General features: G+C 34.7%; 2 protein-coding genes across 2 annotated transcripts; one reads left to right on the top strand and one right to left on the bottom strand.

Moving 5' to 3' along the window:
* The first annotated feature begins 50,866 nt into the window (after nt 1-50,866).
* On the top strand, nt 50,867-79,832 carry LOC150093079 (very long chain fatty acid elongase 1-like). Its single transcript, XM_090414151.1, has 7 exons — nt 50,867-50,927; nt 58,030-58,220; nt 59,052-59,132; nt 67,431-67,487; nt 78,014-78,119; nt 78,977-79,113; nt 79,524-79,832. The coding sequence occupies exons 1-7, from the start codon at nt 50,867-50,869 to the stop codon at nt 79,830-79,832; spliced, it is 942 nt and encodes a 313-aa protein (XP_090270277.1).
* Nucleotides 79,833-85,937: 6,105 nt separating this feature from the next.
* Nucleotides 85,938-114,739, bottom strand: LOC150093078 (very long chain fatty acid elongase 1-like). The gene is made up of 8 exons (XM_090413988.1): nt 114,668-114,739; nt 113,514-113,585; nt 110,811-111,001; nt 108,657-108,722; nt 94,985-95,041; nt 92,478-92,583; nt 91,070-91,206; nt 85,938-86,355 (listed from the first exon to the last, which is right to left on the bottom strand). The coding sequence occupies exons 2-8, from the start codon at nt 113,572-113,574 to the stop codon at nt 86,059-86,061; spliced, it is 915 nt and encodes a 304-aa protein (XP_090270114.1). The 5' UTR covers nt 113,575-113,585; nt 114,668-114,739; the 3' UTR covers nt 85,938-86,058.
* Between the last annotated feature and the right edge of the window lie 29,440 nt (nt 114,740-144,179).

The raw sequence follows: 144,179 nt of genomic DNA, 5'->3' as shown, positions 1-144,179 counted from the left end.
ACGCCGCCCATTGTTGTAATCGGCTTGCAGGCAATTTTTATGATCGGTCATAAACGGCGGTATTCTCGTTCCCGATTGTTGAAAGATTTCAATGTGTGAAAAATAACGATAATTCATTAATATTTCCATGTTTAAAAATATGCTGCTTGGTCACTGACATTTGCTACACAGATGCCATTTCCTTCAGTTTTGAAAACAGAGGATATGCCACCCATTGTTATAATCCGCTTGCAGGCAATTTTTATGACCCGTCATAAACAGCGGCATTCCCTTTCCCAAATGTTGAAAGGTTTCGATGTGTGAAAATTAACGATACACAGAGGTTATTAGGTGTTCTGGGTCTGAGCTTTTCGGCATATTCACGAATATTATTCTCCTCAGAATATTTTTACTATAAAATATTTATTCATGAAAAATGCTTAGAAAACTAAACTGACAAATATTCCAGAACTTCTCGCGGAACACCTAATTCACCTTCCGCCGAACACAGTTTGAGAAATCCTTGTCTAGATACAATGCACAACGCGAGAAGTAAAGTTCAGAAAACACTTCACATAATTTTCAGTACACTACAATTTATTTACAGGGTCTTCCTGATAACTAGTCATGGAAGACAAGTAAAAATAAAGGGATGTTTTTTTTTTTTTTTTCGTTAGACATAGAATATGCAAACCTTTAATAATTCTCAAATCATAAGTTTATAAATGTCATAACTGCAAGCTATAAACATATTAACTTCGGGAAAAATATGCAAAAAAATCAATTCAAGTGTCACATTTTTAATAATTTTAACGAAGTACACCTGCCGATCGATCATACGAATATTTAGTTTAAATAATAATAAAAATAATAAATATTGTATTTGATATTTCAAACGTAATTTTCTTAATAGTTACCCTTCTAATCATGCATAGTAACTTAGCACTTCATGTAAATCGGCAACACTCAATTAGAAAAACAAGGGATTTGAAAAACGTAATACTGTAAAACAAGTCCAGACGTGATAACTTTTGATTCATCAAATACAAATGATTCATCATTTGTATTCGATAGAAGTTATGCATTTTTAAAAAATATTCTTTGCATATTTGATAATATTTATATATAATAGCTAGTTTACAAATCCCGATTTAAATAGGAGAGTGTTCCACAAGTTGTACAGAATTTGATTATCTGTAACAGAACGGACAGTATGATTATAAATAGATTTTGGCGCACTGCCCTGTCTACCCATCAGCATTAATTACAGTAATCACCACAAAGAGCGCTACTGTCGCATCACATACACGTGATTTCCCTTGTTATTCAGGTCATTTTAATTCGTGTCTTCACTGATGATGTATTGTTAACTTGCCTCTGATAATGCTACTTTAAGGTAGGCGAAACGTCGGCTGTAAATAATTAATTTTATTTAGTAAATTATTTATTTGCATTCTTAATTGTTTTCTATTCCAGAAACTTCGGCATGAATATTAGCAACAGCTACGGAAATTTAAACACGAAGATTTTGATAAGAATATAGAAAACAAATATCAAGAATGGGGGAAATTATTCCGTAGGCTATTGGAAAAGCTTAGAAATTGAGGGAAGTGTATCATAAAAGGAATTAGTAGAAATAGGAGATGATAGACATTAAAAACAGATAAAGATATTCTAGATGTCCGAAGTGATAGGTGAATGAGGTGAGTAATGAGAGATCAATGATAGAAAATATTTAAGCTAAACGCAATTAGACGAATATGTATATCAAAATCTGAGGTAGGAAAAGCCATAAAAATTCTGAAATAAGGAAACACGGACGGAGAAGATGATATTCGACAACATTGATTGGAGTAGAGCTCTCATCTATAAAAAAGAGGATTAAAGCTGAACGAGTAAATTATAGGAAAATTTCTCTGTAAAATTTAGGCAAACATACTCGAGAAGAGGCTGAGGAAAAATGCGGAATAAGAAACTTGGAGAAACTGAGTTCAGGGGACCTATAGTGAATAAAAAAGAAGAAAAAATGTAAGAGTGTTGATATGGAAACAAGAGAAATTAGCTGCATACAAGACAGTGTTCAACTCTTTTTTAACTTATGGATCTGAGAGTTGGGTTAGAAATAAAACATTTGATTAAAGACTGGAAACCACAGATATGAGAGGCCAGAGAAAGAGTATTAGGAAGGAATTTGGCATTGTTAGCAATCAGGAATGTCTAAGCATAGTTCATCTCAGGTGGTATGCTCGCAAACAGAATGGGAGAGGAAAAATTAGGTAAAAAAACTCAGAGGAAGACAGGATGTTTTTCGATTAATTCATCAAAAAGTGTTGTAGATTTATCGAAATATATTGTATGACAATATTGGAGTCCTGGAAAACAGACTAATTTGGAGGAAAATTGCCGATAGGAAGTTAGTATTGATGTAACTTTTCATGTAGTATAATAATATTCTGAACATCCCTGATGGTACATTTGGAATTTGCTGGTAATGAAGATAAAAATACTTAATGAATAGAAAGGAAAGTCAGTGATATCAAAGAAGAGAAGACTGTCTATCAAGTCTCGAAACAGAGGATGTTCAAGGTGCGTTCTGAATTGCCAAAATAAATATAAAATTTACCGAGAAGAGTAAAATCAGAGAATATCAATTTTTTCCTGTTTTATTTTTGTGACTTCCTGTTATCAGTAAAATTATTTCCTTTGTAATACAACAACAATAACTGAAATTCATTTTTGTAAACTTATTTTATTATGTTTCCCTAGTTTCGCTTATTATATTCCTAAAACATTCTTGTAATTTTCTATTATTTGAAAAGAATATTATATTATCTTCAAATAGTTTAACCTTAGTTATTTCTTGTCCTTTGGAATAATTTGGCCCTGCATCTGAAATTTGAGTTCCAAGTTTCTTGCTGCATGTGTTCGTTCCACTTTACTATTTGCCCCTTTTTCATTCATATATAGTAAGGAAAATGAGACGAAGTGAATCGATCTTAAGAATTTTTTTTTTTTTGGCTAGATGGGTGAAGAAAGAATGCTTTTCATATTCCCCGTTATCTGTAGAAGAACATGGTTGGATGGGGTAATATAGTGCTATAAGCTCTGATCATGGCAGGAGGGTAACTGCAATAGCCAAGCCTCAGTTAAAACTTCATTGATTACAGCATTACCCTCCCTGGGTAATGCTGTAACCATTTAGCCAGGGAGGGTAATGCAAATATACCCATTTTAGTCGCCTCGTACGACATGGGACTATTCTTATCCCGGCCACCATTTCTAAAACATTAGAAATCTCACGGTCGATTTTCCACACACGAAATATCATATTCTGTTATTATAAGATTATATTTATAAAATTTAAAATGGTGTTTCAATATTAAATATTTAAAAAACATTTAAAAAATTTTTTTTTCACTGTATTATTAACATTTTTAGAAAACAATTTTTTTTCTCAATTATATTATATAAATCAATCTAAATAAGATAGAAATAAATCTAGGTGATAACTTTCTGTAAATAGGAAGGAAGATATAAACAATATCACTCGATTGAGTTCATTGGACGGTAGTATGAATTCATTGCCCGTATGTCATTGCAATGCTTTAAGTTAATTATAAAGGAAAAAAAAAAGAAAAAAGTAAGTGTTGAAGGATCTCTAAAACTAATTTTGAAATCCTCCACTACTTTTTTTTTTTTTCGAGCTGTCGCTGTGACAGCTCGACATTTTAAAATGAAAAGCATTTTTAGTGTTTCCTTTGTCCTAGCAAGGCAACGCAGAAAATGAGTTACCCGGACAAGCTCAGACCGACTCCTATTTAGGATGCTGAGTCGTTTTTCATTCCGCAGGCAAGTTTCACGGAAACTACGAGGTTATGTGGTCTGAAGGTCAAAGTGCGATGAACTGGATTTCGCGGAGCAATACACTTTGCGAAAAATAAACGTCAATATTTATTCAAGAATAGAGCACTGGAGTTGTGTATTTACAAGCGCGTGTTATGGGCTATGATGTTTAAAATTTATTGAAACTAAGAAAATAAACGACCTAGAAATTGCACCGCACTGCACAATATATTTAAATTTCATGCTAATGAAAACTCAGAATGGCATCTTTTTAAAAATAGTTTTCTATTTTTGTTTTATGATAATCCCAACCATAAAACGTTGAAAATCTAAAGCACGTTTTTATGCTTTTTCGGTGAGTGGAAGGTTATAATTCTCATCCATCGCAACGTCACAAGAATCCCATAAAAGTAGATTAGTTACTTATTCGTTGATATAAGAACTACATAGTTTTAATCGCCTATTTTAATGCGTAATTAATCCTTTCATTTTCGACATTATTTACTGCTTATCATTTTCAGGTAAACACAACAACTACAAAAATAAATACAAAGTCGCTGACATTGAACAGCATCAAAGTCCATGAGTTGTAACTGATAGGCTATGAGTGAAAATACTGACGCTGATTTTAAATCATATCCTCGACTCCAGTAGCTGGATCTTAAGGTTCGGTGACTAGTAACGATGCTTCTAAGCCGATCGAACTTAGCTTTTCCTGCTAGAATTGATTGATGAAAGGTTGCATACACTGTCTTTCTTGTCTCCCATTCGTTCTATGAAGCACAGAAGTGGAAGCTATAAACAACTTCAACCAAGAAGTTTGGATTATGATCGATCATACTATACAGTCTAGACGGTGACATCCAGAGATGGCTTCAATGAAAAAAAAAAAAAAAACAGAAGCACTGAATATTAAAATTTTAATAATGGATATATTTCAGAGTCACTCGATGGTATCCAAAGAGTTTTTCGTATGAAAAACTCATTGGATACCATTAAATGTTAAATTTCGATATTTAACATTTACGCCTGGTGATGCTAAATGCAACAACCGTTTCTTCTAGTAGGGAGGAAGGTGAACTGTAGACTAAATAAAAGAGAGAGAGAGAGAGACGAATAGTTTTCTTGTTGGTAGACGTCATCTCTATTGGGATACATGATGGACATAAATGGATGTAAATGGTCGGCCATGAGTTCCAGGTATCGGGATGCATTGAGCGTCGTCGGTACATGTACCAAAGTTCCCAATGGCATTCAACTTAAGACACTCAAGCTCATTACTGAGCAACAAGTATCTTGTACAGTTAAGAGCGACATGCAGGACCCATGGCTTTATAGGGCTGGCGCCATATCCTCAGACTCCCATTGGCGCTATGAAGTTTAAATCGCGATTCAACAGCTACACGTCGACAATTTTCAATCGTTCAATTTCGATGTTCTTTAGCCTAGGCAAGGCGATTAGCCTGGTGTCGGCGTCAGAAGTGGGACTTTCTTAGGTTGATGGTTCCTAAAGCCAAGATAGCGAAGTGAACGTTGCATGGTCCTTGCACTGACTTTCTTGCTGGAACCTTCGTTCAGATGAGAGGTGATTTGAGATAATATCTGACCACTTATCGGTTCGTACGATGTGAGTCAGACGGCGAAGTCAACAATCATTCAAGGCTGGTTATCCTTTGAAATTTGTCTAGGTGATTTTTTGTCGGAATTTTCATATTCCCGGAACACTCTTTCGGAATTCTTGTGAGTTTCCTCAAAAAACAACACTTCTCACGACGAACGCTTGGGGAAGCCAATGCTGACAGCTAAGTATAACCACAGTTTCGGCCACGCATGCACGCAAATGCAGGCTTTGTGGTACAGAATTTGCATATCGTCTTCTATCCCTAATTCAATGGCTCAATGTATATACAGAGCAACGACATCTTTCACATGTTCAAGATTTACAAGCTCTTCCATAACTGACATATCTCAACTGGGAGGAGTCAATCTCTTCAACTCCACTGAAATACGATCCAACCTTATTTATGTAAAAAAGACCGCATACTATCTCATCACACCATGGATAATGTTGAGAACTCTACACGATATTTCTTGGACTGTCTTGTTTCCCCTGCATAAGCACATCACATCCATGTCATACAACACTAGGAGTTGTAGGACATGGTAAAAAACTAGGTGTCTGTTTTTCTCTCATAATATTACTTCTCACACTGTATAACATCTAACTGTACGAATTCCAAATCACTCTAGCCTAGAATACTGCTCTTACATACGAAACTGGAGTACCAAACCTGTCTGAAAATGCTGTGTCTACCTCTCACATTTTATTTACACTCCAGACAGTACTGGAGTGTAAATAAAACTCACCGAAATATGAAAAAAAGAAAAGGTGCTGGAGTTGATGATATTCGACCTGAAATGCTGAAATGTATAAAGGTTGAATACTCGCCATACTGTGGAAGATTGGGTCAGAAAGTTGAATGGAATATAGAACTCTTAGCATCAATTAAAATGGGAAATAAAACTGTATGAGAATTATAGAGGTATTATACGGATTGAGTTTCCGGAAAGATTTATACAAACACTTGAGAAAAGTTAAAGAAAAAAGTGTTGAAGTTAAGACAGCAATAAGACGGGTTTAGACTAAATACGAATGCAAAGGACCACATTTTTATCTTCCGATAGTAGTCAAGAAACCAAGAGAATATAAATAAGCATCTGTTTAAAGTTTCTTAATTTAGAAACGGATATCAAAACTTATTGCAAATCTGTAATTAAAACTGAAAAATGTACAGGAAAATTGTTCGAATTAAATCAGGTTTAAGACAGGGTTTTTACACTATTTGCTCTCATTTATAAACTGTATGGTCCACAAACCTTAATCTATATGGTCCACATTATTAAGGAAAAGGATATTGCATTTGCATTCACAGATGTTAACTTTGTTTATTATTAAAGGAAAGATCCCCAAAATCCATCTATAGCCTCACGAATTTCTTCACCACTCCCATATTAATTTAGAAACTTTTTCCTTTACATCGTTCTATCCTTTATATGTGATATTCTCTCTTTGGCTCTCTCCGAGTAGGCTTAGCCGTCAGTGTCAACAACCGGGTCAGTTGTTTGCCGTTAAGAAAGTTTTGTGTGGAGATTTTCTGAAAGTAATATTCCCACATACCTGTCTAGAAGCGGAGGGAACAGAGGAGGGGAGGAATCAGATGGAGAAACTGGACGTTGATAATCTAGAAAGTTGTGCAGACCGGTAACATAAAGATAACTCAGAACTATTATTAGTGACCAAGATATTCAGGAAGTGGTTAACGGCTACAAAGGATTTTTTACGAAAACGGATAGACGAACACGGAAGGGTATGAACAGACGGGGAACAGAAGTAGACATTAAAGAAAGGTGATTGCCTACGGATGCGATAAGACAGCTTAGACTGCAACTCCTTAATTACTTTGTTTAAAACGGGTTATTATTATTATAGCTGCCTGGAAAGTTGAGGTTGTCGATTTCTAAATCATTGGCATTCAGCCCGTAGTCTACGGCCTTCGGCATATTTCTCGCTAATCATATTAAGCAGTAGTTTAATACAAATGCTCATTGGATATCTTACTTCGCAATGTCAGTAACACGAATGAACAAATATTACGAAAATTTGCTAATTATTAGACTTCACAAAACGTATTGATGTATATCGTAAGCTATTTACGCTTTTCTTTCCCCATTTGCCAGATAAATAATAACAAAATACTTTTGATCTAATAATTAGTCACTTTTAGTTCGTATTTACATACAATCTGGTCTTCTGCTATAATATTAGTAGAATTGTATGATGGGCTTCGATTTTATGCTAAATTGCTACTAGAGGCCGTTACTGTCATAATAGCAAGGGCAGCATTTTCCCAATAATATTCCAGCATTTATTAATATGCGCATATTTATGCGCATATTAATAAATATTTACGTATTTATTTAAAATGCATGAGTGCATTTATTTAAAATGCATGAGTGCATTTTGGACTAAGGTAGCAAAGCTTCTTGTTACTAAACCTATTTGTTATTTGAATAAAGGAAAAATTATTAATATTTGGAATATTTTTAGGGAAACGTTTCTGAAGAAACAACTGTGTTCGTAACGTAATTCACACAAGTAATGTTGGATTTTGATGTTCATAACTAAAATGGTGATGTTAGAAAAAATTAAATAAAAAAATCTAACACTCTTACTTTTTTATCAAAGAAAAATTTAACCATTTCTATGAAATATGTAGTAATTTAATTCGCTATAATTTCATAAAATAAAAAAGATCTATTTATATCTTCTTAGTCACATTTATTATTTATAAAATTCATACACCATCTAATTTTTATTATAAATGTAAATTTTAAAAAAATATGATTATTGTATATGTAGTCATTATTTTAGAAATTAGAATCCTGTTCCTTTTGGGTTATGGAAGAAAAATTGCAAGTGAAGGAAAAAAACCGGAAAATGTAACATATCAAAGAAAATATGTATATTATGAATACTGAGCATTTTGAGAGGAATAAGTGTACACAATACTACACATGACTAAAAGTATACAGTACTACTTATAGTTATATTAAAAGTGAATCAAGCTACTTCCTTTTTTCTTAAAAGAAAAATTTAATTTAAATAACATATCAGAAATATATATCACACACAAACTAATAAAAGTACATTTTGCAGCGAACAAAAATGTACCCAATACGACATTACAAATTCCGAATGAAAGTTATTTGGATATTTTTTCTTAAATCCTTAATCTAGATGCATTATCTCAAAGAAAGTGCCTCGTAGTTTGAAAACACTGCTTTAGCATACGAAAAAAAAAATGCAATTATAAATATGTAGACAATTTTTTTAAAATCCTTTGTAAAATTCCTCGTGTTCTGGATGAATTCGATCGCAATTTTTCAAACCGGAGCACAAATGTGCCACGGCCTTCTATGGAGGCGCTCTAGCTTAGAAGAAAAAAAAAAACTTCAACAAATAACAAGGAATCAATATTCAGTATTTTGGTCATAATTATCATGTGTTTGCCGCTCAATATTATTTACATAATTGGAACGACCCATTCGACCATAAGAAGTTTCTTCTGTTTTTTAATTTCGTTGAAATTACAAAAAAAAAAACAAAAAAAAAACAAGCCCTTCAAAATATAAATAAACTTAAAGCGTTACTAAAAATAAAATCAGATTTCCTTACCTAATGAAGGAGATTTTTTTTTTTTTTTTTTTTTTTGGCTAGATGGGTGAAGCAAGAATTCTTTTCATATTCCTCGTTATCTGTAGAAGAAAATGTATGGATGGGGTAATACAGGGCTATAAGCTCTGATCATGACAGGAGGATAACAGCAATAGTTGAGCCTCAGATAAAACTTCATTCGCTACAGCACTGCCACCCATTACCCTCCCTGGGTACTCATTTTAGTCGCCTCGTACGACATGCATGGGCTACAGTGGGGCTGGTATGTAAGTAAAGCCTTTTCTAAAAAATTAAGACGATCCTCCGGACCACTACCTACGAGTTGCCGAAAGACCGTCCAACTCAGCGTTGGTTCCACTCAGTGACGTCCCCCCCCACCGAGCAAAATCGCTCATATTCCAGGGAGAAGCATTCACCGACAAGGCCCCTCACGGGCCATGCCAGAGAACGCCCTCCCCAGAGACTCAAAATGATCTCCCAGGGCAAACCCCCCGAAATCAAGCCCACCCTTATCGGGAGCAAAATTCCAGAAGAAACCTGAGAAGGCAAAACTCGTCACTTCTGAATATGTCTCTCATTTTCCCATAAGCCATCCATCCAAGGTGAATTCTTCGTTCAATCTCTTTTCTTTGGCATTCCTCAAAGGATAACAATTGGCCCAAATATACATATGAAGTAACTTGTTCTATTTCGTGGTTTTCAACTTTGACAGTTCTTTGGTTTATGTATTTATTCATCATAATTTTTGTTTTTTATTTATTTATTTTTAATCCAATTACCCCCCGAAATCAAGCCGCCCTCACCGGGAGCAAAATTCCGGAAGAAACCTGAGAGAGCAAAACTCAGCGTCCAGTGGCGATAATTAAGTAAAGCCAACTAAACAACTTAGTTAGGACGATCCCTAGACTACTGCATAGTGGCCGAAAGACCGTCTAACTCAGCTCTACTCAGTGATGGGCTTCCCCACCACCTATCAGAGCCGTTCATATTCCAGGGAAAGACTTCCACCGACAAAGTCCCTCACCGGGTCGTGCCAGAGAACACCCTTCCCGAAGACTCATATTGCTCCCTCAAGGCAAAAACCTTAAGAGAGCGAAACTCAAACTCTCGAAACTCATCGTCCATTTAGTCGCCTCTTACGACATAGCTTGGATTTGCAATGGGGCTATTCTTGGCCTGGCCACCACAATGAATTGAAACAGATCCTTATAGTCCTTATAAGGACTGGCTTAAAGGGGCGAAGCAAGAATGCTTTTCATCTTCCCCGTTATCTGTAGATGACAGTGTAGGAATAAAGTGTTATTGAGCAATTAAAGCTCTGATCATGGCAGGAGGATAACAGCAATAGTCGAGCCTCAGTTAGGACTTCATTGGCTACAGCATTGCCATCCATTACCCTCCAAGGGTATTGGATTGAATGAATCAATTCAGTTGAAACAGATTTTTACTTTTTAGCCTTACTATAAAGAGAGCATTTGAATATAATATGGGTGTTGGAAGATTTCTTATTCTTATTTTGCATTAACAAATACTAAAAAAAAATTATACTATATTGATTTATAAAGTTCAGTATAAAATATATTTAAATATTTTAATTTACAAAAGTTTAATATTTAATAGTTTTATAACATAGCTTTATATAGTATTAATTTTATTAACTTAGCGTAATGTTCTGTACTACATTTTTTATATTTAAAATAACATGTAAAACCAGTTCTATTATTTGTCCTCCGATTCGTCCTATTATATTTGATTTATTTAATACATGCGTATGTACGAGGTCTGCTCTGTCTAATATTTTCTTTTAGTAATACATTCTTCTTCTTGTCGTTCTGGTAGGGCCATAAAATCTTCCAGGTGCTTAATTACACCTATTGCTTAATTACACCAGGATAGGATGATTAACCCTATGCTTAGAAGGATATTTTGTATGTAAATTGCTTCTGTTTTCGTGGTCGACTTTTCTGAATCCAAAATTCGAGTTTCAGGAAGAAACTAACTTTTTGTACGAAATTCGGTTTGAACCCTATCTAAGACAGGGATTCAAACCGAGGTTTTTGCCAACCAAAGTCCATCATCGAAACGACTGAGTACGGAGGCTCTACTAGTGATATTATTGCTGACGTAAAAATTAAACTGTAAATAGAATTAATTACCACGTATCGCTTGCGGGTATAACGTTATTTATATAGAGCTCGACTTGGCAATGCGGATGTTCGTATGTTAGCTTACACTAAAGCTGTAATTGTACAGATCGCATCTAAAAAAGGTTGCAACCCTCTCTCTCTCTCCAATGTGCCAGTATCTGAGTCGTGTAGTTCAGTTTACTGTGCCACAAAATAATCCAGAATGATTAATGTGACCGACCATAGCTATACATCGTCTATAAAATCCAAAGGGATTTGGATTGATTGACCTAAAAATTTAATTTCTTTGTGTTACCGAATTTAAATGTCACGACTTATGAATACAAATGAGATAAAAGTACACTTCAAGAACACCTTGTTTTTTTTTTTACAAGTAATAATAATAAAAACAAGCTTTTTCCTCTGTGTTATTAATCCTCAAGAGCAATTATAATTTTTTTAAAGTGCTGTGTGGACCACCCGTATAAAAGGTAATGTGATCTAACTTTAGAATGAAGCTATCCAGCCCCCCTTTTTCTGATTGCTAACTTGGAAATGAAAGAAAAAAAAATGTTAAAAATTTACACCAAAGGTTTGTAGCTGAAAAACACAATTATATATATATATATATATATATATATATATATATATGAAATGATAAGCCTTTTTATGTCACGTTTTTTGAAACGTTTTGAAACTCAGGGGCTGCTCTGAGTGTCGAGTCTTCAAAATTCAAGTCATCAGAATTCAAGGAGAACCAGCCTACCAGTCCGGAACGGAACTCGGGGGGTTGAGAGCCGTAGGCGCCAGGGGGGGGGACATAGCTCCCCCCTAGTAAATATATATACCGTTTGTGAAAGACGTTTATTTATTTAAGAATATATAAAAACAAAAGCTAAATGTTTTTAAAATAAAATAGCATTCCAAAATATGTTTTTTTTTTCCAGTTTTATTTCGCATTTGTTTTCTTAAAATATTTTATTATTTTACATATTTTAGCTAACCCGGTCTGGAAGTTTTTGTCTTTATATGTTTGCATTCATACTAGCCTTGTTGAACACTTGGCCTACAAGATTTGTTCGCAAGAATTTTTTTTTTTTTTTTGTCTTTCTATCATCGACTTTGTCACAATCTCGCTTTACACATATTCATCTTGTCACTGAATTGTTATTTTTCATTTTTAAGTTTCTATTTATAGTTCCGAACCAAAAGCTACAGGCTTCAGTTTTTAACTCCACCGACGATATTACAGGAAATCGTATAAGCCAGAATGCTTCACTGTGACAGATGACAAATGAGTCAACAAAACAATAAACAGCTTCAAACTCAATGCCTAAAGAGGGATGGATGATGGAAGAGCATACATTTAAACAAACCAAATGAGAAAAGATGTCGATTTTTGTCAACAGATGACAGTTCAGAAGAATAATGAATGAACGAATAAATAAAAATTGTATTTCCTTTTATCTTTCTGAGAAATACTTCATCAAATATCCCACGTGCAGCTACAGAATACTTCAATAGAAACTGTGAAAAGACATTCCAGCTTGTGTTTATTTTATATGTTAAACTTCAGATATTTTTTTCTATGTGAAAAAAAAAAGCGTTTATCTTCAATTCGATGGGGAGAAGACGTCATTAGGGCATTTCAAAATTCTGCACGAATCAATTACTGGTTTTATTAAGCAAATTAGGAAAATTAAAATTATAAGTACTTTGAAATACAAATAATGACCGAAAAGAAAATTTTTTCAATCTTAACAGGGATAAAAACAGGTTAAAGGAAAAATAAAACGAGAATCAAGAGAGAGAGAGAGAGAGAGAGAGAAGAGGAAATAAATGCATTAAGATTTCTACGTTGAACTCATCTGGTGATGTCTGAGTGCGGCCCTCTTGCAAGTGAATTGATAGATAGTGATTTAACGTTACTATCTACACCATGTAATTATCTACACCATGTAGATTATTACAGTTTTTTTTTAACTGTAATGACATATTTTGCAGGATGTATAATGATACGATAGCAACAGACCTCTAGAGGTCGTTTAGTTCTTGCAGAAACACTTCATCTTTCTTACTTCCTTGTAAGTTCATTGAATTACAAAAATGCTTGTAATGTTTTTTTTTTATTTTAAAGGGAATAAAATTAATAAATGATACGATAATAGTGTTTCAGATGATGGAACCTACTAAAATCAGGAGAGTTGGGAAAAGTCATTGAACGTGCAGAAACCAAAATTCCATAAAAATGATGATTAAATTCAATGAAATACCGAAAGGCGGAAGAATTTACACAATACTAAATATGAAATGAAAAATAAAATACTGACAACTGCGTTATCAACTGTGCTACTGTGCTGAGACAGTTCGCTATTTTGATGCAAGGTCCACTGTAGTCATTCCATTATTGTTGGTACCAATCTGAATCCGTGTTTGATTGCAGTCTTCTAGTCTGTTCCAGAAAGTTATTTCAACCACAATAGGACTTCTGTTCCTAGGGCACTGCATACTGAATAATGTCGATGCAACTTTACCTTGTTCTATGTATTTCTTAAATTTGGACAGACTTAGTCGTACCATAGACTCCATCAGGCCTAGCGCCATGCCAATATTTGTCTTGCTTTGAGCATTATTTTTGACCATTATTATGAAGGAATCTATGGTAATTACATTGCACAAGGGTCGTACAGAGACCGACATATCCAACTATCGACCAATTAGTATCTCAGGAGTGGTGGTAAAGATTTTGGAAAAATTGGTCAGGGCCCGCATTCAGAAATGGGTTGACAGTGAATCTCTACTTTTCAATGAACAGCATGGGGTTTATTAAGGGAAGGTCATTTTTAGCAACTTCTCTTCTTCTATAACAATATTACCATTGAACTAGACAAGGGGAATGAATACACCACGATACGCTTGGATTTTGCTAAGTCTTTTAACAGAATACAGCATGGTAGACTGCTGCACAAATTGGAGAAAATGGGTTTGGGTTATACAATATTAGCATGGATAAGAGGATGGCTGACTGAGATATCAAAAAGTGGTATACGAAGGATCTGAGTCTGCAAGGTTTAAGGTAACAAGTGGTGTACCACAAGTATCGGTCCGTGGTCCACTATTGTTCAATCTGTGCATTAATGATATTGGGAAGGATTTGACAAACGACATAAAACTATTTGCTGATGATGCAAAGATAGGTAGGGTAATCAGGAATGCTGCTGATATGCAGTCTTTGCAGAATGATTTGAATAGGCTGGAATTGTGGGCATGGGAAAATGGGTGTCAGTTCAATGTCAGTAAATGGAAAGTCATTCACTTCGGCATGATTAGATATCCAATGTCATATTGTATTGATGGGATTAGGCTATAAGAAACTGATGAGACTAAGGATCTTGGAGTGGTAATAGATAAGAAGTTGAAGTTTAGTGGCCATGTGGCAAAGAGTGCAAATACAACTCTAAAGATAATTGCAATGCTGAAACGAACGTTCACGTGTAAATATAAGGATGTCATTTTGCCTCTTTACAAGGTTTTGATAAGACCACACTTGGACGATTGTGCACAGGCCTGGTTTCCTGGTTTCCGTTGTGATTCTGATATATTGGAGAGAGTACAAAGGAGAGTGTTAAAACTGATATGAGGATTGTGGAATAAAGATTATGAAGACAGATTCAGGATTCGTAGACTGCAGACACTAGGAAGCAGGAGAAAAGGGGTGATATGACTGAGATTAGAAACTTCTGTAAGGGTCACACAGGATTTCAGTTGATGGAATTTTTCAATTTATGGAGGGTGGGGAAAGAATAAGAAGGCAACCTTGGAAGCTGAGAATGAAGGCCACCAAGAAGGGAGTGAGGGCTAGATTTTTCTCTCAGAGGGTGGTGTGTGTTTGGAATGGATTACCTTTGGATGTTGTGAGTGCAAGTAGTGTGAATGAATTCAAGAATAAGTATAATAGCTGGTGTGTGCAGTATGTGGCCTCCCTCGATGAGTCTCTGACTCCCTGGAGGTCTTAATAATAATAATAATAATAATAATAATAATAATAATAATAATAATAATAATAATAATAATAATAATAATTATTATTATTAACCAGAAAAAACGAGGTTTCAGAAAGCATATGCATTTATTTTGGAAACAAAAATTCGCAGAATCTGCAATAACAGAACAGAGACTTATGGACCAAACGAATTGCATTTTCCGTAACAAAATATTTACTGAACTTGAGCTGCAAGAATTACGTAATAAACCAACAACTCCAGTAACAGCAAATCATCAGGAGGTAGCGCTATCAAACTTTGGAATTCAACTGAGTAAACATCAAGCTGACGACATACATCAAAATGTTTTTACAGAAGTGCAGTGTAAAATGAAGTCAGGGATATTGGAACATATGAACTCCATAAATGACTGTATAGGACTACCGCCATTAAAAGCTTTACAACAATCTAAGCTAAAACAGCTCGCTCCTCTTAGAGGCAAATGCTGTAATTGAAACCATCACAACCAACAGTATAAAAGAAACAAATCAGATCCTATACAGCACAGCCTATATCATTTCAGCGAAGCTTGGTTGCAAACCGAAAGAACAAAAGCCGAGGATGAAACAATCTGCACCATGGAAATTCCGCTTAGAACGAAAGGTCAACAGGCTTCGAGCTTATCTAAGCAACTTAAAGAGTTTTAAAGAAGGATGGCTGAAAAATAATAACATCAAAAAAAACCGATTAACACATATAATTTGGCCAACAAAACGATTGCCGAAGTTATCGAAGAGCTAAAACAAAACATTACAGCGACTGCCCAGAAAATTAAAAGATATGAAGAAAAATAAACCAATCTGTACAAAATATGCAATTTGGAACATAACCAACGTCAGTTCTTCCAGTCTCTTCAGAGAAATACAAATGCAAACCATCATTAACCGGTAAAGAAGAAACACTCAAATTTTGGAAGACAATCTGGGATAATCCTATTGAACGCAATAAAGATGCTTCGTGGATTATTGAAATAGAATCAGGAATGAAACAAAAACAAATGTAAATTGTCATTATCATAAAGAAATGGTCAGTTCTCAAGCTAGAAAATTAAAAAACTGGAGTGCACCTAGCAAAGACGAACTACATGGATTTTGGTTAAAACATCTAACCAGTCTACATGATCGAATAGCAGAATAATTTAATTATTTGTTGCAGTCAGGCTCAGTGGAAGACTGGATGATATTTGGGCGCACTTTTCTCTTCATGAAAGATAAGGATAAGGATGCAGACCCAAGTAACTATCGCCCAATAACATGCCTACCAACTATGCTTAAGCTGTTCACTACAATCCCAGCAAACTCCATATACCACTACTTATCAGATTTATCCTATTGAACAAAAAGGCAATTTTAAAAAATCTAGAGGAACAAAAGACCAGATCCTTATTAATAAAATGATTCTCAGAAACTCAAAAAGACGAAAAACTAATTTAAACATGGCAAGGATAGATTACAAGAAAGCATTCGATTCCCTCCCACACTCCTGGATCCTAAAATCACAAAAAATACTTGGAATTAGCAAAAACATTTGTTCGTTTCTGGCTACAGCTATGAAATCATGGAAAACAACTTTAATAGTGAATAATGACGGATTTGGAGATATCAGCATTAAACGTGGAATTTTCGAAGGTGATTCCTTGTCACCATTTCTCTTCAACATTTCTTTAATACCTTTGTCTATGATTCTGAAGAAAACAAAACTTGGATATGAAATTCCTAAATGTAATATTAAAATTTCCCATCTGTTGTATATGGATGACTTGAAGCTATATGGAAAATCGGCCCAGCAGATAGACTGTTTGCTGAACACAGTTCGTATTTTCAGTCAGGACATCAAAATGGAATTTGGTTTAGATAAATGCGCAATTTTATCTATTAAACGACGAAAAATTAATGACACTAGCAATTTTAATTTTGATCAAGAGAAATATATAAAAGCATGACGAACTGACGAACACTATAAATACCTAGGAATATTAGAAGCCAATGATATTCTCCACTCGAACATAAACAACAGGTAGCATCAGAATACATCAAAAGAGTTCGAAATATTCTGAAAATAAAACTAAATGGATTAACCAGAATTATAGGAATGAATTCTTGGGCTACACCAGTGATCCGATACGCAGCTGGGATAATAGATTGGACAAAAGAAGATCTGGACAAACTAGACCGCAAAACTAGAAAACTAATGACTATGCATCATGCATTACATCCACGAAGTGATGTTGACCAGTTGTGGACAGGGTCTGCTGCAAGTGAGACAGACTGTGGAAGAAGAAGAAATTGGTTTAAGAAATTACATCAACAATAGCGCTGAGCCAATACTTCAAGCAATTACGCAAGAGGGCCTTCTAAACAGGAAACAAATCCGATTATAAAACGAATCAACAAAATATCCGATATGTGCGCTAGAAAAATTAACCCTTGCATGGCCAATTTCTTCGATATACTGAGGTCAAAATTGACGTGAACAAGACGTGGCAATGGCTACAACATGAATACATTAAAAAAGAAACAGAAGGATTTATTCTAGCAGCTCAAGAACAGGATTACAAACTAATGCGATGAAAGCGAAGATTTTGAACATCAATAATAACAGCAAATGAAGATTATGCGATCAGAAAGATGAGACTGTAGAACGTCTAATCAGTGCCTGCAACAAAATAGCTCAAACTGACTATAAATACCGCCATGATCAAGTGTCCAAAATAGTTCATTGGCATGTATGCAAAAAATATGGCTTCCCTACTTCTGATAAATGGTGGCAGCATAAAATAGAGACAGCACTGGAAAACGAAACAGCAAACATTCCCTGGGACTTTCGAATACAAACTGATCGGCATTTGGAACACAATAGACCTGATATCAGAACTATCGAACATCGACAGGTTTGGATTATCGATATCGCAGTACCTAGTGATAACAACATTAACAACAAAGAACTGGAAAAAATTACTAAATATCGAGATCTGGCAATCGACTTTGCCGACTGTGGCTTAAACACACCAAAGTCATCCCAATAGTTATCGGATCGGTGCACTTGGTGCAACTTCAAAGAAGCTGCACAATTAATAATAATAATAATAATAATAATAATAATAATAATAATAATAATAATAATAATAATAATCACCCGTTTAACCATGTTAAGTTTCGTATCCAAACTAATCAGTTTACGTTTCCTTTTATCGATTTCACTGGTATATCACTTTCCGTTTTGGGCATGTTGAACTTTTACAGAATATTAAATACAGTACTACTTAGCGTAATCCAGTAACGTGAGGCTACAGCTTTGACGCGTCTACCATGGATGGTCGCCTAAGCGAAACTGAGCTTATGGCAGCATAGTATAGTGTAGAAGCACAATGAAGCAACGATGTTTAATATTATTAACTGACTTAAGCACCGAGAAAAATACAAGAGATTTAATAAGGTTTCACTACTAGTTTCATCGGAAATGCCGACTTCGTCAGGTTAATAGAGTACCATGGAGAAAACAACATCTTAAGAATATATTATACTTTACAACAAACACAGAGCAAGTAGTAGTTGTGTTTGAAATGGAGTTGAAGCGTATTAGTTCTGGCGTGAAGCACACTATAATTGTGAATGATATCATGAGTGTGCCAAAGCTGGATTACAGCGCTATGGGAATAGTGCAGGCTGTAACTGAGATTGCTGTTTAGATGGGAAGAGTTGAAAGCTATTTCCTTGGATTCCAAGATACGTCTCTCTCTTCATCGCGGCATTTATGGATGTTTGAAGTTGAGTTCCAGCCTATTTGATGTTGTCGTCCTTCAACATTGGTATGGGCCGAGAATACAATGTGGCTGGATAAGGCACTAGCACGGGTTCTGTAGTAAGAAATGTCACGTTGGTGTTCTAGGGGCGGCGAGAGATGGAGTTTTCTGTCTGACCATAATATGGTTTCCCGCAACTGCAAATGATTTTGTATACTCCTGGGAAGTGAAGAAGGTTGTGTTTTACTTTAGGTTGAATGAGGCGAGATCGGAGTTTTAGAAAGATGGAGAAAGAGGTTTCTTTCTCCTTGTTTAGGAGAAAGAGAACTAATATAGGGTAAGGAGATGTAGGCAGTTGGGTTTCAGTTATCTTCATTACTCTGTTGATTACGCACACTAAGACGATTATAGATATTTTTATGAGAGGAACCGTTATTTAAGAAAGTCCTTTTGAGGTAACTAAGTTCGTATTGAAGTTCATCTTCTTCTGACAACAAGGATCTCGCCTGATGAGGCTAGTGTGGAAATAATTCCTAATTTCTAATGAGGGTAGTGGTGAAACGATGCATTTAGGTATCTATCGGAGTGTGTTGGCTTTCTAATGATAGAAATCTTGAGACCATCCGTTGTTCTAGTAAATTTTATATCTAGAAAAGCTAAAACACCATTAACATCTGGTTCGGATGTGAAGTTTATATTTTGATGAAAATTGTTTAAATGATCCAGAAAGGTTTTCTGGGCCGTGATCCCAAATGAAGAAAATGTCGTAGTGCCATGTAACGTAGCCAGATTTTGGGTTTCAGTGTCGCTGAGGAAATGGCCTTTTCCTCAAAATCTTCCAGAAAAACGTTGGCTAGCACCGGAGACAAGGGGCTACCCATTGCCAAACCACTGTTCTGTTTGTAGATCTTGTCTTCAAATAAGAAGTATTCTGAATCCACACAATGCACAAGTAAGGCGAAAATATTTTTAGATAACTTGTTTTTTAAAAGACTAAGGACTTTCTTCCAGAAAGTCCTTAGTTTCTCTATTTAGCCAAAGTATGGTATATCACAGTTGCACCAAATCTGGTAAACACCGGGATATTTAAGGTTGTGATGTCTAGGACGGCTCACCAAGGAGCGGATTTTCGGAACAGGAGTAAATAAAGTTCGTTCTTATGCTATATTTCCTAAGAACCTTGGCCAATTTAGGTGAGACAGAGCTTATGTATCGTATAGAAATATTACCTTTCACCCTACTGGTCTCTTCATTATTCCGAGCGGGTGGATTTAATAGGAATTTGTCTCAATTTTTCTTTGTGAATAACCATTTAGTTGAAAAGTAGACCTGAGGAAATGAGTTCTTTATTAAGTTCTATCTCATCATCAAGAAGAGAGCGAGCACGATGTTCTAGTGTAGAAATGATTCTAAACGTTTGAGGAGGATAATGATGGGATTGACCGTGCAGATATCTGTTGGTGTGGGTAGCTTCTCTGTAAATTGAGATTTTTAATTTCACCGAGGAACGGATCAGGCTGATGTCCAAAAAAGGAAGAGAACCATCAGCTTCAAACTCAGCCGTAAATTTTATGTTCGGATGTTGATTATATATAGATGATCTAGGAAGTTCAGGAGAGATTCACGGTCATGGCTTCAAATCAGGAAAATCAACATATCTTCCATCAACCATCAATATAGTGGTATCTCGCTATTTCGAACCTCTTTAGTCCGAACCCCCCAGTAATCCGAACTGCGGTTTGAAAGAAAAAAAAAGTTTTATTTATTACGTATTATTTTGTGTGCTATTATTTTTATATAATAATTATTATTTTAACTATTATTATTTATTTTATTATTATTACAGTACAATATTTTTTTTTTTCATACTGTCGATTGTACAGTTATAGTGTAGGCCTATTTTGATTTATTGTGTGTTCAAGTTTGCTTGGGAAGTCGTCGAACCTGAAGCAATTCGAGTATCATGGAGAAAACTGTGGCCTTCTAGAATGATACGCCATTCCACAACATTTTATTGCTAATGCAGCTCCGAGAAGAAGCATTCCAAAAACGTTTAGTTCCCAAGAGCAAAAGAAAATCAGTGACTTGTTTACAAAGAAATTTTTTAAAAAAACGTTTTTTGTGTGTTATTTTGCGAAACTTTTTTTGTGTTGTGTACAAGAAAGTGATATTTTTTTTTATTAAGTTATGTTATGTACTGATGTATGCAATTTTATTAAATCAGAATCCTCAACAATAACAGTACATATAAACTAAATTTTTTACTAAAATAAACTTCTATTATTTTTTAAGTTTTACATTACAGTAAAGTAGCTTTCGTTTCTATCAGATACTTCATTTATTTACAGAATTAAATTGATGGACCATTAGAATCTGATTATTTTTGTCTTAAACATTAGTTATTGTTGCCCCTTGGGGGGAAATTTACTAATCCGAACTTTTCGCTAATCTGAACGAGCACGGTTTTTATTATTTCGGATTAGCGAGATACCACTGTATATCTTTTCCAAATTCTTGGTTTTAAAGGATAAGAAGAGGAGATAGCTTTAACTTCCTGATCTTCTAAATAGATGTTCGCAAGTACAGGTGACAACGGATTAGCCATTGCAAGATCATGATTCTGTTTATAGATGGTATCCTGAAACTTGGAGTATTCTGAGTGGATGCAATAAGTAAGTGAGGCCATGATCTTTTTAGATAATTTTTCTTTGAGTAGTACAAGAACTTCGTCCGTAGGAACCTTGGTAAATAAGGAGATTATATCAAAACTAGCCATGATTTCATCTTCCTTAATAATAATATATTTCATACATGAAACAAATTCTGGAGTTTTTAATGAAAGACGATGATTTTCCGGAAAAACATTTGAGAGATTTAGTCAGATACTTGGAAAGGTTATATGTTGGAGAATTAATTCCTTCTGCGATGAGTCCAAGTGGGGTATTTTCCTTATGAATTTTAGGAAATCCATATAATCGTGGAATAAGCGGATGGAGAGAACCAAGAGAAAGGCGTAGATTTTTAGGTAGTTTAGAGGTTGTTCTCAGTAGATTGTTGGTGCGGTTTTGGAGTTCATGGGTGGGATCTCTCTCGAGGATCGAGTAAGTGTCACTCCGTAACAATTCCATCATCTTGTTGTGATACTCATCAATGTTAAGAACAACTGTGGTGTTGCCTTCATCAGCGGGAAGAATAATTATAGTTTTGTTGTTTTGTAACTTCTTAATAGCCTGCCGTTCCAATGAAGAGATGTTGTCTGTAGGAGGTTTGGTGTTATTGATGATGGATATTATTATTAAGGAATTATACTTACTCATTGCATCACAGGATACTTCAAGTTTCACAATGCCTCTATAAAAATTATGGTCTTGCATTTGGTAATCCGTTGTCCCCTGTACTTGCGAACATCTATTTAGAAGATCTGGAAGTTAAAGCAATCTCCTCTTATCCTTTAAAACCAAGAAGTTGGAAAAGACACATTGATGACATTTTCCTGATTTGAAGCCATGGCCGCGAGTTTCTCTTGAATTTCCTAGAACATCTAAATAACCAACATCCGAACATAAAATTTACGGCTGAGTTTGAAGCTAATAATAATAATAAAAGCAATGAAAGCAAAATTTTGAAAATCAATAATAACAGCTAATATGCGATCAGAAAAATGAGACTTTAGAACATGTAATCAGTGCCTGCAGCAAAATAGCTCAAAGAGATTATTAAAACCGCCATGATCAAGTGGCCAAAATAGTTCATTGGCATGCATTCAAAAAATATAACTTCCCTACTTCTGATAACTGGTGGCACCATAAAATAAAGACAGTATTGGAAAACGAAACAGCAGAAATTATCTGGGACTTTAGAATATAAACTGATCGGCATTTGGAACACAATCAACCTGACATCACAATTATCGAACATCAACGGGTTTAGATTATCGATATCGCAGTATCCAGTGATAACAACATTAATAACAAAAAAATACTAAATATCGAGATCTGGCAATCGAAGTTGGCCGACTGTGGCTTAAGCATACCAAAGTCATTGCAATAGTTATCGGTGCACTTGGTGCAACTTCAAAGAATCTTCCAACTATTTACAGCAATTAAAAATCAATGAAGTGACCCCATATGACCTACAAAAACCAGCATTACTTGGAACAGTCCATATTTTACCACACCACGCCTACCTGACGGACTATTCTTAGATTTGTGGTTCCGAATCACCAGTCAAATTATTGTTTAAATGAGATCTTGTTTTGACTGTGTATATTCTATAACACCCATTCAAAAGTTTATTGACCTCTATCATATCACCCCTCTTTCTCGTGTTAACCAGAGTCTGCAGTCACACTAAGATCGTCCTTAGAGTGAGTTTCCTATATTACAACTACATCTATTTGATAGTAATTCAGGATCTTAGTAAGAACTTCGCCTTTAGCCCTACTTATGCCTTCTATGTTTAATTGGTGTATTTCTAATAGTGAGCCCATATTATTGATTCTCAGGTCCTCGCTAACAAACAGCTATCTTTGGGGAGGGAGTGTAGTGTTTTCACTTGGCCTCAACTGAAAATACCTCCCTCCCTAGAAACCAAATATCCAACACTGGTCCTCTTTTCGCGTGAGGCCTACACAGCCATTGACCTCATACACTTTTCGTGCAGAAGGGGAGATAGTAGGATTCGAGTTGGGACGGAGCCAGTGCAATGTGAGAAACATGAAGCGCCTCTGAAAATAAAATAAAGACCTAATGGAACGCAGTTATATGAGCCACACAAACTCTTTTTTGCCTTAATAATAATAATAATAATAATAATTTTTTAGGGGAGGGGGAGGGACTGAAATCGGCTATTGCCGTTACTCATGGCTGGGTAACGGCAATAGCCGATCCTCAGTTAAAACTTCATTGGCTACAGCATTACCCTCCCTGGGTACCCATTTTAGTCGCCTCGTACGACATGCATGGGCTTACATTGGGTCTATTCTTATCCCTGCCACCGCAGGGGGTATATTATATTATATATTATATTATTGACAATTGATAGTTGACATTAATACTTTAGGGGTGAAGCAAGATGCTTTTCATATTCCCCGCTATCTATTACGGCTAGAATGAGGGTAAAATTTTATGAGCAGTTTGCTCGCCCTGAATGGGCATGGAGATTATGCGTCGCTACAGGAAGTTAAAATGGCTTTTGGCCTTTTGTGTTTGAATATACTCGTTGCCTCGTAGGCTACAGCTTCCTGAACTAGATCATTGGGGTGTAGGGATGTTTTTAGGAAAAACTTTGTTGCTAAAGATTGTAGGAAAGAGAAGAGATAAGGAATATCTGTATCTCGATGAAGTTGATTGTTTCTGATGAACCATAGGACGCTTAGAATCATTCGCAGGCACTTCTTTTGTACACGTTGCAGGTTGAGAATGTTAGTAAGGTAGGTATGGTCCAGGCTGGAGAAGCATAAGTGACTATGAGACGAATTGTTAGCTGGTATAAAAGCAATTTGATTCTGATGTTTAGATTGCAGTTCCTGTTAATTAGGGGGGAAGATCTGGCCGATGACTTTACACACGTAGTCTTGATGTGTTCGTTAGAAGTTAATTTTTTGTCGAGCACGACACCAAGGTATTTTGTTTCTGTCTGCCAGGGATTTTAGTATTGAATAGTAAGACGTCTCTTGCAGGAGATATCGATCTTTTCGTGAAGAGAATGGCTGAGATTTTTGGGGGATTTACTTGCAGTCTCCATTTGGAGAAGATTCCTCTAATTTCAGAAGGTTTTCTTGGAGCTTTCTAGTAATGCGGTGTGGCCGGATAGATCTGGCTAATAATGCTGTATCATCTGCATATGGGGCCATGATGGATGACCTTGGGTTGCGCGGAATGTCGGACATGTATATAGAGAACAGCAATGGAGCCAGTAGGGATCTCTGCGGTACTCCGGCCAAGATTTGCCACTGGGATGAGGTAGTATGATCTTGACTTGTATGCTTCTATTTTGTAGATAAGATCTAATTATATGTACCATTTTCAGTGAGATCCCGGCTGAGTTACCGGAAAATTAATTTTTCTTCAATTTTGTTTAATAGCAAATCTCTACATAAATAATAAAATTGCATAAATGATAATGTATTCAATTTAATTAATTATTTATTATTATTATTATTATTATTTTTTGTTACAATGGCAGCTTACAGTATGGTTTCTTCTTTGAGCTTTTAGGATTTATCTGAAACCCAAGTCTAATATTATTCATTATTATTGTTCTTTCCGAAAACAAGCTACCTTCACGTTGAGATCAGATATTCAAGACTGCAGACTATTACTTACTCGTGAACTGGTCAATTTGTAGTAAACAAATCTTGTGAATCTTGATCTACCGTTCAGAAAACTCATCCAATGATTGATTCTAATTCCCATCAAATGAAATTTGAGTATTAATATCACGTGAATTGTTAACATCGAGAGTAGCGTTGCCATGGTATCCATAACAATGAACGATATCAGCCATGTATCGTATGCTGTGGTTTCGCGTGTTTCTTGACTTTTATTCTCTTGTTATTAAGTTAAATATTTTCCGATATGTAATTCTAGAGATTTTTTGCCTAATATCCGAATGATAGTATTTCTCTCGAAATAACAATTTTGTTATGAGAAGAAAAAATAAATAGCCATGTCAGAGGTACTATTTTTAGAGAGCGTTACAGGAAATAGTACGCTAGAAGATAAAAAAAGGAGGAAATATTATTTTACTTATGATGTATATCCCCTAATAACAGTTGGCTTGCAAGTTAGACTGGAAAGTTGTTTACGGCAGTCGCTTTTTGTTAACGAAAAGAAAATTGTTTCCTCCTGAAGGAAGCATATTCATTTCTTGTTTAACTAACCATGAGGCGAAATATCACGTGCGTGACGAAAGCATCTGGTATTGCCAAACAGCGGTTTGAAGAATGTTTTTTTTTTTTTTAAATTACTTTAATTTTACGTAAAATGATGTGAAACAAATAATAATTATTTGTTTCAGATTTTTTCTCACGGATATTTGTGTGAAAATAAAATCAAATGACAAAATGACAAGTAAATAGTATCATTAACGATATTTAAACACAATGCAAAATAGAATTTCGTTAAATTTGTTATTCCAGGCTGACATTAATTGGCTTTCATAATAACCTGTTTAGATCGTTAACTGTTATTCATATTGCGAAGTTTCCCATCTTCGTCGATTTTATCATGTTTTTAGACCTTGTTATTATTTACTAAACAATTAAAAAACAAGGAAAAAGGAAACAGTGGCTATATGAGATTGACTTAAAACAAAATAAACATTTTTTTTAATGAGAAGATAACTGTTTTTATCCATAGTGATAAGGAATATGACAACATACTTAAATCTTATATTTGGGGTATATTTATGTAATACTCACCACATGGTGTATTTTTATGTGAATGCCAGTTTACAACGTATATCACATTATAGAAGTAATGTACCCTATGACAGACTTAATGTGCGTTGCCTTATGTCAAGTCAAAAGGCTTTAATACGATTATACTAGTTGTATGCTTCATTTGTTCTATTTAGCTATATATAAATCTTCAAGAATAGATGAACACTTTCATTTAAATCACCAAGAAGTCTTTGGGAGAATATAGTGATTGAAGCATCCAAGTTTCAGTCGTTTTAGGGTTCGTTCGAGCATCTCGGAATTCTAACCTAACTTTGTAATCCTGTGTTGGATGCTATGAATATTTATAAATACATTTCTTCTAAACATGAGAGTGCTTGTCTCATAGGAGCAGATATTTCCCCCCCCCCAAGAAACGGAGGTTTTTATCGAGGCAAAATAGATGAATCTGTTTGAGAACACACAATTAGCAGATGCGAATTAGTTACCTGTAATTCTAGCTAATTGTAATCCTATTGTTATCTGAATTACTAAAAATGTTTATCGATCTGTTTATTGGATGACTGAATAAAATAAACGGTTCGATCAGTTTAGTCGAGTTTTACAAATAATCCTTTAAAAAAAGGTGTGATTTTCATTGTTTATTTCTAAGAAATTTTATAAAAGAAATAAATGATAAAGTGATGAAATATTCTTAAAATCTGTAGAAAAACAGTTCGAATTGTGAAAGTTTTTTTTTTTTTTTTTGTGTGTATGTGTGTGTGAACTGATTATCTCAGGTAGAACATGTGGTAATATAATTAGGCCTAATCATAGTTTACTAGGCCATTATTCAGAAACTGTTCTCTTAGTGCAATACCGACCCATGAAGATTTTCAGCAGTACTGAGCTTCTAGTAAATTGCAATCACACAGCATTGTCCATGCGATCGCTTATTGTGTCATTTTTATTTTTGCAATCATTTGTTGCTTAATATTCCACAAAACCCAAAGAATTTTTTCCGAGGATTTTTTTGACCGCTCTGCAGCCTGTTAAAAAAATAGGCCATCTATCGTTAAAGCGGAAATAAGGTCGTTAGACTGGACGAAATTTGTACAGAAAGACCTTAGTCACTTCCTTTTCCGAGTTAAGAAAAAAGGGAGATTGTCTCATTTGCCCTATTCTTTCGAGACGAACATCTTAATATAGTCTCAATTGCTTTAAATATTTGTCCCCAAAACAGTTAATAAATAATATTTTTTATTAATAAATAAATAAATAATAATAAATAAATAAAAATTAAAACCATTGTTATTTTGCAAACTACCAAAATGGCTAGGTAGGTATTCTATTGTTCCAAACTCACTTTACAAAATGAAACAACAAATATTAGAGGTTTTCTTTCTTTGTTTATACATAATATATTGTATACGAATATTAAAAAGAATTAAAAAAAATTAATGTAAAATATAAGTATGTTATGAACTCAAGGAGCAATATAAGCTCGTCTAAAGCAGGCTTTTACAAACATTATGCTATACCCGGAATTCAGTACCCTTTGCAATGAACAAACAGACTTTTAATAATTTGCGCTACCAACGTTAGCATGTTTATAAATTTGTAATTAGTTTCAATTTCTAAAAATATAATATTATTTAAACTTTTTAATTTTGAATCTAGTAAATATTCTAAAATTTAAAATTACTAAAATTATAATTTAATAGACTTATTTGAAATTTTATATTAAATATTAAAACTTATTTCTCTATACACCTAATATATTTACACTTTATAAATATTTATACATGTTATGGTAGATATTTACTAATCGCGGTGCCAATCTTCCAGATATCAAGACCTACATGAGATAGGCATTGTAGAGAAATTCTTCACAATCACTGATAATCACTCAAATCAGCTAATTCGACAGGCAGTGGACTATAAACCCTCAGATCGTTTCAAACATAAAAAATCGAAATCCTCCATCGCAAGAGAAAGCTGATACAGCCTACAATGCTTACAATGAGCGGGTAAATTACCCACAATAATCCCATCACCCATAAACTAAAATACAGATGAAGAGTCAAGGACTGAATCCATCAAACAATGAAGTTCCAAGTTACTAATCGCGGTTTATGGTCCACGTGTGGTGGCCGGGATAAGAATAGCTCCACTGCAGCCCATGCGTGTCGTACGAGGCGACTAAAATGGGTACAAAGGAGGGTAATGGATGGCAATGCTAGCCAAAGAAGTTCCAACCGAGGCTTGGCTATTTCTGTTACTCTCCTGCCATGATCAGAGCTCATAGCTCAATAACAACACCCTATCCTTACATTGTCCTCTACAGATAACGGGGAAGATGAAAAGCATTCTTGCTTCGCCCATCTAGCCAAAAAAAAAAGAAAGAAAAAAAAAAGAAAAAATACTAATCGCGAATGTGGTTAGTTCTTAATGACATCTCAGTACGAAATTGATCTATAAAACTAATAAATTAAAAAAAAAAGAATTATCTCATTGAGATAAATAATTATATTTTATGTAAATTCCTTATTTCAGTACGAAATTGATCTACAAAACTAATAAAAATAAATTAAAACAAAATGAATTATCTCAAGTTAATTTTCAAAGTTTATACATTCAAAATCTTAACCAATTTAGTTGATGAGGTTTCTCTTGCAGATAATAGCCTAGGATTGGCATTAGAAAGGAAGTAAAACTAATTTTAACATTTCTGTAATAATCTGCATTTTGCAAACTAGCATTTTCAAACTATTTAATGGAAATAAATATCACAACTTTTATACTTAACTAGGAAAGCTCAAGCACGCAAAACAACTGAAGCAGCGTCCAATAAGGTGAAAGGAAATCACGTGATGTTAACTGACTACCGAAAGAACAACAAAGGCTAGGAAAGTGATTTTGAACTCATAAACAGAATTTTTATCTTTCTTTTTTCTTTCGCGCGCGCACGCGAAAGAAAAAAGAAAGATAAAAATATAATTTTTTTTAAAAACTTAAATGCCTCGATAAGAAAACGATTGCTGATTCCATTTCTTCAAATAAAAACTTGTTCTTTCTAGTTTATTCACGTGACAAATATAAAATTGAAATTTCGTCCTACATTGATCATGTTATTACACAATGTATAAAAAAATAAAATCAGATAAAGTGAAATGGAGGCCATACGCTAAACGTGAAAAACGTAAATATAGACAACAACAACAACAACAACAACAACTAATAATAATAATAATAATAATAATAATAATAATAATAATAATAATAATAAAAAACTGGACCGGTTTGCGTAGCTAGGGGGAAGTATCAAGATTCAAAAGACGTGTGAAGTTTGGGAGAAAATATTCTTGACAGACAAACTCTTTTCTAACATTCATAAAGATGGAAATAAATAACTTAACGTTGGTATATGCATAATCACGATCGATTTTTTTTACGGATTCACCGTTGCTTTGAATTGGTGAATCCCATCTTTTTAATTTAAACTCAAGACGTGGAAGCGCTTTTATAGTGCAAGTATTACTATAAAGGCCATCAAAGACATATCCCGAGGAGTGCAATAAATATAACACCATTCGCTTTGATGCGTTAGGCCTAAGTGGTCTGTTAATGACAAATCATTTAGTTTTCCATAAGCCTCACTTATACGATGCTCACTTCATTGTACAACACAGTAGCTCTCCTTTTAATTCAGTCCTCCATGCATTTTTCTATTTATTTATATTTTTACGAAAATGGATATTAGGGAAGGAACACGTATTTTGTAGGTGTTCGTTCAATAATATTCCTAAGGAAGGGCGACTTATTGATTGCGGCAGTAATAATAATCCTAAGGCTATAACGCAACACACTTTTAAGTCTAAGAGAATGGCTAGCCTTCTTACCTACCTACCTACTCACTCATTCCTCTCCCATCCCATAAGATTTTTTTTTTTTTTTTTTTTAAACCTGGATCACGTAAACAACACCCGGAAACATTCCGGCTTTGTCTTGAAGCAACTTTTACGAATAGTGGTAAGGGGCTTTCCCCTCCCTTTTAGACACATTCCACTTTATCCCCAAGTGAAGGTGAGAAGCGAGTTTTCTCCCCTCATCCCCCCCCATTTCTGAAGTTGTGTGTCATAGCTTTATGACAAACGTTTATGTTTTATTATTGCGTGATGTGGTCTTTTGTCAAATTTTAATTGCTCTATTTTATGAACTGTTTAGTTCGATGGTTAATTTCATTTAATATTATTACTGTTATTATTATTTTAATCGAAGAAGTAATAGTAAATATAACGTTCTTATTTGTTTGGATCATGTTATGATCTGTATTTGCAAGCATTACTCTTTATAGATCTTTATTCTGCATTTGCAACATTTTCTGGCAATGTGCCCAAAAAAGCAGATTTCCTTATGCTGAAAATGTAAAATTAGATAAATATTAATTAACACTAAGAACAGTTAATTTAGTCTACATTACATTTTTGAAGTAATGTAGTACCTTAATTTTTTTAAAAAGATCGTAAATTCAACTGTAAATTTAATCGCAAACTTTAGAATTAAATTGTAAAATGCTAAAATTAATATTTAAACGCAATTTTTATTAAATATGAAACAATATAAAATCTACGGAAATTACTTAAGTTATATATTAGTTTTTATAATGTTTACAAATAAAATTTATTTTATTTTATTTTAGAAATTCTGAAATTATTATAAAATTCTTAGAATTTCTAATAATCTTTCTAAAATTTGGAAAGAAAAATACACACCTTTAAAAATTTCATATTATATTTCTATTAATAATTTCATTAACTGATGAAAGGTGGTTGGGGCTCGAAGTGGTCAATCTACCGTGAGATGCGGTGATTGATGATTGATTTTATATGAGATGCCGGTATATATATATATATATATATATATATAGGGTAACGGATGGCAATGCTGAACTAATGAAGTTTAACTGAGGTTCGGCTGTTGCTGTTATCCTGGGTTAATGAGTTCGCTCTCTTAGGTTTTGCCCTTAGGGAGCACTTTGAGTCTCCGGGGATAGTGTTCTCCGGCACGGCCCGCTGAGGGGTACTTGCCGGTGAATTATTTTCCTCGGAATGTGAGCGGTTCTGCTCGGTGGTCGAGTTTTACTGAGTAGAACCAACGCTGAGATTTGGACGGTCTTTCGCCCACGAATGAGTGGCCTAGAGATTGTCCGATATCCGATATCCGATATTTTTGAGATATCACCTTTACTTACACATACGGTGATTGATTTTATATGAGATGCCCATATAGGGTAACGGATGGCAATGCTGAACCAATGAAGTTTAACTGAGGTCGGCTGTTGCTGTTATCCTGGGTTAATGAGTTCGCTCTCTTAGGGTTTGCCCTAAGGGAGCACTTTGAGTGTCCGGGGAAAGTGTTCTCCGGCACGGCCCGCTGAGGGGTACTTGCCGGTGAATTATTTTCCTCGGAATATGAGCGGTTCTGCTCAGTGGTCGGGGAGCCCGTCACTGAGTGAAACCAACGCTGAGATTAGGACGGTCTTTCGCCCACTATGGAGTGGCCTAGAGATCGTCCGTATTTTTGAGATTTCACCTTTACTTACATAGTCGGTGATTGATTTTATATGAGATGCCCATATAGGGTAACGGATGGAAATGCTGACTATAAGGATAAGGAAGGTTGGAGAAGGGAGATCGGTTGTTGAATCGACCGTGAAATGCGGTGATTAATACCCTTGGAGGGTAATGGATGTCATTGCTGTAGCCAATGAAGTTCTAACTGAGGCTTGGCTATTGCTGTTACCGACCTGCCATGATCAGAGCTTTAATTTAATAGCTCAATAACACCTTATATACCCTTGGAGGGTAATGGATGGCAATGCTGTAGCCAATGAAGTTCTAACTGAGGCTTGGCTATTGCTGTTACCCACCTGCCATGATCAGAGCTTTAATTTAATAGCTCAATAACACCTTATATACCCTTGGAGGGTAATGGATGGCAATGCTGTAGCCAATGAAGTTCTAACTGAGGCTTGGCTATTGCTGTTACCCACCTGCCATGATCAGAGCTTTAATTTAATAGCTCAATAACACCTTATATACCCTTGGAGGGTAATGGATGGCAATGCTGTAGCCAATGAAGTTCTAACTGAGGCTTGGCTATTGCTGTTACCCACCTGCCATGATCAGAGCTTTAATAGCTCAATAACACCTTATACCTATACTGTCCTCTATAGATAACGGGGAAGATGAAAAGCATTCTTGCTTCGCCCCTTTAAGCCAGTCCTTATAAGGACTATAAGGATAAGGAAGGTAGTTATAGACTTTACCCTTGGAGGGTAATGGATGGCAATGCTGTAACCAATGAAGTTCTAACTGAGGCTCGGCTATTGCTGTTACTCCCTGGGGCGCAGAGATTCGAGAGTTTTGAGTTCGCTCTCTCCCCCACAAAAATGTGGTATTATTTCCACTTTAGCTCACCGAGCCAAATCATTACTTACAGAAGAAACAGAAATTGAAAATGAACTCCGTTTTCTTAAAAAAACGTTTATTAACAATGGTTTCTCTCCAAAGAAAATTGACAAATTTCTTTCCCCCCAGGCACTCAACTACTTCTGAAGATCCCTCTTCCCCAAGAGCCTTCATCTCCTTGCCTTACATCAGCTCTCTTTCACCAAGATTCTCAAGAAATTTAACTTCAAAACGTGCTTCACTACGCTTCCAAAACTTCGTTCAACTTAGCAAACATAAACAGAAACATCTTCCTACTCAGTTTCCAGGAGTGTACAAGATTTTGTGTGATTGTGGAAAGCCATACTATGGACAGACTGCTAAATCCATCCTTCTACGTTTGGATGAACACCGTAGAGATATCTCCTATAACAGGACTAGAGCTAGCACTCTCTCTAGCCACGTTCTCTTTTCAGCTAACTCAGACGAAGGCCGCCAGCACATTGTAAACTGGACTGAAACTTCTAACATCCATGTGTGCTACGATGAACTTGAAAGAAAGATTGTTGAATCTAGGGAAATTTCTCTAGATTCCTCGCATATCAACAACAGCCTGAGTTACAGTCTCTCTGACGCACAAGTTGCTTCTGTTCAGTACTGGCGCACTCGCGACAGCGCGTAGTATTCGTTTGTTTGGAACTCATACTTGCATTTTTTCAAACACGCTACTGTCTTTTTATACTTGATCTGTTATTACAATTTTAAGTCTGTAATTTTTTATATACTTCTTTGATTGTGATACCTGAGGATGTTCATGTAACGAAACTAGTAAACTAGTAGTATCTTTTTTAAATATATCTTGTCATCTTTTTATCTCTCGGTAACAGTCATTGAAGCTTTTATAATATTCCAACCGAGTAAAAATGAATTTTGAAAAAAAAAAAAATATATATATATATATACATATTGGTTTTTTTACTCCTTCTCCCAAGTAAGCAAAACAATTAGGTTTGGGCCTGAACGTAGTTCAAGTCAAAAGATAATGCAACACCAGGGCAACTCATAGTAAAGGTCGGTAAAGCTCTAATCACTATTCTTAGTATATCCCATAATGTAAAACACATCTCACTAAGAGATGTATACTGTTATACATTATGGGTGGGGTGGGGTGGGGGTTCACTACCCAGACCGGTTTCAACCTTTTTTTAAGGTCTCCTCAGTGAGTAGCTAGACCCTGAAATACCAAGGTTTTTAGTAATACAGAGCCTTATCAATTTTACCTATACAAGTTGCTACAAAGTGCTTTTACTTTGAATAAGAAACTCTGGATGAGATAAAGATGTGAAACGGTTTTTTACCTTGCGGATAATATTAAGGATACCAAGTAATTTTATAAACTTGGTTTTCTTTTTTACTCCTTCTCCCAAGTAAGCAAAACAGTTAAGTTTGCGCCTGAAAGTAGTTCAAGTCTAAAGGTAGTGCAACATCAGGGCAACTCGTTGTAAAGGTGGGTAAAGTATTTCCCATGATGTATAACAGTATACATCTCTTAGTGAGATGTGTTTTACATTATGGGATATACTAAGAATAGTGATTAGAGCTTATATATATATACACAAGCTAGTGTGGACATTGTATATATACGTAATATATATATATATATATATATATATATATATATATATATATATATATATATATATATATATATATATATATATATATATATATATATTACGTATATATACCAAGTATATATATATACCAAGCAATTTTAAACCTGGTTTTACTCCATATCCCAAGTGAGCAAACAGACAAAATGTCAAGTTTGCGCCTGCAATTGATGCAAGACTAGCTGATCCCACAGGTAGTGCAAGACCGAGGCAACTCGTGGTAAAGGTGGAGCAAGCTCTGATCACTAATCTTAATATTTACCGTAAATGCCAAAACACATCTCCAAGAAGGGGATGTATGATGTTTTGTATTAAAGGCAAGGGGCCACTACCCAGACCGGTTTCGACCTTTATTGAGGTCTCAGCAGTGGTAGCCAGGCTAGAAATACCAAGATTTTAGTATTAAAGGCAAGGGGCCACTACCCAGACCGGTTTCGACCTTTATTGAGGTCTCAGCAGTGGTAGCCAGGCTAGACATACCAAGATTTTAGTATTAAAGGCAAGGGGCCACTACCCAGACCGGTTTCGACCTTTATTGAGGTCTCAGCAGTGGTAGCCAGGCTAGAAATACCAAGATTTTAGTAATACAGAGCTTGTAAGTATTTTACCAAAACAAGTTACCATAAGGTGTTTTAACCTTATTAAATAAAAATCTCAGGAGGAGATATAAATGTCGAAAGTATATAAGTATATAATGGAGTAAAACCAGGTTTAAAATTGCTTGGTATCTTTAACATAATTATATCCAAGTTAAAAATACTTTCTACATATATATATATGATTTTATTAAAATCTCAATCTTCAAAAAAATCTACACACACACACCTGCATGCGTCCTCGCATCACTATCCTGCACAGGAAGTGGGTATCATCTCAACCCTAGCACATCGTGCCAGATCTATACTGTGAGATGATGAAGAGTAAAAAATGAACTACAACATCTACAAAGAGGGGGGGGGGCAGAATTTAAGGTCATCAGAATTCAAGGAGAACCGGCCTACCAGTCCGGAACTCGGGGGGGGGGGGCGCCGTATGCGTCGGAGGGGAGGTGCCCCCTAGTATATATATATACAGGGTGTTCGGGATAAATTTGACAGTTTCGTAAGGAAAAAGAAAATCTTCTTTGTATCTATTAAATTTAATGAATTGACAAAAAAACATTACAGGCAGAGTTAATTACAATACTATCAACAAGATTTACTCAAAATAACCACCATTAGCATCGATCACAGCTTCAATTCTGCTTCGGAACCTCGAACAAGCTGATGCTACAGTCTCCCTGGGAAGGGCCGCAAAAACTGTTTTAATTTTATCCATTAACTGGGCTTTTGTATTACTGGAAGTGCGATTGGTGTCTTTTTCAACTGCGCCCCATACAAAATAATCCATGGGGTTAAGGTCTGGGGAGTTTGGAGGCCAAACATTTGGACTGGTGAAGTCGTAGAAATTTTCAGACAACCATTTTTGACTTTTCCCAGAGGTGTGGCAAGGGGCCGAATCCTGCTGCCATACATACGGCCTACCATTGGCTACCCTTGTTATCCAGGGCTTGACTACAGTTAGCAACTCCACGAACAAAGCCCGAATTCCAATGCCAGGGTTCTTCAACACCTGTTCCTGCAGATTTGCGAGGAATTCTGCTGTACAAACGCAATCAGATCGTCTGCTAGGGATCTTTCTTCTTGCTACATCCTCGTAGTCACCATTGCAAGTCTCTAGTTCATGCCTGATTGTTTTTACTGTATTCAGGGAGCATTGGGCAGCAGTCGTAATATCCTTATTTTGATGGCGGGCACGAATCATCATGATACAAGTTATTCTCTTCCATGATTCAGGTGGGTTCCAGCTATCCATCCTTTCTGACATCTTGTATATGAATGAAGAAGGGTCCAAACTTTTAAATGAAGAGAAGTGTGTGTTAATACATGTAACTTACGGAAAAATATAATTAATTATAAATATGTCAAATTTATCCCGAACACCCTGTATATTATATATATATATAATATATACATACATACATATAAAATTAGTGTGGAAATTGTCTGTATATAATATATACAGACAAGTTAGTGTGGAAACATACAAGCTAGTGTGGACATTATATATATACGTAATATAATATATTACAATTAAAAGATGGTACACAGAATTTTTTACAATATGTTGTCGCAGAAAAAAAACCAACAAAGGCCTCATCTTAGTATTAACATTACTGAAAAAAAAAGAAAAGTAAAAATATTCATTGTTATTTCGTAGATAAGCGACAAACATACATTTCGAGTTTCAAAAGATTTATCTTTTGAAACTCGAAAGAGATACATCTCTTGAAAATACAACTTTCGGAACTAGTTGCTTTGGTATTACACTATCCAAAAGGCACAGACTTTTGTGTAGTTGTAGCCCGTATACTCGACTATAATTAGTGCTTTTTTGTTATTTTGTAAGCTATTAATTCTTGCAGTCATTTGGTGACGTGTAGGGTTATTTTAAAATTATTTATATATTAGACACATCTTTTTAGATTGTTTTGACTCATATTTGCTGTGTGAAACAAAACTGCTACTATTTTCGGCTTATATAAACGAACGAATCATAAGCGCATATTGCAGAGCAGGTATTTCTTGCATCATTTTATTTCGCGTGACGTATCTCATTACTCTTTGAAGTAGATTCATTATCTATGATCAGAATTTTGATTACATAGGCCTTGTATGTTTATGTAAACCCTAATTTAGACACGTAACACTTTCTGGTGGAGTTGATACGTCGTTTTTCAGTCCTTCAAAATATAAGCACACAAAGCGACCTACTTGGCAGGCCTAGTGGCAGATAGATGATTTTTGACCAACGAAGCAATAAACTACTTCGCCTCAGGTTAGCTTAAACTCACGTGCAAAATATAAAGGAGAATGACGAAAAATGCACTGTTGACCTACTGCAGGCGACACGTGATTTTCTGGATTTATAAACCGTACATATTCAAATAAAAAGGCAAATTTTTTATAATATGCACTGGAAATACGTTTACATGAAAAACGACTGTCTTATTGCAAAATTTTGCTTATATATATTTTTTCTTCTACTAAGCCTTTTATTTATAACCATTTATGATTATAGGCCTTCCCCATTTGCCTCCATCTTTCTCTGTTGAAGCCTTCCCGATGCCAGCATTTCTCCAGCCATCTCCATTAGGTCATCCTTTTTCTTCCTTCATATGGATGTCACTGGGTGATGCATTTTTACGAAATGCATTTTTACGAAAGACATTTTTACTGTTTGTTTCATGAGCTGGTTATAGAAGCGATGGATAAATGTAACTTAAAGCTGTCATTCTATAGGCAGGTGGTGGTGACTTTCGGGTTCGCGTATCTGGGAGGTCATGACTGTTACTCATACGATTCGCGTGCTGTTCCTTGCTTTTTTTTAAAATTATTATTATTAAAGAGCATTGTGTTTGTCAGTCTCAGACCGACAAACACAATGCCTTTAAAAGAATAGCTTCTATGAAGAGAAAACAATGGAGAGAAGCAGATGGCATTGAATCAACGGGAAAATTATCATTATTATTATTTTAATGCGTGCTCCTATTGTGACTAAAATAAGAGAAAATAATTATTTTAATACTTGCTTACAACAAACAATGAACATAATAATCTCATTCAAGAAATTTAAATTTTATTTGACGACTTCGATTTTGTGTTAAGTCGTACATTTTGATAGCCGAAGCAGTCAAAAACATCTCTAGAATAAAATGTGAAGAAAACATTGTATTAGAGAGATTTTTTTATTTTTTTTAAACTTCCAGGAAATTAACTTAATCGAAAACGAACCCCTTTTCAGATATTCACAGTCAAACGATTACACTACATCAAGACATCGAAAGTAATTCGGCGAAAAGCACTTGTAGATTGTTGGCCAATAATCCAAGGGTTGTCCCAATTTTACAAAGCCAATAAAAGGAATGAAAACAAGGCTTAGCCTCGTTTGCAGGGCTTTTCATTCTCCAAAGCACTCAATTACCAAACATGATACACTAGCCTTTCTTGCATCAAGCTTCTAACAACTGTAACCAACTCAATGATTTTTTAGTCAAAATAATACACGTGACTTACTAGAATTCATGATAATTCTAAATTCTTTCAAATACTTAACTTTATTTGGCACTCCCACAATTCCAAACAAATTTAATCTCATATATTATTTTTCTTAGTTGACTTTTGCATTTAGTTCAAAGTTTCGTTTACTGAACGCATTTCGAATAACTGAAATATTTATTACCTGCATAACAAACTTCGCCACTTTGCGTAATTTGAATTCTTGTTCTATATTCGAGGTCTTGGATCTCCAACAAGAGCTCAAACAAGAATAAAATTCGTGTTCTTGATATAAAGATGCTTGCTTCTGTTCCTTTTCCAAGTATTGGTTTAACTTGAACAACTGCTTACTCTTTAAATATTATAAATTTGTATCATCCTCATTGCTTTGAATTTTACAAAAAAATTCCGAAAAATATTATTGAACTGATGATTATTTTTTTTTCCTAATATCATCTTCCCAAATAGCATTTTTGCCCTTTTTTATATACGAAGGAAGAGAAATCAAGCATAAAGTTGTCAATAGAGATTCTTCAGGAAACAGAGTTGTTCATTTTGCTGACTAAACAAACTCTGTTTCCGAATTGAAGCTGCATGACTAATCCAAGTTTTCTATTTTCACGAAACTAAGCTCTGTAGCTGCTTTAAGAGGTAATTTTACAGAGCGAGACATTTCCTATGGTAAAAGATAACATTACCGGCATTCTGTTATCAAAGACGGATTAGTAGCTTTCAGATTACGATGGATATCTCATGAAAACAATAAAGGTAACGGAAGCACACCGTAATTTGTGTCCTAAATCTGCTAGAGGAGGAAAAAATAAGCCCTTTGAATCATTGTAAAGGTGACTGGAGTTTTCGTTTAGAAGCAGTGCAGGTATGACACGGGTAACTCCAGCATTGCGATTTCTTAACGGTGATCTTTTAACATATGCAGAAATTGTCAAGTCCTATTTCCACGTGTGTGACTGACCAATGGATGTGAAGCAGATTCATAATTCTGTTAATCGATGTGCCGATTTTAATTATGAATTACATCTCTGATGACTATTCGTTGTTTTATGAAAAGCTCATACAATAAGCTGATACCCGAACATACAGGTAGGCTTATATATTAACGCAATCAACTTTTAATTTTTATTTTCAAACTTTAATGCAATTTGCTATAAATTTAATTTTTAAACGTATTTAATTTTAATTTTAAAAATAAAATTACATTTATAAATTAAAATTTAATTTAATATTTAAAACTCCAATTAAATTTCGAGTTATAATTTTTTTTTAAAATTTAAATTAAATGAAAATTTAAAAATTGGATTTAATTTCTATTCTAAACGGTTTAAGTCATCAATAGGAAATCATTAGACGTTTCATCTTCAAAATAGTGACTGATGAATATCTTTTGACACAAAGGATCGAACATCAACTTGGCTGTAAGACGTGATATCTGGATTATTGAAATAGAAAGAAATAGGCGTCATTTCGGTGTTGTAAATTATATACGAGGATGTTAACTTCTATCAAAAACAGTTTCAATGTCCTGTAAATGGAAAAGAGCATTGAATTATGCCATTGAACTGTTAACACTTACTAACTATTCTCTTATTTCTTGTTCTTTTTTTTTTTTCGTAAGAAGTGTTGCATCGCTGATAAATCAAGAAATGTTACACTTGTACTAGTAGGCATGATCATGCTTGTTTGATATTTCAGTTACACGGGTGTGTTTTGGAAGCGTTCCTTTTGCTAAGTGATTTTTTGGACGCTTGCGTGAGAATTGTTCTGTTTCGAGTTTTTGCTTTGATCTTTGTTGGAGGTACAGAGCCATTGAGATTTAACTTGCAGCGAATTCACCTTCCATTTTCTACACTCCATAAATTTTGCATGTAATAATATACAAGATCTCATGGAGACTTCTTAGCAAATAACTTTTAATACGATTGCTTCTCTCACAGAAATGCACCCGTCAGTTTCTTTAGTCTCCAAAGGGATATTCTGATTGCCAATCCTAGCAGATTGATTTGAAATTGATTCAAATCTGAATAAATCAGGGTTTTCTTCCTCTTCTGTTGCTTAGTCCGTAAGGTTCATTTCGTTTCACAACTTTCTTTACGTCTTCTTCCGCTAATAGTAGTATATCCGAGTCTACAGTTCACATCTCAAAACCACGGAACTAACATAATTAACTAACATAATATAATGGAGTGATGCATGCTCCTTATTCCCTAGAAGAAAAATTGTTAATAGGAGATTAATAAACAAACCATAGCTCGTACAAATTTAATTTCATATGCATCATCCTCTACCCACAATCTCAGCCTTGAATTCTATGGCACTATCGGACAGCAAACGAAATAATTTTAATGATTTCTGTACCTCTCTTCCATACTCGGAAATCCATTAAAAATAATAAAAAATAAAATTTCTGATCAAATTCTTTGTATTAAATCCGTGAGAAAAAATGTGCTTTTCTAGGAAATGTGTTTGTGTACACTGCTTGGAAAGAAGTCAACAGACACCATAGTGTGAGGAACAAACAGTCATGGCTACCTTAATAAGATGTAGGATTTCGTTTCCCAACGATGACTGCAGCAAACCTGCCGGGCTTACTTTCGACAAGCGTAGGATAGCGATCAATGAGAATTTTGGAACTTTCTTCCTGTACGCATGTAATGAGATTTTGGACTGTTGTGGGGGCGAACGTCCCTTGATCTCACTCGACACGGTTCATCCTACAAATGTTCAGTAAGGTTGAACATTGTACACAAACCACGCAGTTACTGTAGCAGCTTTATGACACAGTGCATTGTCTTGCTGAAAAAGACAATGCCAGTTCCGTAGAAACCACAAAGTACGAAACATTGCATCGTCCACAATGTTCAAGATACCTTTCGGAGTTCGATGTACAAAAAAACAGGACCATATCATCACACCGCCACCACCGAATTTCATAGTTGGGGTTGCGCACTCTGGTAAGAGATGTTCACGAGGCATCGGCCACACCGACACCAGTCCGTCTGCTCGTTAGCGAGTGTAGCGTGAATCGCCGTTGCATAATACAGCTTTCCAAGCTTCAACATCCTACTATACATGCTCTTTGCACCACTGAAGACGATGTTCCATGTTGATTCGGGTAATGTGGGGACTTGAATATTGCGGTCATACCATGGAAACCCATGTTGTGAGCCTCGGTTTTAAATGTTGTGAAGTTTAGTGGTCTAGTTGATGCCCACAGCTCTGCATTCAACATGTCTGCCGATGAATGGCCTTCGTAGCACCCTACGTTAATGTTCAGTGAGTAGGGTGAGTCATAATAGTACTTACACTTGACTCTCAGCGTTTCCATCTTAGTATGGTATCGGTGATTGTTGATAAGGGATGGCCGATTTTATCGGCAATTTATCAGCAATACGATGGTATTGCTGATACCATGGTATTGGATACCATGTAACATAGGATACCATGTTATCAGCAATAACATGGTATCCTATCTCAACGCCTCTTTCAAACTCCAGTTCGAAGCCATTTCACCCGGACCCAGTTGCACTGACTTGGGAGAATCATATTCCTCCAATTTATACCGGATACAAACACATGATTCTTTATATGGCACGATGCATACATACATACATTATAATAAATGTATATATATACATTAATTACTAGAAACCAGGAGATACCAAAAAACAAAGAAAACTATTTATTATTTGAGCTCACAACTAGTTTTCTTCTTAGAAGACCTCATCAGGTGCATAACATGAAAAGAGAAATACAAAAACATACATGACAAGAGAACAACAGCTATCAGTTAACTTGCAAACTCATTGCTGACATTTGAAGGACTTTTGGATGCCACAGTATTGTGGAAAATGTGGAAAATTGATTTCAAAATTCTTCTCTCAAACTCATCATAGCATCTAAAAATGTTTTCTGATTTGTTCCAAATAAGTGGATGAGTGATGGAATCTTAGATAAAGCGCTAGTTCTGTCATATGTGATGTCTCTCGCATGTTCTTCCATACGCAACTCAATGGATTTCTCTGTGTGACCCAAATAGGGCACAGTGTAGATTCACCAAAGACGACAAATTCCTGGATACTTTAGGCCATCATGTTTTGGTTTAGGCGTACCGAGTAAGGAACGGAGTTTGGAAAGAGAGTAAATTTAGTGCGGATTTTAAATTTCTTGAGAATTTTAGCTAACTTTGATGAAAAGGAAGAACAGGTGGGTTAAATTGAAGCTTACTAACAGTCCGTCAGTACGATAGCCGTTCTTCTGAAAAGTTGTAAAAAGAAATTGTAGTTCTTTGGTAATCTCGTCTTCACTGAGGAGGGGGGGGGGAACGAGCCCGTTTACCTAATGTAGAAATGATGTGTGGACAGTGATGAGATTGCGCTTAATGGTATCTATTGGTATATGTGGTGTTTCTATAAATAGAGATCTTCAGATTTTCTGATGGACTAGTAAATCTGACATCCAGGAACGAACCATTAACTTCAACTTCGACGAAAATTGTACTTTTTGGGTATTACTTCAGATGGTTCAGGAACTCCTTTAAAGAATCTAGTCCATGACACCAAATTAAGAAAACATCATCAATATACATTTTCCATAACATTCACTTTAATCGGAAGGAACTTTTCCCTCAAAGCTTTCTAAATATAAGAGATACTGGGTTGCCCATGTCCAAGATAAAGTTCTGTTTGGCTTAGCCATGGGCCAAGGAAATGACCAGAATTTACGTAATGGGTAAGAAGTGACATAACGTTTTTCATAATTTATCTTTTAAAAGAATTAAAACCTCTTCTGTAGACACATTAATAAAGAAGGAAAATAGCATCGAAACTTACCATAATCGAAACTTGTCTTTAATAATCGAAACAAAATGTTCAGAATTCTTGAGAAAGGAGGTGGTCCAGGCTGTTCAACTTATTAGAAATATCTTTATAGTCACTATAATATTCCTTTCTAATAAATTGTATGTTGTATTATATAAAAAGTTATATAATCATCATATGTTCATTATACTCATTATATTGATTAAAAGTAATGTACATTTTATATAAAAATGAAAACGATGTGCTATATATTTTAATTATTTTTATTTAAATAAAAATTTGGAAAGCTATTTTTCAATTTGAGTGAAATATTATTGTTATGTTCTCATTGCTGTTTATTTTCGTAAATAGAAATTAATATCAGAATTACATATCAAAGTCATAATTATTAAAATTAATGAATTTTCTTAAATTGCTATCCAGGAAATTGAGACAGAACACTGAATCACTTGACATACCAATGTCAAAAAAAAAAAAAAAAAAAAAAAAAAAAAAAAAAATTGAAACTAGAATTAGCAGGAAGACTTTTAGACTACTTCATACCTAAAAAAAAAGTAGTATTGTAAAAAATCAACTGAGGTTTGTTAACTTATGTGTACTCTTGAATATATTTTCAACAAAACATGTTACGAATTGCTTGCCATCTAAAAGGGAAGTAACACAAGCGATGGATAGTTGTATGTGTTGAGGGCATTTTCTAGGGGTAAAGACCTTAATTGTGAACGTCCACATGATACCAGGGGAGAGAGAGAGAGAGAGAGAGAGAGAGAGAGAGAGAGAGAGGAAGGGTGGCATAGATTTACGTTTACTTTTCTCTTCCTTGATCATATTCATATACACGTGTATGTACGTACGTGTGTGTGTGTGTGTGCGTGTGTGCGTGCGTGTGTGTGTGAATGAGGCCAAACGTACCGTAGCTTATAATTGGCTCGTTGGGCCTTGTGACACAGTTCAAACCACTCGCTAGAGATTGTTCCTCTTCAGATAGGTCGAGCAACGTACTGAGAGGGACAGTTGTTATTGACCACTCCGATATTTTGCCGTTAGTTAATATTAGGCGTGAATTTATTCATTGTTTTTCTTTTTTTCTTGCTGTTGTTATCTTTTTTTTTTTTTTTTTTGATTGCAGAAATAAGTTAGAGCTTACAGCGCTCTTCATTTCCTTTGTTGACATTATCATCCAGTGAAAACGTTTTTAAAACTTCTTCCCGAATATATATATATGTATATATATATACAGCGAAGTATTTCCACGTTTAGCTTAGCAAATCAAAGGTGAAAAAAACTATACAGGAATTCTGCTGCTTATTCCATATTTTTAGGTAAGTTATATTGTTTTTCTTGTAATTCGTTGCAATGTACATTTGAACAACTTTTCATTATGCGTAGTTTGAGCTGTTTGGTTTAATGCGACTAATAAGCAAAAATAACTTTAGAATTACCAGTGCATTTATAGAATAATGTATAGATTCAATGTTTTAATGTATTTTATCTTATAATCGTTTGTGTAACCGAAAATATTAAGTAATTTTTAAGTGTTAATTTAAAGTAATTTTTGAAGCTAATTTACGTATAAGTTGCCAAACGACAATGATATTGTTATTCTATTGGAATCGTTTGGCAATAATTTTTTGTTTCGTATTAGATTCGTTTGGCAATAACATTTCGTTTCGTATTAGATTCGTTTGGCAATAATATTTCGTTTCGTATTAGATTCATTTGGCAATAATCTTTCGTTTCGTATTAGATTAGTTGGGTAATTTATCCACAAAAAAGTAATTTTATCAAAATGTTTTGGTGTAGTTTATAATTAGAATCAACCCTCTTCCTGAATTATAGATAAGCTATTTACGAATACTACTAAACCAGAAATTAAAGCATCATCTTCCAGCTATTATCGTGAAAACGAGTCTCCACAATTCTTTCGTTGGGATCATCTTGCTGTGAAACAGGTCTTGGCTAATAAAAGTGCCGTTGGCCTACCGGAAAGTGATGTAACATCATATAACCTAACCTCCCTGTCCAAGCGGAAAAGTGACCCGGAAACGTTGAGAAAGATTACGTGGTGTTATGTTGTATAAGAGAGCAGTGAACGGCAGTAGACGCTACACTTCGCGACTGGCTAGTTAGCATTAAATTGCAGCATCAGAAAAAGCCTCCTTGATTATGCTAATTAATCATTTAGATAGTCTTCCGCCAACCTTATTCTGAGATGAATCTGCTGTGAATGCTCAGTTTTGCATGGGATTTTTACTTAACAACACTAACCGTGGCGTTTAGTACGTACAAAAGAAATTTCTTGTTGCGGTATCAGAAGCAAGCTGAAAGATTCACTTGAATGTTCAAAGCGCCATCTCTCAAAGGAATTGACTGTTTGTCCATTTTGATTACTGACATTAGATCATTTCGGAAGTATGGCTACTGAAGCGATACTCAGTTGTTCTCAGTCAGGTACGTAAAAATGTATTGTTTGGTCAAACTAAAATTGTAATAAGATTCCAGTGCTCGGTCAATACCATATATTCATTTGTTCTGTGATTCTACAGTGGCATTTTTAGAAACTACACAGTAATGTTAATCGACAACTAAGCATACAAAAATAATAAATCTATGGGCATTTCTTTAATTTCATCGTCTATATTTTAATAACGTTTAGAGCAGTTTCTCAATCCTGAATCGCTAGTGGATCCTTAGAAGTTTTCATGTGCGTCTAACGAAATATAAATTTAATAAATTTGAATGATTTCTTGTTTTTATAATATGAGAAAAGTTTATGAATTTTATTACTTTTTTAAAATTTAAAGGACCTTAACTGTTAGCGGATACTTAAAACCAGATGTTTTTTTTTTTTATTTATTTGCGATTTAGTTGATTTAAAATAATATTTAAGCAGGTTATATTTTTAATGATGTTAAATGAAGTGTATGTGAAATTTTAAATCAATATTTTAAAGAGAATACAAAATCATTTTCCTCTTAATCATAATTATAATATTAACAATCATAAAGCACGCACACGTACATATTTTGAACGTCAGTTAGCAAACGCATGCAGTATCGCAAGGATGAACAAATGTAAAGAGTAAAACCTTACAAAACTCACCACCGTACGAGTGTATAATCATCCTGGATTCACTTCTCTTTTGCGTACACCCACAGAACTTTTACATTATTTATCATTGAAAATTAAGTGCATATAATAATAATAATAATAATAATAATAATAATAATAATAATAATAATAATAATAATAATAATCAAGACATAAGCTACACAAAATAAATAAAAGAAGTGCATTACGTATTATAACTGAAGTATGTCAGTTCAACGCCGTGATGACACAAATAATATTAGCCCTTGGTTATCAAGACCATTTTGAACCCTTATGAGATCAATAACTCACATGGTATATGCAAATCTTAACGAAATAATATGCGTTGATACCAACACGCAGCTTCTCTCTGTCATTCAGAATGACAACATTGTCTGTCACTAGTGTAGTGTCAACAAATATAATGATATTTAGTTGAGCATGAAGAATAAACAGTGCATAACTGGGTTTAGTATGTTTTGGTGGTCTACATCAACGGTGTGGTGAGTACCGAGAAAGCATTTCAACTAGAATAACGGCCGGTCAGCATATGATAAAATGTAACGCATAATATAAACTTCTGCAAGGATATGTTATTATGATTTGAACATCTGGAAAATTCAATATATATATATATTTTATCAGTGTTTTACAGTATTTTAAAAATGCAAAAAAAGCTGTTTATTTAAAATACCATTAAAAAAAAAAAAAGCAGTGTAACTGTACATGCTGTTGACCTCTAAGACTGGTAAAGGTACATGCTATCCTATTGCGTGCGTGTACTAATACGAATTCGATCCACATCTAGGCTAACTACCATTGCAGTTAACCTAATGATTTTTTTCTTTTTTACGAAATTTGCTGATATCCTTTCAGAAGCCAAAAGGAATCCGACGAAATGTCTTGCTTCAGTGATAACCTTAGACAAGAGGTTGTTTTGCATTTTTTTTTAGAGTTCCATTGTGAGTTTTACGCAAGTAAATGAGCTGTGAAAAGACCGATCAGTCGAAGCCTTCAAGGCATTTGATAAAAAGTGAAACCTTTTGTCTACAGAGTAAAAAAACTGTTCGCTATTTGAATCTGGAAAAGGATTTCTATAGCGATCTTTATTCAGTGTAGTTCGTATTCGTATTTTATCGATTTTAAATACACAAACTGATTCACGGCTCTAATAGAAACAACATTGGTCGAATAATGAGGGGTCAATAATGCATGTGAAGAGTTTAGTAATTTTAAATTAATCTTATGTCTTCTGTACGTGTACTTATAGGTAGTAATGTAGCGAAGTGCAAATTATTACTTCATTTTGCCATAGGTTTCCAAATTGAGCTTCTCTTTTTGGTATAAAAATGTCCATGTTTGATGTAGAGAGGATCATCCTATCTTCAATGTTTGCCAACCTTCTTTTGGAACATTTAAACCAGTTTGAAATAGCCTGAGAGTTTGGTGTTTCTCTTTCAGGACTGGTGACTGGCTTCGATGATGGGTATCCTTTCTGGTTTGCTAATCTCTTCGTTTCAGCTTGTTTTTTGTCGCTGAAGGAGCACTTCGACTGCAGCTTAGTGTATGCGATGTCCATTGGAATTTGATTTACATTTTTATGCTTTGTGTCATCTATATTAAATCAACATTTATCACTAATATATAAAGCATGCGCTGAATAACCTGCGAGTTTGTGCTGTTACCACTCCAAGTGGTAACAGCACAAACTCGCAGTGGACTTCAGTCTTTTCCAGGTAAAACGTGTTAGTTATGCATTATATAATTATCTTGATTGTTCATTTAATTCTATTTATACTAAAGTGGCATATATTACCCATGTGACATTACAGAGTTTGTAATTAGAGATCAGGGTACTTTGAACTCTGCCACATTGCTAATAACTTGAATAGTCTAGTCAACGTTATCCAAAATCCATCATTTAACAATAACAAAACTGGATATTCCTTGTCTGAGCACAATACTTCTAAAATAACAATAAAAATCGACACGTGAGGAGTTAGTTAAAAAGAAGAACGTGTTTACAATATGAAAACAGAAGGCGATGTTCTTTGGCTGGTTTGTCTATTATGACGGAGGAAAAACTTTGTCAAATTACTCTTTCCTCGTAAATAACTGATTGTGAAATGCATCAGTGATGTCTCACCACAAAAAAATGAACAAACAAAACACAATACTTTTTTCTCGGCTTCGTCGTAAAAATTAATTTTACATCTAGTAAAGTATACTTAGCAGTGTATAAGTACGGGCATAATTTCACTTTCGGTGAGAGGCAAATGATTACTATTAACATCTCCATGAAAAAAATTTACGACATTCGAGGTCACTTGGAGCTCCCACCCCCAGAAGGTAAATCCTTACCATTGTCTCATCTCTCGCACGAAGATGAAATAACAACAAAAATAATAACCAGATGAACAAGGTCGGCATTAATATATCTGATGAATGTTATGCATCTTTATTTAACAGACACTCGTCAATAAAGGTAGACTTTAATTTTAAAATAAGGCTTCGAAAATCATGGGGGGGGGAGTAATAATAACCCCGGATTTCTTCCATAGTAGAATTCAGGTTTCAAGGACAGCAGGACACGACATATGTGACTGCTCTTCCAAACCAAATATGATGTCCAACCAGTTTTAGAAATTTTAGGGTTCGTGTATGCAATTTATAAGTTAACAACGAATTCTTTGTTACCACTTCCCCTTTAGTAACATGTAACTATGTTTAATTGAGTGTGATGACCGAGTTCGGTGGTATCGTCATTTTGTGGTTTGATGGTTTGTAATGCTTTGATGACTATCTTAAAGTATAAAGGCAGATAAATATGCAGGAATACTGTCAGCAGTTGTGTAAAATATTCTGAAATTCAGGGTTAAGAATAAATAAAAGGAAGAAAAAATAGCATTCATCAGATTACATGCACAAAATATTTTTGTCCTAGTTAGGCGTATTTCTGTTTGTAAAGATTCTGTAGACATCACAATGCATTTATAGTTTTTTCATTGTTTAAATTTTCACGTCTTTTGTCATACAAACAGAACACTTAACAGCTGAATATATCCGTTTCCTTCAATTACAAACTAGTAACTTCCTCATATTCTAACTTGTTGACCTTGAACTACGTTAAACTGAAGAAACGAAAAGGTCATGCGCACTGCCGAGGGTGGTGTTAATGCTATAGGCATGAACTGTAAATGGAACGCACTTTTTTGAGGTTATTTGATCTTTGAGGAGAGTCAAGGTAGTTCGGCTAGAAATGATTATGTTGTTGCTGAGCTCAAGAGGATGACCCAGAATCGATCGGAAAATATAAAAGGGAAACATCTCGAAAAATACTCGATAGTCAGCTAGGTTTTCAAATCTCTGAAATTGTTAGTCTTTGTTTTTAAGTTCTGAAAGTAAGGAGAACTCTAAAATGTAAAATATTAAAATAATTAAAAAAATTAAATCCAAATGTAAATATAACGTGTTTGTATTATGGTAAAATGATTTTCAAGATTTTTTTGTCTTTTTCATTATAAAAAAATAAAATAATAAAAACTACTGTAAATAATATTTTTTTCAATATAAAATAAAACAAAAATAAAAAAATATATTTAAAGTATACAATACACCTCTTTTAAATTTATTTAGAAAGTAAATATTTAAAATTCTTAACGCATGCGCATAACGTAGCAGTGTCAATAAATGGTATATCTTTTATATCTTTTATATGTTTGTATTATGCTAAAAATATGATTTTCAAGATTTATTTTATCTTTTTCAATATAAAAAAATGAAATGCTAAAAACTATTGTAAATAATAATATATTTTCAATATAAATAAAAAAAATGAAAGAATTATATTTAAAATATACAATACACCTCTTTTAATTTTATTTAAAAAGCAATTATTTGTAATTCTTAACGCATGCGCATAACTTAGCAGTGTCATTTAATGAAATATCTTTTAGTCCATTAGTTGTAATGAACAAAACGGAACTTTTAAACACACAATCTATGTTTTGAGATCACGATAGATTTTAGATGAGGTTAATGATTCAACTTTTGTTTCAGCAAGTCATTACGTTTAGTCATTAGTTTACAACCGTTACGTCATCAAATATTCATGTAGTGGGCGATGACAAGGTGACTGACTCTTCTATATATGCAGATGACTACGACGCACGCAAGAAGTTTGGAACATTGATCCTCTCTCTCTCTCTCTCCCTGACATTAATATGCGTATTATTTTTATTTTAATGCAGAGAAATATCATGGATATACCGTTACTGATTTTAGTTTGCATAAAAGTCAATAGTCTATTAATGAACGATGTATTTAAGTGAAGTGATTTTTTTTTTTTTTTTTTGCAATTTTAGAGAACATGACGACAAGAACATCCTTCAACGCTACTGGTGTGCTAGAATCAATCTTCGGAGAACCAGGTAAATTTTTATTGAAATATTTTAAATGATTTTAAAAAAGTAATTATAAGTCGCATGCTATAGTGAACAATATTTTATCATTTTAAATAAAAATTAAACTGTGTGAATGTAAATGCTTTTCAAGACGTAATTTATAAAAATGTAAACAGTTTGTTGTTCCAGTTTTTCGAATGTACATTATTATTAGTTTTTTTATTGTGTATTTTACTTCGTGTATCAAACACGAACCCCAGATCTCAATACGTAAAAAAGATACACGCTGCACGTTTGATGGGAAAGGTTTAGGCGGGTTCAAGTCCCACCAAAGAAGTGAAGAATTTTAGGTTCTTAGGTTTCTACGGAATCAAGTTACTCGGCATGGCTATGGCAATCCATTGAAGCTAACAAGTAAGATGTTATGCAGGTAATGGCCAAAAAATTGGAAATAATGCCATTTTCGATTAATATGGCGTGGGTGTCTAGTTCAGCCTGTATTCTTCGAGAAAGAGACTGTCAGTGTGCGGACTTCAACAGCAGGAATTTTACACCTTTCGTCTGAAACAAAAACTGGATCAATTCGCCTCTTTGTTCTTTGAAGGCAGGAAACGTTGCGTGAGTGCTCTCTCCAAAATTCTATAGGATTTAAGTCAAGCGATTGGGATGGCCATGCAGACAGGACACCTCACCGTCATGTTCCACAAACCACTGGGTGACCACATTTGCTCGGTGAATGGAAGCATTATCCTGTTGAAACGTGGATGGCTGCGTAGAAGAAAAGTGTGTCAACATGGGATGAAGATGATCTCTTATGACTGAAAGATAGCGTGCAGCATCCAGTTTGCCTTGTACAACAAGTGGACCCAAACCATGGCATGAGATTGCGTGTTTGCATTACATTTCACTACAATGCGCCTGTCCATTCCAGAACCACCCAAACCAGTTTTGAAACAAGCACTATGGCTGGTAATCTTCCTTAGGCTGATCCCACACATGTATTCTTCCATTTGCAGCAAAAAGTGTGAACGTGGATTTATTGGACCATATCACATTCCTGTACTGTTGTGTAGTCCACTGCCTGGGATCTCTGCACCATTGGACGCGACAACGTGCGTTGACGAGAGTGATCAAAGGCTTGTGTAAGGCAACCCGACCATGATATCCAACGTTGTGTAGTTCCCGGCGCGGAGTTTTTATTGAAATGGGTTTCTTACAATTGGTGTTGAATTTTTCACACAATTGCTCAGCAATAGCTCGCCTATTTTTCTTGGTACAGGCGAACTAATGCTCGAACGTCCCTCTCTTGCAGTAAGTGCTTTCGTCCACTATTGCATTTCTCTGATGATGTTTGTTCTGTCAACTGCCATGCTCACATAACCTTAGAGACTGTTCCTCGACTAACATGTGCTATTTCAGCTGTGATGGTCACAGATGCACCTGCTAGCCTGACTCCAACAATCACGCTCCTTTCAAAGTCACTGAGGTCCTTTCTGGATTCCATTCTAATATGCAATAAACGGTGACAAGCCTCCGTTTGCCTTTATGCACACTTCCCTAGGAATGTCGGGAGTATATTTTCATATCAACTGCATCTGTGTTTGATGAATCGTGGACACTGCATTTCAACTACCGATCGCGATCCAGGAGTTCAGTGTTTCCATTTTGTTTTGTCCGTTACCTGCATAATGCTTTTTGAATACAAAGATAAATAAAAAAAATCCTTGTAGCACGTGGTATGAATTTTTGCATCTCATAATGTCCTACAAGTGTCTATTACTGATAATAAGTTAGTTTTTCGTATCATTTCATGGCATTTTTATTATTTTTTGATTAGGCTAAACGTTGGTTTTAAAATTCAAAATAAAACTTCAGAAAACAAATACATATTTTGATTAAACCAAGAATTATCATTGACTTTTAAAATCATTACATACTGATTTAACTGCTTTTTAAGATTGCTAAATAAAGATCATATAAGAATAACTTTCCCGATGTTTTATTGATAAATGATAACCCCACCCCTCTCCTTCGTGTGTACGTGCACGATAAAATCAAGAGCAAAGCACAACACGAAGTAACAATATTCACAAAATAAAGATAATCTATTATTACGTTATAAAAGAGATACAGATTGTGATTGTGAAATTATAGTATTGAAAATATTAATCGTGTCTCGCGACATCACTTCTACTGTCGATTGTTATTTAGGCATTTGTAGTACTGATTTCTATAAGTTTACGTTCGAAATAAACGATCTTAAATGGTAAAAACAACATTAAGATCACTAGATCATTTGATAAGTGACCTGGTAAACCACATGCCTATTTTCCACTTCAGGAAAGCCGAGGTTTTTCCATCACGCAACAGACAAACAGGACACACGAACACATGCAACTAACAGAAAATAGTGCGTGACCTTATAGTCTCAGGTGGCCTGGTCTTAATTCCGAATTACCTTTTCCACCTGCACTGATCGAATAGGTCGACATTCTGAAGCATTAACTATCTAACGATCTCACATCCACATGATAATAATACCAGATAATCTCGATCACTCTCCAAACACTTAATATTTCCCATTCCAGTGCTCCTATCAAATATTCTGTACATGTTTATCCTCCAGGCAATTTAGCTACAATCTAGTATCTAATTTTTCTGGTTGAATGATTACTTTCGGTTTTTAATTCAAACGTTGTCCAGTGAGTGCATTGCAAAGAATGATCTGATACTGGTTTGATCGAAATCTTCATCTTTCTTTGCTTCCTTCACCTAAAGCGAAATAGTTACACGTTTATGTTAACAACTATTCAATGAACGTGTTCACACCATCTTGTGTATGTAGGCTGATTGGAGAAATGTTTTAAACCGTCTCTCAGAATCCTATCGAATTCATAGTTTATTAGAATATACTAATTCATTTTTTTTTGTTTCTTTATTTATTAAAAGCGGTAGAAAGTTCTTGCCCAAATGATATTCGAAACACATGTAGTGTTTTCTCATTCGAAATATGTTTAATTTGAATTGTATATGCATTAAAAATATATTTCCCGTAATAAATGTATGCAGTGCATACGTATAAATTTATTACTTGACACCTCCAAGGAGTCCAAAGACTCACCGAGAGAGGACACCTACTCTACAACTCTCTACCAACAAAGCATCCACCAACTACAGCATTCTGTCATCACAGTTTGTGTATTATTTTCCCACCGTATGCATTTTTATACTGTTTATTTATGACTTTTCATACATGTATGCGATATTCCGTATCATGGTTTCCAGATTTGAATAAATTATCATTTAAAAAATAGACGCTTGCGGAAAATAAGTCAATTAAGCTTCTGTTTTTCAAAATTAGTTTATGTGATTAGCACTGACTTTGGACAAAAGTTTTAGGTTTCCCTAAGGCATTTTTTTGTAAACAAATCACCAATATCGTGAAAAATACATTCATTTTAAATGCTTTTTTTGAAAGATTAATCGAGTGGGACACTCTCGTTCATCAGACTTTGTGACAATATCTGAAAACGATAAATTTATGGGAATGTTTTTATGGACGTTATTCTCATGACGAATACGGTTTTGCAGCTTGATAAACTTGTTATTGTTCAGAAACAAACAACAACAGGAAACATAAATGATGGTGGGAAACAACATCCGAAGATAATGACAAACTGTTAGGATGGGAATATTTAATGAAAAGAGAAAATAAATTGGCTCAGTGTGGGCCTGGGAATACGCTGCATGGAAGAAGGACGAAATTACTTCCTACACGAGATGGTGGGAAGTAATTATGTGAAATTACCAACAGGTAGGATGGAAGGTAATCAAGACAATAGCGCATATCAAAGTTTTCTGGAGCAAACCTTGAAGAAAGTATCTGTTATTGGTGCTAGATCTTTTAACAGACTTGTTTTTGGTAGACGAGGTAAACAATTTGATACAATTATTTATCAAATAAAAATGTAAATAATCTGACAAGATGATGTACACATTTTCAGATTATATAGCTTCGGTCCATGAAACCAAATTTTTAGTTAATGGCTTTTGGAAATAAAAAAAATCTCCTCTGCTCACATCATGGCAAACCCTTCAAGCATTATCTCTAAAGAAAACAAAAGCAAAAAAAAACTAAACTTAAACCAAACATTGTAATATTTAACGCCGACAAAGAAATACTACTGTTCTTCTAAACTCAGTTAATTACAAAACTGATGGCGTGATCTTCATCCTACATAAATTTCGATGCACCGCTTTTTTGTACCCATTAATTAATGATTTCATGGTTCGTAGTCGACAAGGGACTCTGATGCACGCAATGTCCTTATCTCATTCATTTCGTTCTCAGTTTTCACCGTGTGCATCTGCAAGATCTAGTTAGTAAAACTTCAGCGTGTAAAGGATTAGTTTAGTTAGAATTTTATTTATTTTATTTATAGTCTCTTGCGGAACGTTTTCAATTTAAAAATGTGATGTAAACATATTATATAATATACTTCGTGTAGTGTAAAGTGACCTCTAGCGATGATTCCAGGGACTACATAGAGGTGACTTATAATAATAATAAATCCTCTACCTTTTTATTTCACAAACCAAGTTAAGCATTTCTGTTGGTTGCCATTTCGGAATTGGCAAGCAGGTATCTCCACCATCTATCCTCTTCGTAATTGAGTGCATTTTTGTGGCGTGCTAGAAAAATGAAAGCAATATTTCCACTACTACAGTTAACTAGTATTTATTTGTCTTCATACGTATTTCTGTGTATTTTTGGATCGATTTTGAAGAATAGTGGGATAAAAAAGTTCCTTTTCTTGGCAACGACAATCAAACTGTAATAATGGTTCTTCTGTAAATTTAGGTTGAAAGCTATCACAAAGCTAGGCAGGCACTTAAAAATATGATTATGGATTTCATAAAAACATTTTCTGAAAACAATGCACTGTGTGAATATTTTTGCTAATTTTATGAAGAGTCATTTCTCTCTCTCTCTCTCTCTCTCTCTCTCTCTCACACACACACACACACACACTCCACTTCTACTTCCGTTTCACCAACACTTGCACCTCAACATTAGTACTGTACATCTAAAATCGCCATCTATTAACCATCCGTATTGTACACATATTTCCGAGACTAGAATTTCTGCAGTCTACATGCTGAACCAATGAAGCCAACTTCCTTCTGAACTTCATCGTCCACAAATCATTGGCTTCTCTTTAATCTTTCACTGATCAAGATGAAAGACATGTCCACGTATTTGCTCAGCAATGATCTAACACAAATTCTCCATTTAGTCTCCTTCTACTATCTACTTCTACTAGTCTACTTCTACTATCAAATATGTAGTAGATTTCAGCTATCCTCTTACTAACAAAAATATAACTTCTAGTACATTTCCTTTTGTTCAATGTCCTCCAGCTATTCTCAGTCTCGCCTTCTTTGTCACTACAATGGTAATAACTACTCCTTTCTTGGATCTGATTACTATTTCCACTATTCCGATCTAAATATTGGCTTCAACCAAAAAAAAAACAAAACAAATAACTGAAACAGCTGAATGTTCGTTCTTGTTCAAACTGTAGGTTGTCTTTTTAGGTCTTCGCTGGAATTATGGGAGGCATTTCCTACCATTTGACGCTTCCATGTCTCTTTCATTCTGGTGGTACCATTTTATTTAACATCACACAACGATGACACGCACCTTATAGTATCACTTATCTCCTCGAAACTCTTCTATAAATGACGGAGGCAAATAACCTCTCACTGTACAGAAAACAGTTTGCTGCATGCGTCCCCTAATATTTCACCAGAACAGCATCAGAATATATTTAATAGATGGATAAAATCAGTCTCTCGATCTAGAAGAAATTTCTAGGTCGAGAGATTCATTGGTTGATATTCATCATATTCCTGCTAATTATGCTCAAAATATATGTCTTGAAATTAATACCTATCCTATATCATCTGTACAAACTCTCAGCTACTTCTTTAACTACTTACTTTCGCCCGTTGTAATTCATTAACCATCTGTGGATGCCCAATGATCAGATGATGATGATGTCACAAACCTATCACATCTCTACCTACTAATTCACCAAAACATAGCTATTTTTATTCAGGACGGACACGTGTTCAACTATCAAAACTAAATACTTCTGATCTTTTCAACAGTCAAAACTAAATGAATCCGAAATTTGCTCAACCCTACAATATCACTAGTCTCGCATTTTGGGCGCAGCTTCAGAATCTTTCTAACAATGTTTGACGCTATGAAGGAGACATTTCGCTCATAACAGATGACCATACTCATCGTTTTCTGCTACTCGTTCTCTTTCAACTTTATGTCATTTCTATGGATATTTTCGCGGTATAATTCCAACAAACCTACAGAAAGCATTCGCCAACTTTCTTCCACGTATGCAGAAAAAGCCGAACAGCTGCCAACATGCATTCACAATTTAACTTCAAACTTACCGAACCAGTTCCTTAACCAGATCTTTGATTCTATCTGTTTCTGTCCTTCACCTTACAGATTTCTCCAAAGACCACGACCTCTATCTGTCCCAAAACAGATAAAACAGGTTTCTTTTTTTCTTCTTTATACGAAGCAAGAAACAGGATTTCCAGGGCAAGAATTGTATTTACGAAAACAAGAAGAATGAAGTGAGACTGGTACTTCCTTCTTACCACTAGGAAAGTAATCCAAAAGTTATGAACCTGGAAGTTTTATTTATAGCATGCAATGTATAATATATAGAGAACATGATATGAAAATGAAAAATACATTGAAAGTTTAATAATAGATGGCGCAGCTAGCCTTGCGGAAGTTGACTTGCAACAGCAATCCAACTGAAGATCAATTTGTAGTAGCTTTGGGTTTCTCCTTAAAATGAAAGAATTAGCTACCAGAAACTGACTTACTGCAAACGGAATCCCTAATTACACCAGTATTTACTATCTTACTTTTCTCTTAATTATATGTTACTAAATATAATCATATTGTAGCTGTACACACTTGTATGTTAGCATAGATTCTTATTTGTATCATAACATTCTGTAGAGTCGCCAAGCATTTACAATAATGACAGATAACGTCTACCATTTGATGTCTTTATTTCTTCTGTAGATGAAAGTATAGAACGTTGGCCATTTGTTAAAAACTCGAACCTGGTCCTTCTGGTTGCTGCCAGTTATGTGTCGTTTGCAAAAGTCCTCGGGCCGAAAATGATGAAAGACAGAGATCCCTTCAACCTAAAGACGATTATGGTAGTCTATAATACCATCATGGCTGTTTTAAGTATCTGTATATGCATTGATGTAAGTGTTTGTTTTATTATTATGCTAGAGTAAGTTAAAAATTGAGTATTGTAAAATTTTCTTTTAAAGTATTTTTTTTAATTTTTTTAAATTTTTAATAGAAAAGTATTTGTGAATGTCCAAGACTTCCGACACATGGAGACAAATGCTGTTTTCGTTCGCTACTAAACTAAAATGAATAAATAATAACGACAGTTTGAAATTATACAGCAATAGTCGCTGTATATGAATCAGTTACCCATAACTGTAGACAGGGAAGACGTAGCAACAGTATACAGTGAAGTAGACATACTTCAATAATGCAAACGTCTGTCGCGGTACACTGGTGAGAATACGAATTCCAAATAAAACAAAAACGTATTCTTGTTTGCATTGGCTTCCTTTATGCTTATATTAGACATTGGTACGTTTTTGTTTTATTTGGAATTCGTATTCTCACCAGTGTACAGCGACAGACGTTTGCATTATTGAAGTGTCTCCACACTCTGCAGATTAAATTTAATTTTATTGGCTTATTTTGCAAACAAAAAAAGGTCTTATTTGCCTTAGAGACAGAGAATCCACTTAGCACTTCGTTTCTCTCCAGTGCACCAATCCGAGATTGGTTAGTTATTTTTTTTATTTGTTTGTTTTCTTAAAATACGCTTTGGTTATTTTTAACCTTAATGAAACTACTTCGAAATTTTGTAAACAATCTTTTCAGTAAGTGTTCTTGATTACCGAGTTCAAATAGGCCCAGGTAAACAAGGTCAAACATCAAGAACATACTGATTTCTTTTGAATGGGAAAGATAGATTTTACTAATTTAATTATTCGTTCTTTTTCTTATAGGGAATATACGTCACGTGGCTCGATTTCCGTATGTTTTGGTGTGCGCCAATCAGTCACAAACATCCTCTAGGTCTTGAACGAGTAAGTATATCACAAAAATTAAGAAAACGAGAGGCAATTAATTTTTACATTTATATAATTCATTCAGAATAAAAAAAAAAAGTTCTTCTTCATGTAGCTTCCTCAGTGAGAGGGTGCAGCACCATGTCCTTCCAGTTCTCTCTACTGGTGGCTTTCCTTTTTGTTTCTGCATAGCCATGTGATCCTGTCCATGATCTTATATCTTCAAGCCATGGCCTTTGATTTTTGCCTCTTGATCCTTTTCCCATAATTTTTCCTTCTAAAACTGTTAGTATCCTGTGTCCTGCTGAATTTCCCAATTATATTGCTAGAGCTCTCAATTATATGTCCTGCCAATCTCATCTCTCTCCGTGGATCATTTCCTGTAATAAAGATCTCTGTCTCTCATTCTCTGTCCATGGGATTTTCAGAGCTCTCCTATAGCACCACATTTCAAATGCCATTATCTGTTGCCTTACTCTCTTCTTAAATATCCAGATCTCACTTCCATATGTGAAAATTGGCAACACTAATGTTCTTATCATTCTTTTCTTTGTCTCGATACTCACAGAACTTCTGAGCAGATCTTTATTTTTCCAGAATGCATCTTTAGCTATGTCTGTCCTTATTTTTATTTCTTTATCTTGCTTTCCATCTGCAGTAAAGTAAAAGTAGGTGCCTAAATATTTGTATTCTGTTGTGTGTTCAATTTTCATATCATTTATGAATATTTCTGGCTCGGATCTGTTTTCGTTTGATATTTTCATAAATTTGGTCTTTTTTGCATTAATATATAATCCAAATTCTTTACCTTCTTCAATTAGCAGCTGCAGTAATTTGATTAATTTGTTTCTGTTTTCTGCTATCGCCATCTATTAACCATCCGTATTGTACACATATTTCCGAGACTAGAATTTCTGCAGTCTACATGCTGAACCAATGAAGCCAACTTCCTTCTGAACTTCATCGTCCACAAATCATTGGCTTCTCTTTAATCTTTCACTGATCAAGATGAAAGACATGTCCACGTATTTGCTCAGCAATGATCTAACACAAATTCTCCATTTAGTCTCCTTCTACTATCTACTTCTACTAGTCTACTTCTACTATCAAATATGTAGTAGATTTCAGCTATCCTCTTACTAACAAAAATATAACTTCTAGTACATTTCCTTTTGTTCAATGTCCTCCAGCTATTCTCAGTCTCGCCTTCTTTGTCACTACAATGGTAATAACTACTCCTTTCTTGGATCTGATTACTATTTCCACTATTCCGATCTAAATATTGGCTTCAACCAAAAAAAAAACAAAACAAATAACTGAAACAGCTGAATGTTCGTTCTTGTTCAAACTGTAGGTTGTCTTTTTAGGTCTTCGCTGGAATTATGGGAGGCATTTCCTACCATTTGACGCTTCCATGTCTCTTTCATTCTGGTGGTACCATTTTATTTAACATCAAATAAAATAAAATCAAATAACATCAACAGAATACAAATAAATATTTGTATTCTGTTGTGTGTTCAATTTTCATATCATTTATGAATATTTCTGGCTCGGATCTGTTTTCGTTTGATATTTTCATAAATTTGGTCTTTTTTGCATTAATATATAATCCAAATTCTTTACCTTCTTCAATTAGCAGCTGCAGTAATTTGATTAATTTGTTTCTGTTTTCTGCTATTAGAATGGTATCATCAGCATAACTAAGATTGTTGTATTTTATACCATTGATACTGATTCCTATTTTTGTTTTTAAATCTTTTTCATTACTATCTCATAATAAATAAATTTGGTGAAAGGATACAACCTTGTCGAACTCCTCTTTATATTTTCACTTCAGAAGTCTCAGAGTCAAACAGCTGCATTTTATGTTTGGTATAAGACATTTTTATTATCTTAAGTACATTGCGTTCTATGTCTAATTTACCTAATATATTGAACATTTTATTATGTTTTACCCCGTCAAAAGCCTTCTGAAAATCTATGAAGCATATGTTCCTGCTTCTTTCAAGTGATCTTTCTATTAGTATTTTTAGTTCCAGGATAGCATTAATGGTCCCCATTCCTCTTCGGAAGCCTTTCTGTTGTTCACTCAATTCACCGATTAAGGATCTTTCAATTTCTTTGTTAACAATGGTTAAAATAATTTTAGATGCATGGGATATTAGGCTCACAGTTCTGTAATTCTCGCAATTTTGTGCATTAGTTTTCTTTGTAATTGGTATGCAGATGTTGTAAAAACTTTAGGTAATTCTATTGTTTTATAGACGTCCTGAATGGATTCCACTAAATAGTTGTCATTATAGCCAGTCAAAGCTTTCACCAGCTTATCCGGGATATTATCGCACCCACTCAGGGGATTTATTATTGGGAAGATTCTTGATTACGTTAATTAATTATTCTTAATTCTATCTCTTTTCTTGGCGGTAGAGTGGTATCTGTTATTACGTTTAACTTAAAGTGTTGTGAATCATCTATCATATTACATTATCATCATCATAGAGATCTGATAAGTACTCCACTCATCTTCCATTTATCTTTTTCTTATCAATGATTATGTTCCCATCTTTGTCCTTGATGTTATTAGACTGTGTACTTCTTGCTTTTCCATTAAGTTCTTTCACTTTCAGCAAGGCTTCTCTGGTTTTGTTCTTATTTTGTAATTCTTGTATCTCGGTGCACTTCCTATTTATACAGTTTTCTTTCAGTCTTCTGCATAACTATTTGATTCTTTTATCCAATGTTTTATATCTTAATCTTTCTTCTTCATTTGCTCCTATTTTCCATGTTCTTCTTTCATCGATAAGGTTGATTACTTCTTGTGCTATCCATGTTTCTTTCTTTCTTTCTTTCTTCTTGTTTATTGATGTGGTTTTTACCAGATGTTATGATAGATGCTTGTAGTCTATTCCACTGAAAGGGTTCATTTAAGTTTTGCAACTGTGCAAACAGCAGTTCTGAAACATTTTCATTAAATTTGCTTTTACTATTGGATTTTGTACCATTTGCAGATCCCATTTTAGGGGCTGACTTCTTTTAAGTTTTATTGTTTTCAGGCCAATATTCATCTTCATTAAGACCAGTCTATGATCATATCCACAGTCAGAACTTGGCACCACCTTTGAATTCTATATTCCATTGAAGCAACGTTTACTGACCACAATATAGTCTAATTGATTTTTGTATCTTCCATTTGGATTTTCCCAGTTTTTGTCCTCTCTCATTTCGAATTCCAAGTCCAAATGGGCCCACGTATATGGATGTTCTCTTTGATCCGACGTTTGCGTTTCAATCACCCATAGAACAAATAACTAGATCTTTCTTGCCTCCGACTTCCTTTATACACCATTTTATATCATCATACATGATATCTATTTCTGCTTCCTCATTCTGTTTTGTAGGAGCATATATCTAAATGATCAGCATATCTCTAGGTTCAGTCTTCACTAGAATTGCCATTACTCTATCGGATTTTTTGATGACATGAATAATGTTTTTATTAGTTTTCTTCTCTACAATGAACACTACACCTTTCCTTGACATTTCATCACCTGACGTATATATTTTATATATCTTGCCATTTGGAAGTGTCTACTCAAAATCTGATGATCCTTTCCAAAAAAGTTTCACTCATTCCTAGTATACTAATATTCAATCTCTCCATCTCTCTCATCACATTAGCCAATTTCCCACATTTATTCAATCCTCTTACATTCCAAGTAGCAATATTCAAGCAATTTCTGCGTCGAGGTACTTTATAGCAGTCACGGACTGACGATACCGCTGGGCCTGCTGCATCACCTTACACCACCGTTCCGGGCATATTGAGACTACCCGGCTTTATCTCTTTTCTGTTTAGACATGATACTTTACATAGCGGCATTTTTTACGGAATGGGCTACCAGAACCATCCCCCCCCCATATGAATGGAGGACCGCAGCTGTCGTTGGTTAGCGGGTCCCCATGTACCTACACAAGGCCTACAAAGTAATGGCACCGATCATCCCCCTCATCCACCACCAAGGAGACGTCCCGATGTGCCGTGACAGCCCAGCGACCGGATAAATAAATAAAAAATATTTATGTTAAAGATACCAAGAAATTTAATGCTTGGTTTTTAATGCTTTTCCCAAGTAAGCAAACAAAGTTTTGCGCCTGAAATATATTCACGTCTGAGCTACTTGTATATAGAAGCTAATGACTTCATATCATTTGCCTTAGTATGTATCCCATAATGCAAAGCACCCCCCCTTTCAGGGGTGTATAATGGGAAGAGCCACTACCCAGACCGGTTTCGACTTTATTGAGGTCTCTTCAGTGGGAGCCAGACCTGGGAGAGATACTAAGGTTGAAGTAATGCAGAAGTATTCTCGTATATATATATATATCTATATCTCAACTTTGGTATCTCTCCGGAGTCTGGCTCCCACTGAAGAGACCTCTGTAATGGTCGAAACCGGTCTGGGTAGTGGCCCTTCCAATTATGCATTGCATCATACACGCCTGAAAGGGGGTGTGTGTGCTTTGCATTATGGGATACATACTAAGTCAAGTGATATGAAGTCATTAGCCTCTATATGCAAGTAGCTCAGACGTGAATATATTTCACGCGCAAAACTTTGCTTTGCTTATTTGAGAAAAGGATTAAAACCAAGTATAAAATTTCTCGGTATCTTTACCGTATTTTACACCCAATGTAAAAAAACATTTCTACAAAAAATATTTATTTTAGAATAAATATTGCTGTAGATGTCATGAAGTTTTCAGTAAGAATGTGGGATAAGTGCTCCATTGTCCACCCATAGAGCTATTTCTAATCTCTAGAAACAGAAGTAAATGCCCGGATTGAAAGAAAACTAGAATAATACCTCTAAACCTTAATTTTGATAACTACATTTTTATCAAAATACATAAATGTAGTCGCCTCCCTTGACCAAATAATCGATAGAATTAATTATGTCAGTTGAAATTGGCTAAACATTGGACAAGATTATTAAAATACACTCGAAATACTTCTTCCTACATTAAGAAACCTGCAGTGACAATCCAAAATTCAAAATTGAACAAGCAAATATTTGAGTACGTTTTGACTCTCTATTTTATTTGTTAGTTTTCTGATTTCAGACATTTTAAAAATAATTAACGTTTCGATTCATATATCTAAAAAATTAAGGAGTAGCAATCGATTTCTTTCCTCCCTCATTCGTAATTTATACAGCGATGCTTTCCAAACAAACATCGCATTCGACAAAAGAATCCCAATGAAACCCAGACAGCAATAGTTCAGATGCGTTTGCGATCTGTTCGCCATTGGTGCGCATGTTCCGACAATTTAGACAACCTCTTATCGAAATTAACAGTGTTTATTCCTAAAGTAAATTCACCTTTATTTAGAAAACAACAGTATATTCCTCTTTATTAAATACTTACATTAGTCATAATAAACCCAAATGGCTCTCTCTTGTATAGAATCTTGAATACAACCAAAAAGTGATATTTACAAAAATGAGAAAATCACTGTTCCTAACAGAGTAATATGTTTGTACACATATACAAATAGATTAATTTTTCGCCCTGTTTTTCAGATAAATATTTTTATTTCACAGATACGTGTTAATTTCGATATCAATTATTAACATTATTTTTATATTTTCTTTATAAATACATAACATATTTTGATAGGGCCAAGTGATAACAGATGGCAGCACTAAAGTTCTCAAATGATTTAATTTAGCTGACATCGAAAATAATAATGGACAATCGGAGAAATAAATTCTCATGGGAAACGATGACCATCAGAGGGCGCTATTGTTCACGAGTCCTTAAAGAATGTATGTTGGTGACCAGATATACGTATGCATTTCCATGTGTAAGAGATGTGCCTGTGATTTATTGGGCTATGAAGCATAAGTTACAGGATGGTAATAGAATAAAGAATATTTTTCCTTTCCTTTCAAAAGTTTTCCTCTGTCCAACGTTTTATGGTGTACTGTGAGTCTTCTCTGTTTTTCTTTGTCATATTAACAACTGTTTTCATCTAAACAAACCACTGTAGAGAAGAACTTAGAAGTCGTAATTGTAATGTATTGAGGACAACGTGTATACAGATCAAGTTCGTTAGATACAAAAATGAACAACGTCCTCATTCAACATAGAGGAAACATGAATATAAAGGGGAAGACGTCTATAAACTATTATATTCAGCAAACAAAGACGCATGGAATTATAACTGTAACACGAGAAACATTATATATCAGATAAAGGTTTGCGTTAGGCCATTTATGCAATAAAAGAAAATGTATTTAGTAGTCATGAAAAGCTATGTAGTATTGAACAGGCTTCTAAAAGCTAAGATGGTTTAATTAAGGCTATAAATTGAATACACCGCAAAAATTTATAAACCTTCAGTAGCTATAAATTAACTATCGGCGGAGACGTAGGTTAGAGCAGCTGCGTATCGATTTTCGAAAATTAGAACTAAAATAATGTTATTAATTGCTTTGGGAGAAAATTTGGTAGTGGATTGATTCACTTAAGTTATTAATATATTTCATTAAATATTGAATAAATACAGATATTAATTTTATTTTAATCGTTAATTATGTTTTCAAAAAATTAAATAAATTTTTGAAGTATCTAAATGCACATATTAATTGTGGTAAAACTTTAAAAGTTATAATCTTAATTATGTGGTTCAGTAATCATAAGATATGAAATCACACACGCACTCACGCACTGTTAATAATAATAATAATAATATATTCAGTTGGAGCTTAACAGTTTACTAACTTGTTCGTTGTACTAATTCTTCTGATATTCATGTAGCGTAAAACTTCGAAGGTGCTGTGGTGACCTAATTTTCACCCATCACAAACCACTTCTTTAATGATAACGAATAAATTTCTAAGCATAGTAAGATACTGTGTAATGTTATTAAACAAGCCACTAGAACAATTCAAATGGTGTTACCTTCGGATAGCATTTCATGTCTGCATTTGCTCAACAATTTGCCACACACCTTAAAATAGCTAAACATCTATGGAGCATTTAAACTACGAACCGTGGGACTTGTAAACAGAGTACTTTCACTTCGAGCGAGAGAGAGAGAGAGAGAGAGAGAGAGAGAGAGAGAGAGAGAGAGAGAGAGAGAGAGAGAGACTGTTGAATAAATCAGTTATCTATCTTCGTAAATACTTGAAGCTTTGTAGACGATGTTGAATTCTATGGGGACAATGAAATATCACATTATCAGAATAGCATCCTATATTATATTTGCTTTCATTAAGATTAAATATTGATGAAAGTTATTTATAGCATTGCGAAGCAAAAGGACATCTTCTTGTAGTATGCCTTGTTGTATTAGAATAGAGCAAATCTTTTGTTAAAGTGGAGCAATACTCCCTCTTCAAAGGCAACAAAGCCAACCTAAGAAAAATATAGCACATCTGATAAAATACATCTAAAATAGCGTATAGAAACTTAGAATGAATATACAAAGAATGTTTTTTTTTTGTCTCACGCACACATTGTTTAATGTCATCGAAACCTTTGAAAGAGGAAATGAAAAACACATCCACGCACATTTTGAAAATTCAGGATGAACCGAAATAACTGTAAGCTACGCTCCGATAACATTCCATCAAGCTCTATTAATCATTTCCTTCTATTTTCCAAGAATTTATCGGGCTCGCTGGAGTGAAAACCAACAACAGATGGACGCGATGATGATGATGATGATGTAATCAGCGTGTAGAATCCCAACGCTAAGCGGAGCCCTCTCCCAAATGCGGAAGTGTTGGGTCTATTTTTCTTAGGCCTAGCCTTTCAAGAGTGTATATATTTGTGTGTGTGTGTGTGTGTGTGTGTGTGTGTGTGTGTGTGTGTGTGTGTGTGTGTGTGTGTGTGTGTGTGTGTGTGTGTGAGTATAAAAATCACAATCTGACCTATTGCTGTTTGGGAAATAGAGCGGCAAGACAGTTACTAAAACAATGTCATCCTCAGATAGGCTTCGAGAGTATATGTTGATCAACGTGCACTCACGACGCTTATTTAAGGTAAGTGTTATTACCTTAAATACGATATATATTATTACAAATATATATCAAATATTTCAATTAAAAATTGAAAAATTTGATATATACTTGTAATAATAATAATTTGATATCATCCAAATGGTTCTGGAGATATCAGTGATATCGAAAAGTATTACAATTACAAAACTGTAAATTTGGTAATTGTAAATAATTTTAATAACATCACCTTTTTACAACTTGATATATATTTTTAAAAATACCATCTGAAACTATTAATGTTCTTTAGGGCAATTTTATTGCTTGGCTCTATACGCTGTCGAAGGTTGTGGAGTTTTTGGACACGGTAAGTATGATTCCTTTCAAGATACGCATATCTGATTTATTAATGTATTTTAACTACTAGAGATACTTTTATCGATTATAGCCAATTTTATTGATTATACAATATATTCTATTGTGTATATAATACTTCTGCGTTTAATGACTCCTTTCTTATTTCTTGACTTCTACTACGTTACATTATTTAGAAAAATATTCTAACCTAATATTCTTTTAGTTTCTCCATACCGTATTATACTTGTACCTGATTTCGGTAAAATCAGGTTTTTCTCATGAAAAGTCGTCAACCTGGCCAGAGAATATACTCACTGACGTACATAATAGATTATGCAGCAGCCAGCCGGAATATTCTGCAACAACAAGATACTGAACTAAAATGCAAAACGAAGATACAATGGAAGGAGGTTATTAACATGCCAACTAAAAGATCAAGCATAAATATGATGACACGTATTTGTGAATTTCTTCCCAGAATTAAGTAAGAACTTTGTGCTGAAACTGATGTCATTTGCAACGATATACATTGAGAATAAACTTACTCAGGAAGAAAAGCTGAATAATTATTTTAAGTTATAATGTCAGAAATCCCAGAATAACTGTGCTGATTTATCATTATTTTTTACACCATTTAATCATCATTATCATCAAATTACTGACATGTACCCTCAATGGGTGTACAGGATATGATAGTACTACATGAAAAATTTACATCATTACTAACTTCCTATCTACAATTTTCCTCCAAATCAGTCTGTTACTTGTCAAGACTGCAACATTATCAGATCTTATATTTCTATCTTCTAAGGCACTTCTTCAATCCCCTATATCTTAGTCTCCCTCTGGGCCTTTTTCCTTCTAACCTGGCAGACACTTGTTTTGCTAATCTTTCCTCGCCCATTCTGTTTAAGTGACCATACCACCTGAGATTAGCTCTGCTAACGCATTCCTGGATGCTAGCAATGTCAAGTTCTTTCCTAATATCCTCATTTTTAATATGGTATTGCCATTGATGCCATCTCTTCACGCCTATAATCTTTCTCAGCACTCTCATATCTGCGGTCTCTAGTCTTTGGTCAAGTGTTTTACTTCTGACCCAGCTCTCAGATCCATAAGTTAAAACTGGTTTGAACACTGTCTTGTATACAGCTAAGTTAGTGTTCCGACTAATTTCTCTCTTATTCCATATAAATGTATTCAGTTGACTTCCCACCATACCAGCTTTGTTGATTCCGTTGTCTATTTCCATATTTAATTTACCATCTTCACTAAAAATCGTGCATAAGTAGCTGAAATGTTTTACTTGTTCCACAGGTTCCACGTTCACAACACAGTTGACATTTTCAAGAATTCTGCCTATTTTCATTGTCTTTCTCTTTTTAATGCTGACCTTCATACCATATCTATTACAACAGCTACTCAATTTAGTCAGGGAATCTTGCAGACTTGGAGCGGATTTATTTAGAAGTATAACATCGTCTGCATAAAGCAAAGAGCTGACATTAACTTCTCCAATTTTGATATCATGCTTAATACCACTTTCCTTCATAATGTGATCCATATAGATAATGAATAACAGAGGGGATAATGTACATCCTTGTCTCACACCAGATTTAACATTATCCACCTTCCTGTACTTCCTTCAGTTCTAACTACTGACTTACAACTCAAATAAAGACAAAGTATTGATTGATATAATGCCCCATTGACACCATATAATTGTAGTCTTTTGAATAACTTCTCTCTTGGCACCTTATCATATCCCTTTTCCAGATCTACATAACTTAAGTGCAGTCGTCGTCGTCCGGTAGCATCCTCTAGCAAGAGGGTTGCAGCAGATGAGCAGCTCTTCTCCATTTCTCTCTGTCTGTCGCTTCCATCATTCTTAAACCAGTCCATTCCACGATGTCATTAAACCACTCTCTAGTTGGTCTTCCACGTTTTCTCTTCCCCTCAACTTTCCCTTGTAATATAGTTCTTGTCAGGTGTCCGGAAGAACCTCTCAGAAGATGTCCTGCAAATCTAGTCTTTCTTTGGATCTTTACTGCTCATCTAAACTAGGGAAAAAGTAGAAGCATAGTGGTTTCCCGTTGCCTTCTATGCGTGAAGAGATGAAAAAAGTAGAAACATTGAAAGAATCACCACTAGCCCTCGATTACTCTAATAGCATTGGGGGGAAGGAACAAGAAATAAGAAAAGGATAGAAAGAAATAAGAGTAGGGACCATCCTATAGATAATATAACAGATGTATATTACATGAAATAAGGTATGGTCTAGCATAGGTACCTCGGGTTCGCCACTCCCGTACTCACTAAAGTGAGCCCTTGAGGGGTAATTATATTCACATGATTTCTCAACTAATTGTCGTAAAGTGAAAATCTGATCCTGAGAGCCTCTATTTGGCCTGAATCCAGGTTGTTCTTCACCAAGTTTTTCTTCCACAATTCTTCTCAACCGTTTCTCAAGTATACTTGCATAGATCGTGCCAGGAACACTCGGTAGGGAAATACCTCTGTAATTCTCACATTCATTTTTATTTCCCTTTTTATATATGGGTACTATGAGAGCTCTACTCCAATCACTCTGTCCACGCCTTCTGAACTATGCAGTGCAGCCAATATGGCGTTATACATAGACTAAAGCACAAATATCAGCGATTCATTCAAAACTGTAGTTACTTCATGCATATCCATTCACAATTTAGTTTGTGCAGCGCTGTTACCAACCGCGGAATATTTATAGTTGATAACAGCGCATGAGATTGCAATACGTGTAGCAAATGAATGTAGTGAGTGCTATTTGTAATCTTAGGAAACGACACAGATAGATGATGCAGATAAATTGAAGTTAATTCGCCTTCCTAAATGTGGAAACATTATTTCATTGGACGAATTCAGTTGGAGCTTATAGAATGTTGGCAGTTGTACAGGTGAAAATAAATACCCTTAAAGAAAGCGAACTTTAATTCATTAGTTATGGAATTCTTGAAGCTTGGAACATTCGAACAACACCAGGTTTCTTACACGATGAAGAGGAAACGAGAAATCATGGACAAGACAAGCATACATTATCCATTCACAATTTAGTTTGTACAGCGTGGCACTGAAAAGAGAAAGCATCCAACTCGACACCTAGTGAACAACCACAGAAAGCACTGATGATCCATTTGAAAAGATTGGAAGGTAGATCATGAGATGGTAGTTTGATGCTGCACCTGATCATGTGTTTTGGAAATGTCAAAGTGTTCACGCGAATTTCTCGAAATCTTTACATGGCTTTTCTTTTCTTTTTTTTTTTTTTCAAAGATGGGTAATGTTGGTTATAGATTCGTTGTTCCAGTTAGCGAAGAATCCACATTGGTGGATCTCCATTTAGTGAATAATCTATGCTGGTAGTGGATCTCCAATTGGTGCAGAATCGATCTTAGTGGATCTCCGTTGGTGTAGGATCAATGTTGCTGAATTTCCGATTGGTATAACCTTCATATTAGTAGATCTCCATTGGTGTGGAATCTGTGTTTTGTGGATTTCCTTCTGTGTAAATCTATATCGGTGGATCTCATGTTAGTGAATCTGACCGCTGATAAGGTATATCATTATTTTCAAAAGGGCTGACTGAGATGAGAGTAATGAGACTTTAGTTTGATTGTTGACTCTTATCTCTGTCTTGTTTGGAATCTACTGTGTATAGGCTTCTTTCATTTTAGAGGATAGATGCTGACAGGTATTGGACCTCCTTTAGCCTGAAATACATTGCATATGCGATTTAGCATGGATTCCACAAGATGTTAGATTGCATTTACAGCATACCAGGCGACAACCAGACAAGTAGACAAGTCCTTTAACTGGCTCATTTTTGACGGAAGAGGATTTTGTCCCCGGATCTGTTTTTCTAACAAGTCTCATTTATTCTTAATGCATTCATATTTAAGTTTTGTTGTGTCCAGGGAAGATGGTGGAAGTCGCTGTCATGCTTGGTGAACCATGCTGAACAATTTTTGTCCGACGTACAGTAGCACTGTCGTTCATGAAATAACCGTTATCTTCTGAATAAAAAGTTGATATTGCAGGATGGTTTTGATCAGCAACAATCTTCAGATATTATTTGGAGGACACCCAACCATCCAGCATTAGAGGCCCCTTCCCTATGAACAGACCATGATCCACGGCTTGATGCCACCTTCAGAACCTTGAGTTGTGATTACAAATACAACTTGGTTTATTGGGCTCCTCCAAACTCTCTGCCTATTGTCAGTATAGACCACGATATACCATGACTTGTCTGATCACATGAATTTTTTCCAGATTTCCAGTGTCCAATCACAGAGTTCCTGACACCACTATACACACACCTCCCACTTTTTCGCAGAAATCAGTGGTTTCCGTAAACCGATCCTCTTCAATTCCCTGTGCATAGATTAGTGAGATATTGGTCTCTTTCTTAACTGCTTCGATCATTTACTTCACACGAAGTTCTGTTTATCCGTACAAGACTTCTCATAAGACGGAGATCTCGTTCCTGACGGACTGTTTTAGAAACATAGTTATGCTTCTTAGGAAAGGAATGTACGTTATTTTCTCACTGAAAAAAAAAATCTCATCTTTTGAGAAACCAGTCAGCTCTGATGTTTTCAAAATCGTGGCTCCAGTCACGATTGTTTTTCCCATTATGATCAAGACTATTGACGATTATTGACTTACCAGAATCATTCCTAAATAGTTGCCAAGAACACTTGATGATGCACTTGACCAAGTATTTTGCATTTGTGCTGCTTAAATGACGTTTATGTACATCAACATAAAGGTTTCTAATTCTAATTGAGTGGCCGGTATGTGTATGAAACAAATGTATTAAAGACAATCTAAATAAATGTATAAAATATAAGGTGATGTCAATTTAACTGCAGAAAGTTTGAGCATTATTGAGAGAAGGAAGATACCACGTGGACGAGATGAGGTGTTAATATCCATACTGTAGAACAAAAGACCTGAGCATTCACTCAACACGTTGTTCTTAATATATTGGGAGATAATTTGTGCTTGTTAGTTATGCAGGAGTTGGAGCAAAAGAATGATATCTATAGTTTAGTCGTATTCCTTAAGTGATATTCTTTAGTTGAGGGATTACCAACCTTTTTGAGCTCCGGAGTTTTTAAGATAAGGAACCAGTACTGGGGTTACTTCCCCCTCCCTACCTCGCTATCTTTCTTAAAGCAATCAAACGATTAAGATAAATTTAAGTTGTGGATAAATAAACAAAAGGATCATTGTAGTTTTGTTTTTATTGAACAAAAATGTTTTAAACAAATTAAATAAATTGTGAAGAAAAATGGATTTTAATGGGATCCTTGGAGTTGCATATCATTGACAAGTCCTTCGTAGTTGGAAATATAAGATGATGTTGCAGCTTGCAAAGAGTCGTCGAGATGTTCATCCTTTGATGGCAATCTGTAGTTGAATTTTATGATGTTCATGTTGGGAAAAAAATGACTCGCACAAGTATGTTGATCCAAAAAAGACGTTGTCTTGTATGTACAACTTTTTCAAACAGGAAATCGTTCTCTATCCACCAACCTCCAAAATGTTTCATTATCTTTATATGACTTTAATGTGATATCATTCCTGAAAATTGAAATTTCCAGTGCTTCTGTTGTTGTTGTTAAAGTTTGTAATGAGTTCAACAATTTCGATCGCACTTAAATCAGTAAAAGGGTTTAAACAAACGATATCATTGGCTTAATGGTGTAGATGCTGAATCCTCTTGTCAAATTCTTCCTGAAGCACTTTCAGCGATTTAATAAACGATTCCAGGACAAACTCTCTGTTGTCAATCATTTTCTTGAGATATGGGAAATGATTGAGAGATTTCCACTCCAAAAGATATATCCATAAAGTTTGATCAGATCATTCTCTTTGAATCATCTATCAAACTTATCATCACAACGTGTTTATCGTTCCTTTGGAATTCCAAATTTAGAGAATTTAATTTTTCTACGATATCCGTAAGGAAACCCAAATCCATTAACCAAAAAGGATCACTTAAATGCTCATAGTTCTGTCCTTTGGAACTGAGAAATTCTTTTATCTCTTCAATCGAAGAGATAAAAGAATCTACTGTCCATCGCAAATCTTGAAAGTCCTTCTTCTTTGCTTAGCCAGCGAACTTCGGAATGAAGAATAAGATCTTTTTTTTTTAGTTGCATCGTCGGTACTCTCAATGAAATACTTAAAGAGGTAGTGCTGTAGAGGAGAGGCTCTAATTGAGTTTATCATTTTTAGAACTGTTTGCATAATGTGATCGAAGGAGAGAACTTTACCGCACCATGCTCCTTGATGAATAATGCAATGGCATGACGTAAAGATCGGAAATGATTTGTCCTCCTTGCAAAGAGCAATAAATCCTTTGGAAGTACCCACCATTGCTAGGACTCCATCAGTGGTGATTGCTGCCAACTTTCTTAGAGGGAAATCTATTGTTTCGATGTATTGTTTAAATGTACGGTAAAGTTTCCATTCCTGTTGTTTGACAATTCATGGGCAGTAATTTTAACAGAAAAATCCTCAAATACCATTCTTACCAAAATAGTCAAGTCCGCTGTATCTGATACATTCGTTGACTCATCAAATTGCAGGAATAAGTATTCACATTTTCCTAAATCATTTTCCAGTTGGGCTTGCACGTCAAGGGAAATTGAACTCAGTTGCCTTGTGATTGTTTTATTTAAAAGCTTCAGGTCTGATATCGTTGTCATAATTTCTTGTTTGTTTTTAAAGCCCTCAAATAGAGAATCTGCTTCAGCAAGAAATGCCTCTTTTATCAATTCACCATCCTGTGATAAGAAGCAACGGTGGCGTTTTTATGCTTTACTATTGGTCAAATAAAAACTAACTGTTGAGATATAAGTTTTGACTTTAGCTCACATACTTTATTTCTTTCTCACTTTACAATTAACAGGATAGTTGTGGTCAAACGAGGAGTGATTAGTCTTGAAATGCCGCTCCACATTATGTTTCTTCATAACTGAAACAGAATTGCCACATACCATACAAACACACACACATTTGTCTTTTACTTTAACAAAGCAGTAGGCTTCTTCCCATTCAGATTGATAATTACATGTTTTCGTTTTTTACTATCCACATTCATTTTAGGGCAGGATAATAACAGTTTAAAACCCAAGAACTACTCATAAAGATGCACTCAAATTCACTGATACTGATTTTTAACTGAAGAGTAAAATTTAAAGAGAAAGACTAACTGCTGTTAACACATTGAAAGCGGGCGACTTTTTATGCAGGATCTTCACGCGCTGATTTCCAGCCGGTGGATCTCCCGCCAGTTGATTTCCCGCAATAAAATCAATAGAATAAAAGAGGATTCTATATGGTTGAGAGGGCACCTCTGGATACGTTAGCGGGCACCAAGGCGCCTGCGAGCATAGGGTTGGTGAATCCCGCTTTAGGTGATATTTCAATCGTAATATCACCTAAAGCAGTGATTCTTAACCGGGGGGGGGGGGAGGCAGAAAATTTATGAAACGTTTCTAGTTTTCAAAATTTTGAAATCTCTGAAAATAATAATTTTTTTATTTTTTTTTATAAGAAAAAAGGATGAACTAAAAAATCCGAAGTCCTTCATAAATGAAATAACCGTTAGACATAAATCATTAGGTGTAAAGGGATTTTCCACCGATGTTATTACGGAAATGATACGAATTATAGCCAATGCATTCACTTATTTTTTTAATCAGGTTTTATTCAGAACAGATGCAGAACTAACACATACAAAAGTTTATTGATGATCGTATAACCATTTTACCTTTTAATTACTTTTTAATTCGTTTCAATGCGTTTAATGGAGTTGTTGACCCACTACAAGGAAGTGTAACTAACCCTGTTACAGTTCATTGTCGTAAATTGTAACTAACTTCTGTGACATAAGTTTGTTTAGAATTATTAATGACAAACTGCTTCATTAAACTGGTGATCCACATGAGATAAAATACCTAGTTATTTAAAGGAAAATCCGGTTCATTTTTTTCAAATGAAATGCAGTTGATTCATTTTACATAACGCGCAATATAAAGGAACAACCAAATACATTTCAGGAAAACTCACCTGGAAAGTACCTGCTTTAGTGTTAGACATCCGTATTCACAAATAAGTCTTTGTTTATGGCACATTTTTATAAACGCTGTTCTAAATCAGCAAACAGACATGCTCTTCTGATATGAATAAATATATCTCATGATTCTTCACTCCATACTACAATATTTTGATGATTCCGCGTAAACTTCAAAAACTTAGCGTTGTTCTGGGATTATGTTTACCTTACACACTGACTCTTTCATCGAAGTATGTAGTTAAATGTATACTGATTTTGATCTTTAGTTTTGAGGCCCATGAACCTGTTAAGGAAACTCTTTGTTCCATTTTCGCACAACCTCTTTCTGCATTCTCCTATTGCTTTGGTTTGTTTCCATCCCCTTTGAAATCTAAGACGGAAGAATGAATTAAAACGTGCATGTACGAGTTCTGAGTGAAAGACTGAAATTCACTGCACTGAAACGTATATGATTAAATAGATACCAGTTAAACAACTTCCGATAGTTGTTTACATTTTATCTATTAAAATTTTAAAAAGAATAATCAAACGGATGTGTTGTAAGTTAATAAATGGCTTATTAAACTTATATATATATATATATATCCGTCTACTCCCACTTGCTCTTTTTGGAGAATAAAATGCGTTTGTATTTATTTATTTATTTATTCAATTTAGAAACACTTCGATTTCTTCATTCGCTCGTAAATGGTCCGAAAACAAAACGTGGAAAGACAGAAATAAGGAATAAATAAGGAATGATTTGATTTGAATAGGCTGGAATTGTGGGCATGGGAAAATGGGTGTCCGTGTTCAATGTCAGTAAATGTAAAGTCATTCACTTCAGCGTGATTAGATATCCAATGTCGTTTTATATTGGTCGGATTATGCTTAAAGAAACTAATGAGACCAGGGATCTTGGAGTGTTAGTAGATAGCAAACTGAAGTTCGGGAATCATGTGGCAAAGATTGCAAATACAACTCAAAAGATAATATTGCAATGCTGAAACGAACTTTAACATGCAAAGATGAGGAACCCATTTTGTTTCTTTACAAGGCCTTGATAAGATCTCGTTTGGATAGGCCTGGTCTCTTGATGACCGTTGTGATTCTGATACAGCAGAAAGAGTGCAAAGGAGAATGTTAAAAATGATACCAGGATTGTGGAATATTGATTATGAAGACAGATTGAGAAATTTTAGACTGCAGACACCAGAAAACAGGAGAAAGAGTGGGAGGGAATGATATGATTGAGACTTACAAATTTCTAAAAGGGTCATACAGGATTTCAATTGATGGAAATGTTCAATTTATGGAGGTCAAGAGGGCATCCTTAGAAGCTGAGAATGAATGCTGCTAAGAAGGGGGATGAGGACTAGATGTTTCTCTCATAGGGTGGTTACTGATTGGAACGGACTGCCATTGGATGTTTTGAGTGTAAGCAGTGTGAATGAATTCAAGAATAAGTATGATAACTGGTTTGTGTAGCATGTGGCCTCCCTCGATGAGTCCCAAGAGGTATCTCCTAATTTTTTTTAAAACTATAATAACATTTTGTTTATCATCATACACAGTATTTATTACAATACTATTACAATTTCTGTTCAGTACAAAACGTAAAGTGCGGTGATTTTTTTTAAAAATGTAAATGTCCATAATTCTGTTTTCAATATCAATATCATAGCTTATTATTATACAGCCTATTTACATATACACATTTTTTTAATATCAGTATCTTCATTATTATTATACACCGTACTGACTGTTTTGTTACATAATTTGCAGTCTTTGATTATGAGGATTACATGTAGTTGAGTGAGACGAGTTAATCCCACCTACTTCGAAGCTTGGGTTAGCTTTTATGAAAAGAGTGGAATTTAGCCTTCACTATTTATGTTGTTAATACTCTTTATGGATGGGATGTAGGCATTGGATGCTGGTGATTTGTGATGTGTATATTAGTGTTAATGGTTTCATAACTTTGTTTGTATATATTCCAGAGTTCGTGTTTTAATGTTCTGTAGTTGTCTATGTGTTTTAAATTTCTTGGTAGCTTGTTGAGTAGCGTGGGTATCTGATGTGATCTCACAAAAGAACCGAATGAGTTGTTGAAGGGTGGGATGTAGAGAGTTATTGTTGTTAATAATAATAATAATAATACCTTATTTTAAGAAAATCCATCCAGCTAAAATCCAGGAGTAACTTGAATTTTTACGGATAAACGGTGAACATAAAACAAGCGCGTGCTATGGATTTTGAGAACATAATAAAATACCAGATTTTATTCTGGTATGACTTTTTGTAGAATATTTAGAAAATTTGCTTAATTTCATTTTTTTTTTTGATAATTTTTCTTGATGTTCGTCTGTTTTTATATCTACTTTAGTGAGCTTATAATTCTGCACTCATGAGTTTCACGCTTTTCATAGACATTTTTCATTCTGAGGAAGAAATTCAATCACGTCAGTAACCTCCATGTCATTCATCATACGGGTACCTTCCTAATGTCTTGGGTGGTCCTCAAATGGGCTCCAGGTAGGTTTCTTTATATATGAATATATGTATATAATAAATATTGAGGTAGCATATCAATTCAAGATTATTATGAATTTTTTAATTCATAGTCTGTGATTTAGCAATTAAAATATCCTAAAGAAACAAAGTTTTTAATAAATGAAGACTACAATTATTTATACGAAAAAACTAGGGTTAATTTGATTTTACGAGGAATGAAAATTTACTGGAATGATCGCCAACAATCATTCCAGTTCGCATACTAACCGTTTTTATTTTGGTGGTGGCAGTGGCCAGTAGATGGCGCTTATGTGATGATTGGTAGTAGTGGTGGAGACGAAGAGTTGTACAATAGGTGTCCTTCCACGATGAGTCTTCGGACTCCTTGGAGGTGTCACGAATAATAATAATAATAATAATAATAATATGAAAACTTGGGATATGTTTTAATAGCTGTAGAACACGTCATATCATCTGCCATACGAAACTTCAGAAGGATAATAGTTACGTTTTGCTCTCTCTCTCTCTCTCTCTCTCTCTCTCTCTCTCTCTCTCTCTCTTACCATCCTAGCATTCTGTAACTATTTGCGACATTAGCATTATTGCAAATTATTTTTGTCTTATTTCAATTTTTATTGTTATTATTTAAATTTTTATAATTAAAAGTTTTTTAAATATCTTCAAATATTTTACGACATATTTCTCATTACTAATTAATTAATTTATATATAATTATATTTATTTTTAAAACATTTATTAAATAATACAAATTTTTCATTTATTATCTCTTTATTATTATTACTCATTATTTTTTTAAAATATTTTACTAATATTTTTTATTATACAATAATAGTTTTTATTCTTTAATTTTTTTCCAGGTGGGAGCAGTGGAGTAGTTATACTTTTGAACACTTTTGTACATTCGTTTATGTATACGTACTACGCATTGGCTGCAGCCGGACCAAGTATGCAGAAATATCTGTGGTGGAAGAAACACCTCACCAAGTTACAAATGGTAAGTTCAGGACTTTAGGACAGAAGTTACCGTCTAAACTACATTAGATTATTGCTCTTCGGTGGGCCATAGAAATTGAATTGTATAAGTACAGTACTTACTTCGATATATGATCAAATACCAACTTCATATTTTAATTTTAATTTATCAAAATGTACACATCAGGTTCTGCTAAAATTAGCAAGATCGCCACAAAAGATAATACGTATATGGAATACCCATTGAGAGAAAAAAGACTGAGTTAATCCAAAGATTCAGGCCCGAATAAATGCTAACATTAAACTTATGTCACGTATTAACAACCAAACATTTTAAAAACTTTGTGTTTCTTAAATTAAGATATACATTTAATTTTAATATTAATTATTTTAATAATAATTACTAATTTATTACTTTTTTATACCTTTCAGTTCCAGTTATTATTTATCTGCATCTACTACATCCAGATCCCACTAATCCAAACCTGTGGCTATCCATTAATCTTCTGTACAATACAAACAACTACAAGTGGATTGTTCTTTGGATTATTTGTGAACTTTTATATTCAGGCTTATCTCAAAGGAAGCATGGCTTCACTCTCTTCTAGGGCAGTTACCAAGGCATGTTTAGTAGGACTTCCAGATGCGAAAGAACAGGAAGTTATTCCCAAGAATGAAACACCGGCCCTGGTCCACACATACTCGTCGACATACAGAAGAGCTGGAGCTCGTCATCGATAACACTGCAGAGATCCACTTTATTCTCTGCACTACATATAATGATTTAATATTGAATGAATTGCAGTCTATCTCCATTGCGGTAGGTTGCATTTCAATTTGTTAAACGAAAACCCCTTATACCTCTTGTTCGCGAACTCTTACAAATTATAGTAATTTCCTAATTAAGTCCCCTCCATTTCTTTAAGGGTCAATCGAGGTCTTAATGATAAAGAGAAGGTCTGCATTGTACATTCTGCATTGAATTTAGATTTCGGCAATGAGGCTCGATAGTACAAATTGGTTGATAAAGTCATCTTGGTTTTTTTATCGGTCTTCACAACCCACAATTAGGATTGAAGTGGTTTCTCTCTACTCCAGCCATCATAAAATAGTTTTACACTGAAATACCTTTATTAAGGAAGGAATTTATCTCCTTTGGAAAATCGATGCCAAACGAAAAGTTCCTAATCAGTACTCGTTTGAGTTCTAGGATGAATGTAGAATGCTTTGTAGATGATTCAAAAACTTCGGCGAGCAACCTTGCTTTTATGTATTTTCATTGATTTCCCGTTCTCTGTGTACAGTGCAAAGAAATAAAGCAACCGTGGTTGAGGGTGGAAGTCAATCTTTTTTTAATGTCACTTAATTAAGAATATTGCTTTTCAATTCAGGCATATACGAATCTTAAAGATTAATTTTAAAAAGTGCAGAAAAGCAAAGCGAAGACAAATAATGCAAGTAGGATGTAAGTATTCGAAACTTTGTCGTTACCGTAACTGTATTGTACAGTAGTGATTTAATCTGCTAGAATCACTTCGTAATATTTTCATTTTTAAACTGTAATTAGTTTATTCATAAGATCACGATAGGTTATTCTAGACCATTAATACTCTTGATAATTTTATTCATTGAGCCAACTCACCCATTTTTTTAAGTGAACAGCCAGAAAACAATTATTACACTGTTGACCATTATCCGCAGATCTCGAATCTCTAGGTTATATCTTACACAGTTCTATATCTTTACACTCTAAGCTATAATATGTTGCTTCTTTTAACATTAAAATGTAAGCTCCAATCATTTATCAAAGACAAAGTATCTTAAAGTTTCTTCAACACTTTTTACTGGATTCCCAACCAAGAAATATTGTAAATTTTATAATATTAGTAAATAGTGCCATGGTTAAGCCTAGGTTAAAGATGTTTTTATTACTTTTGGTTTTGCATAAACCGAAAATTCTACTCCAGAGAACAAAACATTGAACTTTTGAAAAATCCACTTCACACTCCAAACTGATATCAGGTTAGTTCCTTATAACTCATCCCATCCCTTATAACTCATCCGAACTCATCCCGTTGTTTGCTGATGATCATTTGATCATCAGCAAACAACGGGATGTCCAATCTCAAACTACACGGATTATAAATAAAAAAAAATTAAATAATCTTGTCCCCAAGAAGAGATTCCATTTGTTCATTATTCCTACTTGGGACATTACTGGCTTTTCAGTACAATTCGCTTGAATTTATTTTTTTCTAACTGGCCACTTCTGTCTCGTATTGTGCTTTCCCCTTCACTATACTTATTACTTTTCTAGCCCACATTTTATAATCCTAATTGCCTGCTATCTCATCATCTCTGTTTAACAAAACATGGAACTTTTTTCAAGACATTTCAAGTCTCCTATAAACAGAGTAGTGGAGATCTCAAAATAGACGATGACCATCACCTAAAGACATTCTTAAACATTTTCTCCAATGACATTCCAATCCGCATCCAATTGATTGAAGATGCTCTCCTGTTGGTTAAATCTGATTGAATCATAATATTTTTTATTGTTATTGTTGAGTTTATCGATAGTTTCAAAGACATGTTATTCCAATAAAGTTTTTTAGTTCAATGCCATATTAAAATAATCCAAGGTGTTATTTATTTTTTTATTATTTCAATGAGCCTGTGTATACATTGAGATAACGTTATGGATCGTAAAAGAATTGTAGCCAACTAATAAATATAGTTGTTTCAATATTTACTAATTATTAATAGTATTGAAAGATGAGTTAAATAAATACTTTTAATAAAAAGCTGTGGTTACTTTTTTTTTTTGTCTTTAAGGCACTTTTTTTACGAAACACTTCACCGAGTTTTATTTTGTTTTATTTTGAAAGTACACAAACGTTAAAATTCATCGTAAATAGCGATTACAAATACTTTACATATGCAGACATTTTCGAAGTAATACTGCAAATGCGACCTCTAGCGACTATCTAACTTAGCACACAATTTAGGTAGCTGCAACTCTACACGTTACAGCTGTGTAGTGTAGCACTAGAGATCGCTACATTGAAACGTTACTTAGTATCAAAATTATGTTAAATAAACAAATTATCTTCTTTTCTTTTCCCAAAATGAGTTAAAGTTGGTCTCGAATCCTGAAATTTTCAAAAATGGTTCGTGGCTAGTTGCCTTCATCGTCTGAAGATTGATAAATAGGCCAAGGTGACACAAGAATAAAGAAGACACCTTCCACCTTCTCCTAATCTTAACGTATATTATCAAAGGATTGAATAATCACACCTCACTTATGAATATTTTGGTGAATATTATCATTTCAACTTGCGTTTATATTTCCGCATCTCCGTCAGTGAAATGTCGCAGATTTCCTCTTGATGGGTCCTTGGTTTTTCGTTAAGAAATATTTGACGAACTGACCAACACTCTAATTGATCCTTTAAACACACTGTTTGATTATTTCTTTATTTCTAATATAACAATCATCCATCGTAGTACTACCTACGAAAGGCTAATGATCTGTATTATAAACACGTACGGTACTTAATTCTGGGAATTACTGCTGGTTTGAAACATGTTTCTTTGAAGGACAGAGAGTGCATGCTATGAAAAGCATGAGTTAGTTGACCTTCAAGATGAGAGTAGCAGGTTTTAGAATTCGAAAAACATGCGATTGAAGTGGTTTTGGATTATTTGGAATGATTGCCAAAACTGTTGTTGTTGCTGTCATTTAGAGCAAAAGTCGAATCAACGGAGGGTATGAGGATTAAGTGTTATATAAGTTATTTAAATGTTTCCCCTCTTATTTTCCCTTTTACGGGATTAAAAGAACCACACGATAGTTGTAGTATTGAAGAATCGTCAAGAGAGATCACTTCTTGGTTACAAGCCCATAAATGAAAGGATGTTTTTTTTTTTATTAGACTTAAGATATCTTTTGGATATGTCAGTTGTGGAGGTTTATGAATTCCTACAAAGATAAAGATGATGAAGAAAATTAGTTTTTTGAAAACTACAGATTATTTTTGGATTGACTGTTAAGAAGAGATGTTCTAGCTATTCTCATTAAATTTGAATGCAAAAGTGGGGAAATGTAACATCCGTTATGACTGTTGGAATTTGCATAGGCGAACAGATCAGTTAACACTAATTCTTGCTTCCACTTGCTTCTACGACGTAATGTCCTAACCCATCGATATTTGTTGACTACGACATCAATCATCGATGGATCGAGGATAAAGTTGTTAACCCTATGCTTCCCGGTGTATTATATGTCTGTAGATGCATGTGTTCATGGGCCAGTTTGCCTGTTCTGGGGGACAAAAAATCCGAATTTCTGAGTGATAAAAACCCTACCTATGAGACCGGCTAACTCACCTTTAGTCGAAAGAAACTATATAAAGCTTCCTCACGCCATTGATGGGAATCGAACCCAGGTCTTTTTAATTAAATGGCTTCGTCTATACTGATTGAGCTACGTCTATACTGATTGAGCATAAAAACCTGTAGTCCCAAATAGAAGACCAAGCGACCCATGGATCTCAGAGTCAACCTGAGATCTGATCAAGTGGACAAAGGTGGAGAAACAAAGAAACACGGTGATTTATGAATATAAGAGGTTTCACAGAAAAGTGAGGAAATACATCACCATCACACAGGACAAGTTCAAAGAGATTCGAGGAAGCACAGTTAAAAAAGCAAGTATGGGAGTGTTTGGTAGCTTAGGCGGTGCAAGTTTCTGATCAGACTTGAATTGGAAGAACATGAGATCAGCAACAGATGCCTGCCTGGTTGACCAAGTGGTTAGCATATTTACTTTCCAGATGGGAGAGTGGATACATTAATCCAGTGTGAGATTAATGTATCTCTGAAGTGGTTTGAAAAGTTTGGTATTGGCCTCTAGGGCAGGATTTCCGAATTATGTAAAAAAATAAAAATGCAAGAAAATATATAAAATTATATAAAACGTTTTCGGCGGAACTGATATAAAAAAAAGATGAAAAGAGCACTGCGAAAAATGGGCGAGAGAGAGAGAGAGAGAAAGGAAATTTGGAAGAGACCCCTTCCTGAGGTGGATCTGGTGAAACCACCTCCACTTAAGCATGAAATAGAAACGGAGTTTAATAATATAAGCCCAGGATGAAATCCAGGCAGAGCTAATCAAGGCCACATGAAATGGGGCGATTTGAGTTTTCATAGATTGATTGTAAGAATAAGGCAGACAGAAGTACAGTATGGAGACCAGAAGAGAAGTCAGTATTCCGTTGCTGCACAATGACATTAGTGCAAGAAGTAGAGGATCATGTTAACGCTCACTCATTTAAGCAATATTCTAATAAAATCTTGAATAGGATTGACACCAAAGTCTAGGCTGAGAAGCTTGAGGAAGAGGCAGATCTCAGGAAGGGTAAGGACCCTTGCGTCAAGAAAATCATCGAGAAGTGACCAGAATTTACACTTCCTTTGGTATTGTGCTTTATAGATTACTCACAATTTTTGACTGTGTTCAACCTAAAAAACCGTAGGAGGTAGCGAAAGTAAATTGAGAGGTAGCGAAAGTAAATTGAGTCGTTATCTAATTTGTACAGAGAACAAGGAATTCAGGAAGTCCTAGGGAAATATGCGTATTTTCCTTTACTTCTGCCCTAAATTTCTATGCTGAAGATTATGCAGGTAACACTGGATGAGTTAAAGTCAAGAAGTATGATAGGTATTCAGATCGATTATCAGTCTAAGGTGATCTGTTGAAACAGATGTCTCCCAGGAAAAAGCTAGGAGGAATCCTTCACAGAGTTAATGAGACTAGCGAGAGTATTAAACTGAATCCTGGTAAGACGAATATTAAGGTTCTTGAACGATGCATAGACAAAGAAGGTCATAAGAAATAATCGCATCTTAATAAAGAAATAATTGAGTATCTGGAAGATCTGTCATCCATGTAAAGAATTACCAACCGGAAATATCAGAATGAGCTAGAAATTTCCCAGTCGCTTAGTTAAGCTGTGTGTGAAGTATTTTCGCCAAGACTTTGACTGTCAAAATGGCAACTACTTTCGTGATGTGTTACAGGAGAAAATTGAAGAACTAATACATTGAAAGAAGAGTAGTACGATTAGAGTCCCTTAATAACTGACAATAGAAGATTATTGAGAGTCTAATACATTGAAAAAGAGTTGTAGGACATTGTGATCCCGTAATAACACTGACAGAACAAGCTAAAATTTGGATACACAGAAAGAATGGAAGAAGAACATCTCAAAAGAGTAATAGAAGGTAAAGGTCCTGGAAAAGGAGAAGTATAGATCCTAAATTAGATGGAAGATGGTGTGTCAGTAATGACAGGTCTTCAGAGAGTTGAAGCTCTAAGATGCCCAGCATAGGGCCACCTAGTCAAACTTTGAGGTACATCACCGAGGTTTGGGTTGGCATATGGAATAAGGAAAGTGCAAACACATAACTTATTAAAAGTTTAGTTATATATAGTTATATAACTAATAGAAAAAAAGAAGGGTAACAACTCAAGTATGAACTCCATTTTACTTTTTTAAAGAATAAGAGAAAACGGAAGATAGTTGCCAACTAAATCTTTATGTAGAATTTATTGTTATCTTTCAAAGAACAATGTGTATAAAATAGACTGAATATTGAAAATTACGCAGTTGATGAAATAAATTCACCGAAATCGTATTTATTATGTGTTTGAAATGATGAAATATGTTATCTAAATCAACAAGAAGTAGATTCCTTTTCAATTATGGTCATTTCTTTTTGTATTTTTGTTGTGAACACTAGGGGACGCAACCGTCACTTCAAATAAGTTTCTTCTGCCTTAAAACGAATGCTCACATAATACATAAAAAAATTTACTCAAGCTATACAGTCGCATACAAAAATGTTTGGCTAGTTTGTTCAGAACAATAAGAAATAATTAAATGCTAATTTAGTTATCTCATGTTTATTGCGGTTTTTGTTTATTGCTATCGTTTTGGTGAACTGTAGAATAACCATTTGTGTTCTCTGATGGATGACTTGTATTCCAGTTACCTTGCTGCGCAATACACGATGTAGCAACAGACTTCGTGGCACTTGAAACACGGCCCCTTTTCAAATACGTTTGAATATAGAAGTTCAAAAATAGTACAAAGAAGAGTCCGTCAGTCAAAGTAAATATTATGCTGCACATGATGGGATATCCACAACTCTGGAACAAGAGAAGCTGAAGATGATAGGCAACTACAAGGAATAGTTGAACCTGGAAACGAAAGAAAGAAAAAATCAATAAATTATATTGAAAGTAGTATTCGATAAATGTTCGTTGGTTTGCTATTTAGTTTTTGCAGTAAGTGCTAATATTTAGAGATAAGAATATCCTGCGTACAAGTGTGTATCCTAAGGTCAGTTTGTGCGCTTTCACGCAAAAAAATTGAAGCAGACAAACATGCCCAAATAACACCTGCTGTTTACACATAGTGTACAATGCAAACAGGATTACACGTCCTATCATTAGCAGCATTTGATTTCTAAGAAGCCAAGTTACTTGGCCATGAATCTAACACTAAAAGGAAAGGTGAGATAAATTCAGAATTTCTATGGCATTTGTTTTCGTTAAAATAAGAAACATTTAGGAATAAAATTTGTCTATGTACCCAGGTCATCTTATGAGTCACTTCAGTATTTTACATCCTATGTCCAAAAAGAAACCGAACTTTTCGAAAATAGAAGAAAATAGTGGCGCCACCTGTTTTAACCTTTTGTTGTAGAAAGTGGCAACCTTCATTAGTGTTGCGCCAACTGTTTATGACATTTGTCTCATTAGAAGCCGAGTTATAGTGGCAAGAGTGACAGTGTGTTTTGACGAACAGACGGTCGTCACGATATTCATGCTGTACGCGACGAATTCTCGCTATCAATCGCTTCAAAACTTCGAGATAAAACTCACTATTGACCGATTGGCCAGGCGGGACGAATTCTTTGTGGATAATGCCCTTGGAATCGTAGAACAAATCAGCATTGTCTTTACGTTTGACTTCTCCAAGCGACTTTTTTTCAGATGCCCCTCTTCTGGTGGTCTCCACTCAGCACTCTGGCGCTTTGTTTCGGGCTCATACTCAAAACACCACGTTTCGTCACCAGTAACGATCGTTTCAAAGAAGTTTGAGTCCTTACGAGTTTGAATGAGGTCCTTGCAGTGTTCAATTCGATACATTTTTTGGTCGTCGGTCAACTTGTGGGGAACAAATCGCGAATTCAATTTACAAAGGCCCAAATTCTCGGTCAAAATGTTGTGCAAAGTTGATTTTGGAATCCCCAATTCATCTTCAATCAATCTCACGGGCGATTTCGGGTTTTCCTTTGATGAAATCATCACGCACTTTTTGGATGTTAACTTCGCTCAGTCCAGTTTTTGGAAGGCCTGGCTTTTCGTTGTCCTCAAGCGTCTCACGACCACTTTGAAATCTCTTAAACCACTCGTAAACTTGAGTACGGGATAAGCATTCATTACCGTATGCTTTTTGAAGCATTTGATGCGTTTCGGTAAAACGTTTACCAAGTTTAACACAAAAGTCAATCGCAGCTCTCTGTTTGAAACTCATTTTACGATCTTTCGTCAAAACACACTGTCACTCTTGGCACTATAACTCGGCTTCTATTGAAACAAATGTCATAAACAGTTGACACAACACCAATGAAGATTGCCGCTTTCGATAACAAAAGGTTAAAACAGGTGGCACCATTAGTTTTTCTAGTTTCGAAAAGTCGGTTTCTTTTTGGACAGAGGGTGCAGTTAACTTCTCCAGTTAGCTGAGAATCATTGTTTTGCTAATTCCAGCACATTGAAATCCATTTTTTTCTTTGATAAACCTTTCAGTAGAGAAATGAATAAAAGGTCGACAACATCTATTTCCCAAAACCTACAAATTTCGAAGTATTACCATTCTTCATTGAGTTAACAAGATTCAGGGAATCTTGTTAATTGTGGTAAATGTTTCCAAACTCATTTCTGTTATTTATAGAAAGAACAATATGATAAGGAATAAAAAGAACTATTTTCTTCCACTTTCGTGTCACTTTTGTTAAGACATAAATGGCATAAGACGAAATTTCTCTTATTGAAATAGATAACTGACAAGATAAATTATAAATGACGAGACTTTGACTGTTAAAGCTAACAGTAACAATACAATGGCAGAAAACGGGTTTAACAGATCACGCATGATGGCGCACATGCTCATCTAGAACTAACGCATTTGAAACCCTAATGTGCATCATATCCAAGGTTTATGGGAGTGAGATTCTCGATCGAACGAAAACGACTTAAAGAAGAATTCAACATTCTGTTAACATTTCGTTAATTAAATTATTTTGTGCAAAATACCGACAATTCCAGAATAAATCGTTGCACCAACATCAAACAGAGCGTGATTTTGAATTACAGAAATAATAAATAGTTATTATCAAAGCATAACAATCTTAATTTTATTTATTTTTTCTATGATGTCTCAATCCGTGCATCTGATGTCAAGTGTTTTGGTGAAGGTTCTGCAAAGATGATAATATCATAGCCCCGTATTTTTAATTAAGTCTAAACAGAGTAAGTTATCTCATTCTGATTGACAGCAGAAAAACCAGGAAATATTATACTGTCAACTTCTTCGCAAAGAAGTTATCAGAACTAGTATTGTATCTGTGCAATCTTAAGTCCTCTTAAGTCCTACTGCACTTAAGATGACTTGCTTTCGAACCTGATAGTAAACATAAGCAGCGCAAAGGGAAGAAACATAAATCTTTCGATTGTCGTACATAGCCTTATCAAGACATGATTTCTCATCAATATTTACTAGAAGAGTTGTAGATTGAGCTCGGCAATGCACCATTATATTACAGATAAGATAGGTAAAGGTTTGACAGTCTAAGAGACTGACTATGGATATGTATCGTCAGGGAAAATAAAATAATAATCAAGTAAAAGGAGGGAAAGTATCAAAAAACAGTGTTGTAAATACGGCATCGAATTTAGAAATCCTAAAAAACGTTAAAGGCATCTAAAAGTTGTTTGTTTTTGCTTGTTTGTCAATGCCTGAATGTGCTGATTAAAGGGAGAAGCAAACTCATTTATTCAGGATGCACAGGCCCTAACAACAAAGAGGTGCTATATCTCACTTCAAACCCCCCCCCCCTAAAAAGATAGGAATCATTAAAATGCTAAGGACACAGTATACAATCGGTAGCAACATAGAGAAGAGGAAAAGTAAGAAGTTAAATGTTTAGCATACATAATACGGTAAATGAGGTTTTTCCCTATTTGTAGCATTCAAAGAAGTAATTGAGGAAATGGGAGTCGTGTGTCGATTTTTAATTCAAGTGTGAAATTTATGAGTGCTGTTTAGGAAGCCATGGCAGACTGTGAGTTCTTGTAGTTCTTCCTGGCCAGATAAAACACTTACCAGTAAAGCGTTGCCATATTTGGCAACACTTTTCTAATGCTTTCTTTCTATGTGATTCCATAAATAAATTGACTAAAATCAGAGTTTGAGAAGAGTCCATTGCTAGATATTTAAGTATGTTCAAAGTAATTTTCTTGCAATGGAAAGAAATTGTTTTCTACTATTATGAAAAATCTCGGATGATTATTCAAGTTAAGGGGATGTTTAATCCCACATTATTTCAAAGCCGAATGAGAAACTCTAAGATAGAAATCAAAGAGTTTCATGCCGAACATAGCAAACTATAAAAGTTCGGCGAGTCCAAGCGTAAGCAAATACCTGGGTGGTACAATACCGGGAAACTCGTGGGATTAAATAACCCCTTAATTTAAATAATTTTTACATCACCGAAGTGAAACCTTTTGGCTCTTTATTTCATGATTTTGGGTGGAAAAAGATTTTCAAGCAATTATAAAGTTTCGCCTCCTGGAAACAGTATCTTGAAACGTAAGTTTGCTGGAAGGTCCGATGATAGTTTTAATTTTATTTTTATTTTTTTCAATGAATATGGAAGCTTGCCGTTTACAATACGTGTCAAAGGCACTTCACCTTTATATATATCTTCCGCTCATCACAAAGTTTAGGAATTAACGTCGTTTTTATTTCCTCAGGTTACCTGATTGATAAGTGTTTTCATCAAATTACGTGTATTAGGCTTTATAGAAATCAAAATATTCCTGACTGGCTGATACGCTCGTGGCAATAGAACTGTTACTGAAATGTGAATTACCATTGGAGAGTCTTTTGGTAATCTTTTTAATCAAATCCTTTTCTACGTTAGCTATGTTGACCACTTTGAGAATGTCATAAAGAGAAAACCCAGAAGTAAAACATTTCTTTCATAAGTTCTATTGCGTGCACAGTTGAACTTATGTTTGTAAATGTATAATTTTCCCTGTATGGTGAGACAGTAAGATGATTGTGTTTTATTATTCGGTCCAACAATCTGGAACATTCCCATTAGACGACAGGTTGACTGTTGTTAGAAATCAAAGGAGAACAATGATACATCTTCATTAACGGGGGTTAATGTCACCTTATAACAATAGGTCAAATAATAATTCTTTTCTCTGAGATAATTTCATGTCAGTTGATGTTTTATTTAGTTAGAATTGCGGCCGAAGCAGCTAAGGCTTTGAGGCCAATGTACCACATCATTGAAAAATGAATCTTTTCCAGCCGGTCTGTTGTCCTCAGAGACGATGATGTCGACAGCACGGACATCTCTGTCATCATCATGTAAGACTGAGGTAGACAATATAGTCAGAATTAGCTTGATAAAGCATTATAATTACACACCTGACTTTGCCAACTTCTTCATGATTGCTTGAGAGATGAAAGATATGGAAACCAAACCAATTTGGTTTCAGTATTTTAATTTATTTTAAATAAAAACATTTAAAATACTAATATTAAAAAGTATTAGGTTATACGTTGGCACTTAATATCAAACAATTAAAAAAAATTCAGTTAGAAACTCACCATTTGAATAGTTGTGAGATGCTTCTTCCACCAAAGATATTTCTGCATGTGTGGTCCAAGTGCGGCCAGTCCATAATAGGTATACATTAAGGAATGCACCAATGAATTAAGCATACCAGCTATGAATGTGCTGCCACCTGTTGGAAATATTAAATTTTCTGTATAATTACACTAAAATATAACTTAATACTTTATTTTTCTTTCAAAGAATTGCAATGTTTTATGCGCATTATTAAACCAGCGGGATTGTAGATACTGTAATAGTTTTTTTTTACATAATGTATTAGTTATTGTATTAAGCATTTGTTTATATTTGATTTGATTAGATTAAATTTAAACAACAGTTTATTTTGGCTTGAAGGATAAATATTGAGAGTATATTTCAATGGATCCACTTTACAAACAATGTCGAATATCATCGTGATATCAGCAAGTCTATCTTCATATACGCAAGTATATGAAGATGTAGATCTTCCGTATATTTTCATTCCTACGTTTGCTTATGCTTTGGTAAGGGATTAAAACAAGAATAATAGGAGATTTTGTCGGGATAATATAATTTATAACTCCGCAAAATTTTCCAAAACTTTCTAAAAATTTACCGTATTTTACTTTTAGTTATTGTATTAATTAGACGATAAAATTTAAATCAATTACATTTTCTATCTATATGAAACGTTACTGTTTATTGGCCATACTGGACATTCCGAATATTTCATAAAGCTTCTCTGTATGTCGGGTAACGCAGGACATCTTGTGGTTTGAGGATATTGGGTATCAGTACGATAATTAGGTTCACAGAAATAATGTCAACCATCCTACTTATTGAAGGTGTCTCCAGAAAGATTTCTGGATTATTTAATATTCTGTAAGACTCTCATAAAATGACAATAGCTAAATAAAATCTCCCTAGGTAACACAATGCAGTTAAACTCCCTCAATTAGTCAATTATGTGAAGTTCATAATACATTAACTCGATCTAAATTAATGAACAAAACATCAGAGAAAATTGTCAATGAAGTCTTCGTTATTGTGGTCTGTGTTTGATGTCCCATTCCTCCAGCAACATAATTACCATCGCCTTTATCCATTAAAAGAAACGAGAAAATCTATTATGGTAGTACATGAAAGAGAAAAGACAGCACTAAGCTGGCTTACGTTTTAATCCTTCTGGAAGTTTAAAATATTCAATTTTAACTCTACTTCATTGTGTTCACTTTCATTTCTTCACCTAATAATCAGTTATATGGAAATTAAGGGCAGGTAATTCATGCGATATAAAATGAATACATCTTTATAATGAATTTTCAAAATAGCGTTTAAAAGGAATTAAGATGTACATTAAAATTATTTTAAGAAAGTATTCAGTACAAGATAGTTGAAACAAATATCTCTCACACACATTACCTGGAGCATATTTAATGAAGAGCCACGTCACAAAGAAGGTACCAGAATGGTGAATGACGTGTAGGTTACTAATACGATGATGTTTCTTCTCTAAAACAAGGAAAATCTGTAAAAAAGAAATCAGTAAAATACTCATGTCATATATTAGTAAAATACTAATATATATATATATATATATATATATATATATATATATAACTTGGTTATTTTAACTCCTAATCCCAAGTATGCAAACAACACCAAGGCAACTCATATTGTAAAGGTGGGTAAAGTTCGGATCACTATTCTTAGTATTTTCCCATTCCCATAATGTAAAGCACATCTCACTAGAAGATGTATACTGCAATGCATTATGGGTGGAGTCACTAAGAATAGTGAATACTAAGAAAAGTGATCAAAGCTTTACCCATCTTTACAACGAGTTGGCCTGATGTTACACTACCTTTAGACTTAAACTATGTTCAGGTGCAAACTTAACTGTTTTGCTTACTTTGGAGAAGGAGTAAAAAAAAAACAAGTTTATAAAATTACTTGGTATCCTTAATATATATATTATCCCCAAGGTAAAAAACTTTTCACATACGTCTTTTCACATACCATACGTCTATGATATCGCATGCTTTTATTACATTTATTCCATGTTTTTGGTCTTCAGTCAGGACTTACATTTGTGATCTGGACTCTGAGCTGGCCAGTCCAACACTACAACGTTTTGTGATAACTAGATACTTCCGCAGAGTCGAAGGCATGAAATTGTCTAGGTTGTCCAGGTAGCACTCAAAAGTCATGGTATCAAGCACGTCCATCAATGGACCAAGCACCATCTAAGAGAAACGCCCATACCCTTATGGAGCCTCCATCAAACTTGACAGTTGGAATATGATACAGTCTCCTGCCTGAACCGTTCGTTGGGTAATCTCCAGATCCAAACACGACCATCAGAGGGAAACATTTGGAAGCGTGATATGTCGCCCCACAAAACACTTTTATAATCATTTATGGTCTATGAATGGTGTGAAATCGATCCATCCAAATTGTTTAGCATTGAGGGGGGGGGGTGATGCGTGACTTGTTCACAGAAGCTCTGCGGTGGTAACTGAAGGCATGGAACTCTCTGCTGACAGTTCTAGTGCTCATAGATATCCCTGCAGCATTCTCCAGGGTGACTGCGAGGTGCACCGCTGATGACGTGCGCGATGTTCGAACATTCCAGGACAGAGCTCGTCGATCTCGATCAGGGAGTGTCAGGCATTTTCCTGCTGTTGGTAGCACCATCAACTTTCCATTTACGAATGCCATAAACAACGGTGGATTTTAGTATACTGAGACGATTAGTAATGCCACGGACAGAAAGACCACTGATGTAACACCCAACTACCACTCTACGTTGGAAGTTTGTCAGTTCATCTGAACATGGCATCTTGACATCGTGTGCTGTATATTTTGTACTTACGCAGACACTCCCTGAATATTTGCATGTGGTAGGATTCGACATTTGCCTGGCACGTAAGTTGCCAGTTGTAATTACATACACTATATTGATAAATACTTTTGTCAATATAGTGTATGTAATGATTTGTATACATAATGTTGATATATCAATACACATTTACAGCATAGATAGATAGATAGATAAAGCAATGTTTTAGAGCCTCTGTAGCTCAGTCGGTATAGAACGAAACCCTTTGATCAGAATGACCTGGATTCGATTCCCGTCCAAAATGTGAGCAACTTTATCTATCTTTCTCTTTACTAAAAGTGACTAAGTGAGTAAGCCAGTCTCCTACGGAGGTAGGGGGGGGGCTTGTTTTTTTCATCCAGAAACTAGGTTTTGTCGTCCCCCAAGAACATGCAAACCGGCCCCTTGAACACAGCAGCTACAGACAAAGACACCCACAAAAACGCAAATGATTTGCAATAACTACGGTGGAACTAAAGTCAAGTAAAGTAAAAAAAAAGTATCCACAAAATTTGCGATTGTGATACTTCAAATTTTCTGTTCCATTTTGCACCCGTGTACTTGCCACTGACTTGATAATAGCGACTTAATCTCCAAGAGTGAAGGGTCTTCCATTTTTGTGACATCACTGAGTTAAGATAAAATGTTCATAATATGTTTTAACTCGTGGTTCCTTGTTCTTAGTTCAAGAAAGTGCAACTAACTCTAGGCTACCTATAGGAACTTTACATTACAAGGAACAACCTTAATTAATCGTTACAAAATATGTTCGAGAATGTGAAATTGATACTAAAAGATCAATTTTGTTTTTTGAAATTGTATTGTTGACATTTTATATGTTAAATGATCAAAGTATTTGTATTAAAAATAAAACAAATGCTAAAAATCTTTAAAATGTTTTAAGATTTTATGTTGGAATATTTAGAAACAGGAATGGGTAATTTAAGAATATTTTCTTATTGAAAAAATCTTAAATACAGTTCATACCATTAACAATAGTTGAAGAACAAGGTTAATTAGATATTTATTTTATAAAGAGATTACTTACAGTATCAGCAAATTCAACGATCTTCGTCAATAAAAATATCCATGATTCAAAGCGAGCCTGAGAAAGAAATTAACAAAATGATAATTGAGTTAAAATCTTAACAATGATGGACATGCAATAGCATAAAAATTATAAGTCTACAATAATAAGTCCACAATGTTCTTTAAATTGTAATGCATTAGTAAGTTTATTAGTAGAGATTTTCGTGTTTTTAGAGTACTTAGTATCTTTATAACGTTTTTATTGTGATATTGTCGGCATGGTACCAACGCAACGAACAATGGTGGCAAAGACCACGTCGTCCCGCTATTTGAATTTACGGGATTTTATTCAGTGCAGTGTGTGTGAAATTCTTTAAGCAAATTAAAGAATATGTGGAAGGAAAATGAGGCTGGAGAGAGAGGATGTATCAAGCATTTCAAAGATGGAAAATGGTGTTATTAATATCGAACGTGAGGCCGTGGAAATGAGGAGAACGAAATGGATATCGATAAAGAAATAGCGCTTTAAATGTCATCCTCCTTCATAGGACAAAGCGCGAAATTGAAAAACATCCAGAAGGCAAGCAGGGCTGAAAAAAGAAAGAAGGAGGTTATTCGAAGGAATAATAAAGACCTACCGGACAAGCAAGACAAACAAGTTATGGAGAAAATTATGTATGAAGACTCAATGATCAGGGGAAGTACTTAATGAAAGGGTGACAAAATTGTGCTTTCCAGTGCAAAAATTCACGAAAATGTCGCGATATTGGGGCCACACCATCCGGATGCAGAAAGGTAAGTCGAAGGAAATGATTGTCTTGGTTGGTACCAATGATTTGAGAGGCGAGAAATATTCTGAGGGAAGATGTCAAGGAGTTGTTAGAAGAAGCAAAACTGAAGAGCGAGAAGGTGAAGATTATAAGTGTCCTACCACGCTAGAGACCAACTGAGGAGAATGATATCGATAGCCAATGAGTCCATACGTAAATTGTGCAAACAAAATGATGTAAAATTTATGGATGTGGTCTCTGTTTGACGGAAAGAGGGATTTGTACAATTCGGATGGACTGCCTCTGAATGGTGTTGGCGTTAGGTGTCTGGGGAGAGCTTTGTTCACTAAGCATGCTGAATGCAAATTCAAGGAAACGTAAGCAGTTAGGGTGGAAGCAGATGAATTTGTGTGAAAGTACCCATAAAGGGTATCCGGAGAGTTCATCGAAAAACAGTTTACCGAAAGACAATTCATCGAAGGCAATTCATCGAACAACAATTCATCGAAAAAGCAATTCACCGAATAAACAATTCATCGAAAATCAGTTTATCGAACAACAATTAATCGAAAAAGCAATTCATCGAAAGACAATTCCCCGAAAAAGCAATTCACCGATGAGCAGTTAATCGAAAAGACAATTCATCGAAACGCAATTGATCGAAAAACAACAATTCATCGAAAAATCACAATTCATCGAAAATACAGTTCACCGAAAAATGAATTATAAGGCGTGTGGGGGCGAAGATGTGTGTGCAATTTTTTTTTTTTTTTTGTTTGTTTTGAATTATTTTGAGAGGTATATATCTTTTTATTATCCTACTGTTTATAACTACTATTTATCCTACTTCGTTCGGAAAGCGATTTTTTGGCGGGGCATACTGGTTGCAGTGAATGATATCCACTGAGGCGGGTATAGTTGAGATGTTAAAAGAACATTTCATAAAGGGATTTCATCCTCGTGAAATTTTTTAGCTCATATTCTAACCGTTGATGAAACATGGCTTCGTCACAATGACCCAAATAATGGGTCATAGTGACGAAGAAACAGTCAATGGAGTGGAGACACAAAGGTTCTCCAAGGCCAAAGAAGTTTCGAACCAAACAGTCAGCAGGGAAAGTTCTTGCCATTGTCTTTTAGGATATGGATGGTGTAATCCTTACCTTACCTCAAGAAAGGTGAAACTGTTACAGCAGCTCTGAAGGAATTGAAGGAGGTACTGAAGGAAAATCGGTTCGAGAAACTAAGCAGAGGCGTGTTGCTTTTGCAGGACAATGCACCTGCTTATGAAATCCAACAGACAATATACGACTTGGGATTTCAATATCTACCTCAAACACCATATTCACCAGGGCTGGCCCCAGGGCCAACCCTAGAAATTTTGTCGCCACGTGCAGTAGCATATTTTTCCGCCCCTTCCCCTTAAAAAAAAAAACTCTTTTAATATGATATTAATCTAGGCTTCAACATCTCTGATCATAAATTCTAAATAGCAGCATTAGCTAATAAAAATGAATACGTTAATGAAAAAGGATCATAAACTATATTTTTTACAGAGAGAGAGAGAGAGAGGGAGATTTCCTCTTAATGTGCAGTATAATAAAATGATTCGAAACGTGTTACTGTACTTCGGGATCTTTTAATTTTTAAAGGGGGGGGGGCACAAAAATTTTGCACTCAGGCGGCGCAAACCCACGGAAGGGTCCTGAAGATCAGTCACTAAGAGTTGTGTAGATTCTAGTTAATTGTTAAGAAAAGTTAATTGCTCTCCACATGTTTACTTGTGGCACCAAATAATGAATGAATGATTCCAGGAAAAAAAAAAGTTTCTTTTCCAGGCATTAAAAAATACACAGCCTATATATTTACAAATGAATTGTAAGAATAAATTGCCGGTAGACAGTTTCTTTCCTGATCATGTTATCAGGAAATGAAAGTTTACGCTAACAAAGAAGATATATATATATATATATATATATATTCAAGATACCAAGTAATTTTATATTAACTTGGTTTTAATCCTATTTCCCAAGTAAGCAAACAGACAAGAAATTCAAGTTTGCGCCTGTAAGTAGTGCAAGTCCAAGGCAACTCGTGGTAAAGGTGGATAAAGCTGTGGTCACTTTTCTTAGTATACTTTATTAGTATGTTACTTTTTATTAGTTATTATTTAGTTATATATTATTATATATATTATATTATATATACACACACACACACACACACACACACACATATATATATATATATATATATATATTAGTTAGTTAGTTATTAGTATATTAGTTAGTTAGTTATTAGTATATTAGTATTATACACACTAAGAAAAGTGATCAGAACTTTATCCACCTTTACCAAGAGTTGCCTCGACTGGCACTACCAAGAGTTGTCTTGGACTTGCACTACTTGCAGGCGCAAACTTGACTTTCTTGTCCGTTTGCTTACTTGGGAAATAGGATTAAAACCAAGTTTATATAAAATTATTTGGTATCTTGAATACATAATATACCCAAGTTAAAAAACGTTATATATATATATATATATATATAGTTCTGTAGTACGCAAGTTTACATTACTGAAATACATGAATTTAATTAAGAAAGGAATATTAGCCACATTTTTTTACATAGAGAAAGCAAAGCATTCACTATGAAATTTCTTCACGTACCATGATGCACGGATGTCAAAAATAGACTGGAAGTATAAATGCTTGTAATTTTTTTTTTTTTTTACTAAATTTAAAAAATTAAAATAAACATCGATATTTCTTAGGCAACCAAAACGAAACGAGAGAGAGTGTTCGCTATGAAATAGTAAATTGACAGAAAGAAGAATAAACATCGATATCGCCCTACCTAAGTAAACTCAAAGAGACCACACATAAAAATCAGAATTACATTAGTTGGGATGTCTTTCTAAATATAAAAAATGAATTCATTTACGGCGCCATACCATTTTTGCAGAAAATGTTGTGATATTTTCAGCTATTTTGCCTAGTTAAAGTTATGTTTGCAGCTTAGCATCATTCTACATGTCTAGAAAGAGTGATATCTAATGTTAAGGGAAAAAACAATAAATTGATCATTTCGACTGACTGCACAGGAGCCCTAAACTATCGCGAGAAAGTGCAGTTTCTGTGGACATCTGACCTACGGTTCAAATCTTTGAACGATAGTTGTTTCAGATGTCGAATAAACTGTAGATTACTAAGTGTATGTGTGTGGTGTTTTCGTTTTCTTCCCAACAGTAACCCTACCAGGAGGTTATTTATTGTTTATCGTATGGCAATCTACATAAAGTTATAAAAGTACATTTACAAAAATGGGTACAGATATGTAAAAAGTAAAATAAAGAAAAAGTGTAAATGATAAATAATTACAGTAAAACAGGCAGTTACACGTTTGACGGACAAAGCACTTATAAGTTAAGATTATGTTCTCTGATCCAATCTGATCCTGTTCAGTGTTATCCATGTCTTTCCAATTCCACACCCGGGATACAGGGACACGCCGGCCATATGTGCAATGTGTGCGATGCACACAGGCGCCAGGATAGTAAAGGCGCCAAAGAGAAGGAAATATTTTTAAAAAAAAACGTTTTTTTAAAGTGATTTATTTAATTGGAGGGGAGGATAGGGGCGCCAACTAAAGTTTTGCACACAGGCGCCAGCCACTACTGCTCGCCCCTGCCGGGATGTTGAGGCAGCAACTATCAAACTAAATTTTGAGTTGGGCATTAGTATTTATGCTCCACACTCGTTTCCATTAATTTTTAGTATTTTAATTAATCATTCTCAGATGTTTATCTTCACGAAGAGGGGGGGGGGGCTTTCTTGATTTCAATCTGTTAAGCTATAGTTCTGATATGTCATTATGTATATGCAATACAGTATTTCTGAGTACTTTGTCATATTCTGTGACAGAGCATCACTTCTTAGATTTGGTGGTATTATGTTGCTTAGCATTGTAAGCCAATAAATAGGAGTTGTTTTAATGGTTCCAGATTATAAGTCGCATGGTGCTGTTAAGCTGACCGTCATTTATCAATGGTAGTATAGCTCCTGTATATATTGTTTTCAGCGTTCATCGGCCTAATCCCTCAATCTCAATTTTCCATCTCTTGTTACTCCTAGGTATTTTAGCTGACTGGCTACCTCGAGAACTTCGACCTTTGGAAAGACCGTTATGGGTTGTTTTGATTATTTGAGACAGATGTGAAGTATTTTAGTCCAGCGCTTCCCAAACTGTGGGTGCGGCCCCCTTGGGAGCCGTTAGTTTTGTTGAGAAGTCTCAGATATAAGTTGTATTGTCAGTAATAAGACCTTGCTTACCACTATGCTACAATTTTTTATTAAGTTCATAATACGGAACTAAACAAATATCCAATTGTCCCGTAAATTTTCTGGAAAGCTCCATTGAGAGATCATTTTCCATAAAATAGCTTTCTTGTCAAGTCTAATCCTATTGCTAATTTCTTTAACTGAATTCTTTAACGGACTCATCACAATCATAATCTTTGGCAGAACTTTCCCCGCCATTTGGTTCAACGTCATCTATTAATTGTACCAGTTCCTCCTCGTTTACCCCCCCCCCCCCTCAACCGGGCAGGACGTCTATAGACCTCCAGATAAATCTGGATACGATGAATGCTATCTGTTGAAGTTATAAGAAGTGCAATTCGGCCAGCATGTCCATTAGAAGGTGTGATAAACCCTCCCGCTGAAGAGAACAGTTAATCGGATTATCTCCCGCTCATAGCTGCATCTCAGTTGTCTATAACAAGGAATGCAGTTCCTCGTTCTATGCTGGGTAACTGAATCCTAGTTATATTGGATAAAATAAAAATATAGAAATTATTTTTATTTTCTCTTTTTATTGTATAAAGCAATTTTAATGCCTGGACAAAATAAAGGTTCTTGCATAGTTTCTTCATTTAAATATCGCCTTACCTTGGAACACTATTTTCATTTTTATTTATTTTTATTTTTTTGCTAATTTTTTCTAATCGCTTACTCCACAAAACGTTTTCTTTGTTCTCGAAAAAAATTAATTCACGATAATTATTTGAAATATTTGAATTATTTTTGAAAAAAAAAACAGGCTGCGGAGGTTCAAGATTATGTTATATTTTTGTTCAAATCATGTTTCGAAGAATTCTTCACAGATTTCCTGAAGGACCTGCTTGAGCGACTCTGTTTTATAGAAAATAAAATGAAATTCTTTAATCATATCACTATTTTTTTCTTTTTTTTCTTTATATTGTAATCCTCTTGGTTTCCCCTGTATAACTGGTCATTACAAAATGAAATTAAAGGTTATGATTTAAATTGATATGTATATATTTTCTGCTAGTTCAGATATACTAATTGTATCAGATGTGTTATAATGGCAAAAGTAGTAAGAAAATAATCATTTACACTTTCCTTCCAAAACACAAAGAAAGGACATTGTAAATTCACCCAATGAAAAAGAAAATACTACATATTTTTCTTGTGTCATCTGCTTTTTTTTTTTCTTGTAGTACAAAGAAGAAATCGCTGCCCATAAGATGATAGAATAAAAGAGGACAAAAATCTGTAGATTGATTACATTATAACTAATAGAGATATGTCAGAAAAAATTATTTATGTAAGAGTTCTAACATCAGCAGATATAAATCTGCTGATGTTAGAACATCAGCAGATGTTATTACTCTTGTATAAATGTTATTACTCTTGTATAAATATTTTTTTCTTCCAGTTTAGATACATGGCATTGTTGAAGTAGCTAAACATTTGCTACTATTTACACTGAAATGAATGGACATGTTTCCCCAAGTGATTTACGTTTATAACAGTTGTCTTTCGAAATTTATAAAATAAATTCTCTGAAATATCTGCAGATTGAATAAGTCTATAACCCCCCCGCCCCACCAAAAAATAAGATTATGCATATGTTCCTTTTCTTTCAAAAACAATTCAAATCTTCTTTTTCAAGATAATTGAAAGAAATAATTTATAATTTTTCGATAATAAAAATGAAACTGATCATTACAAATTAAGAACTTATTTTAGGATAAATACTGTATCAACCTGTGAAAGAAATGTCTATATTTATTTCTATATTAGGATGTCTACTAATCAACAATTGAAAACAAAACACGACATTCTTGATCTAATTCGCACTACAGCTTGAGGCACTTTAGTGTCCCTTCTGGCTAAGTGTCCTCTCTTTTCTTTCTCAATAGCACCCAGAGTAATCTAAGCCTTTACCCTTTTCCTCCAGCTAAGAGGATTACTATCAAATATTTCTAAGACGTAGATTACTTCAGAAATAGCAACCAGCATCAGAAGTAGAAGTAAAAATATTTAGATTATTTTAAGAAAAAGAAACAAAATTCTGAAATTTCTACTGAACTTTCTTTTGTGTGGTATGCATATAAGCAGTTTTACACGTTGAAAATATAGCATAGTGTTTCTAAAATTTCAAATAATTTCAGCAGACAGTAGAACAGCTGATTTAAGATGGCAAAGAAAGATTACAGATTTAGAATCTTCACGGTACAACAATATTATTCTCTTATTTCTTTTGTCAAAATGGTAAAATGGAGTAATAGATTATGAATACTCTCTGGAAACTTTTTCAAACCTGGCCATTCCTGTAGAAATTAAGAGTGGTTATGTAATTGAATTGCAGGAGAAAATAAGGAGGAAGGGGCGTAAGCATTAGAAATTCTTCTAAATAAGCATAAATTTTGAATCATTTTCTATATGATATCCTTCATATTATATTTTCAACATATCTACGGTGATTATGCACTGGATATTATCGTAATGTACATCCTACAAGAAAAAAAAAAAAAAATATATATATATATATATAATATACTCTCATATAAATCCAGTATAAGTCTGCTTCCCTGAATAAACTGAATAAATGCTGTATTAAATTTGGTATGAAAATCAACAATAAAAAGACGAAATGTGAACTGCATCCTGAATGGAGAACTTACAGAAGAAGCATATTTCAGCAATTTAGGCACAATTTTTAGTAAAGTTGACAAATTTAAAATTTTAAATATGGAAATAGACAACAGAATTAGCAAAGCTGGTATGGTAGGAAGGAAAAAGAACAAAGTTTCATGGAATTAGAGAAATTATTCAAAACACTAAAACTAGCTGTATACAAGACAGTGTTCGAACCAGTTTTAAAAAATTATGGATCTGAAAGCTGGTTTAGAAAGAAAAAAAAAACACTATCAAAGTCTAGAGACCGCAGATATTAGAGAGAAAGATTAGGAGCGTGAATAGAGGGCATCAATCGCAATATCATATTAAAAACAACGATTTGAGGAAAGAACTCAACATTGTTAGCATTGAACAATTTGTTAATCTCAATACATTAGGTTTTTTTTATTTTATTTATTTATTTTTTACTGTCAGCAGCTCTTATGTCTTATCAATAACAGAAGATATCTCAAAAATGCTAATATTTTGTTGTAAATCAACTTCTTATAACACACAGAAGTATTCATTTTTACTCAGGAATTGATAAATTTTTACTACTTCTGTTTTGTCCGAAGACTGCAATGAAAATGTCCATGTACCATTAAAGAAACTTTCACTTCAACAGATGCTATAATGCAGAAGTCAGAAAACAGGTGGCTTTGTTTAACACTGAATACAGTAAAAAGACATTTATGTATTGCGATTGGAAATAAGTTTGTTCAGTTTATGCTTTAGTAAAAGTTACGCCTTTACGAAATTTATCTTGCACTGCAGTTACTTTTCATAGATCGGTATCAATGCAATATCATTTCAATTTTCTAGCGAATAACATTTTCAGCGAATTTTTTCTGCAATCAATAGTTCGCGAGATGAATTTTTCTGATTTTTCCTCGCGATGAATTGTTCGGACACTAACATATTGTAACATATGTAAAAATTGGAAAAAGTAATCATTTGGGAAAATAACTCTTTTACTTAATTATTTATACTCGAATATAAATATATGCAAAAGAAGAAATCCAGAGGAATCAAATCGGGACTGCGCGGTGGCCACAAGTAGTGGGATACGCGCAGTCGCCATAATGTGGAGTTGCTCCATCAAGCTGGAAAATGAGGCCCTACACATTCTCAATCTGGTAAACACAAATTTCTCTAGCATATTTAGGTATGCCACTCTCGAAGTCTTCTCCTCATGGAAAAAATGGCTAAACAATGCGATCATGCACGATCGCATTGTTGAGCCATTTTTTCGAACCAACTTGAAAATTCCAAAACAGAAAAATCAACTTTAAGAAACATCTCATCTCTGGAAAATGGAAGACTACAAAAAAACCTGGCGTGAATGTATAAAAAAAAGTCCTCCATCCTAAACTTATTTTCTACAAAACTGCAGAAACCTAGAAGAGAAAAATTCTACAGCTCATTTAATGAAACTGCTGAAAAGGACGTCAGCATCCTACGTTTATCAAGGATGTCAAGCGCCTTTATCAGGGCGTTTAACCTGAAGGTGAGTTAGCCTGTCTCATACGAGGATGGAAGGTTTTTCCTCTCTGAAATTTTTTCTTTGTTTTTTTTCTTGCTGAAAAACAATCGAACCGAATAGGAAAAACACGCAGGGATTTAAGGCCAGTTGCTTCTTCCTTAATTCAAAACAGCTCAACCCAATTCCAATTTCCTTTAGCACTGTGTTTTCTAACTGTGATCTGCCGACCACTGGCATCCTTCAAAAGTCGAATAAGACTTCCAACCGCTGCTCATCTAAATATAACACTAGATGAGTATGCTTCTAAAAGGTTTACAGGTTTGTTTTTTAAGACTCTTTATTCATCATTCCTTATTTTATTATTTTCCTTTCCTAGAGAATATTTTAACCTATTATTTTTTTTTTTTAAACAAACTGCACCGATCACCTCCTCAAAACCCAGAAATATACCCACACATATACTCATTAGTATTCTTAGCCTATTCCTCCCCTTATTAACTGCAGTTACTTGCTTTCGAGGTTATTCGGGAGATAAGTGCATGTGGCACTACTGTCGTTGAGGAATAACAGAAACAGGAGTAAATAAGTGAAACATGCTTGAAAAATCTTCAGGAATGAATTTTTTCAAGTTTTCCAATATTTTTACTCTGAATGCCTGTATATTTTATTATTATATTGTGAAAAATATTTACATCAAAGAATCAATTTATTATTATTATTAGTAGTAGTAGTAGTATTAATGATTAATACCATTTTCCCTCATCCTCCTCAATATAATGATTGTTGGTATAGCAATGCTGCTTTACTAAGGAATAATTACAGAACAATATCGATTCTTATTGTTCTTCTTTTCCGACTTGCCTATTTCCAGCAGGAAAAGCCTAGTCATCTCAGTATTAGGCTTACTAACTTACGTTCAGTAAATTTATTTATTTATTGCATTTATTAATGAAAAAAATTTATTTGGATTCCGTATTTGAAACTTTTACAAAAAAATGTCGAACCATTCCAGTTTTCAGTTCAGCTATATTCGGGGCGACAAAGAAAAATGTCGAAATTATGTATTACAATAACTTGCTGACTTAGCAGAAGTTTTCAGTACAAGAAGCTGAATGCACGGTTCAGTTTTAGTTCGTAATGGATCACTTTTATCATGACATTTCCGTAAAGAAGTTCCTAAATGATATTAGCAATTTCGCTCTGGCTGGATGAAATTTAATGAAATTTTTAATTTCAATCGACTAGACTTATTGTGACAAAATTTGGTAAAACGAATTTCTTAGCCTATTCCTCCCCTTATTAACTGCAATTACATGTTTTCGAGGTTATTCGGGAGATAAGTGCATGTGGTACTTCTGTCTTCCCTACAGATAAATCGCTAACTGCACAATGAAGCAGGATGTACACTTACATTAAATGCTCTAAAATGCAAGAAAATAATTATTTCGTTTCAATGACCGCTTCCATATGTTGTCTGTATCATGAGTAACGTTCCGCATTGTTACTGAACATTTTCTAAACAATAGTTTGCAAGAAAAATGACTTTTCGATGAATTATGAAAGAATTCATCGAAAAATTTTCGGTGAATTGTTTTCTCGATGAATTGCATTTTCGACGAATTGTCGTTCGATGAATTGTCATTCGAGGAATTGGTCATTCGATGAATTGCATTTTCGACGAATTGACATTCGTTAAATTGTCGTTCGGCAAATTGTTTATTCGGCGAATTGCTTTTTCGATGAATTGCTGTTCGATGAATTGCATTCGGTGAATTGTCTTTCGATTAACTGTTTTTCGATGAATTTGCCTGTAACCCCCATAAAGAGAGTGAGTGTGAGAATGACCAAGTGAGGAATCTAGTCTCTCAAGCAAAAATATTGAATAGGGTAGTCAATTCAGAAAGCAAACGTGGGTGGGGGACTAAAGGGATGCTGCAGTTTCTATATACGTTTTTTTTGGCATTGGTTGTGCAACCTCGCCAAACGTTATAAGCATTACCGAGACATCTTACAGCAGATGATGTAGTTACAGGGATCGAATGTGAAGGTTTAGTATTTTCAGGGATGATAGAGAAGATAGGATTGGGAGGGGGGAAGAGTACTGCTGATAGCAGATGAATTGAAGCCAAAAAGAATAGGAGAGGCGGAGGATGACTGTTCCTTTGAAGCAATCTAGGGTAAGATTAAGACCAGTAAGACAAAATATACAGTTGATTGTTGCTATAGACCAGGGAGTTCGACGGATGATCTGGAAGACATGCATCGCCAAATTAGTACAATGCGTATAGGTCGAGTGATTTTTATGGGGGGACTTCAACTATGAAGATATGGACTGAAAGGAAATAAGATTACATTTCAGGAAGGAAATAGAATTAATACACCTGCTAAGAGATAATTACTTAAGGCAGTATGTGATGGAAGAGACTAGGGGTGTGAGAGTATTGGACCTGATCATAGGATCAGAAGAGCTTTCCATAACCAAGGTGACAACAATGCCTCCAATTGGCGAAAGTGACCATGCCATCTTGACGTGGGAGGTTGCAAAATATGAAGAATATTCTATCAAGAAGGGGTATTTGTGGAACTACAAGGCACGTGATTATGACATGCTTAGAAAGAAGCTTAAATCTGTACCATGGTATAAAACACTGCAGGGTAAGGATGTGAGTATTGCATCGAGTGTACTAAAGGATCATCTCGAGAAAGCAGTATTGAATTGCATATCTAGTGTAAGGAGGGTTAATCGGGTAGGAATTAGTTGGATGAGTATTATCATTAAGCAAGAGAAGCAGAAGAAAATGCCGTGAATGTTATAGACAAGATCACTTGGCTATTGAAGAACACATTAACAAGTAGATATAATAAAGTTGTTATTCCTTTTTATAAGGCCTTCATAAGGGAATAAGAGGGGATATGTTAGTAACACTTAAGTTGCTTAAAGGATTTTATAGGATAGATGCAGGGGCGATGTTGTTTCAGCACTTGTCTAGAGGGACTAGAACAAGGGGTCATCCCTAGAAGTTGAACGAAGGTGTGGTCAGTAGGGATGTGAGGACTAGATTTTTTGCTTGGAGAGTTGTGAATCAGTGGAGTGGGTTGCCAGAGTCAGTTGTGAGTGCTTTGCCTGTTAATGGATTCAAAAGAGAGATATGATAGATTGCGTCTCCTCCGATGAGTCTTCGGACTCTATGGAGGTGTCCGAATATATAATAATAAATAGAAATTAGTTTAATAATAATAACATTCGATACGCAGCTATCATAATAGATTGGACAAAAAAAAAGACCTGGACGAATTGGACCGCAAAACTAGAAAATTAATGACTATGCATTGTGCATTACATCCATGAATTAATATCAACCGGTTGTACTTACCGAAGAGAATAGGTGGACGGGGTCTGCTGAAGTGAGACACACTGTGGAAGAAGAAATTAGGTTAAAAAATTACATAGACAATAGCTCTGAGCCAGTGCTTAAAGCAATTACACAAGAGGGCCTTCTAAAAGCAGCAGGAAACAAATCCCATTACATAAAGGAACAATAAAATAACCGATCTGTGCCCTGTAAAAATAAACCCTTGCATGGCCAATTTCTTCGAGATACTAAGAAAACAGTTGACGTGAACAAGACGTGGCAAAGGCTACAACACGGATGCATTAAAAAAGAAACAGAAGGATTTATTCTAGCACCTCAAGAACAGGCATTACAAACTAATTTTGCAATCAAAGCAAAATTTTGAACATCAATAATAACAGCAAATGCAGATTATGCAATCAGAAAGATGAGACTGTAGAACATCTAATCAGTGCCTGCAGCAACATAGCTCAAACTGACTATAAATATCGTCATGATCAAGTGGCCAAAAAAGTTCATTGGCATGTATGCAAAAAATATGGCTTTCCTACATCTGATAACTGGTGGCAGCATAAAATAGAAACAGTATTGGAAAACGAAACAGCAAAAATTCTCTGGGACTTGAGAATACAAACTGATCGTCATTTGGAACACAACAGACCTGACATCACAATTCTGATAATACAAACCTGACATCGACAGATTTGGATTATGGATATCGCAGAGTACCCAGTGATAACAACATTAATAACAAAGACTGGAAAAAATTACTTAATATCGAGATCTAAGTTGGTCAGCTGTGGCTTAAACACACCAAAGTCATCCCAATAGTTATCGGTGCACTTGTTGCAACTTCAAAGAAACTCTCGAACCATTTACAAAAATTAAACATCATGGAAGTGACCCCATATGACCTACAAAAAACAACATTACTTGGAACAGTCCATATTTTACGACGCTACCTGACAGACTATTCTTAGATTCATGGGTAGAATCTGAATTGTTGTTTGTAAGGTATTTTGTTTTTGACTGTGTATCAATTATGTGAATAAAGTAATAATAATAATAATAATAATAATAATAATAATAGGTTTACTTACTAATGTAGCGTCTCCTGTTAGACAAAGAAATGTACTTGCAGGGGCACGTGACAAGATTTTTATGCTCTGTATAATGAAAAGGAGAAAAAAGGTCATCTGATAACGAGAAATGGAAGACGAAATGATCACATTAAAATAAATTATTTTAGAAATTTTTTATAATTTCCACATTAGTTCTAATGTTGTATAAACAATATGAAATACTATAGCTAATGGAAAAATATATCAAACATTGATGGAATTATAAGTTATAACGCTATAATATTAACAGTCGGTATAGACAAACCTCTTGGTCGGAAAGATCTAAGTTCAATTCGCATCCATGATGTGAAGAACCTTTATATGGTCTCTTTCGACGAAAGGTGAGTTAGCCGGTCTCATAAGGAAGTAGGGGGAGGGGTATTCTCATCTGGAAACTCGGTTGAAAATTGGGTGAACAGGCAATCTGGCCCTAATAAACGGATCGACTGTGATAAAATACATAATTCACTAAGAAGTCCTAAGGGGCGGTGCAGGGAAGGAAAGAACCTCATCCGTATAAAAAACAATAAATAAAAAATATTTAATAATTGCTTTATGGAATAAGATTTAATTTGTCTTATAAATAATATACTTAAATATATAAGCAGTTTGTTAGATTAGCTAAGCGTGTATGTTTTCATTTTGTATGAACAATCTATCTGTTGAGAGTGAAAAACTATAAATAAGACTGAGTATACAGAAAGTATAAACTGTCTAGAGTCAATACTGTGATTATCGTATGGTACTTCCAATTTGTAGCCAAACAAGTTAATAGTGTTGCATTCTCACCTGTTTTAAGACAGACTCACCGAACTATCAACGATGTCTCTAACCATTAGTGCCTAGGAAAGGATGAGCTTACTCTGTGGGGTTTATAGAGAGGTTTGTAAAGCGAACAGCACCTGTTAGATTGATTAGTATTTTCATCCATAAGAAATTACTTGAAAACTTTGATGAAAATTCTTATTCAAGGCTTTGAGCAAGTGTTGCTGTTTGGAGAGGAGGAAGGTTTCCTAATGTGGTGATGGTTGCTTTGCATTTGTTGCGTTCTTCAGTTTACAACGAATATGAAACTAGAGTTCATATAGTGTAACTCTCTCTCTCTATCTCACACACACACACACACACACCATTACAGTATGAAAAAAGTTTCGTACTGTAATTTAGTTGTGAAAATCAGTTACACAATCTGATTTTATTTGGAAGCGATTTCCATTGCTTTCTCAAGATAGAATTAAAGATAACCAAAATAATAAAGGGGTATGCATGAGGAGGACATTTTTTTACTTGTCATCTTTATTTGTTTGTCCATATGTAATCTATTTTTAAACTATGGCCTGTTGATTGGAGAACAGAGACAAAAGCTACAAAATCCAAACTAGAAGCATTGCGTGTGTTTTCGTAACGAGTTTCATGTTTTGCAATAAGAACAATTATACTTTTCCGGGAAATTAAAGATAACTCAGCATCTTCGTTGTAATTGCATTCAATTCTTCTATTTTGTAATCTTTATTCGTCTCAAGGTTATCTGATTACTTCACTGTCTGAAAGAAATATCATCCAACAGCAAAATAACTAAGAAAACAGGTGTGAACTCAGTCTTCTTAGTAAGCTTACAAGGCCATCTGACTAGTTGTATGTCGGAAAAAAATACTCCAAAAAATTATTTGTAACTTCTCTAGAAGTTATCGACTATAAATATATGTGATACTGGAAACTAATATGCCCAAATCGAAGCATGTTTTATGACATAGACAGACATGCGTATATCATTAGTATAGGGGCTCCTTTTCTTAGCAGGATGTTCAATTCTGTTTCAATTCCTCTAAGATGGGTAATCCAATCAAAATAACATAAAAAAAGAAATATTGTAGAATTCATATCGTGGTTACTCTAGATGAACTTGTCTTCTGGACCGATGTAGAAATGATATAACTATTGAGAATATTATCATGCAATCATAAAAAAAGTGTTACTATTATCATTGTTTTCAAAATGTCCTAATATCAGGGACAAATGTACGGTATTCAGATTCATTTAGTAGGGAGCTCTACTAAATGATATACATGTTATATACATGTATATCATTTAGTAGAGTTTGATATACATGTTAGCAAACGGGTAGATACTCACCTCAAAGAACATGTACATGCTTAACACAGCTAAGTTAAAGTTGTAAAATAACTTTATTGATCTTAAGTCGAATGGCTCCCTATTTTTCATCCATTTTGGACCCACTACCTTGGCAAACATCATATAACTGATCACAATCATCAAGATGAGTTTTGGATTGGTCATCAAGGGCCATTCGTCCATGTCTTTATCTGAAATGGTCAAAAAAAAGGGGTGTTCTATTGATTAAAAGAAAAAGAGTTGCGCTTAATATGCGATGAAATATCTTCTTTCATAAGAGATTTAATTTAGCGTCTCTCATTGAATTTAATTTATAATTATATTCATTTGAATTTATATAAAATATAAATTTATCAAATTATATTGCGAAATATTTTAATAAAATAATACTGAAATATTAGCAATTGTGTAGAAAGTGTATTATTGGACCGGTATTGATAGTGGTAGTTGGATATATTCAATATATTCACTAATGGATGAAGAATATTGGACGTTATTCAACTGATTTGGAGAGGTGTTGAAGTAGATGATAGCATGTTAGGATAGCCATTTCCTGTTTCCTTTTTATTTATATAGAATTGTCTGAACCTCACTGCTCATTAAGGCAGTCATTGTTTTCCTGGGATAATTTCTCAGTATGATATAAAAATAATTACAGATTTTTGTCACGCAGACCTTCAGATTTTTAAAGATATGAATCAACAAGACAAGCATGCTTCTACGATTTTTCATTGCAAACAAGTTGAAAATAACAAAATTAAATATCGAAATGCTTCTCAGAGACAATGCAGAGGGATCGCAAATTTTAAATAGGAGAAAACAAGATGTTTATGATAACGGGCGATCTCATTATCTCACGACATCGAATTGTATTGAAACTGCGGAAAAACCGAGTTGTCTCTTTAAGTTTAGTTATTCAAATAAATAACAAGGTACATGAGAATACATAAGAAATTGTGGAACGTTTGCCTTGTCCTAGGATTATATTGCGTAGTAGGCGAGTACGCGAGGCCGTTTTAAGCCCTGTCTAACTTTTGGAGAATGAGAAGATAGTTCAATCTTCACTGGTATCCACTCAGAGTCAGCTGGTCGAAGATTATGACTAATTATTCACCGCAACGGTGAAGAGAGGCGGCTGAACAGTGCCCCTATCTCGTGGTCCCTTATCCTAACACTATATATTTACTGTCATTGGGTTCCAGGGTAGGGTTTCTTCCGTTTCTGGCAGGGAAAAAAAAAAACTTGATCGTGCTAGGATTGACTTACTCGTGAACCGATCGAAAAAAGAATAGAAAAAGTTCCTCTAGTGGGCGAGTAGAGTTGAACTTAGGTCTCTATTCTTCAGGTGATCTAGCGCCGTGGATTCACACGCTACTTACACTAACCTACAATTTTTATTCCTATTTTTTTTACACGATTTCACGGGAAGCCTCATCCTCAGACCTTCAGCCCACAGGCCAAGACCGTCCTACTTATCGCACTAGGAAGCGCCATTTAGGACTGTATGACAACTTCGGTTGGCTTTCTTCAGCCTCATTTACCCAGTGTTAGTGCCTGCTTGCATATAACTTCCTGATGTGTTCCCTGATGATGGCAATTTGACTTTACCGATTTATCTGAAGTATTAAATAAAGTTGTTATAATTAATATTCAACAACGTTATAATTTCTCAAAAACAATAGTGTGTCATGAGTGTGTGCTGGGAGACGACTTCTTTTTATACTTTTAAATAATTTGAATGACAAAATTCACAAATTATTGGGCTTTTTTTTCACATATAATAATTTTCAGTATTTTAAAATTTGTAATATTTTTAAACATCTTCATAAGAATATTTAAATACTTATAAATAGATAATAAATGTTAATGCAGTATATTTTGTTCACTAGTATGTATAAGTGGCATTTAATATTTACATTTCGTCAGATAAAGAGGTGGGCTAAACCAATGAAACTGTGTTCATATCAGCGATTTAAATGTAGTATGGGGTAAGCAAGAGTTGGAAAAGAAGAAGAAACCTATTGATATTTTTCTTTAAAAATATGAAGGTTATAGGTCCAGAAAACCGAAGAAGATGGAATAAAAGAAAACACCAGAACTAGAATACATATGGTTTTGAAGTAGGTTCCCTTTTAAAAGTAAAATTTTCAATCCCTTTAGTAAATATTGCGCTTTATAGCAGTTCTGCGTTTTCTAAAGTTAGCAATTATTAGGTCAGATATGTATTCTATATACTCGGAATGTAGACATGTATCGTTCCTAGAAAACATTCTACAATAAGTTCGAATCTTCAGAATCCTGTAAGCTGTTTTAAGTAGTTTTCAGCGAGTTAATTTGTTTTCTAGTGGTGGTGTTAAATTCGTTCATTTGAAGATCGTATTGGATGTAAATATACTTCTTTGCTGACTACAGTTGCCTTTGTATGATTCAATGCAGACACAGTCTATATTCACGACTGAGTATTCACACGAACACTTGTAAATGAATTTTAATATTTTAATATTTACATTTGTTTTTATAAGACTCGAGGAAAGCATTATTGTCACTAATAGCTTAGGAGAATACATTGCAAAATCGGAGAGAGAGAGAGAGAGAGAGAGAGAGAGAGAGAGAGAGAGAGAGAGAGAGAGAGAGAGAGAGAGAGAGAGAGAGAATGTAATACCAGCTGAGCAGTATAAAATTTATTCTGGGTTTTACTCTTACCTGGTTTCCTGCCAAATAATCGATCCAGAGCATCAGGTATTGTAAACTGGACAACAGACATGTTGGTTGCAGCTAAATAAAAAGAAAAAAAACATATAAGGAAATATCACAGGAAAATAAAGATCATAAGTGATGTCATTATGGAAATGATTCTAAGAATAAAAGTTGTTGCCTTTCCTGTTCATGGTTGTTCATGTTTCATGTGCGCATATGCAAGATTCCGTCAGATTCAGGGCAACCTTAGAGGTGAAGAACAGAGAAAGTTATTGTTATTATTATCATTATTAAGATTCTAAAGTATGGATATTAATATTAATTAGGAGAATCCGCGTTTTAGTGTAATCTGCATAGAAAAAACTCCAGTCTGTAAATTGTAAAGGAAATATTGGATGAGATCATTCTCATCCAATCATTCTCAAATTTCTATGTCTAACCAAGCGAGGGAAGTCGAATTTTGTTTATAAATCGGATCTCTGCTTTCTCCATTTGTGATTTTAAACTTATAAAATTAATTCATAAAATCAAATAATCTTAAAATGACACTTCATAAAATAATAAACAATCAGGAAATCTGATTTATTATTTAAATAATTTCATTTAGATCTTACAGTTTTATTCCAAACCAAATTATGTTTAAAAATGGATTCTAGCAAATTATTAAAAACTTAGATTAGTAATAAGTTTAACATTATTTTTAGACCTCACGTCTAAAATTTTCATTTCGAAACTTACGTTTTCCTTAAAATCAATTATTTTAAAATTAATCAGATTAAGTTGCGACAAGTTTTTTTCTATAATATCCAAATAATTTCCATCCATAAAAATTAATTTCCAAAATATATTTTAAAAATTAAACTTCCATTGAGTAATGTTAAGAAAAATTTAAGGAGATGATAAATAACAGCAGGTGAAATATCTACATAAATAGCACATAATAAATAACAGTAGATATAATATCCACCATGTAGTAAAGAAATGGCGTGCGATTGAAATGATTCGACTGAATACTAAACAAGGAATTTTATATCTACAACTGGGTTACTTTCAGAAACAGGAGGTAACATTTTATGTTTCATAAAACACAAGTTTTACTGTGGAGTATCTAACTATGTAAATTAACACGATAATAAAGTAGAATTTAAATTAGTACTCACTATGCAGTTTCTTGTAAAAGAGTTGTCGGCGAAGGTTAATATGAATACACCGGGACGCATTCAACCACAAACGGGGAGATTCTGTTTGGTACTAATAAAATAAAATGATGTAAGACGGCTGCCTGAGGGAAATTGAAACCTGATGAGTTACTTTAAAAGACCTTGATCATGTTTATGAAATAAAGGTGATCATATCTATTATCAGATCGTTGTGCAAGTCAGCTAACCTTGTTAGAATCTTGGAAATGCAATGCAGCAACACAATTCCCAACACAACTTTAAAAAGAATGTTCCTGTCAACAAAAAGTATTGTCGAGGTCAAGATGATATTAGCTTATTTCGTAAATATGTGAGTTGTTTGGAAATAGAAACAGGATCTCATAACAGAAAGTGCGGTGGGAAAGATATTGGTTTAAATCCCGTCTTGGGCAACAAAGTCGAAACGAAATATACCGGCCACTAGTGACAAGCTCAAGTACACCTGGGCGTTAATAGCCCAGGTGTGCTTTCCAAATGCATACACCTTTGAGCCATTCGAAAACGTGTAAAGAGAGCGTAGCGGGTCAAATTCTTAGTTCTTTTTTAATGTTTTTAAAGCACTGAGAAGGCGTGACTAGGTGAGCTTAAATTTTAAGCTCACTCAGCATCTGGCGTCTGTGATTGGTTATTGTGTCAATCAATCCAATTGAACGTTGTCACTTGTCATGAGTTTGAGCGCTTTTCGTATCCGATGTATATTAGACACAGTTGTTACGTATGTTTTCTGGAACTGAAAATTTGAAGGTGGATGTTAGAAGAATTCCTGCAATACTCTCTCTTTTTCTCTTCATAAGTTTTTTTTTGAATTATGCCATCATAAATTCACTTATTCAGAATTAATAGGATCGTGCTATTCGCTCTACCCAGCAACGTATAGGACACAATATCACAAATGATAATTATTAATTATTCTTTACCATTATTGAAAGTGTTTCTACTCACACTTGTTCTTTCCTATTCTTACATGTCTTAGAAATGATGGTTCACCTATTTTCATCCTTCAATATTCCAAATATAGCATTCCCCTTCATTGTTTTTTCTAATAAATCCTAAACAGATTGTTCCCCACTCTACGCAGAAGCATTCAAAGTTATCCTGCAATTAATTGCATTGGACCCATTAAGATGAGCACTGATGCACGATGCCCTCGCTATGCCCGTTTTCTTCTTCTTTGAGTAGTATAAGATTACATATCTCAATCACTTTTATGATTATAATTCGTGGAATTTTTATCTATCCCAGAGGGGAGTGTGCCGTTTGACACCCCACCCTCCTCTGCGGACGCCCATGGCTCATGACCGAATGATTGCATTTTTATCGATTTATGAATGTTTTGAGAATACATAGCGCATCAGAGCTCATCTTGATTGGTCCAATGCAGTTAATTGCAGGATAACTTTGAATGCTTCTGCATAGAGTGGGAGAACAATCTGTTTGTTTCGGGATTTATTAGATAACAACAATGAGGGTGAATACTATATTAGGTTAGTATATTTGAAATGCTCAAAGATGAAAATATATGAACCATCATTTATAAGACATATAAGAAGTTAAGAATAAGTGTGAGTAGAAACACTTTCATTAATGGTAAACAAATTATTTCATTAATGGTAAACATCCACTTTCAAATTTTCTGTTCCAGAAAACACGTGTAACAGCTGTTAATAAAACAGCCATCGGATATAGAAAGTGCTCAACTCACGACAAGTGACAATATTCAATTGGAATGGTTGACAGAATAACCAATCACAGAAGCCTCTAGGTCCTGGGTGAGATCCAATGTTTGCTTATCTAGCCTCTCCTTGTCAGCGGTTTAAAAATACTAAAACGCTAAGAATTTGTCCCACTGCACCTTCTTTGCATTTTTTTGAAGGGCTCAAAGATATATACATTTTGAAAGCACATCCCGGGCTATTAATGCGAATGTGACCCAATGTTTACGCATTGAACACTGCCCTGAATGTGTGTGTGTGTGTGTGTATATATATATATATATATATATATATATATATATATATATATATATATATATATATATATATATATATATATATATATATATATATATATATATACACCATAATTTTCCATGGTTGTGAAAGTGCCACCATTTGCTTTTATACATTGTGACACTCACCTGTGAAAGTTTATTCATTTGTGATCATGGGAACTTGTTTCTGCAGTAATATTAAGGCTTACATTATTATTTTTTTAAACCAATACATATATTTTTGAGCATTGATATAAGCACAAAATCTTTGGGTATGTTTCCAATAACTTATAAAAGTACTTTGTATTTTTTCACATTTTGGGCAGCTGATATCATTTAAATCGAGAACAGGTCTGTCTGTTAACTACGTTAATGTTTTTGATTTTTCTTTTCCATTGGGAAGCAATATTTGATATTTGCATGTTCATGCTATTATCCAATCTCTTAGTTTGTCCAGAAATGGTGAACTATTGTCCCATTTCAGCTGACAATTATATTTAATTAAACAAACATTCTGTTTTTTAACATTTTCAGGTAATTCTTTCCATATAAATGGTGGTTTTGTCAATGCATATCTTACATAATTCAATCAGAAATATAAATTTCTTTAGTAAATAAAGTTGAGGTTTATCCAAAAGAAATTGAGCATTTGTAACACCAGTGATATCTGAAACTTCGTATTTTTCCCCTACTGCAGATTTATCATTTTCGTTTTTCTTTATACTTCTTACGTTACTTCTTTTGCTACCACCAATAAATAGTTATTTATTATTATTATTATTTCACTGAATATTAGCTCTGGTAGTATACGTTATGTTAACTTTCTGTTACAAAGTTCCAAACATTTAGAAATTTACACTGTAGTGTTATCTTTAATCATGACTCATATCCACTCTTTTGATCTTTATTAAGATGGCTGTCTCTGGTGGTAATGACACATGCATACTAAATGAGATTATAATCAGTTATTGTTTTCGAGTAGATGGACGATTTACGTACACTAGTGTAATTACCAAGGTTTGGAATTGGACCTCATGTGAGCTGTGAGAACGATGCTTATTGAATGTTACTATGCTTATTGGATCTTAAAATTTTAGACAAATCAAAATATTTGCATGAGTTATGTATATGAAAAAAATTGTGTGTGTGTGTGTGTGTGTGTGTGTGTGTGTGTGTGTGTGTGTGTGTGTTTGAGGGGGACACCAGGATGGGGATACCAATAATAGCCTGTAAGTAATTATTCAGAAAATGTCTAATTGTTGATGTCATCTCTTGACTCTGAACTAAAGATTCCCATAGTCAATAACAGGAATGAAATACCATACATTTATATTGGAAAATTCGTGCTGCCACCTATAGACAAATATTTCCCAGCACTTCTACAATCGAACCAAAGACCCCAACACATGAACAAATATCCCCCAGAATTCCATATTCTAACCATCACTTGAACCAAAGACACAACGTGACGTCAATAATGGATGTGTCACCCTGAGAAATTCTAAACATTCCACACTATCTTATCTTTAACCATCACCCACAATTCTATACACAAACGAAAAACACACACGACATGACGTCAATGACACATGTACCCCCAGGGAAATTCCAAACATTCCACATTCATGACATCATGGACAGAATCACACACAATGATGTCAATGATCTTATCAACCAATAACATCACGATTCCTTATTTTATGTTGATCTTGATCATGTCACTAGTGCCTGGTATACTACTATGGACCATTCATCTGAAAGTGGGTTAGTCACAGGAAAGTCTTGTATTTCATTCCACAAAATAGACAAATACTTTCAGAAAACAGATGTGAATAGATATAATCCTCAGTTGCATCGGTCGTAATGCCAACTCCATCCATTGTTGAATGTTTAAGCATTACTGTTCATAATGATTGTGGATTGTATATTTGTCGAGATTTTATCAGTGAGCAGAATACGTTTGTCAATCTATAGAATGGGATGCGAATAAGCTTATGTAAATTTAATAAATAAGAAATCAGAATCTTATTTGAATCCTTTACACAAATATGACAAACAAAGGTATAATCATGATTAGGTTACTTATAATATGGACAGATGACTTCATAATGCATAGTGCACTTGCTAATAAAGTGGCCACTCGGTGCATTTGCAATTCACATATGAACTGCAGACCCTCTCTGGCTCAGTCATTATAGATGAAGCCCTTTGGTCAGAAAGACCTGGGTTCGATTCCTCTCAGGATGTGAGGAACCTTTATCTGGTCTCTTTCGACTAAAGGTGAGTTAGCTGGTCTCATATGGGGGATAGGAGTTTTTTCACCTGGAAACTCAGGTTTTTCGAGCCCCAGAACAGACAAACTGTCCCCGTGAACACACGCATCTACAGACATAGGACACACTGGGAGGCATAGGGCCAACTACCTTACCCTCGAGATGGTTGCGGTTGTAAAAAAAGGAAACCATTACATCGTAAAAAAAGGAGAAGAGGAGGATTAAGAAAGAAAGATAAGAACTGCAAATAAATAAATAAAAACTGATATTAGTCAGTTATACTACATACAGAAATTAGTGAATGCAGTGGCGAATTCTCCATGCTTGCTGCGCAAGCTCATTAATTGAGAAAGAAGTAATATTTATTTGTTAATAAATGCATGCATTTATATGCATTCCATTTAGGCTTTTATTTTTGTTGACAGAAGACGTCTTAAGCTTGAACTGCAATAATTGAGCTTTGCGTTGTGTATCGAAGGCCGATGCTAGTCAAGCTACCTTGGCTTGCTCGGTTGTGGGAGCATCCAGGTCCTCGCTACAGCACTGTGATTTCATGCGCGCATAGCGATTTCCGCTCCCTCCACGTCATCTCACCCTGTTGCTTAAACACGGGTCATACGCAGTCAAAGTAGCTCTAAGTCAGTGAGCTTCAGCCAGCCTTTACAAGTGTGCGTGTTGCTTGGGGAAATTAAGTTACAACCAACTTTTCATGACGATGTTATTGACCAGTTCATAAAGAAGAACCGTAGGGTAGAATTTATATTCAAGTAGCTAAATTGAAAAAGATAGAATATCATTTGAAATTGTATTTGTATGATTAAATGTATATAAATGTCTAAATATATAGTTTAAATGGTCAGTAATTCATTATTCCGCTAATCAGACTTCAGTCACACCTCTCACTCCCTGAATGATAACAGGAGCAAGCGTGAATTCCAAAACCAGCAATCGCCCCTGGTGAGTAGTGTGAGAAACTTGGAATATTTCAAAATAATAACGAAATGAGTGCTGTGCATTATGGGATACCTAGAGCAAATGGATGTGGTTATCTGCCTTCATATACAAGTAGTCTGCTCGTGAAGATTTTTCACGCAGACGTTTTTTATAATTTTCTCAAGATTAAAATAAGGATATAATTCCTTGTGTATTATAATTTACTTTGTAACCAAGCCCGCTGCATATAAGCGCGGATAAATTATTATTATTATTATTATTAATATTAGCTATCTGAAGTTTCTACATACCAGACATGATCAACAAACTGCCGTTCGACGACATAAACCTAGGGACATACACAGAGCTGAAACAGGCACTATATAAATATTATAGCGAGACTGAAAATTAGAGTGAAATTACCTCCTTTCTCTCTCTCTCTCTCTCTCTCTCTCTCTCTCTCTGTCTCTCTCCCCCCAAACACACACACACCTATAACAAATCCCACCCAAACACCATTAAAAGCACACTAACGCGCCATATCTAAATCCAACTCCCCCCCACCTCCTTTTTTTTTTTTTTTTTCAAAACAGCTTAACCATGCTCAAAGCAGTGGTAGTCAGTGAGCGCGTACTCGCCTCTACGAGCTACCCGGAAAAAACCATATCGTTAAAATACGTTAAAATAATATTATTTATTTAACCTTCTGGAGTGAATATTTGCACTGAAAAGAAAATGTAATAGCACCTTCAATTGTATATTTGTAAAGATTATGTATATGTGATGAAGACAATAAACTTCTCAATGTTAACGTCCAAAAAATTATTATTATTGTTATTATTATACCTTGATACTGTAGTACCAAAAAATATTAATACTTTTGATAGCAAAACAATTTAAAAGCATATACAAGCAACCAATATCTCAGGGAACCTTGCAGTCATCTATTGAAATATCGGCTTTATCACATTCAGTTCCCTAGAAACGTAATTCAATCTCATTAATAAAAAATTATTATTATTATTATTATTATTATTATTATTATTATTATACACAGAACCACTGCCTCAGAAACAATAAAACACAGCTTTGCCTGCGACCCCAAATCCCTCAAACAGTTGGCAAACAACTTTAATCAGCACTTCGTGAACTCTGTCCAAAAGCTACAATAAACAACCTTTCCTCACACATACGAACATTCTCCACTAGGTCCACGAGCAACCCAGTCGATGTGGTTCCCCACAGTAACAAAAGAAGAACTATCACTGGCAATTCAACAAATAAATCCTAACAAAGGACCGGGGATAGACGGAATCAGACCAAAAGACATCAAGAAACACTCAACCGACCTACTTCCAGTTATACAAAAACTGTTAAATAAAATCTTCGAAACGGGACACATACCTGAAACACTGAAGACTGCATTAATCACACCCATACACAAACAGGGAAAAAGAAACATAATAAGTAATTACAGACCTATCGCCACGCTGCCTGTAATCAACCAAATCATGGAGCGCATTGTACATCAGAAACTCTCCACATACGTTGAAAAATTTCAAATCATAACCAAAACACAATATGGCTTTCAAAAAAATAAAGGAACAGCAACACTCCTGGAAGATTTCACAGATCTAATAAACGCTGCATTGGATAAAAACAGAATAACATTAGTGGTATTCATTGACCTAACAAAAGCATTTGACACTAACACATAAAACCTTGTTAACGAAACTTACCCATATCGGAATTGGAGGTCGTCTACTCCAGTGGTTTAAAGCATACACGAAAAACAGAAAGCACGTCACATGTATAGGATCAGCACACAGCAAAGAGGTACATGTAACCTGTGGAGTACCGCAAGGAGCTGTCCTATCTCCCATTCTATTCAACATATACACACACGACATAAGCCAACTCCCCCTAAAAAGTAAAATCTTCCAGTATGCAGACGACACGGCCATAGTATCCATTCACAACAATGCAAATATCGCTTACAAAAATATGCAACACGACATCAATCAAATCACTAACTGGTTAACCGAAAACGGCATATATATAAACCCTGGAAAAACAAAGCTAATGATATTCAAAACCCCCCAAACCCTACCCATAGAAACTAAATATCTCACAATCAAACATTCATCATCCTATACACAAAGTGCAGAACCTAAAATCACAACCATCACACAGGTGAAAACAACACGCTACCTTGGACTTCACTTCGATGCTGATCAAAGTTGGAATAGCCATACAAACTACCTGCATACCAAGCTTAGGATAATAGCAAACAAACTATACAGATTAAAAGACATTGCCCCAACCCACATAAAAATACTAATCTATAAAGCATTATGTGAAAACATTTTAAGATATGCAATCACATCATACACATTCTGCGCAGACTACAGACTTAACAGGCTACAATGGTTGCAAGATAAAATGATAAAACTGATATTCTGGGAACAACCCACTCTTATGCAGGAAGCACGGACAAAACACAAACTATTTAAGGTGAAACACTTATGCCACTACACAGTCATGTTAAAACACTACTACAGCCCAACATATAGAGTAACCAGAACAGCATATCAAATAACAAGACCACAGTCAACAAACTACATAACATATAAGTACAACAATCACTACGCAAAGCCACCCGAAACTTCTACGTACCTGACATGATAAACAAACTGCCGTTCGACAACAGAAACCTAGCAACATACAGAGAGCTGAAATAGGCACTATATAAATATTATAGCGAGAATGAAAATTAGAGCAATTCCTGTTTCTCTCTCCCCCACCACACATGCGCACGCACACACACACAAACCTATGACAACCCTCCCCTCTCAAAAACTATCACTACAAGAACACAAAGAAACAAACACACCACGTCTAAATCCAACCCTATTTGGACAAAAAAAAAAAAAAAAAGTTAAACTGTAATAGCAGTCGAAGTCTTACAAGCACGTACCAAGAAACAGTAAAATCAACACCTGGCTTGTGACCAGTATAGGAACACAACCATGAAACCACCACCCTCTGTCATCTATTATCTTCCTCAGATAAGCTCTGCTAAGCTTCGAGGAAGAAAATTACTAACTTGCAAGAATCTGTTATACACACTTGTAATGCGTTATAAATATTACAGTATATACTGTATATATAATTACTACAGGAACTACGTATGCAATTCATCTGAGACATAAAAAAATATAAATAAATAAATAAATAAAAATAATGATAATAATAAATAAATGAATAAAATAAATAAATTATTATTATTATTATTATTATTATTATTATTATTATTATTATTATTATTATTATTATTATTATTATTATGTATATGTATATTATAAAATCAAAAATTCTGTATAATCCTTATAGTAATTACTGTAAATATTATTATTGTAAGTAACTTATACTGAGACATAATAGATTGTTTTTTTTTAAATAAAAAAAAAATAAAAAATTATTACTATTATACTCAAGATAACTATTGTATATATGTATGTGTAAACATTTTAGCAGAGAACAAAAACATTATTTATTTAAAAAAAAAATTATTATAATTTAAAAATATTAATAACTCGCCAGTATTTGTTATTCACAATTGTAATGTATTATAAATATTATGTATATATATATATATATGTAGAAAGTTCCTGTAGTAATTATATATACAAGTGTGTATAACAGATTCTTGCAAGTTTTTAAATAAAAAAAAAATAAAAAATTATTACTATTATACTCAAGATAACTATTGTATATATGTATGTGTAAACATTTTAGCAGAGAACAAAAACATTATTTATTTAAAAAAAAAATTATTATAATTTAAAAATATTAATAACTCGCCAGTATTTGTTCCACCTTTGCCACGAGTTGCCCTGATCCTGCACTACCTGTGGGATCAGTTAGACTTGCATCAATTGCAGGCGCAAACTTGACTTTTAGTCTGTTTGCTTACTTGGGAAATGGAGTAAAACCAGGTTTAAAGTTTAAAATTGCTTGGTATCTTTAACATATATATATATATATATATATATATATATATATATATATATATATATATATATATATATATATATATACATATATACGTGTATATAAAACTATTGTTGTATCTATGTATGTAATTTATCTGAGACAATAAAATGTTTAAAAAAAAATTATTATTATTATTACGTGACACCTCCAGGGAGTCCAAGGACTCACCGCGGGAGGGCACACCACTCTACTTCGCTAAACACATCTCATCCTCTCGACTACTACTTAATTCTCCAAGTGCGATACTATTATCATCAACGCCATTTATTCGCCCACCAGAAGACCACCAGAAAATAACTTTTCTTGTTTTTTTTTCTCTCTTAAAATAATATTCAGATTTCCTTTCATACATAAGTCTCATCGAATACCTCTTCATGCAGAGTTTTTCCATTATTGGTTGTTACTTCCGACACTAACTCTTTCGTGTGCTGTACAAATCCTAGATCTTACAGACTATAGAATTTTTTCCCATATTTTGGAATATTTGCCATTTTTGTTTCTTAAAGTTTCGAAATTTCAATCCATAGAGTGAAAAAATATTGAGCCAAGCAATTAATAGCAACATAGTCTGCTTTATTTAACATCTGCTGACTCTTCAAAGCCAAGTCCTTACCGTAAAACGAATGTATATAACTGTAGACTTTGCCTGTAATCGTACATTGACAATATTTGCAGAATTAATATTAATATCACAAATACTGATCAGCAGTATTTTGTGAACGATATCCTAAGACAAAATTAAATCAACGTAATTTAAAAGATATTGATATTCTTGAGATGTAGCATGTAAATGTAAGATGTAGCAGTTACAGATAAACAAAGACACACTTATTACTGAACTAAGACAGCATCTATCCTCATCACGTATGACCTGATTCTCAAGATGGAAAACGAACACGAGGGAAAGTTCGTAGTTCGGTCATTACCCAAGAAAAGTGATACTCGTTTGTTGTTTTTATTGCGTTCATTGTAACTTTATTTATCTCTCCAACTTCAATGTTTTCTTGTTTCTGAATGGAGGATAAAAATAAAGCTGTTTGTTTTCAAAATATATTCTGTTTTTCCTTATAGTTGATTACACCTATTCCTCAACTTGGCATTATTATTCTTACGAAAACATAACTAGTGCATTGATATCGTTCTTAATCCTATCTGCACTATTTGATAACTGCGTGCTATCAATTAATTGTTTGCATTAAGATTATCGCTAAAGAGTTGTTACGATGCAACAACTCTTTCGCGATCCTCTACCTGCCTTTAGAAAGATGTGCTAATGGGAAATATTTCGAAGCCGTCTAAAGGTCACATGATCACTTTAACTTCAATAATTTATTAAACCATAGGTCAGCTGTGAATGAGTATAACTACATTAATGTACGTTTGCCAAGGTGGCATCTCCAGAATTGGGAAAACCAAATAAATGGTAACACCTACTCCCTATTTAGAGAACGGAACCTCTAATTTAAATTAACTAGGGGGAAACTGCAACTTTGTTTAGAACTAATTAGCAATCTTAAGTGGGGGACTTAACTATTTCTTCAATATGTTTTGTTATTAATTTTTGTGATTTGTCCTTGAAATTTGAAAAGCCTCGAATTATTTCGACATTTTCATGCATAAGAACTAAAAAATCAGTAATCAAACTTGTGAAAATGAATTTATAAAATTAAACATTAAACTTTTCTTTTTAATATTGCTTTCAGCAGAATTGTTTTAGATGCATTCCACAAAATGGGTAACTATAGACTCACACGCGTACCACAATAAAAATTAAATGTATGATGCAGATTTTTATCTTATGTAATGGTAAGGTATCGTAGCTCAGTGGAAGTGGCGCTTGCATCTTCTGCGCTAGGCCGCCAGAAGATTCAAGTCTAGTCGTCGACTGGAAGAACTTTTTCTAAGTCTATTTTCGACCGGTTAGAAATAGAAAGAGCTTTAAACCGGTCTAAAAATAGAAAGAGCTTTCATGAGTCATCTCCTATCTAGGAGGGCGGCTACCATGATGTAACTCATGGTTGATTGAGGAAGTTCCTTAAGCTCCTCACGTCAGAGACGGGAATCGAACCCAGGACACGCCTTTTCCAGGTATATGGTTGCGAAGCGTACAGCCACTAGGCTACCCGCGGACTTAAGTTTTACAGTTAAGAAATGGAGTCTAATGTCTGTTCGTGCTGTTACACAGCAATTAAGTACTCCCGAATCCACAGTTGATAGCGTGCCAAAGAAGCAACAATCTACAGGTTATACTAACCCCATTCAACTAAGTAAGCTTACAATGATGACTGACAAGAGTCTGTGCCCTTCAGAAAGCTAGTTGCGTTTTCTTGCTAGCAGAAAACCTGTTTGAAGATGTGAGCAGGATTTTCAGGACGCACTTCGTTACAAGTGCATGCTTTTGTTAAGAACAACAAACAGACAGCGTCAGTGATTATAGCAGTTTTATTGTCGGCTCTTGCATTTCCATCACGATCATGCTCCGTATTTCGAAGCGATGATTATAAACATATAATTTGAGGAGAATGACAACCCGGATATGAACACGAAAGAGCATGTGTGGAATGAATATGAACGAATAAAGCAGCGTGTAAACGACCTGCTTCATTGGTGTAACCAGTAGAAAGTTTTCAGTAATGTGTTGCATCAAGTTATTTTCATCTAACGGTGGAATAGTTTCATTAACATTTTCATGATACTTCTATACAGAGGCTAATGGCTTCACATCAGTCGCTTTAGTATCTGGTTTGATTATTATATTTGTAGCCCATCTACAACTTTAGGTAGGATGCTGTGTGTTATCTAATTATCACGTGGTTGGACAGGAGCTCAAAATTGAAGAAACCGTTTCCACAATTTAGATGAATAATCATTCCAGATATTCCTAGGATCAAAACAAATGGTTCGAATTGTGAATCTTTAGTTCAATGAAGCAGTGTGAAGATTTTGAAGTTTTCATATTTCGAACTAAACTAAACTTTACCCCACGTAAGTCAAGTCTATTCTGATATTACAAGTCTAGATGTTTTCAACACAGTTACTGAACTTACTAGTAAGTCAGTTCATCATAATTTTTCCTACAGTAAATATTATTCGATTTCAGCTAAGACCACTCTATGAAATTAGCTTATAAGCACTGGTGAGGTTAAATGAAGATTGTCTGCACAGCATAGTAGAAAACACACACGACGTATTTGTTTGACAATATCTGGATTCTGATTCCATCAGAATATGAAGAAGCCTTTATAATAAGGGATTTTCAAATGAAGGGGATCTCTTATGAAAGTAAAAAGGTTTTCTAAGTCCCTTAGAATCGAAGAAATTCATCACCGAATAAAGACAATGGGTGCGAAAAGAGTAATCAATCAAAAAGTAACGGAGGACTTGAATTATCCGAAGAATGGGCAGCTGCGAAATCGCATGAGAAGGATGAACTAAATTTATTGAGCTCTTGCGAGACAACTTCCTCAGGCAACATGTGACAGAAGGAACTTGAATTCCAAGAGTGTAAGATCTAATTATAGTGTCAGAAGGAGTTTCAGTTAAAGACGTAACGATTCTGCCTCCGGTTGGTGACATGCGGTACTCAATTAGGAAGTGACTAAGTTTACGAACGTTCCATTCAGTCAAGTAAAAATTACTTAAATGATGCGATATCCGAATGTGTGCCTAGATTTCGAAGAACTCACCCGATACCTCTTCATTGTATAAAGAATCAAGCCTTCGTAGCTCAGACGATTTCGACGATGCCCTTTGGCTGGCTGGAAAGACCAGAGTTCAAATCGAGTCTAGGACGCGAAGAACCTATATCAGGGCTTTTCAGCTTAACGTGAGGTAGTAGATTTCATACGGAGGTAGAGGTTTTTTCTTCTGAAACTACGGTTTTTCGGTCCTCAGAACAGGCATTACCACACACACACGCAGTTACCATCCATCCATCACTGCCTCATAGTCCGTGAGTTGCTTCAGCCGTAAATCGAAATAAACCAAACCAAACCAAGCTGTATAAAGAAACTCGTGTTTGAGGAGGAAGTACTAGAGCTGTTGCACAACGTAAAAAGTTGGAGCGAAATGGATGTGTAATCTAATTGAGCAAGCGATTCGCAAGAAAAAGATGATGTAGAAGGAATAGCATGTGAATAATGATGATGTCAGTTATAATAATTATAAGTAGCAGACCAGAAGAGTTGCAATTGTTGTAATTACAGAAAGCTAAGTCTGAGTATAAAAAGAAACTGGCTCTCCAAGTTACAGACGACCCAAAAGAATTCTATCATTTTTCTGCAAGTAAAAGAATGGATGAATTTGAAAGAATAACTCTACTGAATGCAAATGGTGTGAGGGTGACAGATGCAGAAGAGTGTGTTCAACTAACGCGTGCCCATTCTGCTAAAAGCTGTCAACCTGATGTGTGCGACATTGAGCTTACTGCTACCTCTTCACTGTATGAGGAAACTCGTATATGTGAGGGAAGTATTAGAGCTGTTGCACAAACTGAATAAGAATTCAGGAATAGGGAGTGATGGGATATCATCACCTGTGCTAAAAGAGTGTTCAGCTGAACTGGCCATTCCTTTGACTAGGCTGTTAATATGAGTCTAAGAAGAGGAAGATTCAGCAGGAATGGTAAGAATGTATGGTAATTCCATTACACAAGGGTGGTGGAAAGACGGATGTATCATGCTATCAACCAATCAGTACCTCAGTAGTGGTGATGAAGATTTTGGAAAAACTGGTTTTGGTTCGCATTCAGAAATAGGTTGACAGTGAATCTCTACTTTGTAATGAGCAACATGGGTTTACTAAGGGAAAGTCATGTTTTAGCAACTTGCTCACATTCTAATACAATGTCCCCATTGAACTAATCAAGGGGAATGGATACACCATGATATTATTCCATTTTTCTAAGGCTTTTGACAGAATATAGCATAGGAGACTTGAATAAATTGGAGAATATGGCTTTATATTATAAAATATTAGCGTGGATAAGAGGATGGCTGACTGACAGATATCATGATATCTGCAAGATTCAAGGTAACCAGCGGAATGCCTCGAGTCCTTGGTGCCTTGTTATTCCATCTGTATAGTAATGACAGTGGAAGTGATTTGATATTCAACATACAGCTTTTGATACAGAAATATGAGTATGGTAATCAGGTATTCTGCTGATATGCAGAATACCTGATTGTGGGCATGGAAAATGGGATATCAGTTCAATGTCAGTAAATGTGAAGTCGTTCACTTTGGCGTGATTAGATATCCAATATCATATTATATTGGTGGGATTATGCTAGAAGAAACTGACCAGGCTTAGGGATCTTGGATGTTAGTAGATAGGAAGTTGAAGTTCAGAGGCCATGTGGCGAAGATTGCAAATACAACTCAAAAGATAATTGCCATGCTGAAACGAAAACTTTCGCATGTAAAGATAAGGATGTTATTTTGTTTCTTTACAAGGCCTCGATAAGACCTCACTTAGACTATTGCGCAGGCCTGGTCTCCTAGATTCCTTTGTGATTTTAATACTTTGCCTACAAATTCCCAATCTGTCTTCACAATCTGTAAAGATTGTGAAGACATATTTGGAATTTGTAGACATCAGACACTAGCAAACAGGAGAAAGAAGGGTGATATGACTGAGACCTACAAACTTCTAAAAGGGTTATGCAGAATTTCAATAGATGGAATTTTTCATTTTATGGAGGGTGGAGAAAGGACGAGAGGACATCCTTGGAAGTTGAGAATGAATGCTGTCAGAAAAGGGGTAAGGACTAGATTTTTCTCTCAGAGGGTGGTGCGTGATTGCAATGGATTGCCATTGGATGTTGTGTGTGTGTGCAAGTAGCGTGAATGAATTCAAGAACAGGTATACCTAGTGCGATTATTCTGTCCCCTTCCCCTCGATGTGTTCCTGACTTCTTGGAGATCTCTCTTTATAATAATAATTAAAAAAAATCAGCTAACCTATGTTATTTCCGTATAGGGAGTAGGCGGGGCCGTTTACCCTATCTAACTTTTGGAGACTGAGTGGGAAGTTCAATCTCCACTGGTAGCCAATCAGAGAGATAGCTGGCCCAAGGCTATCACTGATTCATCGGTACGGAGTGAAGAAGGCGGCAAGCTAGTGCCGCCATCTCGTGGTCTCTAACCTTAACACAATATTTTTAATGTCTGAAAATAGTGTGGGTTCTACGGTCGATTTTCTTGAGTTTACGAGACGAAAAACCCGAGTTTCTGGGAGAAAAAACCCGCAAGCGCGTGCCAGAGATCGACTAACTCGGGAACCGGCCGAAAAAAGGCTTAGAAAAAGTTCCTCTAGTCGGCGACTAGATTTGAACCACCAAATCCTTTCTTCGTGCGGGCAAGTGCTGTAGAGTGCAAACGCCGCTTCTACTAAGCTACACAGGCTCTTTTATAATAATAATAATAATAATAATAATAATAATAATAATATTATTATTATTATTATTATTATTATTATTATTATTATTATTATTATTATTATTATTATTATTATTATTATTATCAACTGCACCGTGGGAGACTCAACAATAACTGCAATGACTAACTACATTGAGTAAGCAAGATTTAGTTTGTTTCAAGGTTAAAATTACATCCGGATTATACAGACTCACTGTGTGTTGTGGGTTGAAGATGGTACGTTTTGTGCTCTAATTCTAAAATAAAGCTATTAAATAAATGCTTTACCACATACTTGCCTGATTATTCTTATCCTTTAACCATCTCAACTATGTTATATATATGGCTATTTTTTTGCTTAAAAGGCTTCTACAAGTTCCCGAAACATTTCTCTTCTTGACTCACGCTATACATATTAGCTATTCAAGTAGTCCATCATCTATGTATGTATATCTCTGCTACGACGATGTGAAATGTAAGACATTGGATAATATATTTAACCAAAATCTTTTGTATCTGTTATATAATGTTGTCTGCCTTGTTCAGGAAAGATGGTCCAGAAACATCTAGGAACAAAAAAATAGTTAAAATTGGATGAATAGCTCCAACATGTAACAAGGCAAATATAAATCGATTAATGACATAACTCGAAGTTGATGCATGGTATAAATAAGGACATATCTACAATTTGTCGAAATGTTTGTTGAAAAGCATCTTATTAACGGCACATCAAATTTTTTGTATTCTGATTTTTGTCATTAGGAAATAAAACATACCCTACATCTGCATCTACACTAATATTATAATATTAGGCACACTTATATAGTGTTCGAGAAAACAGGAACACTGAGGTTTTAACTAAGTCATAAAAACTGACATAGAATCACAAGTAAGACGAGTTAGGATTTAGGATCACAATATGGTGTCATTTATCTGCAGTAGTATATACTCTCGCTTAGACGCCTTCAAAAATCATTAGCAGACAGGCTGCCTAAGGATGTACGAAAACTTGTGCTGAGTTAAAAGAGTACTGCCTACTACATTTGTGCATAAAAACGATATTCGAGAATTTAATTTGTTTATTTATAAAAAAAAATTATTTGCTTGTAGCTGACATTGTGTAGGAGGCGAAAGGCTCTCCACCTCCTACACAGAATTCAATCTTTCATCGTGTATTTAAAGTAAAGTAAATTTAAAGTAATGATAAGAAAGGTAAAATAATAATAATAACATTAAAATATAAGTAAGCAGAATAAAATAAGGATTTAAATCGCTACAAATAAAAGAAATAAAATATATAACGCAGAGTAAAAAACCACAATAGATTCTAAAACACAAAAAAAGTCGGTACGATTTATTTTATGTGAATCTTCTTTCTGTTTTACTTATCACTTTTTTGCGACCTTGGTAAGAAGACAAAAAAAAAAGCAAGAAGCTGCACTCAGATAAACAACATGTCTGAAATCATTCCGATGCTGTGCTTTGCTTAGTTTTAAATTGATGAAGAAATTCGTAATGAAATTGACGCTTGAAAGCGATTAGCATCACCTTAATATTTGATCAGACTTCTCTGGTGTTTTTTTATCTTCTCCCCCGCCTACCCTCCAAAAAATGAAAAAAAAAAGCAGTGAGAGTTTTGTATTTTGTATGACAAGGACTGAGGAAATTAGCCGTACAATCTTAGGCTTGGGTCGAAAAGCTATAAAACACTGATCTCCTCACAATTTTCCACTGGGATGAAGATATTCTAGTGAGTTTCACTGTTACCAAGGCTACATCGAAATGCAAGTCACTAAGTTATTGGTTGTAACTTGGACATAATTTTAATATTATCGTGTTGCTAATTTCCTCAGATCACACAGTAAGTACGATGGATATTTATTGATTTGTTATACGAGATCCTTATAGCTAGCGTTTCTAAAAAAACGTAATTTAATTCTATGTCTGCTTTTTTTCATCTGAGGGATATGGTTTTGTTGTTATTTCTGTTTTACCCGTTAAGGGATTTTTATTTTGGATTTTATTTTTATTTCTTTTTCTGTCACTATTAATTAGGTGCTCAAAAAGGGATATTGGAGTCATGAATGTGTTCTGGTAGGCGTTGACCATAGTAATCTAAAGAGTCAAACTTATGCAAATGAGTTACAGTTAAGTTGACATGGAAACCCACAGCTTTGATGTGTTCGAATATTTCGTTAATACTGTGAATTTTGATGGTTTTTTTTTAAAGGGTGGCTAATAACTTCCCTCATCTTGATCATTTGCTCACACACGACTGTGTTATAGGTTTTGGGGCATCTCGTGATTTTTTTTTTTTTCATTGATTATGTTCGATCACATGCATACACTACAAATTATCTTTGGAACATTTTAATACATTTCAATCTTTCTTCAATTTTCTTAAAATACTTACTCCATACCACATATGAAGTCGAATTTAATGTCTTTGATTTAATTATGATCGTAAAGTGAATCTTTACAGCGAATAATATTCTCAATATTATTTATAGCAGTAAAATGTCGACAAATATTACACAAACTACGATTGAAAGAATGTAACTACTATCCCTCTACAATCTGTGATAATTCTTACAAACTAAAGAAAATAATTTCTTACCTTTATTTTCTAACTTTTACTTGCTTTCTTTATAATCGAATCCATTATAATATTTAGAAATCCGAAATTGAAATCCTCTTTGTGATTCTGCAAGTAATGCTTAACAGTTGCAAGTGCATTTCAATTGCTGGTCATAGCTAGCAATGACAACTCAATGTATTATGCATGACAATTAGATATCCACAGAACAACTTGTGAAGACCTTTTTTTCTTCTTAGTTTACACAGTAGAACTAGTTGACCTTGACTGCATTTATGAATCCACTCAGATGCAGTATCTCGTGATGAATTAGAGAGTTATGTGCAACTGTGAATTATTCCTGGAATATTACGCAATACGGTGGATGATATATTAATAAATATTAGTGAACTTTGCTAATTGAATACAGTAATAATAATAATAATGATAAAGCAATTAATGAGGATAACCCTTTCCCAAAATTTAGTCTATCAAACGCAGTCATTCTGGTTTAAGTTACGATGATGTGATAGCTCGTTAGCACTCATTTTTGTATAAACACTCAAATATGAAATGAAGACGAAGTAAAAGACGTCTTACTTCCATGCTGCGCTTCACCAGACTTTTCTGGCTTTCAGTATAAGATGTACGATTGGCTTTTCTGCAATCTCTTCTTAATCGGTCGTCCTGTTTGTCTCAGGTAAGAGAGAAAACAATCCCGAGAACTTAACAAACACCTAGAAGGGAAATGAAGACTTATCCTGGGTGGTGTGTAATAGGAAGAGAGTTTGTCGAGAGGATGACAGAGTAAACACTCACTTATACCTTTTAAGATCCCTGAAACTGGTTTCAGATTCCAGCAGTGTACGAAACTAGAACTATAAAACAGGATCGGAATTTTTAGAAACAGGATTGTAATTGTTGAATATGTACTGTGTCTTCTTTGGGATGAAGTCATTCTGTTACATAATGCTTTGGATAGTCTAGTTATAGTTTGTAATCATACTGCAGGAACAGCCGACGTGATGTTTGTTTTTTTACCAGATGAATGATGGGTAGAATGTTTTTTGAATGGCCTGAAAAGGTTGATTTGCGATTAGCTGAAGTTTTTCGTACGCCAGATGGAAAAATAGGAAAGGTGGATGTCCAGAAAAGCTATTTTTCCATCCGTTCCTTTGCCCATGGTTAAAGTGATACGAAGACGTTGGTTGCTGATTTCGAAGGATTTTGCGTTTAAGTGTCCAGGAGAATCAGGTGCATGTGTGACCCTCTGTTGAAAGTTCGATTCTAGCCGCGGACTATAGGAAAATTTCGTACGTACGTTCTTTTTAAGTTTGTTCTCAAATGAATTATTGTTTGGCGGAGGAAAATAGGGTTTATTCTTCCGGAAACTCAAGGTTTTAACCCCATAACGCAAGAAAATTAGGCCAGCTATCAGCGATGGTTAAGGAGAAGAGATTGTCGAAGACAATCTCTTCAGTTCTGCAATTATTTATAAAAAAAAAGTAACTAAGGGATAAACGACATGTATTGCGTAATTGGAGGAGGTATTAGAGGATTTAGTTTCTTAATTTATAGGAAATATAGGAAATTTGTCCTTTTTGGATACCCTCTCTCTCTATCTGGAGAACGGATAACTGCAGTTTATTGCAAATCTAACTTTCACCGGACGTTACATCGAAAATGATTATAGACATTATCCATCTCAAAGACACACCTCGTGAAACACTTTTCTTAATGGAGCATACGCCGGATGCTCTTACATTATGATTGTAAACTAGAATTTGACACCATCTAAAGCATTATGCAGCGGAAGGATTTCATACAAAGGAAGATACAGCCATCTTCATCACATACAATGTAGTTTCTAAGAATTCCGATCCTGTCGTACAGATCCAGTTCTATAGACCGCTGGAATCTCTGAAATAATTTCAATGGTCCTTGAACAGAATAATTTAGTGACACTTTTTCCCCTGTCAACAAAGCCTCCTCTGTTTTTCCTTCCACCCAGGAATAGGCGCTTACCACACACTGTCTTTAAAACTAGGTACAGTCTTTTACATCGTAAATTTGAACGCTTATTCAAAGAGAATGTCGAAGTTTTCAGATTTAAAATATTCATGGTTATACCGAGAATTTATAACTGGTGTTTATGCCATTGAGCTATTCAAGTTTTATTCAGGACTAGTTCACGTGCATAGTACATTTGCTTCAAAAGCGTGAAATAAAAGCTAAACTGATATTTCATCAACCAGGTCGTATCAACAATTGTATCGGTAACATGCGATATTTAATATATACTAACAATACTGCTTTTGTGCCATTCATATTATGATAACTAATCACATCATTTGATGACTTAATTATGGATACGTAGATTATCGAGGATCTTCAGGTCCAATACATCCTTTTATTCCATTGTTTTTTTTTAACATTTCGATGAATGTTTGAATTCAAAAAGAAATTGTGATCGAGGTAGGCCATGTTTGAAAAATGCCATAATATACACTTCATAAGTATGAGGAACAAACAACTTAAAAAGATGTAGGACCTCTTTCTGACACGATGACTCTGCAGCAATCTTATAGGACCTACTTTCCAGACGCATAAGACAGCGATCAATGGAAATTTTGGACCATTCGTCCTGTAGGCATGTAACGATGTCCTGGACAGTTGTGTAGAGGATTTCCCTTACCTCACCTGACCTCCAGTTCATCATACAGATGTTTTAGGGTTGAGATCAGGGATCTGTGAAGGTCATCGAATGTGGTGACTTTCATGTCCATAAATCACGCAATTACAGGAGCAGCCTTGACATACAGCGCATTGTTTTGCTGAAAGAGACAATAGTCAGTTCCATAGTCAGTTACGCACTCTGGTAAGAGACGTTTAACGGGTATCTGCCACACGCACACCATTCATAGTGGGTGTGCGTGATTCGTCGTTCCTAACAAGCTTTCCAAGCTTCCACGTTCCACTGTACACGCTCTTTGAACACTGAAGACAACGCTGCATGTTGGTTTGGGTAATATAAGTCTTGCATATTACGGTCCTACAATGGGAATCCATGTTATGAGCCTGGGTTCTCACTATTTTTGTGCAGATCAGTCGATGCCCGGAACTTCTCATTCAACGTGTCGAGCGACGAATGGCAGATTTTACATATTTTCCTTCGTAGCATTCTACTGTCAAGTTCAGTGAGTGTGGCAAGTAGTCCACTGCGGATAACTGCCCGGGCTTCAATCTCAGTATGGTATCACTGGCCAATTTTTTAACAATTTGCCGAACAGATAGGTCTGCAACATGGTATCATGTCACGCCTATTCCAAACTACGGCATTTCCTTTCCCTTGGTTATTTCAGGGGCTTGGGAGCATCATATTCCTGCAATTCATACCTGCTACAAACACGTGTTCATTGTGGTACGAATTGTCCGTTGACTTCTTTTCATGCAGTGCATCATTTATTTCTATGCACTGTAGTCTTGATATATGTTTTCTTTTATTATTTGTTTTCCTCTCCACTTCCTTCATGTGTTCTGAGATGCATACCTCTCCTGGCAGGTCTGTTTGTCCCATACTCCCTTGAAATAATGTATGCGACCATTGATATGTAACGTAACAATACCTCTCGTCTAAAGAGGAGCGGCATATAATACTGCTTTCTATAGAGTGAATATCTATATTTAGTCTGTTTATCCCCAAGTAGAGTCTGTAATAAGGCAAGAATCTTTTTTTTTAAATTAGATAATGAACTTTATGCAGAGATGAGTGCTATCGATCAGCAAATCCCTGCAGTTGTTTAATAGAGAGTGGTCTTATTATGAATACATCAACAACATTTATTATTATTATGTAACACCTCCAAGGAGTCCAAATTCATCGAGGGAGGGCACCTACTGTACAACTCTCTGTGTCCACCACTCATCTACTATCATCTACCCCAACTACCATCATCATCTATACTAACGCGATCTACCACCACCCACTACAACCACTAGTATTTTCACAGACAATCACAAACCTCCATGCCCACGGCGGGATTCGAATCCACAGCCTTTTGGCTGGAGTGCGGATACGCTAATCACTCGGCCAACCAGGCCGGTAATATATTTTTAAGTTGTAATTTGTAGTTCTAGTTTTCAAATTATTCCATAGATAGATTAACATAAGTGGAAATGGTGGCAATCCATATGCTAGCTTTCTTTTGGTTGTAAAATTGGTCTTGGAATTACAGGTACGTTGAAGCAATATCTCAGAGGTGTTTTTTTAAGGCACTTCACAACAAAGAATAAATTTCGACTGGACAGTCTACAGGAAACAAACTCACACAGTGAGCTACTTCCATGTAACGTTCAGCCCCCTCCTCACGACAAATATAAAAACCTCGCGTGACTGAACATATATAATTGCAATGCGTTGGAAAGAAGCCAAGAAAATACTTGAGGCTTATAAAGAATTGTAATTATCATTCATTATAGTTTAATTATAATGATTATAAATATAATAGAATTATAATGATTATAATAATAAAAGTTAACTTATATTTAATTTTAGAATGACAAAAAAGAAAAGAAAAATGTTCTTGTGTTTTTATTTTAATCCTGGATTGTATGTATTTCTAAAAGCGCCCTAAGAGTTGTTCCTGAAGGAATTCGTTTCGCGCAAATTGTGATAATTTTACAGTTATGACCAGCATTTTCCTTAAAGATATTACTGGAGTATATAATGGTGGTGGTGGTGGAGGTGGGCGGTAGATGGCGTTGATGGAGATGATTCGTAGTAGAGGTTCGGTGTAGTGGTTGAGACAGTTGTAGGTGTCCTCCCGCGATGAGTCCTCGGACTCCTTGGAGGTGTCAGAAATAATAATAATAATAATAATAATAATAATAATAATAATAATAATAATAATAATAATAATAATAATAATAATAACAATAATGCACAAGACTAATGGACGATGAGATGTCCTTGTAGGCGAAATTACTTTCAGAAAATAATGGATTTACTGATGATTGTTCGATCGGGTCTTCTTGAGTAAATATGAATTACTCGAATAAGCTCTTGGTTGAGTAATTGTGGCTTTATTAGAGGTAAAAAGAGGAATTCTTTATAGATGAAACAGTGGAACAAGATTTCGAAACCAATCATGGGAAACAGAAAAGAATGTGAGGTTTTTTTTTACTGTAAATTAGGAAAATTACTGCGAACATTATGTTATTAAAATTACGAACGCCTCCAAAAATATTTTTCCTCACTAGCCAGAAAGATACGATATTGTCTTTTCAGTGGACAGAATTTTCTTTCCAGAACCAGCTAATGAACATGGATCTGGCAGAGTAGATCGCTTTTGAGGCTTTACTTATCCTTGCTATAATTCCACAGTTCCAACCCATATCAAAAACGTACTCACTGAGATGAGTAAACTTAAGCTTAAAAAGTGCTGAGCAAATTGTTTTAATGCGATCATCACATATTAACAAATCGCATTGGAGACTAAGCATAAACCTTAATTAATTTTATTTCTTCTGTTAATTATAACATAATGCAATCTTATTTGGGTATCGTAATTAAAATTTTTACATCTTGTACTAAATTTAATAGACATTATTGTATTTTTTGTGCATAACTTTTTTTTTCCAGTGTACACATAAAGGCCCCTAAATTAGAAACGATTATGCGGATGTACACAAAGCATATGCAAAATGCTTGGTGAAGAGTGTCACTACGTGTCAACTGGTCAGAAATTGTCAATAGTGCTAATAACAATGGGAAAAACAGAGGATAATTCGGAGTTCGATAAAAAGGCTAACTGTGGATGCCCCTCTCTCTCTCTCTCGCTAGAGCCACGAATTTGAAAACAGCAGAGCTGACTGCTTTCTCAAAAGATTATCTATCTTAGGTGAATGAAGGAATACACAGAGCAATCAAACAAATGTAAAATGATAAAGCACCAGGCATGGAGAGTATTCAAAAAGAACTGCTGGAAAAAGGGGGAGAAAGCATAATAAATTTCTTAAGGAAACTGATCAACAAAATATTAAAGGAAGGAAATATACCAATTGACTGGAGAACAGGTCAGATCATACCTATTCACAAAAAGGAGATGCCAGATGTTGCACTAATTACAGGCCCATTTCTAAGTAACTGATTTTTATTTTATTCGTGTGGGATTTTCCCCCTATCCTTCACCGTCTCTTATCACTGGTTGAACTCTCCTAACGAGGGATTAAGTACGTATTTTACACCCACCTGTGAACACACTGTACACCAGTGGATTCGGTTTTCTACAAATTAGGATAAAACTCTGTTAATGACAGCTTTTAAACTTAAATTGTTTCGTAAGTTCTTCAGTCATGCGTTTCAAGGTATTTTTTTTTATGGAAACTTCAATTTCTAGGTACTTCACGTCAGTCATTGTCACCGAGTACATCATGTAGGAAACCAAGCTCTTAGAGCTATTTGTGTCGTACTGAAGAAAAAAGACACGTGACCTCTGAGACTACTAAGGTCGTAGTGAAAGTTTTAAAAATATACAGAGAGGAAGCAGACAAACAAGTATGATATCTAATGGATATTCTTTTATACTTGAAACTGGTCGGGAGTGTTTGATAATAATTCATGAGGAATATTTGAACTTTATCTGAAGATGGAGTCTAACAAATGCAACTATTTCAGTCGGAATCACTGGGAAAAGGATAAGTGACCTTTTCTCTGAAAACTGAAAAGCAGATAACTTGCAAAAATGTAATCAAATGCGAGCAAACCATTATTTGATTTGACATTCACTTTTTATCGTTGATTTTCTTGTTTCTCCTTCTAGCCAAAAATAAAACGACAATGCGCACCTTAGATAAAACGAACAGAAAAATATCTCGTTTTGTTTTCTGTGTTAATAATCATTTGTAGCAAAATATTCGTGTCAGTGGTTATGTTCATTCTTGAAAATCCACTAATAAAGTATGAAAAACATAAGTTCATTTTTAAATAAATTTTCCGATATTTTAACTTGATTCATTGCTTACGTGTCATTATAAATAAAACAAAACCTACAAGAAATGAGTAGATATTAATATAACATCTCAAAGCTATTCGGGAATAAATCAAATGCGATTTAAAAATTTTACTTAAACCGAGAATTAAAAGCATCGATCAAAATTCAAACAAGTACTAAAGACTTTAAGATATAAAAAAATTATTATTTTAGGGAATCTTACATTTAGTATCCATCTTGCTAACAACACTGTTTAATTATGCAAAGAAAGAGGATTACTTTAGTATTTAATAAAGAGAATGCACTTCTTTCTTCAGTATCAAGTGGTGTGGTTTTAGAAATTGAGAAGGAGATCATCAAGGTAAGAAAAACTATATAGATCAATGTTATCTCTAGATGAGCTGATCATGATAACGAGCTCACAAAATGGGACTGGCTTCGTGAAATGTTTAACTGGATAACTGTAGCTGATTACAAACTAGTGACAGTTTGACTATACACAGAGTGCAGAAATGTCAGGATAATTCATCAGATTTTGAAAATAATTACCTTTTTTTAAAAAAAGTCTATTGTTTGTATCTTTATCTATTCTCTAATTACTTTCTGCATTTGTTTTATCATTCTATAAGTTTTTATTGGTCGCTTAAATATATCCTTTTCTAGTTTTATTGCAAAATTTTTCTGTTTCTCTCTGCATGTTTTTTTCTTACTTCTATTTTTTTTTTTTTTGCAATAACATTATTTCGTTTGTACTCTCTATTTGTACTGTCTTTTGAAATTTAGTCTTTCCTAGTAACAGTATTTGCTTATTTTATTTCTATTTAGCTGTTACAGTTATTTAGTGTTCATTTTTATTCTATTTGCTGTTTTATCCCTAAGATGTCTGTTTCTATTTTTGGCAGGATTTGTTTCAAGTCTTCCCATTCTTCTCCACGTCTGTGTCTTTTAATTCTTGTGTAGGTTCTGCGTTTTTTGATCAGTGCATTTTTGAAGTTTCTAGTCAGGACGGGAAACTTGTAATGAAGAAGTGTAGTATCTGTCTTCATAAGCATTTTTAATTTTTTAAGAAGGAAGCTACTTCTCGAATATCGATTTGTTTCTTTGAAAAGACAATAGATGCTTTGTTAAATTCCGTGTTGTAATTTTCATTAAATGTTCCTTTTCCAATTTATTTACCTTTTCCTAAGTTATGGTGTTTTCCTGATAATGCATCCAACTTTTGCCTTAGCAATAATGACCTTAAAATTAACACATTTAGAACTATATGTATACACCTCAGGTTTACTGATAAGTAAAATTACATTATAACTATATATATAACGAATTGCAGGTATCCAAAACTGTAGTTGTAGATTAACATACCAACACCACCAACAATAATAATGTAGTGGGCGGTAGATGGCGCTGATGGTAGTAGCGTTGTTGCGTGCAGATAGAGAATCAAGTACAATAGTAAGAGCAATGGGGAGACGTGAGTATGTGTGTGTATGCGCAGCGGAGCAAAGTAGGGTATCATCCCGGGATGGGTTCTTGAGCTCCTTGGAGGCGTCACGTATTAATAATACGGTATTTTTTTTTATTTACTCGAATATTCCACTGGTGATCTGTGGAATCTCTTTTATTATTACTGTTCTTTATCCTTTAAGTATTTATTCAGTATTTATATAGCCAGCAAAAGTGTCGATTGGTAGAGCCTGTTCTACTAATGACTCAGCAAAACGTTAAGCAAGCTTGACCGCGGGTAGTAGTTGGAAGGGGTTAATAGTTCGATGCTGTTGACACACTCCCTCTCGATGAGTCTTTGAACTCCCTGGAGATGTCATATAATAATAATATGGTCATGTGTTATGGACTTATGGACTTTTACATACTATATATTAAAAGAATTACTTGTACTAGTTTTGTATCGTTACTTATGTTACTGTAATATTTGTATTGCATTCTCTATTGTGTTATATTTAAATTATTATTTCTATTATTTCTTCAGATGAATATAATTTCGATTACATGTTGAGTGTCATATGGATTGGGTGGAGATAATACAGTGCACACGTTCCATTTTCTGCTATGAATATCGGAGCTAATGCACGGAGGATGTGAACTTTATACCTTACTGCATTTTTAGTAATTATAAATATTGCCGATATAGTGAATGTTTCTGTGTGTTAGTACCAATAATTTTATCAGATTATCTGTAATTCTTACGTAGTTGTGGAAATATTTTCGAGGATACGTTTTCTTATTGTAAGATTCTTCAAATCTTATTACAACTATTATGAAGGAAAACAGAATGCTCTGTTTTTATCAATATTTATCCATAAAAAACATAGCATTCGAGAAAAACAAGGACAAGTGATTATAATAGTCATTGTTTTCTCGTTTCACCCCTCCCTTTTTTTTCTTTGACATGATGAACTCTTTCTCGTTGTTGCGTAGTTCTGTGAAGTGCTAAGAGATGGTAGGATAGAACAGAGCCCGCTATTTTTTTTACACGTGATGTAGGACCTAAATCAGATTCTTCCTTATTTTTATTAAGTGGAATATCATAAAAGAAAACGGTCCAATGACGTTTTTACACAGATTCAGACTTATATGATGAGAGAACCAGTAAGAGAGAAGACTGGAGAGTTAGGAGGACGACTTCGAGGAGGAGGAAGTGTGCTACTAATGATATTTGAGGATCTGATCAAATCCAGTGAAGATAGCAAGCTAAGAATGTAATATTAATAACAATGTTCCGTGTAACACTGAGTTTGAATCTCTCTGTGTGAGACTGGATGCTAATACTACGAAATACATGGTGAGCGTTGTAGGGAGACCTACTGGATCAGTAAATGGTGAAGATGAAATGCATCGTGAAATTATCCGGATAGTTATTAAACAAGTAATTATCACGGTAGACTAATCTACCTTGATAATTACTTTCGGCAGTAGGTTAGCGACAGTATTCATTTTGTACTGACCTAGGAAGTGGCTAGGTATATGCAATTTCGCTAAGCAAAGGTAACATATTGAATTACAATGCAGGAAATTATGACTGATCAAGGAGAATACTGGACTTAATTCGATGGGCAGGATATTGTCAATTCATGGAAAAAATTAAAAATACTTGAATTGTGCAATTTCGGAATGTGTCCCTAGAATTCGAAGAATAAATAAAATGGGTGTGAAACACGTGCAATCTCGAGTGTAACTCAAACTTGCAGATCTGTGAACATGCGTGCCTTTGCATTGAGTTAGACATGAGAATTCGCAAGGAAAAGATGATGTTAAAGGAAGGAAGGGAGAACCCTGATATCTGTTGTCTAGTCCATGATCAAGTGCTTCATTTCTAACTCAACTCTCAGGTCCATAACTTAAATGTGGCTAATTTCCTTCTTATTCCATATAAATGTATTCAGTTGGCTACCCACCATACCAGCATTGCTTATTCTGTTGTTTATTTTTATTTATTTCGGATTTAACTTGACATCTTCATTAAAAACTGTACCTAAATAGCTGAAATGTTTTGCTTGTTCTATTGGTTTTGCATTCAGAATACAGTTGATATGTTCAATATTTCTGCCTATTTTCATAGTTTTGGGCTTTTTATTGCTGATTTTCATGGTTAATTTATGATAGCTGCACTTACGTAAGAGCTACTCCTAACCAACACCCTTTTACAATCCATCTTAAAATTCACAGAACCAACTTCACTGCCTCCTCTTTTATTCCATCCACTTTTGTCCTTTGGAACAGTCTCACCCACTCTACCTTCCCAAAGATTACAACTCTCAAACTGAAAAGTTCTCGGCCTCAACCATACATGGCAACACTATCGGCAAGACTTTTTTTTTTTTTTTAATTTGGTACATCTATCATAAGCAGCTACTTTGCTAGGAGCTGTCAACTTGGAATATGGGATATGCAGACTCATATGAGAAATATGACGTAGCTAACTATTGACTTAGTTTCTTCGCAGAGGTAGTGAAGATATTGAAAACTCCGTGAGACCTCGCATACTGAAATGAATTGGCAGAGAATCTGTATTTTGGAATGAACAGCATTAAAGGAAGGTCATTTTGAACAATTTGATCACGTTTTTATGAATATTTTCCTGTTGAATTAGACAAGGAAACGAATATACATGATGACGCTTTTTCACAGGATAAGTATTAAAATTGTTCATGGAGTGTGAGCCTGTAAGAATTAAGGTGACTATTGATGCTCCTGAGGATCAGGTTTTGGTTTCTGGCTA

The sequence above is a fragment of the Typopeltis vanoorti genome, chromosome 24, assembly GCF_054136105.1.
Source record: "Typopeltis vanoorti isolate ZY-2024b chromosome 24, IOZ_Tvanoo_1.0, whole genome shotgun sequence".
NCBI classification, from domain to species: domain Eukaryota; kingdom Metazoa; phylum Arthropoda; class Arachnida; order Uropygi; family Thelyphonidae; genus Typopeltis; species Typopeltis vanoorti.
The sequence above is the reverse complement of the archived record's forward strand: the minus strand, read 5'-3'. Positions and strand labels throughout refer to the sequence as shown.

Coding starts and splice junctions, on each gene's coding strand:
- LOC150093079 (XM_090414151.1), top strand. CDS start 50,867: ATGACGACAAGAACATCCTTCAACGCTACTGGTGTGCTAGAATCAATC. Junction 50,928..58,029: donor ATCAATCTTCGGAGAACCAG/GTAAATTTTTAT, acceptor TTTCTTCTGTAG/ATGAAAGTATAGAACGTTGG. Junction 59,133..67,430: donor ATCCTCTAGGTCTTGAACGA/GTAAGTATATCA, acceptor AATGTTCTTTAG/GGCAATTTTATTGCTTGGCT.
- LOC150093078 (XM_090413988.1), bottom strand. CDS start 113,574: ATGTCTGTTGTCCAGTTTACAATACCTGATGCTCTGGATCGATTATTT. Junction 108,723..110,810: donor GCATGTACATGTTCTTTGAG/GTGAGTATCTAC, acceptor TTCATTATACAG/AGCATAAAAATCTTGTCACG. Junction 92,584..94,984: donor TCGTTGAATTTGCTGATACT/GTAAGTAATCTC, acceptor TCTTTTTTACAG/ATTTTCCTTGTTTTAGAGAA.